Source organism: Scleropages formosus, chromosome 8 (assembly GCF_900964775.1).
Source record: "Scleropages formosus chromosome 8, fSclFor1.1, whole genome shotgun sequence".
Lineage (NCBI taxonomy): Eukaryota > Metazoa > Chordata > Actinopteri > Osteoglossiformes > Osteoglossidae > Scleropages > Scleropages formosus.
The window spans coordinates 27,635,562-27,762,341 of record NC_041813.1 but is presented as its reverse complement, the minus strand read 5'-3'; the positions used below and the strand labels follow the sequence as shown (position 1 = coordinate 27,762,341).

The 126,780-nt window shown below is 42.7% G+C and overlaps 5 protein-coding genes across 5 annotated transcripts; all 5 read left to right on the top strand.

Annotated features, from left to right (window-relative positions):
• The first annotated feature begins 20,779 nt into the window (after positions 1-20,779).
• Positions 20,780-24,461, top strand: LOC108936975 (homeobox protein Hox-B9a-like). Its single transcript, XM_018756655.2, has 2 exons — positions 20,780-21,369; positions 24,031-24,461. Exons 1-2 carry the CDS (start codon positions 20,853-20,855, stop codon positions 24,264-24,266), a joined length of 753 nt encoding a protein of 250 aa, XP_018612171.1. The 5' UTR covers positions 20,780-20,852; the 3' UTR covers positions 24,267-24,461.
• Positions 24,462-29,563: 5,102 nt separating this feature from the next.
• Positions 29,564-31,324, top strand: LOC108937011 (homeobox protein Hox-B8a). The gene is made up of 2 exons (XM_018756746.2): positions 29,564-29,976; positions 30,707-31,324. Exons 1-2 carry the CDS (start codon positions 29,571-29,573, stop codon positions 31,021-31,023), a joined length of 723 nt encoding a protein of 240 aa, XP_018612262.2. The 5' UTR covers positions 29,564-29,570; the 3' UTR covers positions 31,024-31,324.
• Positions 31,325-42,669: 11,345 nt separating this feature from the next.
• On the top strand, positions 42,670-44,112 carry LOC108937303 (homeobox protein Hox-B6a-like). Its single transcript, XM_029253983.1, has 2 exons — positions 42,670-43,155; positions 43,868-44,112. Exons 1-2 carry the CDS (start codon positions 42,729-42,731, stop codon positions 44,110-44,112), a joined length of 672 nt encoding a protein of 223 aa, XP_029109816.1. The 5' UTR covers positions 42,670-42,728.
• A 2,113-nt stretch (positions 44,113-46,225) lies between these two features.
• On the top strand, positions 46,226-47,953 carry LOC108937292 (homeobox protein Hox-B5a-like). The gene is made up of 2 exons (XM_018757120.2): positions 46,226-46,888; positions 47,592-47,953. The coding sequence occupies exons 1-2, from the start codon at positions 46,273-46,275 to the stop codon at positions 47,837-47,839; spliced, it is 864 nt and encodes a 287-aa protein (XP_018612636.2). The 5' UTR covers positions 46,226-46,272; the 3' UTR covers positions 47,840-47,953.
• Positions 47,954-64,651: 16,698 nt separating this feature from the next.
• LOC108936902 (homeobox protein Hox-B2a-like) lies at positions 64,652-80,571 on the top strand. Its single transcript, XM_029253982.1, has 5 exons — positions 64,652-64,711; positions 73,776-74,347; positions 74,888-75,566; positions 78,155-78,661; positions 79,474-80,571. The coding sequence occupies exons 4-5, from the start codon at positions 78,199-78,201 to the stop codon at positions 80,196-80,198; spliced, it is 1,188 nt and encodes a 395-aa protein (XP_029109815.1). The 5' UTR covers positions 64,652-64,711; positions 73,776-74,347; positions 74,888-75,566; positions 78,155-78,198; the 3' UTR covers positions 80,199-80,571.
• The last annotated feature ends 46,209 nt before the right edge of the window (positions 80,572-126,780 follow it).

Here is a 126,780-nt window from a genome sequence, read left to right as displayed (position 1 = left end):
GATCGCGATCTGATTGTTTCGTGAAGTTTCTCGGCAGCCTCGAGCGTTTCTCCTCGCGCTGCGTGACGTCACTCTTCTCCAAAGCGGCGCTTCGTGTCTCTTTTCACTGCTGCAGTTCCGAAAGGTGTATTACCGTCGTTGAGGAATTCCTGTATGGCGAACAATGATGTAAACATATTTAGGGACATTGATAAAATGGAAGCAAAATTTAATAATAAAAACTCCTGATGTAAATATGTTTGACCTTCCATTTTTGTTTATACATAGCTGGTCAAAACTTAAAAACAAATATTGTGGGGGGGGGAAAAACACCCCCAAAGATGTTGTTATAACAGTAAGGTTAGGAAGCAGAAACAAATATTTCACATATAAAATATGTAACTCATGTTTTGAAAGTGGTAGCTATAATTCACGTGTTTAGATCGATGACATCCACCCTACTAATAATGTGACAGGGATACTGCCATTTTCGTAAAAATAATATAATGTGAGTATAAACCAGCCTTGCTACATTTTCTTAACGCTCTTAAGGTAATGCAGTCCGATTGTTTGAAAATAACTGGAAACGTTGAGGTGGTTAAATCAGAAGTTCTGAACCTTTTCTCGGCCATTATGGTGAAAGTTAAACTCCTCTCCTAGAAAACAGTTCATGAATGAACTAGAGCAAAGCATGCACTTCATCTCACTGAAACTTAATCTTTACCTTAAGTTTTGTAATATTTGATGTTTATCTCAAATTTTTATTTAGGAGGAGGTATTTTCAAAGCACTGCTCTTCTGGGAGCCGCAAGCCCAATCCCCCTGGGGTCCATTGGTTTTCAGGCAGGGGCTCATATCTGTAGCGCCTAAGTAGCTCTTTTGTGTATTTTGTGCTCTCGTACCTCTTAGTAGCAATATACTAATGTAAAATAAAACCTTTACACATCTGTTTACATTTTACAGATAAACCCATCCATCTAAAGAATTGTTCAGTGTTCTCAGCCTTAGTTTTCTTTATATCTCGCATCTCCATATACATTCACACTGATTTTCCAGAGTTTCTCCAGTTACTTCGTGCTTTAACGGGTAAAATGTCATATTTAGATGTACGGAAATATTTGTCAAGATTTGCAGCAATTCTTTCAAACTTCCTTGGTATTGCTCAAAGTATAGCTCATAGACTAACTCCACGTACACAGAGGCGTGAATGTTGGATTTAAAGTTAGGCAATCGCGTTCCAGGCTCCGTGGCAAAAGTGAGACAGATTATAGATTATATTTTTAAATTAAGGTGTAATTTTAAAGTCAGAGATTTCAAGTTCATATGCATTCCTATGCCTCTTCTCCACCAAGCCCACATGTTCCACCCTGGTTTCTACTGGGGGTCGTCTAAGCGCTGGCTGCCTGGGCAGTTGAACTTGAGACCTCGTAAATGGTAAGTAGTCTAGATGATGTCTAGACAGATGCTGTCAACAGATTTGGTGTGCAAAGATGATAGATACCCTGAAAACAGAGGTAAGAAAAGACGTGAAATTCCTCGGTTGTATTCCTAATCTAAAATTAAAGATTTAAACTCAAGGAAAGAATGCGTAAGAAAAGACTTAATGGGACAGTAAGAGATATATTAGGAAACCCTATTACTAATATTATCTTCATTATACTTTACACATAGCTTTGATCTAACTTTTGTATAGAAAAAGCATTATTTCAAAGTTATTTTAAAAATATGGTTACTATGGATACAAAATGGATACAGCGATAAAGATGACAATTTTATAAAAATGTATTTGTCCTGCTAGAATCAACCATCGTATTTATTAGAAAACTCCAAATGAATAATAATGTTCTCAATGAAGTTATATTTAAAAAAAATGACAATAACTGAAAGGTTAAAAATGTAACAATTTTTCTTTATTTCAACACTATGGTTGTTTTAAACCAATCAATAGTTCAGTGGAAGTCAAGTAAAATTAGCTGGAGAAAAAGCAAGACACCCTAGGAAACCAGGATCGTACCGTGGTTCACGATCATTGTGCCTTCTTCCATAAATCCACTGAAGGAATTCACTTAAGGTGTCGATTCTTACGTTTTTACAAGTTAGCCAAGACCGTCGCATTTTCATCTTAAAATATGGGATCATTATATAATTTAATAAATTAATTTAACAGAAGGAAAAGGTAATAATGAATTATTTCCTTTGGACATGAGTTCATAGCAATAGTCAGTATTTATTTAAGTGTATTCCTCTGTTTGTCCATACAGAGATACTGCTAAGGGGTCCGGACACTGGAAGTGATCCCTGCTGGTTTGAACGTCTCCCCCGCAACCATCTCTGAGATGTTTCACTAATTATGGTTTATCTCACCAGATGAGATTGAGCCCTTTATTTAGTTTGTGTTAATAACTGTAAATGCTCATCATCTTAATCAGTCGTGCCACGATGTCGCGATATCTGTGCCGGATTTGTGAAAAGGGACCTGCTATTGGACCTTCTAGGTTGTTTAAGTTTCCCTGCATTATGTGCACCTCTTGGGATAATAGCAGGGGAATCCTTTCGGTTTTGATGGATTATTCTGGAATTGGATCTTGTTCGTCCAGCAGAATACTTGTCTTTTCTTCAGATTAAAAACGTCGCAATGCATTATTAAAAGCATTTGGAAAAGTCACAATTTTCCAAAGACCACACACACACGCGAACCTCTGAAAAGGAAATGTGTACTTCAGATACGTCTGAGAAGTTGCGCGGGCAATTTAGAATCACCAGTTCACTTGAAAGCATGTCTTTGGAGTATGGGAGGAAACCGGAGCACCCGGAGAAAACTAAAACAACGCGAACACGGGGAGAACAGCAAACTCCACGCTGGTTGGGCAGGGATCGAACCCACGTCCTTTAGCTCCACCCAGGAGAAGAGAAACAACAGCGCTGAACGATGCGGCACTGTGATAAAAGCAGCGGATGTGCTGTATTTTCTCTTTTCAACTTTCACTTACTTTGCAAACTTAATAAATAATAACGGTATATTTGCCCAGTTCCCCAACAACAAGACCGTGAGATCAGTCGACCTCATTTGGATTAATTAGCCAATCCCTTACTTAATATTGACAAAGCACATAACGGTTAAGCACATAATAACTGTTTAACCGAAATCGTAGTTATCACTTCCATTTAAACACTGACAGAGTCCATTTTAATATGTGATACAGTATAGACAGTGTTCACATACGGGTAACTAATGACGAGCAGCGCACAGAGCGCCGCCAGGCTCACAGTCTGTGCCCTCCAGTGATTGGCTGATTTTGACTTCCGGTTCGAGCCGCGCTCAATGTGTCATCAAACGACAATATGTTGTCAATTACATAATTAAATATGGACTCTGAAATAAATGACGAGTGGGTAGGAGCTAAACGCTCTTTTTAGTCCTGCAATTTGACGTTTACTTCACGTTCTGAGACTAGCCGTCACATGTTGGTCAAAAGCGTCGTTTTTTGTATCGGACGCTTCCTTTGAAGTAGCAGGCTAGCTAGCTGTTCCACAATGTCGAATCTTCACAAATGCAACATCAGAAGCTTTCCATTTTTTTCCACGGTAATGTTATGCTATTTTTTTTTTTTTTTTTTTGGTGTCTTAAAGCAAATCCCCTCCACTAGTTTTACGCAGTGAAAAGGCAGGTTGGACTACGATAAGTCGAAAAGTTTAAAGTAAAAAGACGCGAGTCGAGTGACTCCTGGAGCTGTCCTGAGGTAAAACTTGGCCATCATAGTCGTGTTCACTAAACGGGTGCACCTCTAAAAAAGCACGAATTAAAATCTCCACATACAGAGTTACCCAGAATTTTAGCTGATTAATTGACAGCAGTGAAGCTAAAGTAAAGGGAATTAATTAGTTGTGAAGGAAATAGCCGTGTGTATATGTGACGGACTCTTGTGTTCTGAGGCGATTATTTAGTGAACTCTCAAGATGCACACACCCACTCTATATAGTGCGTAAACTCGCACAAACGATGCAACGTATTTGGAGGCATTTGTGAGGTAGGATGAAACTGGCGAAACGGGGCAAACAGTCGTGACCGTCTCCCATTAACGACTGTTGCCGAATTTGCCGAAAGAGGGCGCTACTCGACATCGCATTGGTCGCGATGTGACGTCACGGACGCGAAGAGGACGGTCCGCTTACAGTTAGAGTTACACACCAGAAGGTGGCCATGTGCTGGCGTCCAACAACGATCGCGTGTGTGAAATTTTACAGTTATCTGACCTTGTAAATCCGTGTTATTCTGAAGGTGGCGTTGACTTGATTATTTCCCGTAGTGCTGCTTTCACCCCCCGAGCCTGAGGACAAGCCAGTTCGGATACCACGGGTTTGGGGAGGGGTATCGACTGTTGGTGCGATTGCCCTGCATTGTACTGGCGGCCCATCTGGTGTAGCCTACCTCATGCCCTGTGCTTGCAGGCTAGGCTTGAGACTCCTGCGACCCTGCATTGGACAAGCAGTTAATAATAATGGAAGGACAGATGGATAAAATGAGCTCTCTCCTGTAACTGCAACAATAAACATTTACTTTTAGCTGAAAATCCCCCTGTATGCTCTCTCTGTAATCTTACTGGAAACCACAGTCATGAAAATGTTAGTTTTGTCGGTTAAGTTTAATTTAAATTCACATCAAAATATCTAACTTTTTTTTTTAACTTGGTCTTTTGCATCAAATAGTTGTGTCTACCAATCTCTTCATACTGAGATTGTCAGCTGTGGTGCGATCTCCTCCACTATTTTATTTCCTTGAAGTGCATCAAATGCATAAAGTAAAGCACCATTCTTGTAAAGGTTTAAAGCAACAAAATTTGAAAATGAAAACCATTATATGAGGGCCAGGGGTGCGGTGGCGCAGTGGGTTGGGCCACAGTTTTGCTCTCCGGTGGGTCTGGGGTTTGAGTCCTGCTTGGGGTGCCTTGTGACGGACTGGTATCCCGTCCTGGGTGTGTCCCCTCCTCCTCCGGCCTTGCGCCCTGTGTTACCGGGTAGGCTCCGGTTCCCCGCGACCCCGTTTGGGACGGGCGGTTCTGAAAATGTGTATGTGTGTATATGAGGGCCAGGCCATCTTTGCTGGTTCTAACCTTGATTCAGAAATTTGCATTCTGATAAACATATGATGTTGGCTAGCATCAGATCAGAAAATAGGAAGGGGTTGAACATTCATGGTACAGTAATTGAGTTCTTAGACTGGCTACTGTATGATTCTGTCAAACAATGCATTCGTCGAACAGAGTGAAAGATTATCTCATTTAACTCTGTCAATAACATTTAAGTTTGATTTAGATAATTTTATTAATCCTGAAGCACGTGGCACTGATAAATTTATCCCATGATACCTTCTAGGCTTGTGTGGAAGCTCACCAGGACTTGTCATACAGTACACTGCAGAAATTCTGTTAGGCCTTCGCCTTCTGCCTGTTTCCTGTCTCCATGTGTCTGGAAAAATGTGATGCGTATTTATCCAGAGGTAAGTCAGTATAATTTTTTAAGAAAGTAAACTGTGTAGGAGCTTCAAATAGTGTGATAGTTACGAATTGGTACTGCTTGACTGCTGCAGCCAAATACACTGCAGCTGCTAAGATTATGGTTGTATGTTTCCTGCATCTTACTCTTCCCCCTCATAGGAAATTGCAAGTATCAGTCACTAGATGGCAGTTTTACTCAAGTAGCAGAACTACATTTTTCCTATTTTTGTGTCTTTTTATTTTATTTTATTTTATTTTATTTACTTGGTGGGTTGGGGGTGCGGTGGCGCAGTGGGTTGGACCACAGTCCTGCTCTCCAGTGGGTCTGGGGTTTGAGTCCCGCTTGGGGTGCCTTGCGATGGACTGGCGTCCCGTCCTGGGTGTGTCCCCTCCCCCTCCGGCCTTACGCCCTGTGTTACCGGGTTGGCTCCGGTTCCCCGCAACCCCATATGGGACAAGCGGTTCCGAAAATGTGTGTGTACTGGGTGGGTTTTCATTAATCAGGCTGCATTTTTTTAACTTTAACAGCACAAATATCTAATGCTTCCTTTCAAAATTAGCATGAGCTAAACTCGTTTAATAATTTGTTTGTTAGTTAGAAGAGTTAGGACATGCTTTCACTGTCCAGCATTGTGGGTGTTCTTTTTATAAAACCATAAACCTTAGACGCTGCTTGCTATGGCAGCAGTCATTGTTTTTTTTTTTTTTCTTTTCAGTTGAGTTTGACTCAGAGCCTGCAGAGCTGTAGGAATGAAAGGCAGAACGCAGCAGCTGGGAAAATTAAAAGGGTATTGCTTTGGCAACAGAAAAAATGTAATTGCCTTTTACTTCTGGGCTCAGAACCAGTTTTTTTGCTTTTAATTCACTATAGACATGAGTTATAGATCGCTGGCAGGAAATTCTATGTTCTGCTCAGCTTTTCTGTCACGTGAGCCTACATTCCAACATCTGCCCTCTTATCAGCTCATTATAGGAGTGCTGTATATGCTTTGCGTTGCCCTTGCTGTGATTTGTCCATCACCCTTTAGCACTTACTGAAGAGGGAGGCAGACAAAGCAAAAGGTTATCAACCACAGATCTGGGCATTTGCATAGAGTCCTTGTGGTTTACAGACAGGCTAATGCAGTGCTGAGCTTTTTATGCATTGTTGCACCCTGATATTTGTTGAAACCAAAAACATTGATATAAAAAAGATAAAATCACCTATATGAGGAACTGAGTTATGGACATCTTGAGAATGTAACTAATGCCATTGTTGATTGTGTAGACCCTGTAAAATTCCAAAGCTGCAAAGCTCTAGTTCCACTGAGATATGATGGCAGTGACAACTCTGCTGTAATTCTTATTTCTTCTGCATCAAAATAGTTCTGTCAATTTTTTTTGTGCACAAACTACTTGCCTTGAGAGTCACTCAACTGTTAATATTTGATTAGCAGTTGATACCTTGCACATGTAACAGTTTTCTTATGAAAAATCAGCATTGAAAGATAGGTTTATGAATGAGGGTCATGGAAAAAAATGTTACTCCATCAGATTTGTCTCCTCTAAGGTACATCTGCAATCCTCACTGGTTTGGAAAATACTGTTTCCAAGTTTCTGTAAAACAGGGACTCTGAATTAGATGGTGAGCAAAATGTTTCTTCTTTTTAGGAATTGTTGTTTCTGTTTTCTAATGATCCCTGAAATGTAGAAGGACTGTGATCTATCCAAGATAACTAGATTCAGATAGTTAGAATATGCATTACACCCCTCAAACCTGACATTTATTTATAATGGCAATATTAATTTAGTATTTATCTCCATAATCTCCACCTTGTGGTTGTTCTGGGAAACACTTCCACAGGTTATACCTAATATGTATGGAGCCAACAAAAGCAAGAACTAAGCAACAGATACAAGCATTTACAAAACATGACATTTTTATTTAGGAGATAAAGAAAACAGGAATTGGAGATTCAGGAATAGTTCATATTTTAAAATGGTACATAGGCAGAGTATAGAAGCCAAACAGATTTAACAGACTGTAGTACTAGGGTGCAGAAGACATGAAATTCTCATTCCATGGATACTTGTACAGTATATGATTTAACACTGTATGTCACAAGTGTGGTGTGCTGTCTGTGTCCATTCCTCTGAATGATTTCTCTGTAAACATAAATCTTGTTTGCAGTAAAAAGGTAACGTGTATGTCACCTGTGGGAAGAAGCGCTTCTTTTATCTTCCACCCGAGTTCAGGCTGGCATTTTTTTCTGTCTCTTCAATGCTGTTTTAATTTTTTGTGGTGTGTTCCTAGAAAATACTAAATTTGATTTTTAAGAATTCAGTCACATCCACAGCTTTTTTGAAGTACATTCGCGGTTGTAGTAGCAAACATAGGCTAACACAATAACTTACCATCCGTCATAACCTTCTCCCCGTCCGTACACCCAAAGACATAATGAAAGCCTGGCATGCCTACATGACCCCCCATGCACAGGATTTCAGCAGCCAGTCATCGATGAGCGCACATAGTTTTGTATCACATTTGAAAATATTTCCTTTCTTCATAGTGTATCCCAGTGAATCTCATTCACTCTTCATGATGTTTTTTTATTTTGCACTTTATTGCAAACGTCTTTACCACTCTGTAAATAAAGATGTATTACTTTATAGTTGATATTTTTCTTAAAGTTTTACTGAGTCTATAAGCTGTTAGTGGAAATTTCTTTTTCTGGTGGGGTCCAGTGCAAATAAAGGGTCTACTGTATTACAAAGCACCAAAATTTGGGCCCTTAATCTGAATGAAGCTGTGCAGCAAAAGTGAAAGACTGGATTGTGTACCATAGTGTAATCACATAGAAAGTCTTCTGTGTCTGCTTATAGTAGTGACTGAGAAAGCAAACGTAGCGAACAGATTTGTTACAAAATAATTGTTTTGCTAGAAGTCGTTTGATTGAGTAAAAAAAAACTATTTCCGACATTTGGAATGGAGTAAGAGGTACAAACATTCAAGTTATACTGTACAAACAACGATGTGCCACGCTTCTCCGTATTTGGAAACCCCCTTTCAGGACAAATACTGTCTATGTGAACACCTGCTGACCCGGACTAATTTAGCAGCTCTCCCAGCTACACCTTCCACTATCCCAGAGAGACCAAAGCTTAAAGTGAGGACTTAGTTGGCCCCTTTGCTTGGCTCATCAAGACACCTAGATCTGTTGTGAAACTCAGAATGATTAATTTGAGAGGACGGGTGCTTTAATTGGTACTTCATTGCCAAAGTTTTTAATATTAATTTTTAGTTCTGTCTAGCTGCGAGCAAAAAGACTGATTTTATGTTGGTTTACAGCGACATCTGCCGGACATTGGGTGTATTTTTTTTCCCTGTAACAATTCCCCCTAGCATGACATGATTGTAAGCCTTTAAAATAAATTTGTGGCGAAGGGCAACCGCTGTCAACTCTCAGATGTGCATATTGAAACACAGAAAGTGTGGGGGACACCAGAAGAGCAGATCATTGAGGCGTGTAGGAAAGCGGGGGGCACCGTAGCCCAGTAGCTGTGAATCCACAGCACCTCCACATTCCCACAGTGCAGCTTGTTACCATCACATTTCAGTCCTTATCTTCAAAAAGATACACACACAGTAGTTTGTGTGTCGCTTTGTCATTATACTTTTCATCTGCTTGAAATATTAATATATCACAGTGTCAGTGGCAGGTTGGCTTTCCAAAAATATGCAGTAATGATTTGTGAACCTCAGGTGAACTTTTAATTCAGTTCCTGGATTATCTGGATAAAAGTTTACAACGCTCTCTTTTCGACCACGTATCTACAGTTTGCTTCACTTTTTAAAAAACTGACCAACATTTCAGTAGCGTATAAAGTACAGGTAGTTTTGAAAAATCAGCCTTACCCTGCTGCAGGTGATTTCTGTGCTGAACTGGGACAGTTCTGTACTGGGGACATCTACACACTTATATATTAAATGAGTGTTTTGTTAAACCTCATTGCAAGTGGATTATTGAACAGAAATTATGCATGTAGACACAGAACTTGTAGTAAAGTAGTAGTTTTTAAGTTATGGATTTTTAAAGCTTGGATGGATAATACGTTAACATCCAGTTTTTACTTGAGCCCAATTAAGCTATTTGTTGTCACTTGTATATTGTACCATTTCATGTCTAAAATTAATTTACTCATCACTTATATTAAATACACCCTTGTAGACATAATGATTTATTATATAGTTTCTGATAATTGTTTTGCGTGTAATGTAGATGTTTAAGTGTCATTCAAGTAAAAGTAGATGATGGCTTAGATACAGAATGGCAAAGAAACATCTAAACATCAATTAAAACATTCATCGTTTATTAAAACAGTCTGTTTGTCTTTATACACAAATGTTTTGTCTTTACAATGAATTACAAAAATAATTATAAGTTATAAAAATACTTTGGGAAGCAGCATGTAATTTGGTTATATGAATTTCTAGCTGTAATATTAGAGTAAATGGTGGCAGCATGTAACCTACTGAAAAGTAGACCCAGTAAGAGACAAGTAAAACACTGGGCTTGGCTCTGTGGCCAGGAAAAATAATAACACAGAAACCAGCCCCTGGCATGTATGACAACGCCTGCACAGCTATGTTAGCTCACTGTGATCATTTTTGTCTTTCGAAACAGGCGCGAGAGCTGCAATTTAATTTTTGCTGTGGAGTCACTCTGCCGACTCAACCGCACTCAAGCGAGAGACTCTGCATTTCTTCTGGTAACTCAAAGGACAGTGCAGGGCTTGTGTGGAGTGGCCCGAACTCTGTGTGTGTGTGTGTGTTTTGATCTTGGTCCTTTTGGTATGCAGAGGCTGATGGGAAAGGGAAACATACGTTCTTATTTTTCATGTTTCAGGTATTATGAATTCTGCTAGACATTGATCCAGCTGGCTTAATGTCTTTTAACATTTCTGTTTTTTAACACTGGACCCAGTTTTACAAGTTATTTTTCATGAATTTGGAGCTATCAGTTTAGAGAAGTGTACAAGAGTATGTTCAGTCTATCAAGCTTCCTTACCGTTTGCTTTAACTGTGCCCTCTTCTTTATCAGTGTCATGGTTCCCCTTTGCCATCAGTAGCACATTCATTTTCCCTGCCACCTGTAATATTGATAATTAATATGATTAAGAGGAATTAAATTTTTCTTCCGCAATACACAATGCCAATTGTAATTTAGACAATACTTGGAGCAACCAAGGGTTTAAAGTTGCAACTTTATCAGATCCTTGATGGGTCTCTTGACACTCCTGTGGTAGACCTTACACCAGGGGGCATCCTACTTCACACATTATGAAGATGGATCCTTACGTGACTTTAACCTAGGGGACTGGTACAACAGACAACAGTCCAAATATGATACCTGCCTTCTGTGTTACTTGTATGGCAGCAACTGAAGTCCACAGTATTAGCATAGCTGCTAGAGCTGCCTTAATGGTCTCCATGGTGATACCAGAGTAATGATCACTATTACAGATGTTTTTCTAGTTCACATTTACATTTATTCGTTTAACAGACTCTTTTCTCCAAAGCGATGTACATCTCAGCGAAAATGCAATTTGTGCATTACATTGGGAGAAAGAGACAGTTGCAGACATGCGATTCTTAAGTAAACCTAATTTGTTACTTTTCGCTTGATGCACCAATGTTCATCGCTTGAGTAGCTGCATAAAACACAAGGTAGATGAATTCTGATAACCCTTCTACATTTTTTTTTTTTAAAGTACACAAACATTTACATAGATTTCTGGTCTGAAGTGCCCTGACACTTTTTGTGTTCAAGATTCTCAAATGCTCTGAGTTTGCGTTGATAACCATGAGAGTTCAAAGAATTACACATGGGCTAAAGACTGGGTACTGAGTCTTTTGGACTGACCTAAGAAAAATCAGTTCAGCCACCATCGAAGATCCTCATCATTTGCTCTGCGTGACAGATAGCTCAGGTATATGGGGTTCGGGGTATACCTAGTTCAACACGCTTAATATATGTAGGGGCTTTTAGAGGGTAAAGATGGATGAGTAAAACTGCTTTTACAGCTGCCAATGGCCTGTGTCATTTTAAGGAAATGGCTGTTGATATTTTCAACATTTCTTCCACTCTGCTCCATGTGGTCTTCGTTATTCTAAAATGCTTGCTTGCTTGAATTATATAACAGTGCTCAGCAGGACATTTGAGGAGCACTTAGAAACAATCCAAGAAATCTGTGGCAGACAGTGTGAAGCAGGGTTAACATTACCCCAACAAAATGTCAGCTCTGAGAGTTCTGTCTTGTTCGTGAGACATGGCTTGAGATGGCATCAAGCCACACCCTACTGTTGCATAAACAGTATTAAATTTCCTTCGAACCACTCCCTCCCACTGAAATGATTGTCGTCGTACACATGAAGTCACTTTACACAGATTCAGAAACAGAGTATTTCGTGTAAGAGAAAAATGTGTGCCATCAGACTTTAAAAACATTTTTATCTTGTATAGTCATCCTTTTAGCTTTGCAGTTGTTTTATATAGAAAATGTTAAACATCTATAATTTAAGTATGGTGTAAAAAAATGTGTCATGAAGCTGACTTACTGTCCCATCATTTATGTGATTACATCAGACCCAAAAGATCCAATGTAAACTTTACTATAAGCAGGAGTATGTTACATATTATTCATTATTTTTTCAGATACTGTTTGATGTCCTGCACTGGTAAAAACTAATAACACTTTAAATTGTTACACTATCTTTTACAGAGACACAGACTTCCTCTTTGAGCTTTACATAATTGCTGTAGAACAATGACCTTGCATACCCTTATTTAAAAAAAAAAAACTGGTTTATTTTTGTTGTTTAAAGGCTTTCAGTATTTGCAGTTTAGGTCATCAGAAAACCCATCATCTGATGTCAAAGGTTTCACCAAAATTTAAAAGATCACTAAGCCAGATGCACACTACAAGCTTCTTTGGTCAAGTCCAGATTGACTTAACGTTTAAGGTTGGGTAAAACTTTTTTTGGGCACACAGATTTGATGCATTTATGTTTTTATTTTCTGTGGTGGCAGATTCCCTATATGCTCCATGCAAGTCTCCTGCTCAGTATTCATGAACAGGGTGATGAAACCTGCAAACTGCTGATCCGAACACTTCTGACAACTCTCCACGTGTACATCTCTGCTGTAGAAAACTCGATATTACAAGAACAGGAGATAATGTCAGAGCCACTAAGGAGATTTTTTTAAGGTTCAAACATCCAGCTCACTCTGGGTGCGTTTGCAATTGTCCCCATTATAGAAAAGACCTTATTCTCTCCTGTCACCAGTATAACCCTGTATTGCATCTAAAGCTTTATATCTTATTTGGCAAAAGGACTTAAGTGTTTCAACTCATTGTACATTATCATCGTACAAAATGTGGCCAACCATGTGCTCAGGAAACCTTTTGATGCTGCAGATTGCTAGGATGTCAACAAGTGCCCTCAAGGGACATCAGCTCCTACTGTCTTTCCTTTATTGTGAGACAGAGACACCTCTGTTTTCCACCTAGTTGAGGGCAACATCAGCCACTGCCTTTGCAGTTTCCTGACACCCATATACATTTGCTTTCTAATTTCTAGGATTTTGTAAACAAGTTGAGTTATAAACATATGATTTAATTTCTGTGCTATTTTATATGGCCTTGAAACTTTGATTTGAGCTTGTCAGAACACCCATCACAAGTTTTAATGCTGTTTGGCTTTGTTATTTTGTTAAAAAGATGGGTGGTGTTGTACTGTGTGCTCACGTCAGACTTGTGGTGTATTGTTTAATTTGCAGTAAGTTTGAAATCTTGATTCACTGTTATTTCACAGTGCAATATTGTTTTTTTTCCATTGCAGTTATATCTCACTACTCTTGGTTATTGCATTCTGTTTATTCTGTTTCCATGATGGATTCAGTATGAGACTTATGTGGAATGTTGTATTTCCAGGCTTTTTGCCATTTATTAAACTTATCTCTGATATTATGAATAGGCGAATTTAAAGTAGTCAGGCTATGAGCTTCAGTTTTCAGAAATTATATTTGGCTTTTGAGTTTAGATAACTCGTGTTCATGACATTTGAGAGGGAATGTCGCAAAATAACTTTGTAAAATGTTTATACAGCCTCAATATTACTATTGTGTAAGAAGGACATTGCAGTAAAAGATTTATTCATAAAATAAGGTCCTCAACAATATTTTTGCAATTGACGTGCTGCTTTTGGGAAAGGGGGATGCTGGAGAGCGTCTCTAATGACTGTTGGGAGCTCATAACCTGCTGGTGATTCACGACCGCTTTGGGAAAACGTCTCCAGAACAGCCCTGCCATAGACTTCGGGCCGACGAAAGAATGTGACAAACTCAGTAAAATAAAATAAGCAGTGCGTTTAAAAACGGCTTGTAATTTTGTTTGTATATTTTTTTAAAAAATCGTTTCGAACTGCAGTTCCCAAATGTTGTAGTTTAGAGACTTAGGGTTTAAAAGGAGCATAAATGTAATATATTTCAGAATAGGCGTAGCAAGGGGGATGAGTTCCCCACTGTTGAAGCAAGCATTATGTGTGCATCTCAGTATCTGTGCATTATTGCTTAAATTTTATTTTAAAACTACATTTTAATTCAGCCTAATGCAGTCGTAAAGCACGTAGGGATGCTATGCTCCTCCACTTCTGTCCACCAGCTCCTCCGCCTCACAGGTTGTCCAATTTCAAAGCCCGTCGGTGGATGTGATGGAAAGGACAACTTCTGTCCCTCTCAACTGCTGAATCCTTCCAACATTCAAAAGTATCTCAGAAGTAATCTCTTTCAGGGCACAATTTCATTCCGGAGCTGCTGAAGCATTTGTGAATTAGGCTTTTGCCACCTGCTGCTTTTTAATCAGCTACATTTCCTACTGGAATGTAACTTTGTACAGGTAACTGCTGGAGTGTGGGTGCCATGGCAACTGCGGTATCCAACAATAATCGCATCTGTGTATCTCAGCCATCTTTTTCCCCGGTCTTTTGAGGTATTTTACTTATGTTTTACTCTGATGTGTATATTGCCTTGGAGAAGAAAGTTTGCCAAATGCAAACTTGTGTATTTGTTTAACAACACAGCTGGTACATTGACATCCTTTCACAGACGACTTGTTTTTGCTACACAACAAAACAGAACAAATCAAAGCTGGGTCCAAGCTGAATAAATATACGGTGAAAATACAAACACAGAAACGTACAACATACAAGTTCTAAATCTTCTTATATGAAGTTGTCTTGCTGGGGTGGATTTACACCAATATACACTTTCTGAGAATTTCCAGAAAGGTCTCTGTATCTTCCAGATTTCCTTCAGGTTATCCGAATATCAACTTTTCTAGAGTATGAAAATTGGAGACTTTAGCCAACTATATATGTGGAAGGACTTCCTGATGTGAATCAGATGGAGGAAATCAAACTCCTTGTTGAAGATCTTTTTAATAATTGATTGAACACTGTTCCAGTAAGTTTATATACTATCACATTCCCAAAACTGATGCATCAAATTGTAACAAATAATAAAAATGAAACAATCATTGTTACAATGAAAGACAAATTCTGAATAATGCAGAATCAATGAGAAATTTGAACTGTGCCTTTCATCCCAGTCTTGCAATGAGGTTTTATTTACTAATAGATATTTCTTTTGACTGTGTATATCTCAAACTGAAAAAAAGAAGAAAAATTGATTGAAATACTTTGGGCCTAAAACAACCCATTGTCTTACAGTACGGTGCGGAAAACCTATATGGGACAGATAAGGACATAACATCTGTATTGTACGTAATGTATATGTTTTAAAAAATAAGTTTTAATAAGACCAGTGTTTATGCGGGTTGTCTTGAAGAAATGCCGTGAATCCCGTAAGGTGTGATAATCTGAACCACGTGGTGAGGAACTGTTATCACAAAACTGCATATAATGAAGCGGAGCTGTTTCGTTTACATTAATTTCCATTTTCAGATAGAGCACTTTAAATGGCCGGTCGACTACTCTACCAGTGCCGCTTGTGTTTGTGAGCGTAGCGTGTTTGTAAAGTTACATGTCACACGACGAACTGCAATCGGAGAGGTACTTTTGGGAGGCTGGTTGTCAGACCGCCCTCTTTGAGGTCCAGTCTTGGCTTTTCTTTGTGAGACAAACACTAATTTTCCTCAGCACGCTGGAGATGTCCAAGGGTTGCAGAAACCTGGCTTTTGCAACGTTTTTGATTGAAGGAAAAAGGCTAGGATTGCTGTAAGACAAAGATGGAATCAATAAAACAAAATCCGGGAAGCTGCACGGAGCGAGATGATTTTAAAAATGAGAAATGAGACATGCTCGTGTCCTGAGTTGTAACGTCAATCTCACGGACCTTCAGGCAGGAATTGGTTCCAGAACAACCGGATGACTCATGGAAAAGTGTCCTGTGAATCCCGAAACGTTTGTACGCCCATCTCTGTCTGACAGCGTTCGGGAAAGACTCGCGTGTTTTAAAGTTTTAGACCGATCTAAATCCCAGAAAGGAAAGCAGTGCGATGGCTCCGTTTAGAATTGATCGAAAGCCAAGGTCTGAACCCGTGGAAACCCTGTATGAACAAGACTGTGTCCGTTTCTCAGTGGACAACTGTGACTGCAAGTGGTATTTCTAATAAGAGGACGGTACCACGTGGAACTTCATCCATTCAACACACAGCAAACAAACGCTGTTAAGAACGTTTATACATACGGTTTTAGCAAATTGTTTTTTCTCTTCCACTTATGGTACCTTATTTTTCACACTGGTAGGTTTAAAATGGTTTTACAATGAGTCCCCGACCCAAAAAAAAAGTTAAAACAAATCAAAATTCAGTTGGCTATTAAGGAACTTAATCCTCTTAATTTGTGCACACATGTATTTTATTAAATACCTTCACACACGTACAGTATATGACAGAAGACAGATAAACGTAAAAATGTTTATATGTTTATTGAGTATTAATGCTGAGACCTTGAAATAATATTTAAAAAATTCCTTTTATCAAATTGTGGCTTTATTTGAAAGCAGTTTAATTGCCTTGTTAGTGTTAACAAATTGTGTACGCTGTGTTTATAGTTTTTGAGACGGGAATCGGAACAGTTAAATCGCTGTGTTGTATTTGCGTTGCACAGTTAGTGAAAGGTACTTCTCCTCTGCTACATGCTGAAATATTCGAAATAAAATTCTGTAGCTGTCCGGGGCTGCATTTACTTCTTATTATAGCTGCAGTTCTCGATTGTGTCGAGTATTATATTTACTGTAGCGACTTTTTGTTTATGCGGAAATATATTGATAATGTCATTTTGTTATTGCAGATGCGACAACCACCATTGGTGTGTTCTGTTTCGTGTACAGATAAATGTGTGTCCTTTTGTATTCTGACTACTTAACGTTTTGCTTAAGGTCACATACATTTACTTATACTACAGTAAAGCAAAAGAAAAATATATGGATGTGCAAAGAAATATTTCTGTAGTTTTATTACACTTAGTAAAACATTGTAATTCATTTTCGCCGAATTTTTGCCGTTTCCATTAAGAGAATCACAGATATGTGGAATATTTATAGTAATACGCATCCGTCACGTTATTTGCTTCAGGATATGCTTATATATGCTTCTCTCTTTTGTTAGATTCAAAATACAGTCAAGTAAGCATAAAACCATGAGCGCGAAAAAAATGTTTCACAAGTTATGTGGTAGTCATTAATTATCTGAAGTATCTAAAATTATCTCCTTGCATAACGACAATATTACTTCTTAATGTGAAACATGTGCATTCGCCACTTCCTGCAGTTGAATATGCAGCTGTAAAGACACAGGCCTGTTAAAACCACCATATACATCGCTAAAGCATTTAACCCGTTATTTCTAAGATCTTCTCGTTAAAAGCAATTATATATGTCTCATGTAGATATTTGATCGATTGAAAAGTTGGATCTGACCGTGGGTACGCATTATATTGCGCAGAAATTTTGCCAGTGTAGGGTCAAATTGCTGTGTAATTTTGTTAGCTACACACTGTTTACTTGCAAGTTTTATATCACAGGAACTTAAATCTGCCTAAACTTCCCCTAAATGTTCAGGAAGAAAGAAAATCTTGTCGCTGGACGGACTCTAACAATATGATGCACAAACTGCTGAAATCAGTTTCCCATCATGAGTTCAGTCGACTGCGTCAACGATTTCTCATGCTGCCGTCAAATTTCAGAAGTTCTGTTGTGCACATTTTGAGTGTTTTGCCCCAGAAATATGACAGCCGCCGTACTTTTTCTTTGATCGCAATGTTTGCATTCCGCTGGGGAGTGCCGTACAATTTGTATTACTGTTGTACTCAACAGATTTCACTGACATTTGAAAACAGCAAAACCTTAGCATTCAGCGTTCAGTGAAACAGCCGTAAATGTGATCATTTCTGAAGATCGTTTTGAGTTATTACACGTCTAAGAACGTTCAAATATGCCAAAGTGCAGATTGTATTCGAAGGGAGTGAAAAGCACTTCCTAAGAGAGCGGGGAGCACAGTCGTGAAATTTGTGATAGATGCGCACATGTTTACCAGCTGTCAGCTCTCTATTGAAAGGGCTGAAGATGTGATTACTTCAAGATCTCCCCCTTCCTCTCCCCTTTCTCCCCTCTCTCTCTCTCTCTCTCTCTCTCTCTCTCCCCCACTTTCTCCCACCCTCTCTAAGGATAAAGCCTAAGCAGTAAACCTCCATGGCCACTACATAAATTCATAGCGACTCACTTTACCGCTTAGATTTTACATAAAGCAATGCCTTGAGGGATTTTTTTTTAAGTTATACTCAGCCGTATGAGCTGTTCTCTTGACTTCACTGTGTTGTTTCTGTGTACTTTTCTGAAGAGATGTCTAGTCAAGTTTCGTTCTGAAGGGCGTGACTGCGGCCTCCTGCTGGGATTTGTACTTGGAAACTTCTCACAACTCCAAGTCTTCAACCACTTCTCCAATATCCTGCCAAATTTGTTCATTTTTTTAATTTTAGGTGTGGCTTGGGTTAAATCATATCTTAAGTGATCATTACATATTTTAATTGATATATTGCCTCGTTATTCATAATTAAGATGACCTACTCCCAGAGGCAAGGACACGAATAACAGTGAGTAAATACCGAAAAACTGCGTGGTTAAACGCCTGGAAAAATAGCAATGTACACGGCGTGAGTCAAAGACTTAAGTTTTTAACTTGTGTTTTTATCGTTTTCAGTTCTAGTGTAATATTTAGATTCAAAATCTAAAACATGTTTTAAATATTTTTTACCAATAGAATTAATAGTTATAAACGTATTTTGACATTTTCAGCGGAAAGAAAAAAACCTTTTACTGCATTGACCACATACATTTATTTTTTTTGTTGACTAGTCTGCCAGCGGGTTCACTGTCTTCATCTACTTTACCTTCATTGTGTTTATCATCTTAGAAAGAAGATACAGAAGATTTTTTTTTTTTCTTCATTTCATTGAAACAGTAGTCCTTAAGTCTGGATAAGTAAAGACTAAATTGATAATTCTTACCCTTTGCACAATATTCATGCGCACTGGCAATTTATCAAAAAACCTGCTCCAAAAAAAGGTTTCTCTGAAGCTGCCAAAATGTCCACGCAGACGTTCGGACTTGAGACATTCTCTGATAGTTTTGTGGTACTTCATTATTTCATAACGAACACCACATTTTAGTTGAAAACCTATCTTTAGTCAGATCAGTAAATGCAATTCTAAACTACTTTTCATGTAAAAGTATCCTGTTCTTATGCAGGGGAATTTCTTAACTTTTCAAATGCCACAGTCATGTACAAGCTTTGACATTAAAACACTAAATTCACTACCTTTTTATGCCAGTGTACTATGATTATGATGGTATAACATGTACATTACATTTAAATTTATTCATTTAGCAGACGCTTTTCTCCAAAGCCACGGTACATATCAATATTGCAGAGAGTCACAGAATGAATGCCAAAAATGATGAAATAGGCCTGTGTTCGCTGTCTTTGTCAAAACTGGCTAGGGAAACACTTTTTTTAATCTCTACCCCGTGACAAGGTTTTATGCATCAGTCAGAAATGCTGTCATACGAACGTATTGCAGACATTCGTATGGAAATAATTTCTTATGTAAGATGTCAATTGTATTAAAGACGTTTGGTTATTTCAACGTTTTAAGTGTGTTTTCACCTAACTTTGGTTTACAACTTAAACGGACTTTTCTGGGTTGAGAAATGATATGTTTGTATTTTTATTAAAACGGAAAAACAAGGAAAACACCATGTTGTCTCTTTAGCTTTTTTTATAACTTTTTAAATTTGCTGATCTATCTGTCGGCCCCTTCTGAAAATGTTTGTATATAATATCTCTGCAGGTCTGTTTTTTCCCCACTGTAAGACGGGTTGTCAGTGAATGTATTAGAAGTGTGCATTTTCTTTAAAAAAAAATCCTTCTGCAGAACGGACAAAAGCAACTGAACAGCGAACCGAAAATATCGAAGTTACTTCGCTTTGGGTAGAGAAATAGACGCCTGGATTTGTCACCTTTTGTCCCAAACTCTTCTCATTTGGTTACTTAATATTTCTCTAGTTAATAATAATAATATAGAACTGTACCATTCTGTTTTGACCACAAATACTTCATTAACAATAAAATCGCCACCTAAAAGCCCAAACTCTTTGATGTAGATTTTATTACCGTGTTTAACTAAGTTATACTCATAAATATAAGAGAATGAAAGAGGTGTTTAATGCGCTCGTTAAGGCAAATGAACGTTAACGATATAATAAAGCGCGTTTATGTAAGGTTTTCTGTACAACTACGAAATATTGCCGCACTTATTGTCGCTGGAAGACTGTAGTACATGTGATATTATTAAAACGCTGAAGGTAAAATCATCGGGATATTTAATTCAGGCGTCTGTAATTCATTGTCCTATAGAGTTAAGTTTTATTGTGTGTGTGTGTGTGTGTGTGTGTATACATACATAGAAACGGACAGTTATTAAAATAATGCCGCAGTGGCTAGTTGGTGTGAAAATGTATCCAGGCATTTCTGGAACCATTCAGATTGACGCCACGTCTGTTTTTGTTTCTGCACGCGCGACAGAAACTGCGCGCGAGACGAGGCAGCTTCTCGCCGGTTGATTTACGTCTCACTGACGCTTTATGAAGCTCGAGGAAAAAAAAAAAACTGACCAATCAGTTCGCCCGGAGCGCAGAGCACAGGCAGCCCCGCGCGCCAATGCTGGCCAATAACTTCGAGCAGAGCCGTGTGCGAATGCAGCTGTGTGTTAAATACAGTGTCTTCTCCTAATGAACCGTGATCTGTATAATGTCCGAGAATGTCCATTTCTGGAGCTCTTAGCAATTACTATGTGGATTCCATTATAAGTCACGAGAACGAAGATCCGGCTTCAGCCAAGTTCTCCAATGTGCAGTATGGTGGCTCCAGGCAAGCGGGGTTACACGCCGGGGACCATCCGGAGTTCCCCTCGTGCAGCTTCCAGCCGAAACCCCCCGTGTTCAGCGCCTCCTGGAATCCCTTTAATTCCCACGCGTCCAGTGGTTTGCCATCCGTGTACCATCCGTACATCCCGACTCAGCCTGTGCCCTCCCCGGACTCTCGATACTTTCGGACTTGGATGGACTGTGGCCCGAGGTCCGAGCCCTTGTCTGGTCACGGGCAGGTCAAAGTAGAACCGCTGCTTGGGCACCTCGGAGAGCCGCCCAAAATCGGAGGACACGAGTACATTCTGGAGTCGTCTTCTGCCGGGGAGATAAACCCCACTCAGGGTTCTGGGTTCCAGGACAACAAGGACATGTGTGAGGGCAGCGAAGGGAAAGACGGGGCAGATCAAAGTAAGTGATAAAAGGCGGAAGTGAACAGTGTGTAAAGAATTTTTAATGCTGTCATAAAACTAGAACAAAGAGTGAAGAAACACGTGCTGCAAAAGTGGAAGCACTTTCCGTCCGTGTGACTCTGGGTTTGCGCGAATTTTACAAGTGTGTCGCCATTAATGTGCAAAATCGTCTATTGTTTTTTGTTCAGTACTTTGGTTACACACTTAGTTCTTAGAGTAGCACTCGCTTATATCTTCGAATTGTTTTGTAAATAAAGCTCGTAGTGTCGCTCTTTGCTATAGTACGAATGAACACCCATACTGTCATGCTTCAATTCTCATAACTGATAGATGTTTTTTATTCTCCAAACTCTATTAATAAAGTAATTGTGGAGAGTATTCGCTTAGAATTATGGAAAAAATCCTAAAATTGAGGCTGAAGCAGGATACTATTTTTGTTCCGATTCTGTGATGGGAGCTTGTTTGCTGGACTTGGTCCAATGTCTTGCATCTGTAAACACTTAGGATTAAAAAAAGCACGGAGATCTGGAGGGACACAAAACGGCACAGAAGGAATTTTATCTGCATTCTCGAAAAAGGTCTAAAAGAATCTGCAAGAGCACTGAATTATTTTTCCAGAATAAATGTCAAGTATTTTCTCATGAAAACCAAATAGTGCCAGTTGCTTAACTTCCTGCTCTGATGTGCCTGGGTAGTAAATGGATATTACAATGAGACCCAGGACAATTGTAAGCCTATACCGGCCCAGTGAATGGACGGAGCATTTGAATGAGGATGAGGAAAAAAGCTGAAAGCATCCTTTCTTTTCCTCAGAAGTACTATTTAATATAAGGCACAATCATCCGGCTTTATGTAACTGCTGCTTGTTTCTCACTGGCAGCCCAGAGCACAAAAAGACAGGGTAGTCAAATTATTTTTGTAAAAAAAAAAAAAAAAAAAAAGACATAAATACTAATAATATATTGCACGTGTAAGCTACAAATCTGTATGAGTTACTGTTTTGACAGATGGATATTTTCATTTCCGTGGATAAAGTCGCGACACAATGGGTTCAATTCACGAAATGGTCTCATACAGTGCGCAGGGCTAATGGATGGCGGCTGCAGTCCCCGTTGTGCTGCCCTGGGCCAAGATCCAGAACAAACTACAGGCATAAGCAAGAGGAGCAGGAGAATCTGGGAATTCAGCGTCTCTCTCTGTGCCTACAGTGCAGCCTACGTGAAAAACTGTGCTGAACAAGAGGTTTATTAAGCTCGGAGCAACGCCATTAACTGAGCCTCCCTGGAAATGGAACAACATTTCCACTTAAGTCCATATTTAATTTTGATTAATTTTGAAATCTTATGGCGAAGTCGCAAGATGAATGTGAAAACAGGTAAATACTTAGAAGGCTAAGCAAAATTAACCTTTAAACATTCATCTTGCATGGATTTGTTTTAAAAAATAGTTTCTACTGTAACTATTGTTCGAACCTTTGACCTGTTTGAGAATAAACGACATCCAGAGATAAACAGCACAGTAGTAGAGCATCCTGATCTTCTGTGATCTTTGGTCCTTAGTATTTTCCCCTTTGTGTTACAAAACAATGGAATCATGACATAGAAGAGCTGGAACACTGTTGACAAGTTTCTTGCGGCCATTTGTGAGGGAAAGCTGGAAGCGACTGTTGCGTTCCTTTCGGAATATATATGTATGAAATGTTTCTGGAGGTGAATGGCAGCGCAGTAAAGATGTCCTCAGCTCTTGGAGGTTCTGACGAAAAGCAGCAGCAGCAGCAGCAGCAGACTGTCGTGGGAGGAAACGCAGCTCCGGCCTTAGTGTTCCGAGATGAATGACTTGTGAAACACTTCGGGTTAATATGTTTAATATTTAATTGGACACACAGTTCATACGTTTTCTTGGAGAAGTGGACTACGACTCTACGTTAAAGGAAGACGCTCGCTGCAGCACATGGCTCCCTCCTTGTGTGCAGAAAGAGACTGTAGTCATTCCTGAGCGCACGACGTGTCAATATGAGCCGAGCTAAAGAGCCGCTATTTTCTCCGCCGCTGCGCGCTGCTCCTTCAAAAGAAAGAAACGAGCTTTTTACCAACATCCCGGCCCGTGGAATGGGGAGACACTACAGAGTCGTGTGAAAAGGGCGGATGTGAATCAGTGCTTTTCTGGTAAATTCCTAGCGAAACGTGTTCACTGGGGAGAGCGCACCGGATAACGAGTAAGTTGTGGCACTGAAAAACGAGATGTGAGGAGTGAAGATGCGAGATGCTTTTCTCTGAAGTGCTGCAGTGGCCGAATCCTGTCCAGTTTCGCCTTGAAACGCAACGGAGGAGCGTCGTCATCTGTTTCTTGCACGGAGTTTCCCCGCTACATCTCATCCGTAATGCACTTTGCTACCGTTCGTTTTATTTATTTGTTTGTTTTTTTTTAGCTGGTACCTTTCTCAACGGGGACTTCAGGCGTAAATGAGCTTTAAAATGATTGACTCATTCGTACAGCGTGGTATTTTTAACTGCATCGGCTTAGAGCGCTATACTTCGGTTAAGGGTAAAGTGAAGGTCCTGAGTGCCACATTACCTGCTAAATATTGGTTGTGAAAAAGGTGCCCATATATTTTTGAGGCTACTTATGATTATTATTGTTAACTGTATTCCTTTCACAGATGACCCATCTGCCAACTGGTTGCATGCCAGGTCGTCTCGGAAAAAGAGGTGCCCATACACCAAATACCAGACGTTGGAGCTGGAGAAGGAGTTTCTCTTCAGCATGTACCTCACCCGGGACAGGAGGCATGAGGTGGCCCGTCTACTGAACTTGACAGAGAGACAAGTGAAAATATGGTTCCAGAACCGACGGATGAAAATGAAGAAAATGAACAAAGACCAGTCCAAGGAGTAGAATGGAGACAGGGACCCCCCCCAAGTTCTTTCTATGAAGTGACACTTTCAGGTGTATTACTGCAAGCGTGTTTTTTTACCATTCCTGTTTTTACCAGAAACCTACCAGATTCTTAATATAAGTCAATGATTTTGTTCAAGACATAACGTGTGTTAATAATAAATGTATTCGAACAATGGTTGTCGGTGTTCTCCAAGTTGCCATAATTTTATTGCATTCGTTTGACTTCACGTTATTGTATGTGCAAATATTACAAACGTAATTTAATATTTTAATATTTGTAGAGGAAAAGCGCACAGCTTTCAGGTTTGTTAGTGTTTTAACAACGGTATTGTAATTGCCTTTGTTGTTGCTCTTACTGTTATTGATATTCTTTATATTATTTGGGTGAACAAGGACAACAGGATTGACGTATTTGCGGAGAACAAAAGCAAACGTTTCAAAGTGTCATTGTTGTCCTCAACGTATCCCTTGGATTTGTGTAATAAACCATTATTTGACTCTTTGAACTCCATGTTAGTTAGGTTACACGTGTCCGTACTATGATTTTCAATGTTCTTAAGTGCCAGTTCGGTTTGTGGGGACTGTCTTCTCATTTATGATTTTTGGCTCTACTTAATATACTTCTTATTTCTTCAGCGCTTTTCAGTTTCGCTATTTGGACTACAAGACGATCTCGAATAATTTTGAGGAAAAAAAAGCGGGTGCAGGTGGATTCCATAGTGATGGACTTTTATGCTCGTTGTCTTTCAACTCCGGAGTGTGTCCTTCGTGGAAAGAAGGTGTGTTACTTGCCACGCAAGCCCCCACGTGCAGCACATTTCACTGCGACAAGTTCGTCACTTTGTCACAGGAGCTCATTTCGATTACGATACAGAACTTAACAGAAAAATGACATCCCTCCCCCACTCGTTCTGTTTTTGAGTGACATTAAAATGAGCATTCTGCTTTGTTGTGACTTTGTGTTTTAAACCTACGCATTACAGTAAAATGTTTACTTTGATAGCACTGATGTACTCCTGCATGGTTCAGATGGTGTAGCCTACGTTTTTATGTTCAATTTAAAGCCAATAAAAGGGGGCACTACTCTTACTGTCAATTCGTAACACTTTAATTTATTGGAGATCCCCGAAGAACATCTACTCTTTGTACTGGATTTTTAAAATATACTGTCTTCGGAGTGCGTGGATATGGAGTGGAGTGGAGTGGAGTGGAGTGGGGCGGGAGTGACAGTACGGGATTGAATGCAAGTGCATTTTCCATTTGGTATTTTTAAAATTTTCGTCATTTTATACAGAAGAGGTATCTTGTAGAGGTAGTCTAGACTGCTCTGTTTTCATGGATTTACGATGATCGTTGTTTCTGGATTCTTGAATGTTCCCCTATGTGCAAATCAGAAAGCAATTTGCCATCGTTGTGTGTCTCCTCTCAGGCCTTTGAAGCTTCCAATTCGGGGTGATGATTTCCCGACTTAGTCCACACACCATAATTACTGTATTATTATAGAAAATGTCTCCTTTCTAAACGATACCATCTGATGTCGTTTCCATTGCCTCCTTGATCTGTCTGCTCATTTTTCTTCCATTGTCTCTAATGCTATTAGACCTGTGCATTGTTGACAGTGTTCCTATTAAATTATTTTCATCGATCACTGCTCTTTGTGCCTGGGCTTTCTTTCAGGCTACAGTATGAGAACACACATCAGCACGACTTCACTACCTTAACAGCGTTTAGAAAGTGCGTGAAGCTGAAAATGTGTGTAATATTAGCGGTAAATCATGTCTGTAATTTAACAAAGGGACTCAGGTCGTATAAAAATGTAAAAACACCATTGAATGTGCAAAAGAATAATTTCTAAAAAAGGAATCTCTCACCCTCCATCTTTCTCTGTAATTATAATTTTGCTTCTTCAAGTTGTATCTAAATGTAATTGCGTAATATGTATAATTTTACACTGGTTTTTCCCACGTTGTTAATTTCAGCTGGAATCTTTTGCCTCTCTGGGGTGTGTACGCGCACACACACACACACACACACACACACAAGGGGGGAAAACCTCCAGTGCTCTCGACTAAAACGCTTTCTTGTTTTCCCTGCACACCAGGAGGAACAATTGGATCATTTCGGGACCCAGTTCTCCTGTCCATCCCCTTTTCATGCTCAACGTCGCTTGTTTTGAAAAGAAACAAACAGCGCGCAGGATATAAGGGCCAGATTGGGAGGAGGGCATGGGGAAGTGGGCTCTCATAAAACTGAGAAAGAGAGCATTCAGTGCGGTTCGCTGCAGTAAAAGAATATGACTGCAATAAAACTTTATAGGGTATACGTTTCTGAAGGTTAAAAACTAAACGGCTGTAAAGCAAACACAAAGAAGAGAAAAGTTTAAAGAGACTCTTAATAACCATTTTGGGGTGCTGTGGCGCTACCGGCTGTCCGGGACCGGGTTCAACCTCTGCGCTTCAGCCTCACTGTTGGATGCGGGACAGGGGGGTTGGGGGGGGGGGGTGGCACGGTGGGATTTGAACCCTAAGATGCTTAGCTGGGCCCACTGTTTAAGAAGCTTTCTTTTGTGCAATTTCCCAGCCTACCGCATAAAACCTTCATTGGCTGCCCGGTTTTTTTCTTTTACTATCGTCATAGTAACAACAAGAATGTATAATGAAAAAAAAAATCTATAAATTACAGGTAAAAATATTTATAGATTGTGGTTGCTTTGAAACGCAACGAAATGGGGTGAGGAATTACAGTTAAAAATAATGAGTGATCAGTTAGGCCACACCTAGGTATGACCAGTTTAAGGTAGTAAAACGCCCTCGTTTTACAAGTCCTGACTTACAAGTGTGAACAATAAAACTGCCTGACGACTTGTTTAATCGTCGCTGTTTTTTTTTTTTAATTTGAGGTTTTTCGTTTATTTCTGCAACTCCGCACATTATCCGAAAATTGAAATAACATCCAATGGTACAGACAATTGCAGTAATGACGGGAGAAAGATACAAAAACTAATAAAATCAGTCTGAAAAAATACTACACCTAAGACCTGAATAATATTTATGTCGAAAGCCATTTCAGGCCGCTCTGATTTCAGTAAAATTCGCACAACCGTCATATGGATGAATCATTTTCTTCACTAAGCTCTTCGATCCTCATCGAAATATATATGTAATAATTTTTAACGTAAGTAAGACGGAGACGTATCTCGAAAATGGATTTTCTTCTGGTCGGATTTTCCAGTTTGGGTTTTTTACATTCATTTTAATTTCATTCCAGTGTTATGATACTTCGATATTGCCTCACAATGGAACTGTGTCATAAAATATTTCTTTTTACTGTTATATGCACACGAACATTTTTAATTTGAAAGTTACGTAACAAAGTGAGGTGGATTTCACACTTGTCATTCCCAAGATTTACCGCTTGATGGCAGTGTTGCTCCACTCCAGTATTCCCCACTTCTGCTCTATCTGCTGCTGGAAGTTTCTCAAGGCCCGAACTGCCTTACGGATTGCTTATCTCGTTAATTTCCACAGCAGGCTACAGTGAGAGATCACGTTTAAATTTTTTTTTGCATGATAAAGTGAATTATGCTCTTACTGAACGTTTAAACAACTCTTTGAAATGAAGCGAGTAGTAGTGCCAGACACGCGTTTTTAAGTTTGCTTTTTCATTGACATTCATCAATTATTGAAATGAGCAGGATTTTTTGAAAGGTTAAAAAACCCTGGACGTATTACATTTGCGAGGAAAACGTGTTACTTTGCACAATGAAACGCTGCAAAATGAGCTCTAAACCCCCGAATGTGCCGTGCACACTGACCGTGTTGAAATCAGATTTTTGTTGCGTCCACATTTTATTTATTTACTCGCTGCTTTGTTTAGTGCGCTTCTGCGTAGCTCCGATTGTTTCTCTGTTTACAAAATAAACCTAAATAAACTTCAACCGCTGTCGGATATTTGTTCATATACACCCGCAATATCTGTATGAAAATGCAGAAGACGTATGAATCCATAGAGCCAAAATAGTTTCCAGAAATGTCAGTGTGCTGTATGTACACACACTTACGCGCTGACTTCATGCTGTGTACACACAACACACTACTGGTATGTGATTCACAGTTTTTCCCCTGTTACACCGTGTTTGCCATTTTAAACGGCGTTTTACTGCTATTTATGTGGGCGATTTAGCTTATTAATTTTACACAACGTATCAACTATCATAACCATGCAGCAAACCACTCATAATATATATATTTTTAAGTATAACGGTTCTTAACCTAACGTCAATGTACAGTCCATTATCTGAATCTTTTTTTCAGAGTTTAAGGTAAAGAAACTTAACGAATATTCAGCTTAAAAAAATCAAGAGAAGGACTGTTTTGTGTCGGAGACGCGCTAAATGACACTTGGACATTTCCTCGTGTTCAGCTGTCTCGTCTTAAGCTTTTCTTTCGCAGTCCCACTTATAAAAAGCACAAGTTCCAGCAGCGAGGACCACAGCTGAACGTATCGGTAACATGATTACAAACCGCGATCTCTGGAGTGTCAAAAAAGCGCCTCGTGCTTTGCTTTATCTTTTCTTTCTTCCCTTTTTTTCTTCCATTAGACGCTTTGATGATGTGTACATAAATATTTATTGGTATCTGTTAAACTGATGGCAACTGTAGGTTTACAGTTTCCTGGTACAATCCCGATATTAAAGAGATGAAGGGAGAATGTTATTGAACAGAACATCGTTACTTGTAGCCCAATATCCCTTTTAAAGAGATTAATTATTTAAGCGACGTAGATACATACGTGTGTATATATTTATGTGTGTGTGTGTGTGTGTGTATATATATATTGTAATATACTGTATGTATATGCGCGCGTATTCTCCCTCCTCTGTCCCCCTCCTTCCTTCGTTCTTTCGTACTCCCTCCCGCCCCCCCCCTCCCGTCTCACCCTTTCTCTTTTTCTCCCTTTTTCATTCTCTTAGTCCCTCCACATCACAAGCGCGCGCTGCTGTGTCCGTATGGAAATGCCAAATCCAGCAGGATTAACGCCCGACCATAAATGCCAATTATCGTGAAAATACACTGCAAAATATGCAACAACTAATTTGCGGCGAATTAGATCGCAGAAACCTAGTTGTTAACTGGCACCCCACACTGGATCTGTAATGCAGAAACATCCCTGTGGAAGAGGTTTTATGGAATCGGCATGACTGAGGCATGAGCCATTACAGGGTCCAATAAAAGAACGATATAGCGGCAATCAGTGTCGATACCGCGATTACCGTAATACACGAGGAAGGACAGGAAAAGGATGAGTTCATATTTTGTCAATTCTCTCTTCTCCAAGTACAAAAGTGGCGACTCTTTACGTCCCAATTACTACGAGTGCGGGTTCGCCCAGGACCTGGGAAGCAGACCCACTGTAGTTTATGGACCCGGCACCGGAGGAACTTTTCAGCACGCGCCTCAGATACAGGACTTCTACCACCACGGTGCGTCTTACCAGCAGAGTCCGTGTGCCGGAGCGTGTCACGGGGAGCCCGCCAACTTCTACGGCTACGAAGCCCTGCAGCGGCAGAGCCTCTTTGGAAGCCAAGAGCCCGATCTGGTCCAGTACAGCGACTGCAAGCTGGCGGGGGGCGGCATCGGCGAGGAGACGGACCCCGCGGACCAGACACCTTCTCCGTCGCAGCTCTTCCCGTGGATGAGACCGCAAGGTGAGCGCCGGTCGGACACGGAGGGAGAGCAGTGCGGCTTGCGGGGCGGCAGTAGGATCGTGTCATCAAAGGAAGGTGTTTCGGCTCGCAACAATGGCACGTTTATTGTTATATGAGGCCTAAACTTGCGAATTACTTTATAGTTCAGTGACCCCGCCAGAAGAGCCCGTTTCATCCGTCTGTCGCTGCGCTCTTCGCGCATTACAGTCGGCTTTTGGTGAATATTACGCGACTTTGGCACTCGGAAAAGTAGCCAAGTCCCATGTCATCACTTCGTGCTTCGCATATATATGTGAAGGGTGCGAGACGGATGGATGGATGGATGGATGGATGGATTTATGAATGTGAGAACACGGACATTTCAAACGCGAGAGTGGATCGCAGTGCACAGCTCGTCTGTGGTTCCTCTTTGTATAGTTTCACCCTGCAGTAAATCTTTTGCTTGGGAATACATTGTTGAAGGCATTGTTTCCGCATATATATTCTGTATATATATATATATATATACAGAAATAAGAAAATGTGTATATATATTTTTTTTTTTTTTTTCTTATTTCTGTATGTAGTCACAAGCAGTCCTTAGGGAAAACCATATTAATACAGAAATAGTCTTAAATTGTCTGAATTAACTGTGCTTCCTTTGCTGCCAGTGGAAATGTTTTGTCCCTCACCTCACCGTGCAGCCGCACCGTACTTTACGGTAATCCGTGTCATTTACTGTGTTCATCAGTAGCGGCCGGACGGAGGCGAGGCAGGCAGACCTACAGCCGCTACCAGACCCTGGAGCTGGAGAAGGAATTCCTCTTTAACCCCTACCTGACTCGCAAGCGGAGGATTGAGGTATCGCACGCCCTGGGACTGACCGAGAGGCAGGTGAAAATCTGGTTTCAGAACAGGCGGATGAAATGGAAAAAGGAGAACAACAAAGATAAATTCCCCAGTACCAAGTCGGAGCAGGAGGCGATCGAGAAGGAGAGGAGGGAGAGGGAGCAGGGCGGACTGACGCAGCCGCTCGGAGAAGACTGCGACAAAAGCAAGCAAATGTAGGAAAGCCGAGGAAGCGATCAGTAGCCTTACATGTCCGGGTGAACAAAGTAACCTTCTTTGGGGAGTTTCGTCTGGGAAGCATTTTCATTGCCACCATTGTGCTTGACGCGAATGACGGACAGTGATTAGACTAAGACAAGAGACCTGTAGGTTGTCGTTTCAAGCGGAAACTAAGTTGTTTCCTTGGAAGATATCGTAGTGATATAAAACACTAAATGTGAAACATTTCGTTGTTACGATGATTTCTTTTACGATTACACTGGCAGCTGTAAAGTCCACCAAGTCCAATAATGCACTTACACCCCCCCCCCAGCCTATCCCACCCCCACCCCCCGTCTGTTGTCACTGTTGTCACTGTTGTGAGCTGTACTGATGGCGACAGCGAGTAATACCAACAACATGGAACTGCCTATTTATGCTGTAGTTTTTTTTTTTTTTTTTTAATTTGTCGTTTTAGGCTTGCTTACTTCTTTGTTACAATTGAGGTTGTCTTGCTTTCCTGGTTCAGCATGTGCACAGTGGAAATAAATAAATTAATTAATAAATAAACGGGAAAAGGGGCATGTGGTCTTTTATTGTGGGGGGAAATTGCATTGTGAGCGCGAGGCGAGCGTGGGGGAGGCGGCGGTTTATTGTTCTTCAATTTGTCCTGTTGTCTAAAGCTGAAAGCGGCGGAAGCAGAGCGCACAATAAAGTCTACGGCGGGCAATCACTAATGTTCTGCCCTTTATTTCCTTTCCTCCGAGGTGTGGAGCACATACACTGCCTGCTGTCGTGACACCTAGCCGGCCCGTGCGAACAAACACTCGGCACATTAATAATATTATTCACCTTTATTTAGCTGACACCTTCCTCCAAGTTAATGACTTCGCGAGGTTGGCTTTGTATAATTAGGAATGAGCCATGTATATAAGACCATCCTTTCTGTATTATAGTTAGTGTATGTTCCGTTACCAAGGATACTGCAAAAGGAGTGGGATACAAGAAGAAAAAAAAAGCAACTCTTTCTTTGGTTAGCATTTTTGCCTATTTTTAATAAAAGTGATCTTTACTGTATGGAATATTATTGGATTTTTGGGAATTCGAGGTGTTTCGTCGGACAAATATTAGCTTGGTTAAAAAAAGTGCTGTAAGCCCGTCTTTATAGAAAAATACTAATAGGAATCTGAAGGGTGCATCTTTACGAAGGCCTCATTTATTTAGTGACTATATATAGCTACTTGAAGCAGTGTAATAATTTTCTCCGAGTGTGGTACTGGAGCCAACAGTGTCCACACGTGTCCGTCTTTGGAGCGCAGCAACGGACACAATCTGTGTCCACTACTTCAGCCTCTGTTTTCCACAAGACTTAAATATCCGGTTATAACACACACACACAGGAAAATATCGATTTCTGCATAATTCCTCCTCCACGCCGTGCGCAGATGTCGTTATTTTTACTTGAAACAAAGATTTAAACATTTAACTGCCGTCCACATCACAAACTTTCCGAAGCGGAGACGGACAGACAGGAAGCGCGCCTCCATTGGGTAACAGCGAGTCACGTGAGGCCACGCGCGGTCACGTGGTGCCAATCGGAAACGCGCCCGTTTCTGTGTAAATCAGGACTGCGATTCTGCAATATATCACGGAACCTCATAAAAACCCACATTCAAATGCCACAAATCACTCGGGTCCTTGTACGACGTGACTACTGTGTTTTCCTAATATCAAACCGACACCTCGCTTTCCCCAGAACAAACTTCTGGAGCTTTTTTAGGTCCAGTTTCCGGCACGAGAGCACGGTGTCAAGAGCGCGCGTGCGACTCCCACCCTTCCTTCCCCTCTTATGTAGAACATGTGTCCATCTGACAGTGGTCCCAGCACGTGCTCATTCCTCTCGAGCCGCGGTCCATGTGGTCACATCTCGTAGGACAGCAGGCCTGGAGAGCATGGTCACATCATGGTGGGCACCAGGAGGGTTTCAAATATTCCTGAGGATGAGGAGCACAGGTGAGTGCAGGACAGTGTTGCTTCATTGTGCTCTTACTGCGCTCCAGGTGGGCTGAAGGACCGCAATTTTGGGATGGATCCATTTCCACACCCTGGCTGAGGGGGTGTTTATGTTCAATGTGTCCTGGGCAAATACAGCAAAGGCCTGTAATTTCCCTTGCTCTGATTTGTCTCGAGTGGATGACGTGCTCCGCTCAAAGTGAAATCAAACCGGATCAGCAGATGTAACATTTTATATTTATATTTGTATTAATATAAATATACATGTCATTTTGTCTGTAAGAATCTCCCTTTACGAAGGAACTGTGGCTGTGTATGGTGTGTGTTCTCCGCGTGTCGAGTTGAGAATGACTTTAAAATGCTGTATTAATTCAGCGAATCTAAGATCCTTAAAATACTGTATTCATCTGTTGAATTTATTCGGGCCAGACATTGTCATTAGTATCATTAGTACACTCCGGGGTAAAAAAAAAAAAAAAAATCAATTTTAATGATGGTGAAATGAGATACTTTAGGACCACTGAAGTATGAAATCAGATGAGAGAAATATCCCCCCAAAAAAACACTAGGTCGTCTTAATGCTCCGCACTCAGTAAGGGTATTCACTGTTTGATGAGAACAGTATTGCAGAGAATCGGAATGATACATTTTGTAGGAAAATTATTGTAATATTGTGGCCGCAGAGCTTGATTGCACTTGCTTTATTAGAGCTCTTAATTGGTTTATTGAGATAATTGTCTGGGAGGTAAGTCATCCACCTCACCTCACCTCACCTCACCTCACCCCACCTGGAGTTTCAGGTGCAAATCAAGCGCTGAACAATGACTGTCGAGCACGTGCTGCACCGCTGGGCACCTCGGACCCTGACCTGTTCACAGAAACCTTTGCGCATCTTGGACGTGGTGTTACACTGTTTTCAGAGCGACCTTTTCAATACGAGTCCGACTGAGAAAACAGCAGCACGTCTCACTCTGAGCGCGAGAAGCAAAGGAAAGTGTAGCCTAAATAATCATTAGTTGTCCTATGACTCTGCATTTATTGTTCAGGAAGGTTTTGTGTGTCAGTGAGTGGACAACTGGAAATAGTTACTTTTTCCCCCCATTTCCATCAGACTATCTACTGCTCTACATGTTTTTCCCTATTTTATTTCAGTGCTATTTTTAAAACCAGTTGATGATTAAAAAATACGAAGAGGAGCGGATGGAATAAGCCGCCCGTTGTTTACCTCAGTGCTGTGGGAGGATTGCATGTGTTACCATGTAAATGTTCATGTTTAGGTAGCCTTTACACTTAAGCAGCACATGTACATTAAAACTATATAGTATCTATATATATATATATGTGTGTGTGTGGTCACATGTATTAGATTTTCTATATATATATTCTATTATTAGATTTTATATATACTATATATGATTTAGATAAATAGTATCACGTCATTATATGTAATTCTATATATAATATATATGATGTGACACATGTCTTTATATACATAGAATATGTAGAATTCATACTTTAGTAGTAGCGCTGAAAATATATATAACTTTGAAAATGTATCAGGGTATCAGTAAATTAAAAATGTATTTATAAATTTAATTTTTATTTCAATTTGTGACAGTTTTTCAAACGATTTGTTAAATCTATATGTATAGAAATAGAAACTAAATTATACCTGTTTGGCAAAAATTATGTTCTGGGACCTTTTGAATTTTATTTTATTTAATTTTAGTGGAACAACCTTGATGTTAAATTGATCGAATCCACCTAGTTAATGCCACTTTACCGTGTCTTGGGTTTATAGTTCTGTTATGTGTCAAGTAATGCAGCTGAAAAGAAAAATAATGTCGCACTTCTGAAAATATTTATCTGACAAGTGCAATAAATATATTTCGCAACGTTGCGAAATATATTTATTGCACTTGTCAGATAAATATTTTCAGAAGTGGAGCCACAACTATTATGACACTGCGAAAAATTTGCCTTACTTTTTGTTATGCATTTCTGAAAACACACTTTTTGTATTGTTTATTAATTTGGTTTAAAGATACAGTTAATTAAAATAACTGGTCTCAGCTGATGATCGAAGACCGAGCATCTTGGGTTCTGTTATTGCTGCATGCAGGCCTAGACCCTCGCAGGTGTCTGCAAAACACTCTGAAATAAGTAATAAATGCGGAGTTTGAAGTATTTAAATACATATAACTATTTATAACATTATTTTAAAAATATGGTACATTTTACCCTTTTTAATATGTTATTTCTAAACACCACCCGGCGCTCCTACCGTGCAGTTGGTTTTTTTTTTTTTTGACCGTTCCCTAAAATTTTAGCATTATTATTAGGTATTATAGGATTCTTTAATTTTTTTAGTCTTTTAATTTAAAATTTCACTAGAAGCAGAAACTGAGCTTGTGCAAAGCCTGTCTTGGTCGGAGCATCGTGTGTGAGCGCTGTGTGTTAAAAGATCCATCAGTCGCTTATTCTCGTCCTCTGTTATTATACATATTGCGGCATTTCACTCCAACGGAGTTTAACTTGGGATGTTTTTCAAGAAATTCTGTTTCAGTAGACTGAACAATTTTATCGCATGTTTTTGTTTTAAAAAATCTAGAAAAAGTAGAGGCTTCATTTACAGGGTTTAATTCAGAATACTAGCAGCAAATACAGTTACTACATAAAGATTAATAAATGGTGGTAAGCAGTCCGAGATTGTTAGGTAATATTAAACCTTCCTTAATAATACACATTCACTCCTAATGCGCATCTTTGGTAGTAAAATATAAATGATACATGTCTTTCAATGTGTAATATAAAGTATAAGGCCAAGTATTGTGAAATATTCATAAATCCTGCTATGCTTATATGTTACAGTCGAAATTAGGTGGAAAAATTAATTTACCGGCATGAGCTTATTACTCTTTATAGGGTTATAATCGGAAAAGCAGTTCACTCAGTTTGCATTACTGTATATTTTTCGTTACTGTGTTTACATTACCACGTTTTCCCTATAGGCTCATTTTGTGTTAAAGGATCTTACACCACGGACACAGCAAACACGGTACCGCTGAAAAACACATCGATGTACTGAGGATCCTGATTCCTTTACTGCGTCAATAAAGGAGGGGAAAAAAAAAAAGGGAATGAGAAGAAATGCACAGCAGTCGAACGTAAAGTGCAGTAAAGCAAAATAAAGCCAATAAACCGAGCAGTGAGTCGTTTGGACACAGCAAAGGCCCGTGGGGAAAGGGATCAATTTCGCTTTCATTTTGCTTTCTTCCTCTAAACCTTTTCAGCCCAAGAACGGAAAAGTGAAGCGGGCGGTGGACACTGTATCGGTGGGCAGTGTGTCGGTGGACACTATGTCGGTGGACAGTTTGTTGGTAGATAGTGTGTCGGTAGACAGTGTGCTTGTGGACAGTTTGTGGCGGTGTGTCTGTGGACGGTGTGTCGGTGGACAGTTTGTTGGTAGATAGTGTGTCGGTGTGTCAGTGAGCAGTGTGTCGGTGGATATGGATAGTGAGCAGTGTGTCGGTGGACAGTGAGCAGTGTGTCGGTGGAGAGTGTGTCGGTGATCAGTGCGTCGGTGGACAGTGTGCGCTTTTAATTGTGCTCATACCCGTGTGTCGCAATGCAGAACATTAGTTTTTCGGTTTTACCCCAAGGAGCTGCAGTTGCGCGTACAATATTTATGCCTCCTCCGCCCAGAACCTCTTAATAACCTTTAATAAAAAAGCAATATGCCGTATTAAAAGGTATTTGTTATATAAAAACGGAAACATTGTATTCCTTTATTTTTCTAATTGTTTCATTACTCTTACTTTTTTTTATTTCAGTTTAATGTGAATCAGAAATGAATGCACGCATTTTTTAGAAGAATTTCCCTCTCTTCTCCTCGAACACAGTTTATTTTGGGTTATGAAAAGTAAACTCGGCAAAATCTGAACATTTGAGGCGGAAAAATTATGGCTGTAGCCTTTGCATATATACTGTATAGATAATATACTTATAGAAAAATTCCCTTACTGTTTGCGAAAAGCTTGCTATAAACACATGCCAGCTACATAAACGGAGAACATCTGCACGAAGAACTTGTTCAAATAATGCGCAACATTGAAGATTAACGCGACCAGAATGACACGGATCCAGTTTTTGTTGATTTAGTTTTGTTAGCCATGTGTTGTTTTAGAGGGAGACGTGCAGTTTTTGTTAGACTCATAATGTTCTTGCCCTACAAACACACGTGATGGTGAGAAATATGTACAAATGTTTTATGTTTATGACCGAATGTGTGCGGAAACTCAGTCTTTGTACACACATTCCCGGACAGGGCACCGACTGCACGTCTTCATAAATGCAAAAAAAAAAAAAAAAATGAAGGTGTGTGAAACGAACGTGCCGATCGGTCGAACTTAGTGGAAAATAGCAGATAGTAAGGAATAAAGAGAATTTCCCGAGTCAGTGCGGCTCTTTCCAGAAGCCTGCTTAAAAAGATGGCGACGGCGAGGTGACTGCAGCTGAAGCGCTCGAGAAGAAATGCTATAAATTCCTTGTTGTTTATGAAAATTTACAACTTTGTGATAGAACTTTATGAGGGGCTCGGTTCTTGGATTGGCCGACGATGGTCATGTGGATGGGTAACCGTGTACATGAACTTTTTATGATTTCCCAAGTGGTTACATTGCAGCATTCTTTTTGAAGGGAGCACCTTCTGTAGCAGCACCGTGGTCCTCCTCGTGCCTTCGCACCTTTCGTCCCTTCGGATGGTTGAGAAATGAACTTTGATCGCTGCTGTTGGGCTCCTAGATGAGCACGGAGAGCCTCCCTTTGTGCTCCTTGGGGGATTCGTGCCGCACTCGATGCTGGCTGGGAGATGGGGAAGACGGTGGAGATCACGCTGGCTTCTTGGTCAAAGCCCAGGGATGGAGAGATGAAGGGGACGAAGGTGCTGCCACGGGCGCGCGCACTGGGGCGCGCGCGCGCGCTCACCCTCGCCCTCACCCTCGTGCCAGCACTGGTTTACTCTGCTCCGTTCGAACCCCGAGCAGGAGCGCAGAGATTTTCTCAGCCTTTCTGGGACTCGGTGCACATTTACCCGCCAAAGGTAGGACTTTCTGGCTTTCGGTGCGATTCCCCGTTTCAGCTTGAAACGCGTTCCAGATCCTTCCAGCACGGAGTGAGTGAGCGTGTGAAATTATTTGCAAAATGTGAAACTATGTAACGTGCCACGTGTGAGTAATAATGGTCAGAGATCAATAACGTGCACGATAGCCTTTTTTTTTTTTCCTTTTAGCTTTTCCATTTCTCGCGGAACTTTGTAACACGGGCTGCGTGGACAACTCAGCTGCTTCTAATTTTAGCGACTTGTTTTATCTGCGGCTCTACAGTGGACGTCACTCTCGGTCCGAGCTGCTGTCGCCCACGCTGCGGGTTTCTTGTGAATTTAGATGTTCTGATTAGATTGCCGTGGACGGTCTGTCTCTGGCTGCTCCACGCAGAAGGTACATTCCTTCACTCGGGCAAATCCGCCCACATCTTTACAATAATCGTGTAATTGTGATTGTGTAATCGTGAGCATCTGGCGCGATGTCTCATTTCCACTAAAGGTCTGGTTGCTTTTAAGAAGCGCGGGATCACCTTCAAGTGGAGGATGCAGCGCTTTTGACGTTTTCCCTCATTATTTTCTGTCAACCGGTGCTAGCTACACACGGCGGAGCTTTGCTGCCCATTTGTCCTTGGCCAGTCTTTACCAGTTCTAGAAAATACGATTTCTTCAATCTGATTTTCATGCACCGAATGCAGCGGCTGTTTTTACTCTTTTCCCCGCAAGTACTTTCTTAACCGCTGATACTCTTGCTTTTCAAACTCTTTATACTCATCTTTGCATATATGCTTTTTTTCGGGGCTAAATATATTGGAAGTAGTTGCTTGTTATTCCAGTAAATTTCATTGTGCGTTAAATCATTGCATGGGTATGAATGTGTAATAAATTTGCGGTTCCCGGCTAAGCTGACATGAAAGTATCTTTAAGTCGGCTGATTGCTTGTTGAATGAATATGAATGTTCATATTCATACTCCGGTGTTTGGCCTTTTCTTGTTTTGTAGTGCCATCTAGCGGTGATGTGCAGTAGCGCTAATTCTCGCCTTAATCCTTCCTCTTAATTGTTTTATAGTTTCCCGGCTGTTTCACGTGATGCTTAAAAACGTCTTTTGAGCTGGATTGTTTTGTCGTGGGGAATGCTCGGGTGTTTGAAAGGAGGGGAGGAAAAAAAAAAGGAGGGCGCGGCCCTTGGTGCTGAAATGGAAACTGATGCCGGAAAAGAGGTTGTAAATTCCGCGCTGTCATGTTGAGCCTTTGATGTCTGTCCGTGTGAGAAGCTTTTACTTGTGTCATAAACAACACCGTGGGGCGCGATTCAGCCTCCTGTCCTGCCAACCCGAACCTGTAATAATACTCCGCTCCTTCCGCCCACTTGGGTTTGTCTCCCAACTTTCCTTTGTGGCTCTTTTGCTCCGAGCTTCTTCGTCACAGCGCCGCGAGCCCGTCGGGTGGTCACCCACGCGAACGCGACACTCTCGAGAAGAGTGTGTGTGTGTGTGTTTTATTAGAGGGCACCGGGTTCCTTTTGTACAAGCCCTCACCGGTGGGTGGGGTTCGTCTTCGTCGCGCACACGTTCGTCTGAAATGACACACACTCCTTATTGTAACACTCACTGTAATATATATAACTGGAGAAACTCCGTTTGTTTCATCATGTATTTGTCTCTTTTTAGTACAGCCACCCTGACTGAGACGGTTTTGTTAAAAACCCCTTGCCTCGATGACGAGTGTTTATTCCCAGTGAAAGTACAGGATTATAATCCGTTAGTCCTCTTCTGTGGTGGTGGGCCTCAAGCGATGCTCTCAACACACACTGGAATCCCGTGTTTTCACGGAACTGCATTTCCCCACGTCACTGGCAAGGTTCTGGCGATCAGGCTGCGTGGTGTGAAAAGTACGGTGAGGTGGTCGAGGGCGGTAAACTCCACGCGCGCGGGATTCCCGGGAAAGGCCGTGATTGCTGTGGCACGAGGCTCTCCAGCGCTCCCAGAATAAAAGCTCGTCTCTGAAGCTCCAACTGCGACTATTTGGTGCAGCTCCGCAGTGTCGCCAAAACGACTCATTGCAAGTCACAAACTTTTCTTTTTTTTTTTTTTTTTTTTTTGGGGAGGGGGCATTACTGTACAGCTCAGTTGAGTAGCTAACTGTGGTAACTTTATAGAACTTTAACAGGTTATGATTAAAGGTTAAAGCGAGGACGTTTTCATGAAACGAATGGGAAATGCAAGTTTGAATTCAATACATTTAGTGTTTTTTTTTTTTTTTTTTTTCCCCCCCATGGAAAGGGGTGAAAGTGCCCTATTTATACGAGCTTCATATGCAAGATATTTACACTGAAATTAGGAAAGTGCTACATTATGGAAGTAAATGCGCGTTCATTTATTTTAATTTATGTATATTCCTTTCTTCTATCGTTTTTTTTTTTTTTTTTTGCTTCTAAGTTAAATGATCAGAATTGCTTTTGTATCCTGACTTCTCTGAAATTACACCATAAATGTTGCATAGCCTAGGTCACTACAGCCCACTTTTATGTTTGCGTAAAGAATAAATTTGTTATGCACTGACAAACGACAATAATAGTAAACATAATACAATCTGGGCACATTATGACAAGTCAAAATTTTAATGACAGGCACTGAGAAAACGATGGCTATTGAAAAACACGTCAGCCATTTAACATACTTTATCTATATCTATATATGTGCATAGTTTAACACAAAATACTACATAGTACATCAGTTCATATTCGAAAATTTGAGGCTAAGTATGTGTTCAGTAATTTTAAATATTTTAAACCCCTGTGTGCATTACGAGTTGGTGCACAAAATACCCAAAAAAAAACACCACCGGCTTAAAAATGTCAAAATTGAATTTAATGAATTTCCCGCATTTAGCGAAATCACTGACATACTTAAATATGCAGCGCAATGCTTGACACTCATGACATGTTATGTGACACCTGGGAAGGGGGCCTGCTTGTTCTCCGTTATCCGCTTTTCTCCCTGAAAAGCTCAAAACTTTGTCATCTTCTCATAGGTGGGTCTTCTCTGGGTTCTGTTCTGTGCTCCGAGGTTTTCACCGCCTTTCCTGGCCCTTTCACTTTTTCTATTTTCTTTCCCCCCCTCTTTAAGCAATCTCTTGTACTGTTTATTTTCTGGCATGTTTATGCATTTCCTCTTCCAGCGGGTCCCCGAAGTAAAAGCTGCAAGCAGGAAAAACATGGTGGCATTATGAATAGAAGGATTAACAATTTATTTTAGGTATTATACCAATTGGTGGTTATTTACCATTGTATTTCGGTGTGAACAGGAATAAGAAAACAGTCCGTTCGCATTGACTATACTTGCCGCACCTGTTTGGGACTTTATGACCGCTTATGTTTAAGTGTGTATGTATGCTCTTTTATATGTCCCTGAAAGTGAATTGGACAAAGGCGCATGCTAAAGAAAATATGAAAAAAATGAGCCGGTACATCAGATATACTGCAGTAACTTGGACTCGCAATGTACAATAATAGACAAATAAACAGGATCATATATGTAATATGTTTAAAATCCGCTATCCCCAAGGAGTGCAACACTTTCCATGCGTCTACCAGTAGTTTCTTAAATTATTTTAAGAAAAACATACTAGAAAGAGGTCAGATACAGGCTATACATATGTAGGCTAGTGCCCAAAAAGTAATCACGTGGCACATGTTAGGACCTTTGCTAAATTCCGGCCTTTCTTAATTTCTTTATTCTCCTAGCCTTCCAGTGACAAGTTCTTTGACTTTTACAGTTGATACGCTTCAATAAACCAATATTTTGCATAAACCAATATTTTGCACGCTTAAGCGAAATATTGGTTATACAGGTATGAAGGCAACATTTGCTATTCTCTTAGTAGGGTAAAATGTGTTTGCAGCTGAATCAGTTTTTTTTTTTTTTTTTTCTGGAGTGAAAAGAGGAAAGACAGTAGAAATGCTATGTTCACCCTGTGCGAAATATTCTGTATCGTGGTCACTCACTGTATCCTGGTCACTGTAATGTGGTCACTGTACCGTCTTAAAGTGGAACTGCGGACACTGGTAGATGAATGAAACCTCTCGAGCGCGACAATGTGCTTTATACACTGGAAGCATCGGGCGACATTCATATACGTGAGAAAAAGGTAAAAGGGGAGTGAACGTGTGCAGAAAAGAGCCCGTGTTTGTGAAAAATGCTACAGCGAATGCACAGCTGATTTTGAGCCTCGGCTCCATCGCAATAACGACAGAGAGCAGCAGATACAGTTGCGTTCGGCCGAACGCTTTGAAGAGAAGGATAATAATTTTGCGTCGGCTGTTCGGACGCGCGCTTTTCTCCGAGAGCCCGGTCTTATTATGCAATCGCGGGTCCCCCTCGTGGGTGCCGTCTTACTACCACACTCGACTCTGATTGGCCAGCTCTTGATCAGGTGGTAATGTTGTCGTCTGTCCCGCACTGGCACCTAACCCCCACCCCCCACCCCCCACCCCATCCGCCCCCCTCCCCCAAGCCAAAACCCAACCTTCAATAAACTACTAATAGCTAAACCATCTGGACTATAAAACACAACAAATCATAAACCAAAGTGAAAAGCGCTGCCCTCCCGATGACTTCCTATTTTGTAAACTCCACGTTCCCCGTGACTCTGCCGAGCGGACAGGAGTCTGTCCTGGGACAGATACCGTTATACTCCACCGGATACACGGATCCCTTAAGGCACTATCCCGGCGTCGCCTATGGAGCCACGGGCGTTCAAGACAAAGCTTACCCTGCATCTTATTACCAACAAACAAACGGCGTGTACCACCGGACAGCTCCGGCCAGCTCCTGTGACTATGCAGCGCCCAGCTTCTACAGGGAGAAGGATCCTGCGTGCGGCCACGCTGCTGCGGAGGAGACCCCTCTCCTCCTGTACCAGGACCCTCACAAGAGCTTCTGCGCCGCGCAAAATAAGAATCTCTTCCCCGAGGGTGTCGACGAGAAGCCCGCAGCTCCCATCTACCCCTGGATGCAAAGGATGAACTCCTGCAACGGTGAGTCCCCGTCCCGTCCCGTCCCGTCCGACGACCCCCGTCCCCCCCCATCCCGTCCCGTCCCGTCCCGTCCCCCCCGCGTCAGTTTTTCCACCGTGTGTCTCCGACGGATCTTTTCTCGGATCTCAGACCCTCCGCGCGTGTTTGCCGCGCGTCACTTCATAGCGGGAAAGGCTCGCGAGCCGGTGTAAAGTGCCGGTGCGCGCTCAGATCCCTCGCCTCCTCCTCGCCGCGCGGCTGCGTGCGAATTTAGCTGCGCACAGCTACTCGCTCGTTGATGGAAGCGCTTTTCGAGGTGTTGTGCGCCGCTCACGTGCAGCGCCCCGATGCGATGCTCAGCACAGGCGTCATGTAGGTGTCCGTGGCGCGTTAGTGGCGCGAGCTCGCTGCAAACTCCAGCTAATTGTCCTAATGCGATTTCAGATGAAAAATGCATGCAGCATAATTCGCCCCGCAAGCAGCGCAGAAGGGAAAACGCGGTGACAACGAGCGCGATAAATAATTCTATGGCTGGAGGAGCGCTCTTTCTTTTCTAGGAGTGTGTTCCGCTTCGTCCGCGCTCCGAGCTACTGCGCCGCGTCCTCCTTCAGGTGCCCCGACACCCACCGCTTGACCATGTTGCCCTGCTGTGGTTGGTAAAAGAAGCGTACTTTCGGTCTTCATGTTCCTTTGTTTGTTTGTTTTCTTTGTTTGTTTGTTTGTTTTCCCGCAGGAAACTTTGCAAACCCTGGTCGCAGGGGTCGTCAGACGTACACTCGTTACCAGACCCTGGAGCTGGAGAAGGAGTTTCACTTTAGCAGGTATTTAACGAGGCGGCGCAGAATAGAAATCGCGCACATGCTGTGCCTGACCGAGCGCCAGATAAAGATCTGGTTCCAGAACCGCAGGATGAAGTGGAAAAAAGAAAATAAACTGATCAACTCCTCACAAACGGCCAGAGAAGATGAAGAAAAATGAGGAGGGGGGAGAGGGGGGAAAAAAAAAAAAAAAAAAAAGACTGCAAAAGAAGAATCCGAGCAGATAGCTTCTTATCATAACATGGGTTTATTTTTTATTTTGTGCTCTAGTATGTAAAATTTGGGTATAAAGATGGACCAGTATTACTGAATTTCACCTGTTGCCTGTGTTCTTTACATGTTTCTCATTTTTTTCGCATCTCAGGTAACTGATTTCTCGTGGTTTTGTGACGTCCCCCGATTTAGATATTCCCTTATTTGACAAAAATGACCATTAGCTACGATGTACGCGGTAGTATATGTTAATATTTAAGATGCATGAAATAAATAAAAATGAATGTTATATAATTGTTGTTTTAATTACTGATCCCCTCTAAGTTAATGTATCTACATTTGAAGGTAAATGGCCGGGTTATGATACTTGCACAAGCTGTCTCATATGTGTGTGTTTGATCTAAGGGCGAAAAACTTCCATAAAAATCTGATACGCTGCGTGACAATGTTTTATTGACATTTTTTTATTAAGTCATTGTTCACACTAGAGGTCTAATGGGATGATTGTTCAATAAATGTAACGACGTGTAATAATGCCTCACCTTTTTAATTCTGGGCATGTCATAAAACGATCCACCAGGTAAAACACAACTAGTTACACGTGTAAATAATTTTTGGCACTCCTCGGCATGCCTACCGGTTGGCAGTAGGCCTGTGATGTAAAAATGTGCACACATGTAAAATATACTAAAATACAAACACCCAAACATATGATGGGATGAGCATCTGTGTTCCAAATTTACATTAATTTCCAGATGTCTGTCTATTTTAAGGAGATGTTAGATGCTTCCCTCGTGGGTCAGTTATGCTCAGCATCATGTAAGTCAGGTCCGTGTTTACAGCTTTGCAACACGCGAAAAGGCGTTGATGTGTTTGGTATCTGAGGTTAATTGAACACTGTATGAATGAGCAGATGAGGTGAATGCCAACCGAGGAAAAAAAATAATTTATGCATAATCTTCAGTTTTTTTTTTTTTTTTAAATAACCACAAGTTTGATTTCTATCGTCTTCTATCGACTTTATTTTCCTATCAATACTGTATTTGTTTTACAAGTGCAAATACTGACTGCGTCGACAGTGTAAAAGTGCATAAGGAAATGACATATTGATTTCATTGCATATTGAATATTGATTAGAATATATTTTCAAAAAATTAGAAGTGTGTGAGGGGCTGCGTTAAATTTGGTTTACGGAATGATCCCATGAAACTATAAGGATTTTGTGAAGAGAAAACAAAATAGTTTAAAATTATCTAAAACGTCTCCCTTTTTTGTATTTTGGACTGCATTTCACCATCTCCAGAGAGCTGTTTGCTTGTCGTTTGCGCAGTTCCTACATTTCAAAAGAACGAAACGCCTGCGGTATTAATTTACCTGCCGACAACATCAGCTCATGGTATAATTTGAAAATGTTGCATTTTAGGATTCGCGGTTTCAAAAAAATAACGGGACAAAATGTGTTTTTTTTTTTTTTTTTTTTTTTAAATAAACGGACTTTTCTAAAACCATTTTATATACCAAAGTGGTGTTCGGTGAGTTTTCCTGGAATCCAGTACTCAGTTTTACCTCGATTAACATAAAAAATTAGTGGCATTATACACAGCATGTTCGAGCCATCGCCTTATTTACTTATTACTCCATGCAAGTCTATAAATACGCTAAATATGCCGACGTAAAGGACTGATATGCCGGATAATGTTGCATACAAATCATTTTTATATCTACGAGCAGCGAATATGCAACTCATAAAAACTTGGAAAATGTTTCGCAATAAATTATATTCCCGGCAGGGGACGCTCTCCGCCAACACGGCGCGCACAAGGCGGCCACTAGGAGTCACGCATTGACTCGAACCCAACGATTCTCATCTCGTCATCATTTGTAACCATAGAGCATGAATTACCCCTTGAAGTCATCAGTGAGAATTTACGACTGGTCAACAGAAGCACGTGGTTACCGGAGCGCACCCCCAACTCCCATATTTGGCTACATACATAGCAAAAACGAAGTACAGTGCATTGCTATAATTCATTAATACATCATAAATCGTGAAGCACAGCCTTATAACGACCAACATCTACAAATCAAGGCTCCTAAAATAAGCTAAATGAGCTCTTACTTTGTAAACTCGTTCTCAGGGCGCTATCCAAATGGCCCCGACTATCAGTTACTGAATTATGGTAGCAGTAACGGCGCTATGAGCGGCTCGTACAGGGACTCCGGCACAATGCACTCGGCTTCTTACGGCTACACCTACAATGGAATGGACCTAAGCGTCAATCGTTCAAGCAGCACTGGCCATTTCGTGGCTGCTGGGGACAACTCCCGGGGCTTCCAGTCTCCAGACCCCGATGCGCGCTTCCGACAGCCGTCCAGCTGCTCGCTCCCGTCCCCTGAGCTGCTCTGCTCCAACAGCGACAAACTGGGACCCAAAACTGGCTCCTCGAACCCTCCAGAGCAGACGTCCGGCTCGGCCAAAAGTAACCCGGGCAACAGCGCACATTTCACGGAGATCGAGGACAGCGGCGCTGCTCCGGAGAGCGAAGACGGCACGAAAAGAAGCGCCAACTCCGCCGCACGGACAGGGCAGCAGCAGCAGCAGCAGCAGCAGCAGCAGCAGGAGCCTGCAGCTATTTCCACCAGCACCACCACCACCACAGCAGCGAGCGATGGGAGGGCGCCACAGATATTCCCCTGGATGCGGAAACTGCACATAAGCCATGGTACATATGCTGTATTAATTGTTTTTTTCCATAAGGATGGCCGTTGCGCTCTGCGACCCATTATTATTTGGCTAAGGGCTATTGCCCGCTTCACTGTCTGTTTTAAAGCAGCAGCTGAGCTGAAAGCCACATAAATCTTTCGAGTGCGGTAGCCGGCTTTGAGAGGTAAAGAAAGACGATAAAAATCGAGTGAAAGGGGCAGAAAGGCTGGGAGATGGGCGAAGTTCCCTTTGGCCCCTCTTTGAAAACTTAACGTACAATACGCATGGGAACATCCCTGAATGCATTGTAGTGGGACGCGCAGTAAAACGGGACGAGTTGGGAAAGCGATGAAAATGAAAGAAAGAAAGGGGCCAAAGTGGGCTGTGGCTAGAATGTAAACGCGAAAATAGCCAATAACCAAGCATTTTCTTAATAATGGGAAAGGAAATGTTCCCCGTGCACTGCGCTTAAAAACCTGGCTGACTAAATTCTAGGAGACGGCAATTACGTTCTGCAACACATGTCGCTGAAACTGTCTGCACGGGGAAATTGCAAATCGGTGCATTTAAGTTGCAGCTGCATGCGCACAATTGCACTCTTAGTTGTAAAAATTAAAAAAAAAAAAAAAAAAAAAAAACAGAAATGTAAAACAATGGTTTTTGTCATGCTGTGCTGGTGAACCCCCGTTAACGGTCATTGCATTTTTGTCCACGCTATTCAGATATGACCGGACCCGACGGGAAAAGGGCCCGGACAGCGTACACCCGCTACCAGACCCTAGAGCTGGAAAAAGAGTTCCATTTCAATAGATATCTGACCCGCAGGAGGAGGATAGAGATAGCCCACGCGCTGTGTCTCTCCGAACGCCAAATTAAGATCTGGTTTCAGAACAGGAGGATGAAATGGAAGAAAGACAATAAAATGAAAAGTATGAGCCTGGTTAATGCAGGTAGCGCGTTCCAACCCTAAGTGTACAAGGTAAATGCATAAGATGAATAAGATGAAGCTAACACAAATTTACTGTATAGCAAAAGCACCTTTCAGGCATGTTGTTGATGTTTTAGACAGAGAAAAAAAATCTACTGTGGTTCTCCTAATGCAAACCTGTGTTCATCTTGGTGTTATTTTTTATTGAGTGAAATATTCAGAAAAGTGACAAGATAAATGCACCCCGGTGCTGCTAATGTGGATATACATATCGTTCATGTGTATAGTGCTATGTCGATGCTTTCCTTCACGTTAGCATGTGAGCTCTTAAATGTTATAACTTATTTGCGATCTGTGTGCTGATTTCATGATTTTCAGAGGTCAATGGTCCTCTGTCCAGAAATGAAAGGTAAACCTACTCCCGCGGCATATGTGCTGGAGTCTGCTCTGAGTCTTCTTTATGTTAAAAAGTATATTAAAGTTTGGTTCATTTCATTAGGCTTATAATGTGTGAAGGTTTTTTTTTTGAAAAAAGTAAAAAAAAAAAAACCTAGATTTTTATTAATCTCTCCGTTGAAACGTGTGTACAATTCGAGAACGATGTATGTGTATATTTTGGAATCGTAAATGTTCCATACAGAATGTATATATTAGGCATTTAATGTGACCAATTTGCTGTATGTAGTGAGCAGAGTGTATGACACATAAAGTTGTCATTTTCGACTGCTTGTCAGCTTTTCGCCAATGAGCTTTTTGTATTTGTCGCTTGGAGTTAAATAAAGTTCCTCTTATTCATACCAGCCTTATCGAGTACTCGTGTATTTTCGTCGTGCGCAAACTCGTGCCGTGTTGCGCACATGTGGCAGTACGGATGACATTGTTCTGCGCAGCTCACTTACACAGACATGCATTTACCATATTTGTTTCATTTATTCCAGCTGGATTGAGATGGGCTGATCATATATTTTTGATATACGATCATCCCAGAAAAATGTCGTGAGTTTTATATTCGAAATTTTGTAGTCTTATATTAGACTTTTTAGCCTCACTAGACTCAAATTGTCTGTCTGCGACCAGGAATTACTGTCAAATGTGCAGACAGTGTCGTATCCTGCTTTGAGGCGCAGGTATTGGGTTGATACATCGTGGGACCCAATATGTGCAACGTTCAGACTATAGATTTTGTGTCCTAGATTTCAAAAAATGTGGGTGACATTTTATTTCCCTACACACAAGCTAGTATGTTATGGTTAGGTAAGTTTTTTTTTTTTTCTCTCCAAAATAAACAAATGCCCTTTCTTATCTAGAGTAAGCACCGGGAACTGCTCCACCTTTTGGAACTACTGAAGTTACGTTGAGAGTTGCGAAGACCTACCAGAAAGCGAACCGCCATGGCTCAGCTTTTGACAGTGCGCTTCCAGTTCCTTCAGAGCTTTGCCAAACTGTGCCAAAAGTTATAAGAGGGCTGTCTGCGACTTTTTAAGACGAGCGCTGGTTGAGTGGCGCGCGGGGATCGCGCAGGCCGGGGACGGACAGCAGCCCCTACTGGCTCTGCTCGGTCACGTGGGGCGCTCAACTTAGTTTTATTGTTTTTTGGGGAGTTGACACTTTAATGTGTCTTTTACTTTTTAGCATGCTGGTGACGCTTAGACCGCTTCCAGGGCTGAAAATCCAGCAAAGGAAAAAGGTAAAAGTAAGCCGTGAAGTGGCGCCTGCACGCAGCTGCCCTGTTTGCGTTTGGAGCTCCGCTAATTCTCGTCACTCAGGTCCCGTAGTCTCGTGTCTCAGAGATCTACTTGGCGTCGTCAGGATGAGGGGAGCGGAAATATCCCTAATTGCAGTGACATGACTTTGTTTGGACTGAGCTCTTGCACTGTGGCGGTGAGTCCTTGGGTTCCTACACGAGCTTGTTGCGTACCTGAAGTAGGGTTAGGCCTCACTGGCGGTTTAGGCCTCCACGTGTGTGTGTGTGTGTGTGTGTGTGTGTGTGCCCTCGCACGCGCACATATTTCTCTGACTTTAGCATCTTGAAGTAGCGAAAAAAGTGTTGGTCTCAACCCCCCCCCCCCCCCTTCTCAAGAAGTTCTGCCTTGATTCCAAGGTCAAATGAAAAATATTTGAATATTTTTCCAGTGGTTAAAATTACTTGTTTTGTGAGACAGCACATGGTATATTACAGTGTCACTGTGTAACGTAAGTCAGGGTACAAGATATGTGGAGCAGCCATGATGAAAGTACAAAAGTTGGAAGTTGAGTTTTTTGAATTTGCTGAAGGATGCGCAAGTACAAGTACACGCGCTGTACTTAGTTAGGACGAGTATTCATTTATGGTCTGGAATTTCCTTTCAAGTGAAAACTGAGTATATTTTGCTTCCAAAAAAAACTTGGGAAAATCACCGCTGTGTGTAAATAGCCGTGATTTCCAACGACGTGTAATATAAATGGCTCTAAATATGACTTAGTTTGTGGGGAATTTTCGTCCACCTTTTCGTCATTTTCGTCCGATGCTTTTCTGCGTTTCTGAGTCTCATTTTGTCGCTGGTGCTGCGAATGAAGCTCCTGCTCGTAACAGGTATTATTGATTTTGGAACTATAGAAGCTTCTTATAAACCCCGAACCATTAAGTGATCAAATGAGAGTTTCTTCGCTGCATGTCTGAGCTCATCGATCTTTCAGTCCACAGTGAGGGGCGATTCAATAACTGTCAAAGCACCACGATGTACGCAGATGTGTCATATTAAGAGTCTTTTTTGTGATTCCAAGTACAAAGTATATTGTCTCGGAGATAAAGTTTGGTCCCTGCGTGACACGTCTGTATTTATGTCCACAAAGCTCACGCAGACTGCTTCATATTTGCAGCCTATGTCTGTGCTGCATATCTATGTAGGGATATTTTTAGTGGAATATTTTCTTGTGGATGGTGCGGATATGATACTGCATAAGAAGGCTGCCTGATGGAAATGCGTGTCTTCAGTCCCAGTTTTGATTCCACCACAGTGGGAAAACATCCACAAAAAGTTTTGCTCTGTGGTTATCTGATAGCTCAGGGGCTTTAATTAGATATTACGTTTGTCATCCCCTAGCTGCAAAACATCCTGTTTATTTCAAATGACAAGAATTTAAACAACCCGGGTTCACAACGAAATATGTATTTTTACAAAAGCGTATAATTAGTAGTACTTCAACATGAAGACTTTTCTGTAAAGTTAATGTTCTGTCCTGCTGGGTGTCTTTTCATGAAAATGTGTGCATTGTTCTAGAAATGGGATGAGAAATCACTGATGTGTCATTCATGTTACGTTGCTTTTACAGCTTAGGATGCAGTGCTTTTTCATTATTAAGTGTACCGAAAGTTCTGGATCTGGTGGGAATGGCACTTCAGTAGCACCAGCTGGCATCTGTAGACGGCCCGTGCAAGGAAATAAAACATATAAAATGCTGTTTCGTACAGATTTTACATTATAATCGTGTGGTTAGGCAATTGACAAGTATTTATTTTAGAAGTCCTGATAGGTTTCATTATGATAGCTTTTTGATTTATCAAACACTTTGTGACTCAGATGCCGCTTTATTAGTGTTGGATCAGTTGCAAAACATTATCCTGGGAGAATTCCTGCAAAATGAAATATTTGCTGATAGAGGGCCACTCTTTGAAAATAATTGGCCTTCGCAAAAAAAGTCAGGAGTTTCGTTATTATTATTATTATTATTATTATTATTATTATTATTATTATCTGTTACTTCAATTTAAGTGCAACTTGATGAAAAGCCTGGAAGTACAACAGCGAAAAAAAAAAAATTCAGTTTTTTCTATTGTACTTAATAACAGCGTGGAAAGGGTTTTGCTCGAATGTCACAACATCTTTGGTTTATAGCTCAGCTATTGATCATGCCTCTCCTTCCCTGCGTTTACACATCAGAATCCTTACACTGTATACATGTACTGTCTTGAAAATTATGATGTTGAATTTCCTGTAAATTTCAGTAGAGTTTGTTCTTTTCCCTGGTGGAGCGCGGGAGTGTCAAAGAGTAGCCTAAACAGGAAAGTGAAACTGGAGCCGAATTCTGTTTAATTCTTTTTTTTTTTTTTTTTTGCTTCCTCTTTTTAACGATACCATGAGGAGGACGATCCGAGGCGATGAAGATCTGTCGATAAAGGTGTTTTTTTTCTTCTTCTTTAACGAATCCATTCACTCCATATGACCACACAGACCTACTCCCTCCTCAAGGAGAGTCGGGCCTGGCGCTCATGAGCTATAAAAGTTTTATTAGAGCTTAGGAAGTTTCACAAGTGTTTCAAGTGTTTCATGCAGTGGAAATGATACATTAATAGTGGTCATTAATAATGAGGATGTCAATATTGTGTGGGATGTGGCGGTGCCCTAACAAAAAATTCTACTTTTCTAACAGCGGGGGAATTATAAATGTTACTCTTGATTTTTTTCATAATGAAATCATAAAAAGTGTCAGCGTGACGTTGTTTTTGTACTGTTATAAAACAACCTGCAGAGTACGTCAAGTGTGTTTCATTATTAAATACAACGCAAGAAGTGTGCACAGGTCCGAGTGAAAACCCTAAACCGCGGATTTCTCAGAAATAATAATAATAATAATAATAATAATAATAATAATAATAATAATAAGCAATATGTGTGTGTGTGTGCTAGCGGGATTTTAAAAGCCACTTTCCGTTGTGCATTATGTTTCAACCTTAAGGCCCTTGTACTTCACTCCTTAATTCTGCATATTTATGTTTGTCTTCTACATTGGCTGTGCTGAAAGTATTTTAATTACACTGGGAATTTCCCACTTTACCTTCGCAAACACAACGTAATTCGCTTGTTTTATCGCGTGTAACTGTTAACGGCAACTAACTAAAGTGTTCTGGCCGAGGCTCTGAGACGTTTCATTGTGACGATTTCGAACGATTAAATCGCCGTTTTAACAGTGTAATATGTTTCGCGCGTTGATGGGGGGCGATCCGTGCTCACGTCTCATCAATAATTCATAGGGCGAGGATCATTCCAAGGTCAGCAGACGAGTGTTTTTATCGGCTCTACACTGCGCCGTTTGACAGGAATAAACCGTGTTTGTCACACATAATGACGCCATCGCCGATGTTTCAATAGCGACATTAAAGTATTTATATTTGCTTTCGAGTTTATCTTTTAAAGGAGTTACACAGAAACAGAAAGGAAAAAAAAAAAAAAACTGGAATTAAAAAAATCACTTTTTCCCAGTTGCCTTACTGCGTTTCGCTGTTGTAAAGTATGATGGATATATGGGTGGAAATAATTATGAACCTTTTGAGTGTTTTATGGGTGTAATAATTAACCGTGATAGGCATTTTTAGATAAGGCTCGATTGTAATAGCGCTCATGCTTGTATTTGCAGGAATATATGATTTCAGATTAATTTCAGATATTGTTCAAATATTTGAGGTGATCTTAAATATTTCTCTATTTACACAGCGTTATAACTCAACAATTACGCACAAATGTCATTGCTGTGCAGTGTGTATTAATGTGTGTGTCTTATTACTGTAATAGGTGCATGTGACGTGCAGAAAAATAAAATTATCGTTCTTGTTTTGCTTGAATATTATTCGTGGAATTGGTTATTGTGGCGACTGAGTGTGTTTGGATGGACTTTCCGGCTGGAAGCTGCGCTGTGAAGAAGCAATTCTGCGGTTTGCAACGCATCTCTATCACCAGCAGAGCCCGCTTTAGTCCACCGCCACCCTGAACCACCACGAACCACCGTGAACAACCGTAAATACTTCTCTGACCCATAACTGCCTATTGTTAGTACTGGTAACTGGCTGGGTTTCAGTCTCCCATGCAGTTAAAGTGCAGTGACTCTATCTATCTATCTATCTATCTATCTATTAGAAGGAAAATTCAAAAGGTGTGCTTAATTTCTTGGCTCTTTGTCTCTCTGTGTATTAGAGGTGAAGGTAGGTTCATTATAGGAGTTCAAAATGTGAGATTTGATGGTTTGACTGTGTGCAGTTCACCATGTTCTACAGCAGCTGGTGGAAGTCAGTGGCGAACAGGTACGGGAATGAGAGGCAAGGAAGCAGGAGGAGGCGGACTGAGGTGCTGTAGATGGACCCATGCGAGCAGATGTGAGAAATGATGGGAAGGGGAAGGAACGAGGAGCGAGACTGACCTTCAGGGTGCTACCAACGGTCAGGTCTGAGGGTACTAAAGAAAAGTACAGACCAACAGCTTCAGAGGCCCAAAAGAGCAAAAAGGGCCGTAGACTTCGTGTTTTATCTGTACGTGTGGTTTAGTTTGTTCTGGAGTCTCTCTAGGTTATTCTACCATCTGCAATGTTTTGCAGTTGTTGCGCTTGGAAGCAGTAGGCTTTTTATCACCAAAGGATGGCTTATAATTCAGGAATAATTGAATAGTTGAATATCGTGAACACAAAAGCTGTTTTATAATAGGAAAATAAATCCTAAACCATTTAGCCGTCTCCATTATACAGCAAGTAATTTATTAATTCTTTCATTAACGAACTGGAATGGTATCCAGTTCCAGTCTACCTTTCACGTTTTATTATCTTAAAACTCGGCTGAATAAATGTTGCTTTTTTTTCAGTGCTCACAGAACCTTGCTCACAAAATTGAAGGTAAGTCTTAAGAGTGGTTCATTCAGAATGATTCACAATTATTCTTCACTGAGTTGCCACATTCAAGTACATTAAAGCGTAAAATGCATCTGCGAAAGAAAAGTCTGGATACTGAAATAAGCAGCTCATGTGTGACTGCTTGGCCGTCGTTTGGACTTGTATGCTGTAGTTTTGACATGAACAGCACTTGTTACTTGCTTCTCCGCTAAAAGTACACGGAATCTCGGCGATTTCACAGGGGAAAACGTGTAGAGGGAACTTGACAGTTTGAGAAATGTCGAGACTGAGTAAGAATGCATGTTAAAATTATTCAGAAAGTGCTGAAGCACACGCGCGCACATGCATTTTTCGATTTTTTTTTCTCCCCCCTTTATTTGATTGACGAAGAAGTTGAACGCAGCCAGTAAGATGGTCACAGCAGTGCAGTGATTGCAAAGTAACGAAATTTGTGGATCCATTACTAATTTCAGCTGCATCAGTACCGTAGTCACAAATGAATGGTAAAGAAATTACAGTTCCCTTCATAAAACATAACGACATTGCCAAAATATTTAGGCCAGCTTTACATAATGATGGTGTTCAACATATGACAGTATTCTTAAAAAGAAAGCGGCAATAATTGCATAAAATATTTTTCAAATGGGGTTCATCTCCTCGTTAGTGATTTAAAATGTACCTTTTCCATTATATTCGACTGAGATTCATCGTCCTACTGCAATTATTCTGTTCTGCTGGACGCAAAGATATTAAATATTACAGACGCAGATATTGCTACTCCAATTCATAAGTGTCGCGTTAAGTTTAATTATTAAGCAAATACACACTTTCTCAGCAGAACATGCGATTATATTGTGACGTCCACAAATTAGAAGACATGTACCGACAGAAAATAGATAATATATTATTTTCTCGGAATATTTCAATTTATAATGGTACCTCGAGAGAAAAAAAAAAAAAAAAAAAAAAAGATGGAAAAATAAAGACGTCTCGTTAGCTATTTTTAGAAATCCGATCCCTGCTTTGCATTCTCCGCAAACCCCTCCCTGAGCATTTTCTCCAAATTAATGACCTGGGGAGAATTCAATATCGCCGTTACCATAGAAGTTGCTGCAGGGAAAGACAAGAGACGAAGGGGTGAAACGGAGGTCAGCGCGTCTAACGAATATTAAAATGCATTGGAGTCATGACACGCCTAGCAGTTTAACAAAGACTGTCAGAGAATGCGATTAATGCAAAGTTAAGTTTGCAGCAAAACGCATTAGAAGGTCCGGCGGTTTGTCACAGTCATTGTTAGTTGTGGCGGATTGTTTATTTTGCAGGGCAGAGAGAGTCGTGTCGTTGCTCGTAAAAGCGAAAATCGTCGCTCGGCCCGCGGACGAAATCGGCCGTGGTTCCGTTTTGCGTGTCCCCTGGTCCTCTAAATACAGACTGGAGAGCTTACGTGCTCCTCTTCTGCATGTGCGAAGGTCACTGGCTAAAATCGTGTCACAACAAGAAAGGAGAGAAACGGGGTGAACTTTGCGCGGTGGGGTCAGAAAAAAATGGTGGAATCCGCAGCAGCACCGCGAGACGGAGCGCTTCTAGCATCTGCCGTAGAGAAAAAAAAAAAAGAACGCAATTAAAAACATCACTTGAGCACAGTAAGTGGACGTTAAAGCTTCATATAGAGCATTATTGGGCAGCAGGTGTTGGTGTGTTTGGGTTTTCTTTTTTTTTTCTTTTTTACCTTGCAGAAGGTCCAGCTCGTGCTGGATGGAGGGGATGGAGATGCGGTAGTTTTTTTTTTTTCCTTTTTTTTTTACATGCTGCTTTTCTGCAGGCAGATTTATTTTGCATAAATGCCTTTATGGGACGGTTTTCACGTCGCCCTGATAACGAGCTCGTGGTTCTGCGCTGCTGTTCTGCTCAGAAATGATGGCTAGGGTTTGAAGGTCCTGGACTCCAGGGAGGTATCAGCGCTTTTCTTAATTGGAAACGCGTGGCATCAAATCTTGTTAGGACACAGACTTTGAGGGACTTTATCTTTTCCGGGGTTTTAAAAGATAAAATGAGCTTGGTACGTTGGTTAAACGTATTAAAGCCTATTTGCAATGAGAATTAAGACATATAATCGTGCGTTCACGATTGATTTTCAGCAGTTCTTCTCTCAACAAACAATGAATCCAAGTGCGCTCTTTATTTCTTTTAGACACGCATTTAATGACACGAGTGTCTCATTTTATTGTTCTGTGGAATGATTTGGCATTTTTTATTTTTCATGTAATTTTATGTTGAAAAGTTCAAAATTATTTGTAAGCTTATATTAAACAAGGCGTTTAAATGAACTTGCATCTGTGTTATTTATGGAAATGTTTAGATCTGTATAATTAAGAGATATTTTTTTCAAAGTCACTCATACCATCCGGCCTACCACTGTTCCCAGTTCAGGTAGAGAACAGGCCTGCGACTGCGTGTGTATCATGTAGCTTGAAAAATTGTTAGTAAAGATTGTGCATAGGAATCAGTTGGTGGCAGTAATTATTGTGCATGCAATATCATATTTGTGCCTGTATGATAATGTGCGAAAACAATATGCGAATTTATGTGCAAAAAAAAAATATTTCAAATGTTTTATATAACTGTACTTGAACTAAATCACAAATCTATATTTAAAAGTGTCATTTGCCATTACAGGCTTAGTTTCATTATCATCTATCATTTTTTTAAAAAATCAAGAAAAATACTTTCCCCTAAATATGTTTTTGCACTCAGATTTCTAAGGTAGTTTAATTAAATGGCTTCAGCACAGTTAAATCACCCAATTTTTTTCCATCTGGGGTGTGCTGTTTTTAAATAACTTACACATAATAATAATAATAATGATAATAATAATAATAGCAACTGAATGAAACACAGTTCAAGGGAGCCACAGCAGTCGTATCGCGAAGATGTTTTATCTGTCTTCTATATATACCCTGTAGATCCGAATTTGTGTGAAGAAAAATTCGGTCACAAATTCGCATCTAGGGGAGTATGTAGTTGATATTTACACTTCGTCCATGTGGGATGACGAAGACGGGGACCTCGGCCACAGCTTTCGAGTAAGACGGTTCTTTTAATCCTCTTTTCCCCTTTAATTGCAGTTGGGTAGAATAACTCATTTTGATCTTTGAGGTTAGAGAACGAACATTTATGTGTCTTCGTGTAATGCGGAATCGCTCTGCCTTGCCGGAGCAATCTGGACAACTGTCTGACACTAAGTGAGCGCAACATGTGTGTTACCCTTGGGAAAGAATTGCGCGTCGTCTCGAGAAAGGCACTTTTTTACGGGGGATTTGCTGTGGATTATTTCCGATGCAAAATGCTTAGTCTGATTTAGGAGGGCTCCGTAACCTGTATTAAGTGATGAACTTTCAATCGATCCTAAACACTGCTTGATTTATACGTCTGACAATGTTGGCTGTAAGTTCGTTGAAATGTTGGCCCACGCGCTTGCGCTTTAAAACGTTGCCGAGAATTTATGCGTTCGACCTGAGCCAAAACGTATGTATATTTTAGAAAGCGCCCGATTCCCTTCTCCTAAGAATGTTGGTCGTTAAGTGGAAAGTTAATGAAGCGTTTTGGGAAAGCTGACTGCTGGATGTTACATTGTTAAATATCACGTTAGTAAGTTAGGGGTTCGTTTTTCTAACGTGCGAGGTGTTTTTGTGCTCCGTGGGTTGTTTTCGCCGTGTTAGGCGGCGCGTGCGCCGCCGGAAAGGCCACCTCGCGCTCAGATGCTCGGCGGAAATTTCCTCTCCCACTTCCACATCCGGGTCTCTCGTGTACAGCCCGCCGGCTGCTCTTTTCACGTGAATTCTCAACTCTGCTTGCGCTGCGGAAAGTGGTGCAGCTTCGCAAACGAGAAAAGACGGGCAACGTCAGGGATATAAGATACATTTAGTACATGATGGAGGGGACGACGGCGCAGCGAGTAGCTCTGCTCTCTCACAGCGCCTGGGTAGTGTGAGAGGACGTGGGTTCGATCCCTGCTCAGTCTGTGTGGAGTTTGCATGTTCTCTCCGGGTGCTCCGGTTTCCTCCCACAGTCCAAAGACATGCTATTCCCCCATGGTGTGTGAGTGACAGAGAGAGTGTGTTCCACTGATGTATGGATGAGTGACCCAGTGTAAGTAGTGTATCTAGCAGTGTAAGTCTTTGGGTGCTCCGGTTTCCTCCCACAGTCCAACGACATGCTGTTCAGGTTCACCCATAGTGTGTGTTTTTTACTGATGTATGGGTGAGTGACCTATAGTAAGTAGCGTATCCAGCAGTGTAAGTCACCGTGGTGAATAAGGTGTGTGGGCTCATAACACTAGAGTTCATTGGAAGTCGCTTTGGAGAAAAGTTTCTGCTAAATATGTGAAGTGATGGATCTTTGCTCCTGTTTGGTCAGCTCCAGCATGGATGAAACGATTGTCCCACCTTGGCAAGAATGTTCACGCGGAATAATTGCCGCGCATAATGATTCTTAGAATCAGTTCAGCACCCGGGGGCCGGAGCCATCGTGTCCGTGTGAGCAGAGCGGTCAGCCTTTCAGCGCCCTGCACGTCCTGTCGGGGAACCCACGGTGGCGATGTCTCCGAAGGGTCACGTCCACTCCCCTTCAGGACCCCCAGCTCAGGACCAGCCTCCGACACACCAATCCCTTCTCTCACTTCTGGTCCGACTTCCCTTAACCACATAACCAAATGGCCGCGCGCACACACGGATCGCCGGGTTTACCCCAGGATGAGAAAGTTAATGTGGTAAACGTGGGTAAGTGTGGTTCTCTTCTGCTCGTCTCCGCCGCTTACCGACACACGAGAGAGAGGACAACTGACAACTGGATGTCCAGCGTCGAACCCGTTGCTCCCTGTGTGAAGTAGCCCTTGGCTGAGATTTACGATATGCTGTTTGTTAGGCAGGACAATTATACCCTCCATAAATTTTTACTGCACTTCTTTGCCAAGCGCCTTTAAAGTAAACACAGGCGTCCGATCCGTTCGTTCCGCGGAACCGTTATTTACGACTTTCTGCGAGGTTATATGTTTCGTAATTTTGTTTTAAGCGCTACATTTCTGTCACTTCCCTGCTGCCACGGTGGGGTTAATAAAAGCGAGGACCGACATCAATCATTCGATCTGCTCGCGGAAAATCGATTATCAAAATTATTATTACTGCACAACTTATAGGCTAGAGATCGCAACGGAATTATGAGAGCTGAGTGATGCTCGTGCTTAGAAATCGTGTTGGGGTGAAGACTGTTACTATTCGAGGAGACGTTTTACCTCTTTAAATAATTCTTATTAATTCCTTGCTCTGCATTCAATACACCGATTTTGAGGATACTATTTTTAACATACGGGTTGTGCTTGGAATTTGATTATCAAATCATAAATTTGGTTTTCTTTCCTCTGATTCTCAGAAGGCTTCATGACCTCCTCCTCGCTGGTCATCTGTACGCATAAAATTAATTACCACCGGTTTTAATTAAGTTTACGTGTTTTATGCAAATTTTGTCTACCTTTGATGTTTCTGTCAGCTCTATACAGGGAGAAAATCAATGGGTGAGATTATAACATGTACCTAGAAAGTATTAAATGTTAAATTTGGGAGTTCATACACACCACCGTCATCGTTTCAGGTAAATGAGGCCTATGGACCATTCATTTCAAAAAGAAATGTAGAACACGTGTTAATGACTTGGAATGAAGTTGATTAAAATGTTTAACACGACATTAGACGATCACTTATGTTTTTTAATTGCTTTATAAACGATAACAGTGGCCCGCCAAATTTTGGAAGGGAAGAATTAAAAAAAAAACTCTCTTGGACGTAACAGAAGGGTTAACATTTTGCCGACAGGGAGCTCAACTTTTACGAGGTGGGAGATCCCAAGTGATGCCCCACAGAGGTGGCCTACATACCATATGAACTCTAAACATGTGTATGTATAGAATGACCCAGAAAAAGGATCATGAACTCCAAAACCAGCTCAGGGAAACCTAATTCCAGGAGAAAAACGTTGTCTCCATTTGTAATTTCAGCAGAATAAAATACAACGATACAAAGCAAAGAACATCCCACGCAATTGTAGAAGAAATAAGTGAACTGCGGTTTGCACAGCCATAGATGTACGTGTTTTTTTTTTTTTTTTTTCCTTTTTTGCGCCTTCTCCACCTGTTCAGCGCACTTTTCCACCGACCTCCTCTCCGCACCTCCAGTCAGAACATTAGAGAAGAAGACTGTAGGCCTGTTCTGCACATGTGGCCAGGATGGACCTGAGCTGCATCTTTAATCATAGCCAACTTCTGATCATTTGTCAAGTTTACTCTACAGTGCAAGACATAAGCTTGCCATAGAAGAGACTAACCTAGTGCTTAATAAATGTTTAATGGTCGTTTAAAACAGTGTACTGCTACCCATTCTTTCGCCCTGTCAAAATCTGTTTTTCGTATATTTTATGTTTAAATATGGTCTTTTAATTGCTTGTGTTTCTGCCGTTTAACAAAAGGGATTGAAAGATTTCTTTTTTTTTTACATTTTTTAGATTGGGCAAGACTCGCGTATCGTTAACATGGGAAATGAAACTATTATTCGTTTGTGTTTCTTGTGTTTTTATGTCTTTTCGTCGCCGTTAAAAGCGCAGTACAACGAAATGTAGCGAGCAGCTTAAACAAGATTTCAGTGTTTTTTTGTATATATCTTCAATTTATTGAGATCGCATATGACGATAAAAGGACACGTGTGACCAAATGGCTTGTTCCCTTGTTGAATTGGAGAAAATATGTAATTAATTCACTTTACATTCCAAAAAGCAGTAATCACATTAATAATATCAGACATGTTGTATTTTGTCTGTAGCCTGTTTTTTTTTATTTGATTCCACGAGCTTCAACGTGTACAAATGAGCTCTTCTACTAGACACCAGTCCTTGTTTTTATTTTTGCGTATTTTTTTCTTAAATTGTAATCCACAGTTAAATACACTCTTGTAAAATTCAAGAATGATTTCACGTTTTCAGATCACCTTTAGTGTTCGTTTTGTTTATTCTGATGCTTTCAATGAGAAGATAAAAAGTAACCTTTGCTTAAAACGAAGTGTTTACTTGTAATTTTAAGTGCGTGTAACATAATATTCTTTGGGATTTCTGTAGCAGTCGTCTCTGCTGGTGATGGTAAATGTTGTGAAGTGGCCTTTTAATAAAAGTAAAACGTGGTACATATAAGAGGTTCCGTGTTTAGAAGCTTACAAGGGGAGCAAAACTAATTTTGAAGAGATTTTTTCCCGGTATTTGGGGATGGGATGTGGAGTCTATTTATTATATTGCAAATAGCTAACTAGTCCCCATCAAGAAGACAAATTATTTCTTTGGTATGGGCGAGGCTCCTGGAATCGTTTTCATTTTCTTCTCTAATAGCAAACGCTCTCAAATGCAAAGGAAATTTTAATTATATGTAGAATTAAAAAGGTGAATGCAATCAAAAGTGCAGCCGAACATTGCCATTGGCCTGTTTACCTTCCATTGTTGAAGACTAACTTTTGGGTTTTTTTTTTTCAGAGTTAAGTACACACACCAGCATTAGGAAATGCATGAAGTGCCATTCGAATCAGTCTTGTAAGCAGTGAACGAAAAATCTTAAACGATGGAAAGCAAAACTTGTGCGCATATTCCTGATTTTTGTGATGATCCTTGGAGTTTTAGCTTGTGATTTATTACGCAAGAATCGTTGGGGAAAAATAATGTCCTCTGCACAATCCCACCCGCAAGGAAAACCAAAAATCCACATCTCACATGTAGTAAATTTATATGTGGCAATAAACATGCTATGCATCCTGAAATTGTGGTCGCACACCTCGCGACCCCCCAGGAAGTGAGTAGAGCCTCACGGATTTCTATAGAGCTGAAATTTGCTTGAGAACAAAGCTAAGAAAAAAGTGAGAAGTTGGGAGAAAATCATTAATCACTTCTTTTCTATCGTTATTCAACAGCAAATCTGGACGGACCTTCTGCCAGAAGTGGAACAAGGTCTTGGAAGTTAGTTGATTAATTTTGCCCTGTTACCAAGCCAAGATTTTCTCAAGGATATCTCTAAATCTTACCTCACACGAGAGCACCGGTGTAACGTTCATAGCGGAGAGAATGAGAGCGCAGAAGGTAAGAAATTCTCGTTCTTTCTTTGTTGTATTAACCACGTCTTTCGTCACGTTTCCACAGCCAGGTACCATAAGGTCGTCTGTTGCTTTCACACGTGATTTTATGGCCACTTTGATGACGGAATTTTAAAGCCATGCTGTTGTGTATCTTTGAAAGGGTTGAGGAAAGGAGTGTTTGTTCTCACTCGTGTGTTTAGAATCGTCATCGCGTCTGTTGACCGCAGTTGATCGGTTCATGTATTCGTCATGATCGGGGGGTGTATGTGGGAAGTAGGAAAATCGAAATGTTTGTTTGTGTTCATATCCTGCCACATTTCAAATAATTTGTCTTAGAAGACAAAGATGCCAAATCAACATTAACAAGCAATGTTTTGAAGCAAATATTTATTGCCCACACGGAAGAAGGAAAAATACCAGCCAGTATTTGGGAGTTCAACTGGGGACACCTTCTTATGATCTTATTCCAATTTACTGTTTTATGGAGCCACAGAATAAAGGAATCATTATCAAGCATTGGACGGAAATATCCTACTTTGGGACAGTATTTTTGTATTGGCCCCAAATTGTCGAGGAGTTTCAAAAGAACCTGCAAGAAACAGAAGCCCCGACCTCTAAGCCCCCAAAAGGAGGGCAAGACAGTTATTATTGCTGCTGTTTTTTTTTTCTTCCATGTTTTCATTATATTTGTAACATTACGTCATTGCGAGTCCATCGCTTGAGCCTGTCAAATATACAGGCCTACATGTGTATAAAATATAGAAACGCGGGGTACACCTTTACCACGTCATTACTACACCATTACCGCGTTTCCCAGTATTCTAGTCTCTGCTTACCAATTTGGTCATATAACTTTTGCATATCACACCGAATTTGGTCACAATTTCAGTATCTGAATTAGCGTGATTTAGTCCGTGAAGATAATTCAGTTCATTAATTTGTTTACAGAACTACAGTCACATGCGGTTCTTCTTAATATGGAAAAGAATATATATTGTAACAAAAACAGAACAATGCTTAGTTTTGGAAAATATCAATTAGTGTTTTAAACGTGCGTTCTGTCACATTTCTGCCACTTCTGGCAGCTTCTTTTTTTGTAACAGACTAAAAAACTATTTTTTTTTGCCTAAATTCTTTCATATTTTTCGATGTTACTGAGGTTATGTCACTAAATATCTGAATGGTTTTGACATTCAATGTAACTTTTTTTTTGTAACTTACTGTTTTCATCAGTGTTTTTATGAATTTGGGCTGAAACATAGCTTTACTCAAGCGGTTTGTATGACCCACAGAACTGTGCGCTCCAGAATGTTCTGGCACCGTGAACCAGCTTTGAGAGATTTATGATCTCTAATAACACTGAGGATGTTCAGCGCTGTAAATCTCCTCTGTTTAAACACACCCTGAGCAAGTAAAGGGGTTGTGTAAGGAGACCCCAGCTTTAATTCAGAAATTCCAGTACTGCACATTTAATTATTATTGCTTTTTATTATAACGACTACTACCACTGATACTACTTATTATGAATAATAATAATAATAATAATGTAAGAAAATAAATATGATAAAAATACACTGACTTTGCCTTTAATTTATTTTTCACTTTAGAGCGAGGAAAACTTTATAAAATTTGTAACATAGATGCCGGAAAGTTGCAGAAAGAAATACAAGTATATTTTCTCTGGAGGACAATACAAGAAGAAAATCGAAAGCCTTTCCCTCAGTTTTCTGTTGTGTAACAGCTGCAGCCCGTTCTGATATAACATTACTTTTTGGCATTGTTCCTGGCAGTAAATTTCAGGTTTGCTGGACTGTAAGACCACTCTCATGGCACGTGCTGGTTACAGTGAGGCGCCCGTGGTGCTGGGAACGCGCTGGGAGACCCTTCGCTCGCCCTCCGCCCCCCCCCCCCCCTCCTCCCCCGGTCACGTGACTCATTAAATAATTAATGCGGAGGCTGCAGAATAGATATGTATTTCGTCAGAAATATCGCAGGCATGGCCGTCGCGTCTCTTGTGAAACTCAACTGTCTTTTTAAAACTAGTCTATGAGAGGAGAAAAATTTGGGGAAATTTACAGAAGCTCCAGTAAAAAACGTTTAGGCTGGAGTCTCGTCTCTGGATAATGTAAGTATTATATCAAAGCCTGCAAGCTGCTGCATATTTTAGCATGTTCATGCAAATGGAAATTTCCCTTGTTTCCGATACGATGGAAACTGTCCAAAACGAGTGTGGTTCACACAGAAGTGTGATGGTTGTTAATACTTGTCGCGGAGATGATGATGTTCAAGTGGCGATGCGTCGGACTGGCTCCTGGATTGTGGTTCTGGAATCTGGCTCTGCGCCCGTTTTTCTCCTTTCTCCTGTCAGCTCTGAACATCCCGCACAGCTACACATGAACGACTTTTTGCTCTTGTGCAGTTATCCGTCGGGAGTTTTAGGGAACATATTGTCAATTGCTCATTTGCACGTGCTCCTCGGATAATATGAGCCAGAAAAAAATAGCGAAAGATCTGACATCTTTCGAGAGGAAACCTTCCAACCAGAATAGAAACGCGGTGAGGAAACATCTCCAAACAGCTACCATGTAACGAAGGAGCGTGAAACACCCTGAAGCGGTGGAAGGATCGCACGGTTATTGCGGTCCTCCGTTTCTTCACTCCGTTTGCGAGGAATTGTGAAGACCATAAAATAAGAATGACAGGTTGATGTGCTTTTCTGTGGTATTCGTCACTTCTATTTTAAACGCGCTCACGAGGACGGAGAATGGAATACAGAAGGAATCCAGAAACATTTTTTGCAGGTTTCAAATACACTTTACTTAGAGTTCATCCCCACGAATGCTGGTCTCCACTACTACACTTAACTCGACAAGGAGGATAATTAATTTTTTTTTCCTTTCTAATAAGTTTAATTTCCTAACCATCAGGAAGATGTATTTTACCCAACAAAGTACTGCATTCCATGTGTGCTTTGCATTAACAGTCTCTAAGATGAGAAGGAGATGCAAAGTGGCTTCAACAGAAAAGAATCCCTCAAACTGGAAGCAATTTCTCACTGACATTAAGTACATTTTGTGTGAGAACTCAGCACTGCGAGGAAAGATACACCCCACTATGGTTGTCATGAGCCAAATTCATCATTTGCAGAAGCAGGTGAAAAGGTCACTAGTTTGGGTATCCAAGCCTTCCTAGGATTAACTGGGTGATCCCATTCCGGGTCTCATTCCAGTATGTTGTCTTTTCCCAAGCGTACTCACAGAGTAGGTAGTTCCACAAACTGATCTTGCTGTAACACTCTTGTGTTGCATGTACATCAGTGTAAATGTAATGTAATGTGTTCCCTCCCACTGATACCCAGGAGTCGATCACACTTGAGTTGAGTCTTAGTCTTACAATAAGGGACTGGATAGGCCTAGAGCATTTACATCCTGAATGAGAAGAAGGAGATTGTGCCTTTATTACTGCTCATATTTTCCGACTGGAACCATCAGCCTTTTGGTAAAATCGAGTCCTGTTCCTTAGAATGAAGAAAAGTGTTGATGAAGGTTTTGCAAAACCCAGAATGATTTCAGGAACCCTTATGCACTATGAATGTATGATGGGATTATTGTCCCCATTATGCCGGTTGTGTGTATATATTTTATAGCTCTGTGACTTTTTAAAGTTTTTCTTACTTTCACTCTAAAGATCGTCAGTGTATTGAAATGAAAAAAGTTAATTTCAAAAAGTCGAAAAAGTTCGTATGCTCCCATCCGATTGTTAATTCAACAAGTATGTTTTTACTCACAAACCTAAGGCAGGCTGAGGATTGTTGTTTGTTGAGCCTTAAACTGGCGCGAAAATGTGATTCCCGCCACACACACTTCGCCTTTATGAGCCATTCCTTGCGGCTATGAAGATGTATTTTTTTGTGTGAGTGAAACACACACACACACACACACACACACACACACAGACACACACACACACACACACACACACACGTGCTGCCCTGCTCGTGGCGAACTCTGATTCTTTAATCGAAATAAGGAAGGAAAGGTGTGGAAAATATTTCAGAATAAATGTGTAAAACACTTCGGTGCCGCGGAGTATCCTCCATAAATCGGGAAGTTCATCTTACGACTCGTGTCTCGACTTTCGTGGACAAAATCACGTGCGCGCGACACCTCCGACAAACTACGGTATTTTTTACATCACTTGTACTTTCAGTTGCACAGATTTATCCATCTCCGTTTGGTCAGGATTTTGTTTTATGTATCTATTTATTTATTTATTCATTAATTTAAACATCTCTGATTTTTTTTAAAGATGTGATGTGGAAATCACAAATAAATTTAATTAATAATATTCATGCCTGATATCAAGGTTTTTCATTGCAAACGAGTCCAGTGCGTTTTTTTTATGCCAATTTGCTACAATAGGAAGGACGGAAAGTGTCAAATTAATTATTTAAATTGGTTATTGATGTTTGTTTTACATCCCTTCTTATTCACAGTTGAATAAAAAAAAAATAACAGATCAAATTTAAAGTCAGACTTGGGGAGACTATAGTGGTATAGCACTGAAATACAGGAAACAACATTTACACTATTGCTGTTTGATACATTCGGAGCCCATCTGTCCAAGACAACTTTTAAAAGTGCTCATGTTGATCTGTGATATTAAAAACACCCAGTGAGAGCACATGTTATTAATTAACTCATGATTAATTACAACCAGATAATAGGTTTGGTTTAGGCTACAGACCATTTATAACCAAGGTGCAAAGCAACTGGTAATGGGTTGTAGTGGTTTGGGGATTTTTCTTGTGGTTTTAATATATTTTATATATAATATAACTGGTGTGAAAACAAGACAGCTGATGTGTAATTGGAACTTTCAATCAGGGCTGTTGTTTCAGGGTATGGGGGCTGGAGGTGATTTTGTACCTTGTGTCTGTACTGAATAGTTTGAGACCATTTGCACAGGTTGTTTGTCATCCAGTTCTTATTGTTTTCCTGAGCACTCTAGCTATGGCTCTTATTTCATGCCATAGAAGATGTTGGTTCTTCCACCTCTCTTATTTACACAATAAAAATATGACTTGTCTTTTTTTTGCATCTTGATTTATGGAGTCAAGCCGATATTGTTACACAAGGCTGTTGTAATATATGTAAGTCCTGCAAATGTTAACGATGCCCGTTGCAACGGAAGTACAAGGAACATTTGGGAAAACAGTCAAGCTTTGTTTTTTCTGCCTAGTGTTTGGACTTCTTATGACTGTGTTCCTGTAAGATCTATCCCAAATGTTTTGGGTGCCCTGAAATGGGTCAACAGGTGGTGTAGTGGTTGAAGTTGTGACCTTATAGTCAAAGTCTTGTCTGAATATGTACCTGGAGTTGTACTCTTGAACAAGGTACTTGTATTCAATTGCTCCAGTAAGAATTCATTGTTGTTTAAATGAGTGACTGTGAGTAGGCAAATGTTGCATTGTAAGTTCCCTTGGACAATGCATCTCCTAAATAAACAAATGTACGTCATTGACTAAGCCTTCTCTCGGAAACCTGAGTGTCTGTTGAATGGAAGGTAATATCTGTGGACTTTGGGCAGTGAGTAGTGTTTCAGTGTACCATTCATTGCTTTCAGTGTTAGTAAGAGCCATTCATTATCTGGTGTGTGACCTAGTCAAGGACCCTCCCTTGGGTTGCATGAGTTGCTGTGGTTTTTGTCTTCCAGCAGAAGACAGATGCTGAGATAGGTAAGGCATAGGCCAAAGGGTGGCTCCTTCCATGCACCTCATGGTTGAGGAATTTCTTCCTCTGCTTCTCCCTGGTTATTTTTTTTTTGTTCCTTTTGTCTAGGTGATGTTTCTTATTAGAACTTCTGAAATTAAGACAAACGCCATGTGATAGTTGGTAATGCTTTAATGAATCATTGAATGATTTAAGGACACCCAGTAAAAGCAGACGTTAATATTTATTTAGATGCACTACTGCTAGTATAACTACACTTCAGATATTGGGATTACCATCATGATGATAATTGGCTGGAGGGAACATGTTGAAACTGCAACAGGGATTGCAGCCCAAATGAATATTATACCGTGAGGAAAGCTGAAATGACAATTTTATACGGTTACTATCTATCATTAGTGAGGGAAGGGTTTTGATTCATGTGAAATTTGTGGTCAAATGGTAGGATTAGTGTTTTAGGTTAAAATTCTTTCCCTTGTGCTGTTTGCCATCTTCTGGGAGAACAGAATGGCATTTTATTTAAAGATGGTCTTGATGCAGGAGGTTCTTTGTAACCTCCTTGATGTCTGCATTTAAGTTAATGTAACATGAATAATTGGCTTCACTTTTTTTTCTGTGAAGCCATCTATTGTTTTGGGCAAAAATTGTTTTTTAGTTGGTTTGTATCTTCTCAGCTCATAGCCATGGACTTTTTGAAAGTGATTACTTTCCCTCGGACCAAAAACTTTCAAAATCTTGATGTGATGCAGAAAGATCTTATTTGTTCTTCTGACTCATCAGGTCCATGTTTATCTAGTAGTAAACAATTCTCAGTCTTGCTGCCATGAGAAAGACACCTTCCATTGCTTTGAGGAGCTGGTGAAACCATGGTACTTCTTATATCTTAATCAGAAAGGTGTCTCTGGGAATAATGAAGCCCACTGTTCCACTTCTCTGGAAGTGAAGGAACTGTGGTAGCAGTATGTGGATATAGTAACCCTTCTCATCTGTTATTGAAAATAGACCATGAAAGGTTCTTGCCCTGCAGTGGGCTTCTGTACAATCCAGGGTGTGTCCTAATACCCTATGCTCCCTGGATAGACTTTTGACCACTGTGACTCAGCACTGACGGAGCAGTTCCTGATGAATGTACTTTTAAAAAGTAATGTGTACTTTGTTGTCTAGGTCATTAAGCATGGATAAATTTAAAAGTAAGATTTTGACACTATATACCACACGAATATAGTGTAAAATGCATGGAAGGTGCTTTCACTCACTGAAAACAAGGTCAGATTACTTTTGTGCGAGGCAAATGAAATGCTTTTGAGGTGCACACCACCTTTTTATCCTGCTGCTATAGATGGAGATTACCCCCTGCTGTTTACTGCATTTTGTATATGAATTTTACCCTTCTGACACAGTACAGGTTAAAAACCATTCTCAGGGCTTCTGTTAAGTTTCTGTGGCTGAGCTTTGTGTGCACACACTTAAAGCAGTTGGTGGTAAATGATCACTGCCAGCATTTGACCAGGAATATTGTGCAACCACCCCCCCCCCCCCCCACCCCTTCATTCTTCAGCTTGGCACGCTTACAAATTCAGAATTGAATGAGCTCTCAATTAATAGAACTTTTCAGTATGGCTCCAACACATTTAATTTTAGTACTCTTGTGATAGAAATTATCTGAGAAGATACATGGACACAGACACCATACCTGGCAGAAAGTAAAGGGAGGTCCAGCCGGTATGTGTGAGGTGAAGCTCAGTAAATAACTTTTTAGCATCATAAGCTCATGAACCTGATGAAATGTAATTGTTTACTTTTTTTTGGTCTGCCCACAACTTTGGACACTTCTAATTTCATTGGAATGTCTTTCTCCTAGTGTATACATGCATTCAGATTTACGCAGGCCTATTACTAGTCAAACTGTAACTGCCTAACTATCCTGTAATGACATGTTATCAAAGGAATGCCAAAATAACGAAATGGCTTGTACTATGGACCCTTGTTTTTCATTGTGCGGCATTCTTCCCTCACAAAAGCATAACAATTGCAAACCTAGGATTCTCACAATAACCTGTAAACTCAATTTCTAAGCGTTCTCGTGGACTTCGTTGAATTATGTCACCTCCTTTCATCACCCTTTTCTCCTGTTCTCTTTCCCTCTAGCTATTTTGTCTCATCAAAGCCCTCTGGCCCCGTGTAAGTGGGAGATGTGAAATACATTGTCTGGGTGAGTGCAGTGTTTTGAACAAATGTTATGGCAATTTATCATGGCTGGATTTCATGTTGTGAGGAAATATTGATAATTATTTGATTCACATGGCATTAAGTCATTAATCAAAGCCCAACTCATTTGTCCTCTAAGTATATAACTGCTTTCAGTGTGCTCCTGTCTTTTTTTCCAACTCCTAAGTTGCCTTGGGCTCCTTCAGCCTTGACACAGAGAAATGGGTAACAATACTGTGGAAAAGTTGCGGATACCTACATTTTGTCTCCAGCATTCCACCCTCGCTTCTTGAATCTTTCTCTGTTAGTTTTGACACTTAACTGTTATTTCAATGATGTCTTTTTCTGCTGCAGAACTCAGTGTTGCATAACGGTGAAGGTTAAATCTACCAAATTCTTAAATGTATCCGCTTGCATTTTCATGTGGGCCCCGGTTTCTGGATCTCGGGTGTAAATGTGTGTATTCATACAGGGGTGTAACATCTTGCCAAGTATTGGGGAGAGACAGTTAATAGTACTGAGAAATAATGTGCAAATATTGAGATACGGTGGGTTTGCTTGGACACTGGTGGGGAGGGGAATGCCCTCCCAGTCTTACCCCTATTTATGCACAAATTCCATTAGGACACTTGACTTCCCTTTTAGTTTTCAGTTTGATAGCTGACTGCGTGCTAGAGCAGATCTGACATAAATAATATGGGTAATATCTACCCTTTTTTTTTTTTTTTTCTAAAGGGGAGGGGGGTGTGCCCAAGAAGGATATAGATACCTAGCCTGCAATACATAACCAGCCAAGAGGAAATCTAAGTATTTTTCTTTGGTTAAATGAGCAGTTTAAACCTGCCAGAGAAAAGCATCAATCTGAAATCAAAGCTCTCGTATCTTGACTGCTTCAGTGCCGATGCTGGGGGGTGTTACTATTGCCCGGTGTCCAGTCCAACCTCAGCATAAAATAGCACCGAGGCCTTGTTTCACAACCATCAAGCAAGCACCAGAAACTGAACACCAGAGTGTACAGCTACGTCGGATCGGCGTGGAGATCTGTAACCTGGCATCGGACTCCATTGTCATCGATGAGATGGGCGTTGACAGGGCACTGGTGTCCTGCTGCTAATTTACTCTCATCCCCATGCTTTGCCTCCCTCCTGGATGCTGCTCGGTTTTCCCTTCGCTACCAGCGGAGTAGCGCGCGCTGGGCACTGAACGTGATGGTGTGTGTGTGTGTGTGTGTGTGTGTATATATCAAGTGTTTTGGCGGCGAGCTCATCCTAGTGAAGGTAAGCGCGACTGGAATGGGCTATCTGTGTGTGTGTGTGTGTGTGTGTGTGTGTGTTTGATTTATGGCCACATGACTCCAATCGCAGTTCAAGAAGAGTTCACGCAAGCTCCCTTCGATGCTGCAACCCTTTCTTCTTTTTTAAATATCTAGTATGCTTCTTTCAGTTTCTATTCGTTTTTGGGATACTCAAAGCAATACAATCATTTTGGCAATTTCAGAACAGCTGATCAGGACCAACACTGCTCAGTTAAAGCAAAAACCTGGTATTTTTTTAATATTGTTTCACTGAAGCGTACTGGGTTTGAAAGGGGAAACCTGATGCCTGTTTGAGGAACTTAAATGAGGGGAGATGATGCCAGGCACTAACTCCAGTTGTGTAGTTACTTTTGGTGTTGTATGTACTTTGAAATGTGTGTGGCATGTTTTGTTTGTGTTTATGCAGTAATCAGTATTTTGCAGATTTCTAACTGCAAATAAGCACATTAGGGAAAAGAGGCATATCTGACTCCCAGGTTGTTTATTGAGCATTCCGGTTCAGAAATATTTCAATGTATGGAACTAATGCCCTCTGAACATAAGGAGCTGTCAGGAAATTGAGTCCAGTTGTACTGGGCGTTAAGATATTAATCATCCGAGTCGGCTTTTCCCCCCTCAAAAGAATTCCTTGGAGTAAATCATTAGGATGCCGACCGTCTACAGAAAGATAAATGACCGACAACTGTGACGTGTTGAGAGTTTATAAACAAAAGAAGCAGCTCAGGTTTCCCCCCTCTCTCTGACATGGAACTCTAGCTTTAATTTTTATCTTGGTTCTGCTCAATATTTCATCTGTCTAACCTTTTTATTCCCTTTGAAGATTATATTGAATTTGTTACTTTAGTTAGAAAGTTAGACTACATGATCTATGCATGTACAGATTTGTTACAGCATACCTTCTAATGCCCTTCCATTGGTTAAAGTAATTGGTTTTTGTCGGTATTACACCAGTATTTCTCTGACCGTAGAGACGTTGTTTAATGATTTGTAAGCAACGTTTCGGGTTTCCTCTTGACTTGCTCATTTAAGAACAATTCAGATGAGTCGTGTACACCAGGGGAAAGAATAAGGTCCGTGTGAAAACGTGGCGTCAAAATGATCATCCTGCCGAATTCTTATTTTTGGGCTTACGGAGAGAAATGTCAACATTTTGTAGGAGAACCATCATGACACCAACCTTTCCAGGGGGAAAAAAATTAACTAATCCCAAATCTCTATCAAACACCCCCCCCCCCCCCCCCCCCCATTGGCACAAGTCCTCATATGGTACAGCCTGCATACTGTAAATGATCAAATGTACTTCAGTAATGCATTTCCTACTTATTATTGCTAAAATACACATTTGTGACTCTAAAATTGATAGATTTGTATGATTGAGTTTGTCTGTCAAGGTTTTAATTTGATATTTGTGTTGCATAAATCAGAGGGTCCTTTTATAACAGCACTATTGTAAATTGTCATAACTATGCAACTCTTAATTGTTCCTATTTTTGAATTGTGTAGGTATCAATCTGTGTTGTGCCACTTTGGAAACTTGCCAAACTAAGTTGCTTTCTTTCAAATTAAGGCAAACTTGCCTGTATTAAAATGTTTACATGACAAAACAGATCAATGTCCTTCTGGACTTTTTTTTTTTTAATTGAATAATATGGAACGACAGCAATGAAGGCACTTCCAGGGGAAATGTACATGCAGAAAGTAACAAGCTGCATTCCCCACCCCCAGAAGGAAACTTGGAGATGTACAGCTCAGTTTTTTGAGGCAGGGGGAGGGATTGAGATGAAGGGGGGAAGAGGGATGGTACCAGGGTGGCTTCCACTTACATAGCATCTGCGAGCTGCCTTGTGGGAAAGCACCATTCATGTCATGATGCTTTTCAGTGGCTAAGATGGATTTATGCCTGTGCCTCTTATGTGATTCTTACAACCTTTCAGATCAGCTTCCAAGAAGCCTTTGGAACGAGACGGTCGCATCACCTCGGTTGCAAATGTTCCTTCTGAAGGTCAGGAAGAGCGCGCTCGCCCCGGAATTGTTTTTCAGAAATGCTGAAAGGCACTTACTGCAACGATGATCTCTTCAGTACCCCCTACCAACTTTTGAAGGACTTCAGCTAGGAATAACCGGCCTGTGAGCCGTCTGCGCCTTTGGGGGGTGACTACCGGAGATGTGATTATTCGGAACTGGAGCTGTCTGCTGCGAAAAACCTCGCGCAAGAGCAGAGCAAAACAAAAGCCGATGAGGGAACTTGTGTGCACCTTACTGTTCCTCCCAAACAAGAAGCATCCTTGCCAGCGTCGCCTCCCCGGGGCAACACCGACAGTGAAAAGAACGGTGTCAGCGCGGAGCAGCAGCTTTCTGGCTGCGGCGTGGGAGCACAAACGACCCCCAAAGCACCCTTTCCCTCACCCAGTCCCACTTCCAGCAAGCAGATCTTCGCCTGGATGAAAGAATCAAGACCGAGCACGAAGGTGGAAAAACAGCTCTTCAGACACAGGCTCAGCCAACGGTGTGTGTGTGTGTGTGTGTGTGTGTGTGTGTGTGTGTGTGTGTGTCTGTGCGCGTGGGTGCGCTCGTGTTCACCCTCCTCCCCCAGCACACACATCACTGCTTCTTTGTTCCCTTTGACACACATAGGGCAGCACCTCTCACTAAACATGTGCGAAGTTGCACTATATCAATATAAACATGCTAACCAGGAACATGGGAAGTGACTCACTAATGTGGTTGTTTCCGCGTATTTAGTAGATGTTCGAATTTCTGTATTTTCTTAAATTATCTCTCCCCTGTGGTTGGTGGCGCCACTTGTATGCAAATCGGCACTTTGACTTGGTGTTAACCCAAAAGTGTAAGTCGCCTTGGACCCAGCACTTGCTGGGATTGATGTACAGCGGGTCATTGTTGAGACTCAACTCTTAATAAACACCAAGATTCAGTGGCCAAGATTATCAAGAGGGTTGCACTTCTCTCCCTAATCTGTGGTTTATTAAGGAACTATGAATTCAGTCTTAACGGTAATTACATTTTATTTCATTTTTTCACTCTGCAGCGGTGTGCAGTGGTGAGAGAAGCCCTCCGGGTTCGGGCGCCTCCAAGCGCATGTGGACGGCGTACACGAGCGGGCAGCTTGTGGAGTTTGAGGAGGAGTTCCACTTCAACCGTTACCTGTGCCCTCCTCGCCGAGTGGAGATGGCCAAGTCCCTGAGCCGCAGCGAACGGCAGATAAAAATCTGGTTTCAGAACAAGAGAATGAAGTACAAAAAGGATAAGTCCCAAGGAGGTGCAGGGCCTCTCCAGCTGGAAGTCCATCCAGTCCTTCAGTACAGTTACCAGCTGCTTTCATGAACACCGTGCACCCACTGAGTGGAAGCTAAGACATCCCTTCTCCACAGCCTTTAATAAGAGGACTCCAAGTGATTATGGCATGTCGGCATCGTACCAGGACACAATGAAAAGCTGCTCCATCCAACAGCAGTACGACAGCTCCGTGCCAGAGTATGACCCCCATTGTTTGCACGATCTCGGTGGTAGTTATGAGACCTCAGATATGCGGAGTAGCTCTGCTTATGTCGGTGGGAACTACATGAATGCGGGGTCAACGTCAGGCCAGTCCCTCTATGGTGTCGATCACCTAGCACATCAGCTCAGCACCATGGACTACTTTGGTGCCGCAGAGATGCCCACAGGTCGATACCCCGGATCTTGTGACACAAACCCATCGTACCCAGGTCTCTTGGCACATAATCCTCCTCAGGTCATAATCCAGGATGTACACAAGTTAACTCACCTGTAGCAGCTGGCGGGCTCCAGTGGGCTTAATGTCGAGAAACTGGTCCATTTTTATGTACTGGAACTATTTCTCTTCCCCCCCCCCCCCCCATTCGATCTGACAAGGCTTCGTTTCAGATTTTAATGAACTCTTAAAGCAGTGTCACCTGGCAGCTCTTTGCTGTTGGCAGATAATGAATGAATGAGGAGTTGAGACAAATTTATAGTTTATATGGGGTTTGTTTGACTTTCGAGGGCATTCTCAAACTACCAATAGGCTGCATAGGCATCTCCTCAGACAGAACCTTGTTCAGTAGCCCATATTATAGGTAGTGTTTGGTATGAGTCCTGGAACTGCTGGATTATTTTATATCTGGCCATAGACACAAACAGCTAATGTCAGGCATGTCACTGTAGGAAAGGACTCATTAGTTTTGCTTGTAATTTTGTGGTAAATTACAGTAACCAAATAGCTGTACAGGGTTATTTTGGTGGTATTCATACTGGACAGCTGAAGCAAAGATGATGCCAAAAGCCAGCTTCTGACTTAAGTGAAAATGCCCCCCCCGGTACAGAAGTTTCCGTGAAGATGCCAAGCTTTATTACAGCTTTTCTACCCTTCTGAGGGTAGTTGATCCACTTAAACAGCCCATCAATGAAACCAGGATATGATGAATATAACCTTTATATGACTTGCCTACTAGCCATTGCATTTTTACATAACTTTTCACAAAGCATTTATAAAGATATTGTAAAGGTGTGCTTTATCACATTTAAGTGGAGTACTGAATTTCCTTTTACCGTAATGGTTTGGAGGCCTCGCACTACAAAAGTGTAGTTGATGGAAAAACAATAGGCAAAATGTCTTTATGAACCTTTTTTCCTTAGATATGTATCATTTAATAAAAGCTTATCATTCAGATTCATGTCGGCTGTGAGAGACTAACCATCTACTTATTTATCAAGCTTTGTAACGGGCAGAACAGTAACATGAAACGGCCGCAGATCTAGATCCGCTGTGTTTCAATAAATGCGCACGCATACACAGACGCATGCGCTTTGTTCCATGCCTACGCCTGGGAATCCTTTAGAACGTCACAGGGACTCACGTGGTCCAAGGCCTTGTTCAGCTTGAATGGGAAAAGCAAACAAAACATCACTTTATAACTCAAAATGGAGTCCACGTGACATTACTAAAACTGAGATGTAACAAGAAGGCAATGTAGTGCTGAAAAGGTAGGACAGCACCTACAGAAGGACATATTTAGGCAATCTTTAAAAGGTTAAGCATATTCAAGGGCACAACTCAACAATGTGAACATTCCTATGACTGGGGATAATTTCTGTTTAATCCACGGGCAGTTAAGTAGTTGATGAGGACGTATAAAAACAGCTCAGAGGTTAACTGATGATTATCCTAGAGGTATGTTCTTTTCAAAGTGAATGTGAACCACCATTAAAACTGAAATTTACTATTTTATGTCACACTATTGCCCTAATTATGATCATGCCATTATAAAGCTGCTGGGTTCCACAGCTGAAGCAGATAAGTAAATTGAATTTATAAAGGCCTGTACATTTTAACCAGTCATGTAGAATTTATACAAGGAAGAAGGTTGCAGAGAACTGGATAAAGAAGCCATGCAAACTTGCCCCATGTTTCATTTCAGAACACAGTAACGTACCAGTTCCTCCTTCAGCCCAGCGAGTGGATTCTCCCCTTTTTGCTCTGCTGTAGCCCAAAGTGGCTCCTGGTCTGCTTCCATGGGATTTTAAATGCTCTTCACACCCACGTCCTCTTTTTTTTCCTTTACGGAACGTAGGAGGGGAAAAGAAAGGGGTTCCTTTTGTTTTGATCTGAAGCAAATGGCTCAAATTCTTGAGGGTGCCTGCAGTTCTTGCTGTCAAGCTCTTAGCAGCAGAAAAGATTGATCACCGCTATTACTTTACCAGTTGGGAGTCCAAAAATAGCTTTCCCTGGCTAATTCATGAAAAAACATCACATGTGAACACAATCTTTCGGGGAAAAAACTGTATGTCCGAAACGTGTGCTATTACTGTAGCAACAGTATCGGTAGTAAGGCGGGATACTGATAAATTCGGGTTCTGATTACCTACTTTTATCCGCATTTTCAGGATTATGGAGTTCTATGTTGCTAGTATTCTCTACACAATAATTACCTGGACAGTTTACTACACTGAAATTCCCTATACCGAGAATGCATAGACTTACACAAATATTCACAAACGTATATTGCCCTTTGAAGCAAACTGGTATCCATTTTTACTGGAATGTCGCCTAACAAATATTTGTAATGCCGATTGTTTAGAGTAATACTATATTTTTTTAACAGGCCCCAATTTACTATTGGTTGTGTTTGATCATGTGACCGGGAATTGAATGCATTTTCTCCCGGAGTCTCCAGTTTACTAGACCACGGTCCCCATACGATAGAAATATCACCAATGTACTCAATTATTAAGGCCCCCCTGCTTTGGGCCACCCGTAACTCAACATTTTTCTTTTTTTTTTTAATTTTTATTTCAGTGGATCTCATAACCAAATTCCTGCTTGCAGACCAGGATTAAGCGATGAATTTTGAATTCGAAAGGGAGATAGGTTTCATTAACAGCCAGCCTACCCTTGCAGAGTGCCTGACGTCCTTTCCCGCTGTCCTGGACTCCTTTCAAACTTCATCAATCAAGGACTCGACAGTCATTCCTCCTCCTCTAGAGCCCGCCGTCCAGTGCCTGAGTCCTTGCACCAGCAGCCAGGCACGGCTTCCGAGCCAAAAACGAGTTACAAATGGCCTTCAGCTCGGAGCGCCGCAGCGACAGGCCACAGCAGCAGCAGCGGCCCCGGCAGCATCGGGCCCGGCGGCGAGCAGCGGCCCTCTGGCCCCCGAGTTCCCCTGGATGAGGGAGAAGAAGTCCTCGAAAAGATGCCCGAGAGCCGGCAATGTCACCGCGGCTGCTACTGCGACTGCTACTGCTGTCCCCTCCCCGTCGGCCTCCTGCGGGGTGTCCGCCGCGGGCTCCTTCGACTCTCCGCCAGGTATGTGTGCGATCGGAGGCTTTCAGTCCCGTTTCCCTTTTTACTTTACACCGACAAAGTCATAATAACGTGTCGTGAAAGAGAAAGTGCGGCTCCGATTGCAACGTTCGAGCTTTCTCGGCTGTTTGATCTCGAAACATATCATATCAGTTCGCACGTTTTCCTAATCCTTCGGAGCATCTTTATTAAAACGTTAATGACACCGAACGCGTTTCGAACCATCGTGCCTGCTAAAGTCACGTTTTCATTCCCTGTAATTTTTAACATCTGATGTGTCGCGCATTAATTATTCAAATGTTTAGGTAAACTGTAAAAACAATGTATTTATGTAAAACGTGCGCTTAATTTTTTTTTTTTCGGTAGCGCCGATAAAAATTTATTTCGGGCAGGCCTGTCACATTTTTATTTTTTTAAAAAAACGGCCTAGTCACCAATTCAGTTGCCTGTATTTTTTTTAAAAAAAATATATATATTTTTTTAACCTTTGTTGTAGTTATTATAGCTTATCGTGAAACAAAATATGGAAGATAGGAGGACCCATAAAACGAGGTTCATAAAATATGAGGACAAGCTGAAATGACCAAGATATGTAGAAATTAGGCTTTTATGATGCGCTTTAACCGCACGAGACTGCGTATGAAGAAGGCGCAGCGACGCTCATATCTCACGAGTCCCGTACCGTAAGACGTTAAGAAGAGCCAGGAGAATGCGTGGATGAGACCTGGAGCCCCTTTCACGGGAGCAGCTCGTGTTTCAAGCCCATTTTTAACACGTTTTTCTGTGTGTGTGTGTGTGTTTGGTGCACTTTGCAGACGCGCAGATGTGTGCAGAGAGCGGCGGCGGCAGCGGCGGCGGATCGCGGCGCCTCAGGACAGCCTACACAAACACGCAGCTCCTGGAACTGGAGAAGGAATTCCACTTCAACAAATATCTGTGCCGGCCTCGTCGGGTCGAGATTGCTGCCCTGCTGGATTTAACCGAGAGACAGGTCAAGGTGTGGTTCCAGAACAGGAGGATGAAGCACAAACGGCAGGCGACGAGTCACAGGGAGGGCCACGAGAGCGACCCGTGCGGCTTCGAGGCCACGGAGGCGGCTGATGATGCGGCTTCGCCCTACTCCCTCAACCCGCTTGAGGCTTCCGTCTCCGACGCGCTGGACAGGGAGACGACGTGCGGCTCTGCCTCCTCGAACCCGAACAGCACTGACAAGAACCAGCAAAGTCCCGAGAACATCCGGCGCAGCCGCGCGGAGCGTGGCCGTGGATCGCCCGTGCATGAAACGCCTACTTCAGATCACCTTTGTACGATGGTGCAGCTGTGCGCATCTGGCCCGGATCGTTCGTTTTCGGGGGCCCAGGATGCGTCCCCCCTCTGCGACCTGAGCGTGTTTTCCAGCGACTCCTGCCCACGCCTTTCCGACGCTCTTTCGCCCAGTTTGCAGAGCTCCTTGGACAGCCCGGTGAATTTCTCCGAGGAGGACTTCGATTTGTTCACAAGCGCTCTTTGTACCATCGATCTGCAGCACTTACAGTTTTAACTGGGAACGAGTCGACGACAGGGGATCTTAACAAACTACTCTGTTTACTTCCAGACCAGTGACAACCGCTGAGAGGAACAAAAATAATTCATTTTAAATATGGAAGCAGTCCATTCTTTTACATGCAGGGTAAAAGATTGACTAGTTTCCCTAGAAAGACCCGTTTATTTAAGTGAGATGCCGTCAAAATGGTCCCGGTTGAATTTCAGGTAGCCCACAGATGTTTTATTTATTTATTTATTTATTTATTTGAATTTCTTAAATTATTGGCGATGGAAACGGACAACTGCAAGTCAATCGTTGAATTCTCAGGAAAATGTGTACAGTGTATTGGTTAGGACTGCTTGCTTGGAAGGATTTTCTGGAGACGGACGTTGTCTCCCCAAGTTTTAGTAGTAGTTTAATTAAAATAATGTATTGTCTATTATTTTCATAGTTAAAATAAAAAAAAATATAAGCTGGAAAGGTGTTGGTGTTTTTTTTTTTTTTTTTTTAGAGATTTTAACGGTAAAAGATACTGTTCGTTTGTGCCAGGAAAATGAGTTGAACGTACTCCAGTAAAGGAGTTACTGGTTATTTTCGTTGCAGTTTTTTTCTCAGTTAAGTTCTTGTAAAATATTAGCTATTTTCGGAAGAAGTGTTTGTTTCTTTGCTTCCATAGTTATATAACATTTTAGCGGTGCATTTCCTTAAGTCACCATTTTTTATTATTATTATTATTATTATTATTATTATTATTATTATTATTATTATTATTATTATACTTTCAGAATCAGACAACTAAACTTTTTTTTAATTGTTCTGCCGCTCACTGATAGGTATTTAATAGCAAGCATTCATAATGCACAATTTCTTCAAAATCCCAGGATTTGCTTTTGGTGATTACAGAAAACGAATTATACAGCTGTAAATAATAAATTACTTGAATAACGACAGTCTCAGAAACTGGGTAATGTTTTTTTTTTTTTTTTAATTCCTCTAGTGTTTCTGTTTTTGATATAGACTCCCAGAATGTCCCAAGTGCTGTTTTCTACCTCGCATTTTGGGATCTTTTACATGAAACTCGTATCTGTCTTGTTGGTTAACAAGCAAAGGATCAGAGAGTGAATTCTGACGGTGACAGGGGGTATAAATCGCAGCAATTCTTTGGTAAATCACGTATGTCTTTAGGAGAGAGGAGAGAAATGTAATAAACGCTTCGTGCGAATCTAAAAGGTGGCGGGAAGCGCTCGCGGCTTGTCGAGCGTTCCTACAAGATGGCGGCGGGACCACAATGGGCGCGCGAACAATGAGAGGCAGCCATTACGAGAACATACGGGTACTGGCGATAGAGGGGCAACGAGAAGCGTAATGTCTTGCAGCTAGTACATTTTTGTCTAATTTTTAATAACGTCGAGAAAATTAGTTTAAATAGTATGTGCGGTTTGTATAGTTTTACACATGGGATAATGAATCAGTTAAGGCTAATATTTGTAGTGTAACAACAATACTAGAGCCTTTTTAAAAATATAACCTACTGATAATGAGTTGTTTTCTAATTGTGATACGATGCAAATATCAGTTCAGTAAATTGTGTTGCTCCTCAGACAGTTCTGATTCTTTTTAATCGATAAGGTCTCATCACTACAGCCTCAATATGTGGGCAGTGATGCCATGGATGGAATTAATGAAAGGGTTCAGTGACAAACAGGAATTTACTCAACATACAACTTCAGTTTTAAATAAGACCAGACTTAATTGCTGTTCATATAACATTCTTTTAAAAGTTTGGTCAGTTGAACAATTAATTTCTATTAAAATTGTAAAATAACAATTATCCTTTATTCTGGGATCCTTTAAGGCTATTTGAGTCCTTTTACGTGATTTTTAAACCTCACATTGAATGGTATCTGCAGGGTTCTGTAGTGTTTTTTTTGGAACAAGTGCTTGGATGAACTTTTTTGGAGGCAAAAGTTCACAATTCCATCAACCTCAGGTGCTTGCAACCCCCCTACTGGTAGAGAGTGCAGGAAACATGAGTTTTGACGCCACAAGTTTTTTAGGAATTGCAATTTCTGAAGAACATCTGGAATTAATAGCATGGTGATATGGTTCATGAGCGTTTTAAGTGAACTATGCCATTGTGCACCTTCTAATGTTTCATCTGTGTTCAACGCACTTGCCGAGTATAAGTTGGATCATTTTCTGAAGGTTTCTGCAGTGGTGTTTCTACAGTGGCCAGTCGTGACACAAAAATATGAAGTTAGAAATGTGCACAGAGTAGTAAATAAGAGCCAAGTGAAGTTTTATGTGAAATGATTCTGGGTGTTTTTCAGCAGCCATAATTTGAGCCTGGAGAGGAAGGCAGCCATGTGAAATCATTCACCCTCATCAAAGTGTCTGCTTAGATGGACAGAATTAGAATTTGAAGTGACATATGAACCCGGATTTGAAAATACTACAAAACTGGTGGGTGGCTGCTACCTTACACTTACCTCAAGGGGACTGTACAGTGAACTTTTTTTCACCTTATTATAGTTTGACTCCAGAGCCCTTTTAATATGGAAAGCTCTTTAAAGGCCACTTGCTGATTAATGATAATATAATGGAGTGTGTTTAATATTTTTAGAAATGTCCCTTCCCTCTTTAATATTTAATTCTTCCTTTTCACCCAGGTGAAAGGTAAGCTACTTTAGTTTCTGTGTTTGGAGGACCTCAGTAACACTGTCAATGAGTACAATATATATATGAAGAGCTCAAGTTTTTGGTGTTTACTATCTGGATCAGAGATTAATTCAGACGAAAGGGAATTTGCTCTTCTAGCCTGTTCCACACTTTTATTGTAGCTAGATAAGATGGATCTAAAAAAACATGAATTAAAAATGGAAGGAAAATATTCACCACTTCATATAATACTTGAGTGCAGGGTAATCTTTTGCTTTTAGAATTTATGAAATAAGTGAAATGTGGTTCTCCTTTTTGTGTGTAGTCAAATAATTATTGATCTCAGATACTCTGCAGATGAGGGGGGAAAACACTGCTCAAAAAAGCTATATAGAAAATCTCTATTTTTTTTCTGAAAGGCTTCTGTAGAAATTGAAAATGTGGTTACTTTCTCCAGTTTGACAAAATAGAATGAGTTGGTGTAAATGCAAATCACTGTTTTGAAAAAAAAAAAAAAAAACAACAGAGTATGTCATTAGGTTAGACCATTTCTAATGAGAAACATAATCATTGCTGCATCATTATGGAGATGGGATTGACCAGCATGGCAATTAAGAATGTGGATTTACAGTCAGAAAGTTGCTAGTTCAAGTCCCAGAAATGCCATACTGTTACACCACTGAACATTTACATTTTACATTCATTCATTTAGCAGACACTTTTCCCTAAAGCAATTTGGAATTAACCCAGTGTAGAAGTATTTAACCCACACCTTCTCATCCAAGGTGACTTCCAGTGCTAGATGCACTACGTACAATGAGTTACTCGTCTATACACCAGCAAAACACTCTCTCACACACGGATGCACACGCTATGGGCAATTTATGACAATGGGCGATATATGGGCCATTCGATCCCTCATTATATATTCCATCCCTTGTTATTTTCTCTTATTCTCCTGGACTGTCAATGCATCTTTGCACTTGTTGTATGTACTGTATATATGTCTAAATGTGTGTGTTGTTTTTGTGTGTCTACACTGTGAGCCATTGGGAACCGAAGCCAGATTCCCTGTATATGTGTGCATACTTGGCCAAATAAGTCACATTTGGATTCAGATTTAGTCACCAATTCACTTCAAAGCAAGGCACATAATACTCAGCTTCTTCTGACTGCGCTCCTGGTGAGTGTTGCAGTGGGTACACAATACAGTAAATATACAGCTGTATAAATATACAGTTATCTTGCATGAAAATACAAATGTGTGAGCAACATTACTAACATAAAAGTGTAGCAGTGGATGTTGTGTGGTTCTGATGGCTTTTTATGACATGCTAATGCTACACGACTGCAGTACTGAGTCCACCAGATCCATCATTATACTTTATGTAAACTAATTCATGGATAATTCTGTTATCATTGTTCACTTTGTGTCTTGCATCCGGATGACCTTTAACTTTGACGTATTCGTGACCTAGTGTGGTTTCTCACACCTTATTGCTTATTATGACCGCAGCTTATTAGTTACACCTACTACAGTTACAGTGACTGTGCTTAATGGAATGTCAATGAAATAGGGTAAAAGGTTACCTTGCAGTAATGATAGTTAACTACAAATAAATTAAATGCGTTTGCATTAGGTGTGAATCTGACAGTCAGGCGATTATTAGCCTGCTGTTGCTTTGTGAATTAAAGCACATAGTGCAGCTGATCGCCTTAATCAATGAACAATCAACCGCCCATCAGGAAGGAGGTCCTAAATTGTGCATCAATTACTGAGTTGCTCCAAGTTTTTGGTTTTAACGGGCGGTAAGTAATTTCACTTGTATTTTAGGTAATAGTCAATTTTCGTCACTTGACCTGTCTCCCTTCCATAATCCGTTCAATACTAGCAGCGCCGACTCTGGTTAACTCGTCACCGCGGTCTTGCGCTCAGTAGCAGAACCGGAAGTGAGACGTTGCGCATAATATTAACGTGTTTGTAGTAGAATATCTCTGCATGTGCCAAGTGAGGTGTTTGTGGTTTGTTTCACGAAGCACAAAGCGATAACTATCACATTATAAAAACCGAAGAACATGAACGAAACACACAACAGTACGACGAGGTTTGATAAGCAAGTTCAACCGGCGCACACGTGACGAGAACCCGGTCAATAAGTCTTATAAGATATGGCAGAGTTGCAGTCTATTAATTTTTATCACTACGAAGAAATTTCCGTAAACTTTACGTCTTTTATTCTACATAATCAGTCCACGTCCAATTGAAACACACTGTCTGATCTGTTTGCTAATCTGTCAAATGGCTAATCTCAAGGTGTTGCTAGCTAATTCAGTTCGTAATTGGCCGCCATTTCGTTGCTCTACATATTCATTGGTATCTGTGAAGTCCTAAATCAGCAAGGACCAAGTGGTCAGAATGAAACAGTAGTTACTTGACCCCTAGCTAAAGTATACAGTGTGATTAAAGTTCTTCATTTCATTTATGGAACGTGGGCTGTTTAAAACACTTTTTCACCAGTGCTCAGTTTGCATTAGTTCTCTCAATGAGATGCTTTTAAAATGAAAGTGAAACGACAAGTAACACAATTAAATCATGCGATTTGATGGGGTGTCATAAGAAATTTTGGACAGTCAACACCTGCCCTTCAATACATTATTGCAAACAAAAATGAAGCAGTTGTCAAACATGTTTTGTCACGCCTCGAGTAGTGCAATGTCCATTAATTTGGTTGATGGATGTTGTACCTTATCTAACGATTACAGAAATGCCAATTGATTTGATATAATTTCATTTTTACACTGCTTATCAGCACCCAGTTTGATCAACCGTCACAGAAACTACACACCTGTAAATGTGAGTACAAGTGAAAGCTTAAATGTGACAAAGTGGAAATCTGCACTACACCGATACACTGATGTGCTGCCCATTAATAGCAAAGGTGTCATCTGGATTTTATGCTTTCGCTTAAAAAGAATCCCGAAAGTTTTCTTCCTGAAGACATTCTTGCAAGTTACAAGTCACGTATGATGATGTGCCCGCCTTAATTTTTTGTGTTTCTACATTTAAGTGCACAGAAAGAACTGCAGTGACAAAGAATTATTTAATCTGATCTGCCACGATTCAGATTATTTTCAAATAAAGTCATTCTTATTTATTTTGAACCTGTCACTTTCAGCAGTTTACAAAGAAACATTAGCCTTGGCATCTCTTCTTTGAAATTATAGGTCATAGTTTCTTAGTTTGCTCTAGTTCTTTTGCCTTTAGCTGTCTTTTAAATAGAGTACTTCATAAAAGTGCCTGTCTACTTGGTTTATTAACAGTCAATCTTTATTTTTTTCCTTTCCTTTCCTGATTGTGATCCCTGAAAAATATGCATCTCCATAAAAAATGCGGGGAGCATTATGAAAATGCTAAAATGTATGAGGTATCACCAACCTGCAGTCCCTATAGTGGAACCAAGTCGAAGAACATTTCTGAACAAGCCTGTTATATAGTGGCAGACAACCACACTTGTGTGATCTAAAAATGTATATTATTGTGTCCTCAAAATATAATAAGTAAATGGTATACAAAGTATAGGTATGTGTGCTATGAGAAATACAGACAGAGAGACCTGGTGTAATGATCTGCAAAGGTTTTTTTTAAAAAATGTACCCTGTGATGTTAATCACACCAGAACACCATGAATCACAGTGATTTTAATGATTGTAATGTCTTAGGTGATGGATAGTCATGGCAACCATTACAACATTGATCTATAATCCACCTGGAAGTGTACGTAAATCCCCACAGTCAGAAGGGTCACTTCCAGGCACCCCATCATTTGACATGTAAAGCTGTTGCAATTATAATTTGATTGATTGCTTCATAAGGTGTTTGAGCTCATTGGATGGCTGAATGGTCCAAGTAGCTGCATATCATTCTTCGTATGTAGTTTAGTTTTTTTAAAATGGGGGTTTGTAAATACTGAAAGGCACACAATCAAAGGGAGGCCAAGGAAACATGGACACATGCAGCAAATTAGCTTCAGTCTTTTTTCAACATCTTTTTACAGATAGTTACCAGTTGATTTCAGTGGTTAAGCTGTGTGATATTTGACTTTTGTATGTGTATAGGTCCATAAAATTGTTTTATCTACTAAAATAACATTTTCTTTCTAATACTTCAAGTCTTTAAAGGAAAAGGAGAATCCTTTTAAAACATTTTTATACACCAGCAATTAATAAGGACCAGTTTCCTGGTTGTTGCAGAATATGAGCTTAAACATGTTGATGAAATTAAGCATGCTGCCTACTACATGGAATATTTTATAAACAGTACTTATTCTAAACACAGTTGTGGATGTGTGCACGTACAGCATAATAGCTGGCATGCTGGCCATGTACGCTAGAATACATATTGATAATGCAGTGACATCTTTGCCAAATTTTATGATTCAGAACACACTTAAATTTTCTCCTTGGCTTTGTACACCATGTGTTATTCATCTATCAAAATGCTTTTAATCCATTGATTTCAATTATAAATCTGAAGACAAATTTTTGTCAGCTGAAAGTGTCATTCCTGCATTTTTTCTAATTAAAGATAAAAACCCAGCCAGGAAAGACAATTTTCCCAAGTGCTCCATGACTTGTGACCTGCTCCATCCTCTGACAAGATAGGGAGCATCTGACCATGGAAGGTATTCTCCTTTAAGGCAGCTAAATCGGTAAAGAATTGGTAATATTAGAATTTAATTTTTTTTTTTAACTTTGAAATGACCAAAGATTGGTAATATTAAAATGTTTTAAAACAGGAAAGGCATGTGAATAAAATTTTACTGCACAGCAATGTGTTGAATGAAATTTTCCTAAACTATGGATGTTACGCTGTGTAATTATCATTTCTGTGCAGCAATCGAACACTTCCTTCGAATGCCCTTAGAGCTGAGTTTTCACACTGTCGAGTTCCTCTCTGGACAACATAGCGAATTGCACTTCAGATCCATTTCGGATTCTTTAATCTGATGAGCTACAGTGCCTGCAGTACCTAATCACTCTGGTAAATAGTTTGCAATATCTCATTGAAATTGTTCTAACAGCCATTTAATGGAGTAATGGAGTAGTGAATATACTTACTTAAGAAAATCACTTATTAGTAAAACATGTATGGAATAATTTTGCCTGTATTTTATGTTGAAACATGTGCGCTGTGTGTCTGACATACTCAAATACAAATCAGAACCTGGGAGTTGCTCTGTTATTGTAACATAATCCACAGACCAGCCTATTATTAGTTTACTGATAACTACATGCCTTTAGTAGCTAGTAAGTTTATGTGGGCGTGTGTTTGTGTGCGTGTGTCAATGAGCACTGTCATGTTTGTGAAAGAGCAAATATGATAAAGCAAAAGAACACTGTTCTCAACCAGTGCGTGCTACTTAGCAACAATGGAAAAACACACTTCTGCAACTCACGCTTATTCCAGTTAGCTGAAAACTTTCTCCTATTTTTTTCATTGGCGTAGTGTGGCGTATTGTCCCAAAATGCACAAAACAATGGTGGAATTAAATCTGATTCTTTGTCCTACAGCTCCCGAGTGTTTAGCAAAATTAAACAAGGTCCGTCTTTATATTGTATTGCATACAATGGTGGAACTGGAGAACCCCTATATGTTGTTTCTTAAAGAGGTTTAATATACAGTATACTTTAATATTTTCATTCACTGTAAAATGTGTCAGTGCCTATTATTACGTTCATTATTGATGACTGCATTGTTTGCTTTGTGAATTAAGAACAACCAGTTCTGCAGCCCTTGTAGGTGTGCCCATTCACACTGTATGAGCATGAAAGGGATGAACAAACACAGCTATCGTTCAGGGTGGAGCTCTCTTGACTCTGAGCTTTACACGTTTGAAAACTTTCAATAAATCCTCAGATCGCATCTGAAGGAATGGATCATGCTAGTGGAACAAACCTTTGGCTAGTCTTGTGTGAAAGCATCCTGTAGCCCCAGTGGATCAGAGTTTCCTATGAAGCAAAGGGGTGGGTATCGAAACAGCAAAGTCTCATCAGGATAGGCTGGAACTTGTCAATCTGTCTGAAATGTCTTGGATGTCCTGTCCTCTAGCTGTGCTGGTTTTACCTGTTTCTGATGCTTCCTCCACCCTGAAGTTGCCCTTGGTGATGGATGGAAACAGTCCGATACAACAAGTTCCATCAAGAGGTGGGTTGGAGACAGCACTCCTAAAATGCAGTCAATGACAGTAGCACAAACTCCGTCCAAATTAGCTGAATTCCCTGAAATCTTGGGGAACTGTGTGTCATTCATAATGAGCACATGGTGTTGTCTTCAGTGCACTTTTACCCCTCTGTATTTTGCCAGTTATTGCAAGACAAGTGGACTTTGGGTGTAAAGCAATGCACCCAGAGTGAAACCTACAAGAACATGCATGCTCTTCACAACTAAATAAGAGCACGAGGTTCTCATCAAAATTTTAAGAACAGAAAAGGGAGGGCTGGTAACTGTTGTCCATTTTTCAGCTAAAGGCAAATGTTATTAAGTCCTACAGGAGCCTTGGTGTAGACCAAGATCCAACCGACACACTAATTATTCACACATGCCCACTTTTACATGGCTGAATACGTTAAATCTAAGACTTTCACTCTAATAAAAAACAGCATTAAGAGTATGACTTTCAGTTGATTTGAGTCATATGGTGTTTGTGGTGATAGAAAATGATCAGCCAAGCCAGTGTCGACTCTTGGTGACAACAGAGAATTCCTCCAGAAAGTTCTTTCAGATAGGTTCGGTACTTGGAAAAAGTGCTGCTTACAGTTGATGGTGTGAAATGTCTTTGCACTATCCAGTTTATAAAAGCAGTTGTGAGGTCATAGACACACTTTTTAATGAAGTTAATCAGCTAGTGTTTATTTTACAAATACATTGAGGACTTAATGTAATAGTTCAGCTTTTTAAGTGGTACTGCTGTCCTAGCTTTCCCAGTCAATTAGAAGCATTTATTTTTTAAGGTTCTTTATTGTATGTTTTAAGTGGAAACAAAACTTTTTTTGTAATTTTAAAAAGACACTAAATCTGGGTTTGAGTTTTCGAAGGCATGTGCACATGTGGAGTGTTTGCAGCTTTTTCCAGACAGTCCAATACCCCTAGGAGTAAACACGCGTCTGAAGTCTTCCTCTGAGAAGCCCGTGCTTAACTTTTGTTATGTCTAAAACCTGATTATGTTGGAAAGAAACTTAGGCCCCTCAAAATTGCCTGTAATGTGTGTGTATGTGAATGAAAGAGTGTGTGATTGCCCTGTGATGTACTGTCATCCCGTCTAAGATGTACCCTGCTTCACAACCCGGTATTTCCAGGGTCGAGCCCAGACTACCGCAGCCCTGCAATGGACAACTGGTTAATAAAAATATGAAAAAGAAAACTTTGGTCTTTTCTGATTGTGTTTTGCGGCATCAATCGTAACCCGCAGGCCGTGACCATATGCGTGATAATCTGCGTTTCAGAATAGCTTGAAAATGTGTTCTTCCACCATATTACTGGTGGGAGATGAGATTTCAGGTAGTCTGAATATGAGCAAAAAGAGGGGCCTCTCTTGCTTGATGGACATCTGTTCTGCTCCCCCCCACAACTCACTGAAAACTCACTCCAGCTCCTTTCTGCCTCTGAAATAGCTTACAGCGCCTCTACAGGTGACTCCTGGCATTGCAGCATCTCCCATCTATCAATCTCCAGCTCTTAATCACACACACACCCACACACACACACACACACACAGAGCACACAGAAAATGATGCACTTGTTGAAGTGGATACCAGTTAAGCTGCAGGTTGAGCCAATAAATAATGCTTGTTTGGATTTTCTTGTTTTACTGTGTGGTATATTTTTAAGTACAGTGCGGTGGCCTATTTGGGTAGCAAACACTTAAGACCTTCACAAGATTTATATAAGGCAGAAAGTTATCACTGCCAATTATATAAAAAGATTATAAATCAGTATGTGACTGATATAAAGCCGAAAGTGCCTAATGGATTTATGCACAGTCGTGTTGAAGTGATGGTGCAGCCAGCATTACTCCGGTACGTGTCAACTCACTGCAGCAGTGGCTGCCATGGGCAGTGGGGAATTTATCTGTGTTTAGGATTCATTGGTCAAAAATCCGTCTTTCCTTCAGGTGGCAAACAAAGGGGTCACTGCTCCCATGTGTCCCAGCGTGTGGCAGCTTAGGAACAGATTCTATTTTACAGCTGTGTCACATCTGCGTAAGAACGGTCTCTTGCTTTCTGTGTATCTCATTTTGTCCTCAGCACGCCAAGCTAGCGCATCTCCTCATCAACGTGGGGCAAAACCAGCCAACGCGTAATGTTTTCCACGAGAGTTTGCCTGTCCGGTGTAGAACATGTTTGCGTTTGCTGAAGATCCGTCCAAGGAAGTGAGTCTGTGGAGTAAAGGATCTGCTGTGCACATAAGGGCTTTATTTATCCAAATGAAATTTCATGAGGGTACACTAGGCATGCGTGCAAGAGCATAGTGACAGAAGACAATCGATCACACTGGAGTTGATAAATATTACATTTTATGTGTAAAAATCTGCTAGTCAAACTACAAGTTTCTCAGATAGTTTCGGTGATCTTGAATAAGGTCTGTGAAGAGGAACTTTCTGAGTAGGATCTCTATCAGGATTTTTTTTTTTGGTTCAAGCCCATTATTGTATTCTTTCATGCATCCATATCGGTAACTGCTTGTCTCACACAGGGTCGCGGTGGTCCGAAGCCTATCTCAGAAGCATAGGGAGTGATGCAGAGTACACCCATTGTGGCACTTCAGCCTAAACAGGATATATGACCTGAAATTAATTCTATTTTGGACACTTAGTATTGTTTTGTTCCTTAGCTGAATTCTTCAGCCTTCCACCAGGTCTCAAGAAGTAGACTTGTGTTACTTGCATTCGACCAGCATTTTAATTTCATGTAGGATTTTCCTGCTCAGGATCTCAGCCCTTTAAGGGTAACTTGAGAATGTTCAAAGGTCCATCGTGACATTACAGGGTTTTGTATTGCGCTTTATAGCAAGATTCCTTTCTCCTGAGAGAATGAGAAGATAAGGGCATCGGGACTACCGTGTTGAATCATGAGGCCGTCTCCGTATGCAGCTTGGCTCGGCTGCTCGGAGGCGGCGTTCTAAGTTATGCTGCAAAATGCCAATCGATAAGCTCCCTTATCTCCCGCAGGCAGAAGGCCTGACATTGTCCTCCTGCTCAAGCGCTCCGGTCATAGATGGGCCGGGCTGGCCGCGGAAATGTCGAGCGGCTCGATCCGAGGGACCGAGCGACAGTTGTGTGAGCGCAGGCATGCCAATGCAGGCTGTGGATGGCCAGGGGAACGGAGCAGCCTGCATCTCCTACAGCCCAGCCAACTACAAAACGCTAATCTCGCCCCGCCAGGCCCAAACACACGGTCGCTGGTAGCTGCTGTCCTTTGCAGGCTGTGCACGTTAGTATCAAACTCACGCTCCTCCTCCGAGCCCCAACCTGGATTCACTGGTCAAGCGCCCAGATTTTTGTGTTTATATCTGACTACACATGTCAAATGTGGACCGTACTACGTGTTGACAGCTGCAGCTCTCTGTCGGTCAACGAGCACTCGGTGCCACGTGACTTTCTGACAGAGTCCAGCTGCCCGAGGAGAGTCGCTGTTGCATTTGTGTGTATTTTGCAGCTATCTTGCATGTTTATATGCGGGTCTGATTGTGTTTTTTCGGAAAGCTTGGTGTACAACGGCAGCATTGTTGCGCCGTGAATGCGACGGTCTGACAAAAGCCTTGACGGCTGTGGTTTGACAAAGGCGGGTAAAGACGTGCGCGATATACACCCATGTGTTTATGCATAAGCGAACAAATATTTCACCTATATGAGCTTTGCGTAATCTTCTGAGAAGTTGGGTTAGGGTTATATTTGCTGCTGAGAGCTGACTATCTGGGAGGGAGTTCTACTCCAGTACGTGTTCAGCATGTATGTACTGCTGGGATTATACTGTTAAGCAGGTTTGAAGCACTTAGAAGAACCCTTACAAACAGTGCGTAAGAAAGTACAGCTGGTTGATGGAAAAGAGGAAGGAAACAGACGTGGAGAAAGCAACACAGCGGAGTGATGAAGACCAATATTCTGAAAGCATCTGCAAGCTGTGGACTTGAAATGACGTGCAGCGAGACAAGGAGACGGAGGCCCGCAGGTGTATTCACGAGTATTGGTTAAAGACAAGGTCTTGTAACCTGAAAACTGACAGTTCAAGTGCAAAGAAGGGGTTCTGTTGTAATCTGTTAAAAAAAAAAAAAACAAAAAAAGACATTTAACCTGCATCGGTGTGGTTTGAAAAATCCAGGAGTTTAGATCTGCCAAACGTTAAGTTGTTTTGGATAAAAGCATCAGCTGTACAAAATCATAATAATATGAATTCTGTGAATCGTCTCTTTTCGTCCCCACTGTGCAGCACCTTATCCCCCACCTCATGTACTGCAATAATACCCCACTGTGCTTTCGTTTCACTCAGCCCTGTCTCTGCTTCGCACCCTGGGATTTTTACACACCTGCCAGATGGACGCATCAGTTTCTCCGTTTTGACGTTCGCTGCCATGCTTGCCACCCAGGATTGATTTTCCAGGGTGCTGATGGACATGCATGACAGCAATGAGTGTGGAGGGGAGGAGGCTGCGTGGCAGGGCTCGCCAGGCCCAGTTCAATGGGTATTGGCAGAATGTGGCCTCTAAAGGAGCAGTATTGATGCTGAGGAAGAAAGAGGCTTCAACATTGTCCTTTAGATGCTTCATCTGACCCAAAAGGGGTTGCAGAGCTCTCTCTAGTGGCGTCGCCGTGAGCCACATGCTTCGGGCTGATGTCTGTCCCCCTCGTCTTCCCTGCATCCACCCCGCTCCGTGGAGCCCCAGCTGGGAGCACCCGGGGTAAGGTGCACGGCCTCATCGCCATCCGCTCCGCCGCTGAGAAGCAGCATTGAGAGAAAGCGCAAGGATTATGTACTGCAAAGATATTTTCTGCACATTTCTTGTCTAGGACTGTATTTAAAATAAGAATATGCAACATGCCATGGGGAAAATAAAGATGTATTTACGACATTTCAATAGAGTACGTTTAGATTTCTATGTATTGACTCAGCAGACCCTTTAAAAAGGGGGTGTTTGGAAACAAAGTGCGTTTTGTACGAGACAAAAAGCTATGGAGACAGAGGGATAGTCATCGAAGCACCCTTTGCACATCTGATATCACCAGTGTTTGCCAGCGCACGTTATTTGAGTAGCTCTGACGGTCATTGGTAAGAGCAATGAATAAATCATAATATATATCGATTTTTTCCAATCAGAACAGGGAGCCACTGTACATAATACCTGTTAACTGTGTACTACACTGTTTTGAAAAGATTACTGCTGTGGCTTGTGTGTACAGTGTATTAATTGGTAATTCAAGGTCTATAATGAGAGGAACATTATGGAAATTGGTAATATTATAATTAGCATGAGTACAGAAGTGTTTGGCCCTCATTGAGGTACAGTGCTCAGGTGTCAGGAGGGCTTCATCACCGCATCCGGGGAAGGCGTTGTTCGTGGGCACGGTGTTAAATAATTTTTACGTGCATGTTTTCACGTATGTTATTCTATGGACGCCGTTGAGCGAAAATGTTTTACCTTCTTGAAGGGCATGTACACGAGGAAAAAACGAGTGCGACTTGTGGTATCATTTCCACGCAGCTTTCGGACACGTTCTGACCGCTTGCTGAAGAGTGCAGCTAAGCTGTAGTTATTGATTTACCTGCTGATCCAGCGCAGCGAGCAGAGTGGAGCTCTACGGTCAGCGTGGGTTCAAAAGGTTTTTCCAGCGTGTTTGCCTCACACGTGATGACCCGTGACCCCCGACCTCCCCCTCTCCCTCCCTTCGCCCCAGCAGGGATACGCACCTAGTCCTCGCTGCCGTGTCCCCTCGCCGAGTTCCGGCGGCTCAGGTGTCCCAGCGATGACGCTCCGCGCCCTGCCCCGGGCCTCATGATGGAGTGATTGACGGTGTGAGGACGGACATACCTGTGCTCATGGAAATAAGGCTGCAGCCGCAGAGGGAGCGAGAGAACCGCTCCGGTGAGCTGCCGCACCGGTCCCGGGTATCTGAGTGACGGATCACGTTTGGGTCGTTTGTATTTCCGTGTATTGCCAAGTGCGTTAACCATAACCCCACCTGTCGTATTTGGTAATACAGCCAATACATAGCATTTATTAAAGTGGCTTCCTACCATTTTTAATCATTATTTCAATATATTTATTACTTCTCTTCCCCTTAGGTATATTTTGCCATTTTGACAATGACACGTTTCTCGGTGCTATCCTGTAAAGACCCTCCGCTGTGTACACACACGTCTCCCCTGTGTGAAGTGTCAGTTGTGTCAGGGTGTGGAAGCAGCTCGCCTATTGTCCTGGAGACATTTCGATGGTCTTCAGCACTCGTATTGAAGTCATCGAATGGTGCCTGCGCTGACCTCCGTGTGAACCCAGACATGTCCCATGATAGAATGATGTTTGGCAGTGGCTAAATGCCGTCTGACATCTCCAGCACGACTTGTGCGGCTTAAAATCAGCCTTCGCCGCATCTGTGTGAACGTTTCCTTCTTTCGCGAATTTCGTCATCTTCAGCCAGAAGCAATAAGGACTGAGATGTTGACCGTGTTGGAACCAGGGACACGTTTGCTTGCTGGCCGTGTAGCGGTTTCTCCCTCTATAGAAAGGGCAGACACAGCCAGCCATCGGTGGCCGACAGGGCGCAGCTTCCCATCCGCATATCGAACCTGCTGCTTGACCGCGCTCTCGCGGTGGGTCACTTCCTCGTGTATGTGGTTTCGGTCCTTCGTGTGTTTCTGTCCATCTCCGCTCAGCCTATCTCATTCAAAGTGAATCAAATCCAGCTCGCGTGAAGGTGCAGGATAGATAGTGCAGCACAAAATTATGGAAATGCCATTATGGAAATGTTCATTTGAATAGGATGAGGGTAGATGCAGTTCAGAGTTCATTTTCTGTTCACCACCTTTGAGGAGTGACAGATAATGTCTCTTCAACCCAATATAAAGCGGGGGGTACAGTTAAACAGGGCCCGTGGGTGGTGGGGGCGTGATAATGAATGTAAAAACTGTGAAACCTTACGGGCGACCGGATTTGAAAATTATGACGCACCTTCACGGACCAGTATATGCTGTTCTGGGCCAAAAATTTTGGATCTGCGTCTGGAAGAGCGTAAAGATGTCGCACAGCTTTTATGCTACCCTCATTATTACTGCGCACGTCGCACCGTATCGGAGCACATTATTGGGAGACGTTCTGTCCCCCCCCCCCCACCTCCCGGAGCAACACAGGTTTCCCCCTCCAGTCCCCTTTGAATCCCTCCTCCACCCTGAAAGGTTTTCTGTATGTAGGCTAAACAGAGACGACACACACGCTGCCCCTAAAGTGATGATAATTACCACAAGGGCAAGTGGAGTTCAGGGTTCAATCTTTGTTCACCGGATGGGAGTCCCTCCTGCGTACTTCTGTGTTTAGCTCATGGGATGGCCTGTCAAACTATGTCCTAACTAAGTAAAATGAGAAAAATGGCTCGGTATAAAGAGGGCTACGCTCCCCAAGCTTGGTGCGCTAATATAATTTGGACCTATCAGTTAGTACTGGTTTATGTTTCTGCCCTCTCTTCCAGTTTTAGTTTCTGTAAACATTAGCCTAATTTAGCCCTAGAGAAACTAGAGCGTTTTTTTCATGACAGTAGTAGCCAATGAGCTAAATAAAGTTGCCTTTATTGCGTGTAAAAAGGTCAGATTTTTCTAAATTAGTCTTAGAATTTAATGAGAGCTAATTACCTTCGCAAAGTGTGCAACAAGGGCATATCGTGGTAATATACTGTACGCAATACCGCTTCTAACAATACCTTACGGAGACGTCAGCCTGCTGTCTGTTAAATATCCGCTTCTGGTGCCATTTTTCCACCAGCTGCCGTTGAACACGTCACCTTGTCCGAGAATGTGTGAAAATGTGGAGTAAAAATACCCGCGACATTCTTTTAATTAATATTATTGTAAGTTTGCTCAGCCGATGATGATCTCCAACCGCTTGATATTCCGCGTCTCCTTTGCATGATATGAGGATCGTTCAAACTGAGCACCTCACCTGAAAGCTGACCTTAAAGGAGATGAATTTTGAAACGTCCTCGGCCCCCGTTACAGGCTCTCATATTGACTTGCTTGGCTTCACGGCTTTGACTCGTGACTTATTCGCTGCAAACATTTTCCTTTTTCGGGGGGGGGGGAAGCGGAACGTGTGACCGGTTGTCCAAGTGTCTGGAAAAAGAGCCGCGGTTTGATAATTCTGCAGATAATGGCGAACAGGAGAGGGAAACGTGTTCGCCTAGAAATGGCCCCTGTCACTTGTAAGGTATGTGGATGGGAAATGGACGGGGTGCGAGGCCGTACCGCAGCCTCGGCGCCGCTGCAGCGAGCCAGCCAGGAGCCTCCGAGGGCCCGAGGTTTCCCATATAACACGGCTGCACGGCGGCCCGTTTCCACTGAGGTGGGTGACACCAGATTTGTAACCGCTGACAGGAACAGATGCCCCGTCCATTGTGGGCCCTCCTGTCTGTATGTTAATGTGAACTGTGTTTCACCCGCGTCGCACAAGTGACCTGACCGTGCTCGTCGGGATGTGAACGCCCCACCCCGCACCTCCTCCCGCCAACCTCAACCCGCCCGTCCTGCGTTCGCGCGCATTTGCAAAAAAAAAAAAAAAAAAAAAAAAAAAACCTTGACAGGCATTTAACTGAGACCGAGGAGGGGAGGAGGAGAGCGAAAGGCTTACAGGGGTATGCCGGAGTGGGGGCAGGGCGACAAAGGGCTCCCAGAGTTCTAGAGGTCGGTCAAGTTAACAATCTGCGTCTAAAGAGGTAAAAATCGCATGTTTGTTTTGCAAGCGGAGAAGGGGGCTGGGGGGCACAGATAGGTGGCTGTTTGCTGTGGCAGGCTGAGCTGAGCAGCTCCTGGCCTGGAGAGCAGGGCTGGGCATCCAAAGGCAGAGCTGCACGCTGGCTGTGTGCTCTTTCCTGTGGGTCCGGATCCCTCTAGTGGCCACTGGGGGGAACTGCACTCTGCTGCGCAATAAGGGGGGGGGGGGATTGGGGGGGAGGAGGAGGAATAAGGTGGCAAGGGTGGCAAGAGCAGACAAAAGAATGAAGATATGAAAGGAATCAAAACTGAAAAGTGTTTCTGCTTAGTAAAATGGTCTGTGACTCACTGCTGGTACCCTTGGCAGAGTAACTACAGTTTCCTCGCGGTCGTAATTGGATGTACTATTGAGTAATAGTGTGTGTTGTTCCGAACTCATTATTTGCTTCTGATGTGTGTCGACGTGAGCACCGACAGGGCTTTCGGAAAGCATGTTGTGCTGTTCCTGGGCCTAGACCCGCAGGGAGCGGCGCACACGTACGGAAGCACAGTTGCCTGAGAGCGATGATCAGATTTATTAAGTTTATCAGTCAAATGCATTGTCTTCTTTTTAAGTTTCACAAATTATCAGATAAAAAAGAAATACTTTTTTTTTTCTTCTCACAAATCTGAGTTGTCCTGAGAAGGGAAGGCCATCTGACATGACCCCGTGGACGTGACTGTTTGAACCCGGCGGTACGGCTGGTCTGTGTGAAAAATCTTTTCTCCTTCTCCGAGGGGGGCCGTCTCAGCTGCTACCTACACGGTTCACCCCGTGAACTTTTGACCCTGGTTGATCTTCCTGTAACGGGTTTGTTTTGACCGTATTCGGCAGCTCGCGGTCTAGCTGCACGGTCCACATAATTAATATCCTAAAGCTCAAATAGGAGATGGTGATTCCCATTATTCGTGTTGAATTATATAGAGTGTGTATTTCCCAATTACTCGAGCCCTCCTTTTTCTTTATGGAGAAAAAGTGTGTTCAGTTAAATTTCTGGAAAGTGTCGGTTTTTACTCCACCCATGACTGACTGGCTCTTAAAAATCCGTTTTCACAATTAAAGAATTCTCCTACAGAGAGCGAAAACGACCTGGAACAGGAGAGGAAAGCAGAGATTTGAGCAAGGAAACCTTTGAGTACTTAAATAAAATTTTATTACCCGCTTAGGTTTAGTCTCACTGTTCTGCGTAAATTTTGACGTGTTGCTGCTTAGTGACTCGATTTCATCCGAAGCCACTTACAGACTTGTATGTAGTGGGGAAACTCAGGTTACTTTGGGTGTATTATGGCGCACAGGAGTGGGGGCCTTCAGGCTATAGGTCTGCGTCTTCACCCGTTGTGCTACCTGCAGGCCTGTTTGTAATGAAAGGCTCCGGTTTGAGGGATTGTCCAGCCGAGGCAGCTGCGGGAAATAGATGTATTACAGCGAGACCGGTAGCCATCGGTCCGTGGAAGGGTGTGAAAGCTTTGAAAGAAAAACTGTCCGAAGTAGTAATTAGAGAGGCACAAGGAATGAGCTCGTCTCGGAATACTCTGCTTTAACGTTTTCTGCATCGGGAGGCAATTAATGGCTGTAAATGGAATGACGAGGACTGAGCTGCTCCAGCAGAGATCCAGTATCGGGATTTTAACGTCTCGTTTTCGCTGCTGTGAACCACACGCTTTTACCCCCCCCACCGTATCAAGGCCTTCATCCTTTAGTTTTAAGGCCAAATTCTAAATGAGATGCTTATTAAAAGGAATTTCGGGAATATGGAAAAATGAAAAAAATTCATTTATATTTCTTCATTGCGTTTTAATTAGTCCCAAAAAGTATGTTAAAAAAAATACTGTGTGAACAACAGTATCACTGTTACAGCACCTGTGAGGGTTTTCTTCTTATAGAGCACTTTTAGAGCTCGTACTCTGAAACGTGGAATATTTTACTTTGACTGACGAGTCCAGTTTTGAGTTCATATGAAAATACAGAGCCTGTTTATTTCTGTCAGATTTCATTTCTAGGGGTAGGGACTGTGGTAGTGTTGCATTGTCATACCGCAAGTTTTTTGCTAGACATACATTAGAAAATCTGGGAAATAAACACGTGTATGTATTTCCAGTTGCTGAAATGTCCCTCAGCCTGTGTGTGCAGTGTTCCTAAATGAGCTGTTCTCACCAAGACTGGCATGTTAACAACGTCCTGGATCCCTTACCTTGATGTATGGCTTCTGTCAGGATTACATGCCATAAAATGCTTCGTAATAATAATAATAATAATAATAAGAAGAAGAAGAAGAAGAAGAAGAAGAAGAATAAAGGGGACATTTGGGAGAGTTTAGGATTTTCACTATTGTCTTGAATACATCCATCTGCCACTGGATTTTTGATACCTAAATGGTTTTCAATGAGTGCAAAAATGTGTACTAAACTGACAAAAATATATCCAGATTTGTATTTTTAATATAGTAAAAATACACGTTTCTTATGATCATGAGTACTTTATTCTTGTGTCTTAGAAGCAGCTCATTAGTCGACTAAAGCAAGTGTCAGAAAGGATATTAAGCCCATATGGGGGGATTTGTAATTGGTTTTCTAATTCATTTGCAGCTCAAAGTTTCCTAATGGTACATACTTTTAAGTTTATAGCATTATTCACGGGCAGCATGAGCTTCTCCCTCAGACAGCTGCCAGCTCTGCGCTGAATGTCGACTCAATCCAGCTGCTGCACAGATGAAATTGTGAGCATGTCGGGGTGACACTGGAAGCTATTAAGCACATCCTTCAGCGGACAACAGAAATCTGTGATTTTCCGCGTTTTAGTTGTTTTGATCTTGCACAGACGCTTTTCCTCCTGGTCATGCCGATGAGTCTCTGAAGGCTTTTATTTGGAAATATCATCTTTAAATCAAGTGCTAGATAAACATATAAATATAAGGACATCAGGAAAATCAATAGGTGGAGCCTCTTCCCATCCCTTTGTGTAATTACTGGGGCTGAAGCTATGAACCAGTTTATCACATAAGCCAGCTAAAGCCTTGATGAGAAATAAATTTTTGATGGGAAAAATTAAATACAGGCCTTTTCTGTTTCACTTTCTCCAAGATGAACTTTACATCAGAAGAAGGGGTATTAGGCTAATATGTTCATCAGTATTTGGCGTTGCTGGCAGACTAATTAAATAGTTCCGAGCAGCTGCGTGAACATGGAGAATCGGAGCTACTTGGGCTATTTGCAGAGCAGTTTTAGTGCTGCTACAGTAGATGCAGACAGAACTGTAAGCCAGGAAAAGGAAATACAGTACAATGCCTCACCTTACTTGCACAGCTGAGATTGATAACCTGTTGATTTGTTCACAAATCCAAAGTAACTTTTACCACTTATTCCCAACCAATGAAGTGTTAAAAATCTCTGTTATTTACAGATTGTTCTCTAAAAATTTTGGATATATCTCCAACAAATCAGGTTATCAAATAGTATGTTAAATTAATTGTGAAGCTTGAGCTTCGTTAAAATTAAAGCTAAAAAGAGTGGAAATAAAAATGCAAAAAAAAAAAGCCACAAATTCCTTAGTCAGTCCTGCCTGTTGACTGGAAACATCCTCTGTGTTCCTTATTTTATTTTTAATCGCCAATCCTCAGAAATGCCAGAAAGGAAATACAAACAGCAAGGAAGGGATCTGAATTAAAGTGGCACCGCAGAGTGTGTTTTACTGCCAACTATAGGCTGGCCATGGAAGTGCAGGTCACAAATTTAACAAAAAAGGTTAGCGAAAAAAAATTCTATTAGAAATACAGATGATAATAATAATAATAATGTATTTTCAAAAATCCATAACTTGGCCATCCGTTAAAGGAGTGTGTACCGTTTTCCGTTGTAAGTATAGCATTTCCGATAGTGGCATAGCGTTTGTTCTTGTTTTTGTTTTTGTTTTGCCGTGACATATCATACAGCTCCTTCTTCTGTTCTGGTCTTCCATCTGGAGAGCATCTCTTATCGTGCCGTCAGTCCAGCGAAAAAACACAAGCGCCGTGTGTTTATAAAGATGAAAATTATTGTCTGTTACGCTTCGTGTGACGTCTCGGTATGCGCCGTCATGGCTTACAGCCCTTGCTGTCGAACCCAGATTATACTTTAAAAATATACAAGCTGTTCTGCTAACAGTACACTGATGAAGTGCGCAGGAGAAGCACACAGGAGAACCTTTTTTTAACATCACTGAAATAAATAATCTATCAGTTAATCCAGTCATTGGGGGGGTGAAACCGGGTACATTTTTTGACCAACTAACAGCTCCAGTAATCACCCTATATTTCACCAGCATTTTCCTACTCTTCCAGATGGCTCGGTGGGAATCATTTTGTGTAGCGTTCATATGAGCGTTCATGTGAAGTGGGAGCCGCCGTCTTTCTGCTCGGAGGACAAAGCATGGCAAATGGCTCCCACCGCACCAGTGCCCCCTCCTCGCCAACTCTCGCGGCCCTAATGGATCGAGAATGAGAGCTTACTGAACCTGTAGCGGGCTCCACAAAGGGCTGCTGCTACAGATGAGGTTCAAAAGTTCAGCCCATCTCCTGGGGCTGCTGCTGCTGCTGTTTCTCGGTGGCCCCGCCCCCATCGGCCCCTGCTTCTTCTTGTCATCTCTCGCCACCCTCTACGTCTTCCTCCCGCTCCGTTATCACGCACGGCACCCGCTACCGACACGCTCTGCGCGCGCACCGTCGGAGAGCCCGGAGAATCCAGGGGACGCGAAAGGGTTTTGAGCAATTTTTTTGTACGCAGTCCCTAAATTGCACATACGGATGCAGTTTGTCCATACATTCCAGGTGCCTGAGAGCAGCTTATCTCTCTCGGCCCTCTGCCCACGGAGATGCGGATGAGAGGCGACCAGGCCACCGGAATCGCTTACCTCTCCCCGGGTGTCAAATCAAGGGCACCAGGCTGCACAGAATGTGTCCGGGAGTCTAGTTCATGAAAAAAAAAACGGTGTGCCTCAAAATCATAGTGGCACGTCCGTCTTATTTATAGAGCAGCTTGATCCTTGACAGCCTCTCCGGTCTCTGGAGCATCACCTTCGCTCGTATCCAGAAGCGGTAGCTGCGGGCGGCTCTGGAGAGGTCATGTTCGCGACACCGCAGACGCCATTCGAAAGAGTTGTATGTCCCTCTGGCGGGAAGTGTCTGCAGTGTAAATACATAGTATTGTCGATAAGTGTAGGGAGACACACAACTCTTCAGAGAGCAGAAGGTCATCCGGTTCACTCCTACTGCCAGGCAGCATTTGAACCCTAACGTTTGTATTTCTGCCACGATGGCGTTCCTAGATTGGGTGACCTCCTTATTAACATTGATTTAACGTTTTGCTGGAACACAATTCAAAATGCATTTGTTACAACTGTGCCCTTTTCTCTTCCTGATGCAAACACATAGAGATGCACAGGTACAGATAGACGCAGGTAAGAAAAACAGAGCTCGTTGTTATGCCGGCGTGTGCGTTGTTGCGGATTTTATGCATAAATTAATAAAAAAGTAGTTAAAATGAGATTATGATGGAGAAATGCTTTATGATTTGTGTGGAAAGGAAGCATTACAGAGGTGAAGAGTTCACTCACAACAGGAAAGCAATTGCAACAAGAAAGGAACTGCGAGGCAATAAATATAAATAACAACAGGAGATAATGGGGGGCTAACCTGAACTGTATTGAAATGAGATAGATTTTTTTTTTTTTTTTTTGCCATTTGTCCAACGACAGACATAAATCTGTTCAAGTAGCACTTCACAGAAACATGCTTAACATTAGAAAATCAACAAGCGATATTGGCAGCTTTACTGTCTCATTTGTACTGTGAAATACGCCGGTCAGAACCCAGGTGCCGTTTGTAACCCGGAGCGTCGGGACTGTGGCCTGTGACTCCCGTGCTTCCTGACTTTACCAGCACTTTAAAGCCGTTTGAATAAAGTCCCAAAGTCCTCGCCGTGTTTTTTTCCGGGATACAAGTTTATACGCCGTGTTAATTTTCTCTTCCGCCGGGATTTGGGCCGCGACCTCCGTGCCTTTTTCATTTCGCTCTCTGCTAACTGAGATTTTTTTCTTTTTTTTTTTTTGGTTTTCATTAAAGCTGCTTAACAGAACTGAAACAAAGCTGACCAGATGCTTTTTACATATTTTAATTATGGCTGCCATGGATGGATTTTTTTTTTTTTTTTTTTTTTTTTTTTTAAACCACAAACTTTAACGTGATCCTATTTCTGTGCAAAGTTATTCTGTCAATCTTTCTTTATTGTGCTGCTTGATCCATTACAGCTAATTGCAGCCACATGTTTCTGTAAAGGTTGGAACGATATTCTGAATAGGGGTTTGTTTCACCTTAATTTAGCTTTAACACTGTAGATGTTTGCACCTTCGGCTGCTCGGGGTTCGGGTCGTTGGGGAAAAAAAATCAGTTTTTCTCATTGTGTTGCACATTTTTCTATCTATATTTCTACATCTATATGTATACGTATATGAAATGTTGGCATAACTGTAACGTCAGAGCACGGTAAGGCGGCGAGTGGTGAGCGAAGAGATGACTGGTAAGAACGCTACCAAGTGGAGAAGCTGCGGCTGAACAAAAGAGCAATAAAATATTAAAGGCCAGTGGTTTTAATCTGGCTGGAAGATGTCCGTTCCCCAGATGAATGGCGACGCAGTCTAAGGCGGCGGGTTCATACAGAGGTTAGCTTTCCCAGGTACCCCTTGCTCCAACTCCCTCTTCCTGTGCTTGCAAATGAGAATTAGATTTTTCTCTCTGCTGGCCTCCATTCGGGGAGATTAATGAAATTTCGGCGCAGGGAAAGGGTGCCCCTGCAGGTTTGTTAAGGAAACAAATGGTGCCTCCGCAGGCGTGGCAGTTTGTGCACACAGCCGAGCAGGGTGTGCGCCGAGCTCGCGGGGGGCGGGGGTGGGGGGAGCAGAAACCATAACCACCCTGGTTTCTTCTTCGCCTCTACGCTGGTATGCGGAAGGGCAGGGAAGCCAGTGAAAATGTCCTGACTGCAACTGATTTAGTGTATTTATCGAGTCAGATTCAGTCTCACACACACACACACAGATGTGCAGGACATTCCTGACAGCTCGTGACATTCACAGTATACCGTACTTGAACATGGTGAAAGCAAGGCTGATCTCCCAGTGGCCGGGATAGTGACGCTGACCGCCTGTCGACCCAGGGCCGCTCCCCTGCACTCAAACGGTTAAAACAGGGTGCGCCCGCCTCCGTTCCTCCCGTTGGCCGGGATGCTTTATGATGACCGCATCTATGCCTGCCTGCCCAAGTGTCTCCGGAGACCGTGAGCCTTTGTTATCGCGGATTAGTAAAAAGAAAAACAGAGCGTATAATTTGCGGCGTTCAAAGGGTGGGAAAAGCAACGTGAGGGCGTACGGTGTGTGTGCGAGTGCGCATGTGAGACGCAGAGGGCACTGGCGCGCGTTTGAAGGTGTGCGTGAGAGAGGCGTAATTAATTACTTTGGGGGGGGGGGGGTGAAATCCCGTGGATTACGCTCCGATATGTAAATGTTTAATAAACACTTGATGGCGGCTTTAGACTTTTGTGGCTGGATGTGGGCAGTAACTGTTGGTGCCGTCGGGAGCCTCGAGGGCTGGTCTCGCCGCAGAATTGCCTCTTTGTTTCACCCTCTGCTTACGCCAGTTGTGGCACCGGGCAAGTCGCCTGCGTCGAAAGAATGGATTGTTCTGTATTTGTGTTAGAAGAGACACTTAAGCCCTTATTCACAGCGTCGCTGTAATTGCTGTTTGCTTTTTAACAATGTGCCTGCGAGACGTCGCAGCGTTTGACCTCCCACTTTGCCCACGATGACTGGATGGCGAGCTGGAAGCGCACGCCACTTTACCATGGAAGCCAGGTCAAATCCGACTCGGTCTCCCTCAGTTCACCTTGAGTTCCCCTGGGCGCTCTGGTTTCCTCCCACACTCCCAAGACATGTGTTTCAGATGAACTGGTGTGCTTGTGATGGACTGAAATCTTGTCCACGGTGCACTCTAGCTCATGCCCTGCGCTTCCAGGATAGGATCCAGTCCATGAGAACCCTGCAATGGGCAAGCGATCACGGACGATGGGCGGTTTGATGGACTTTTATTTTTCTTTACGTTGTCTCACCGGAGCCATGTCGCCGGCGAAAGGCAAGAATGTGCATGGCGATGTGTATCGAACCTGTGCTTTTCTGTTTTTTCAGCACGCAGCAAAACCCCACCATCTGTCCAAGTACAAGCACGCACACACACACACACACACGCACACACACACACACACACACACACACACACACTCAAGCACAAATGGCCACTTAGGGTTGGTTTATGCATCACGTACCATGATGGAGGACAAACAAAATTGTAATTTTTGGCATGAACTCACATTGTCATTTTCCCGTGTCGCGCGACTCCCAGAATTTGTGGCACCATGTCGCTGATTGGATGAAGAAGCAGACAAAGCTGAGGAGCATTCTCATATTTACAGTTCAGACCAGCAGCACTGACTTTGACAAGGTTAAAGAAAGGCTGAAATATAAAAATATAAACAAAAGCGGCCAAATGGCTCTGAACTCCTGGGAAGAAATCGGGGCAACTATTTATCTGCAGTTTACAATCAGCCAAGACGTTCTGTCTTTTGTCTGGTCAAAACAAAGTAAAAGCGAAACAGGGGACGCGGTGCTTATTATAACTAGGCTATTTATCATAGTGCTGTACCCATTTTTGTGCTTTTTAAAAAAAATATATATATCGTCAAGTCACGTTTATTAAGAGGCCGAGCCCATTTCTGCAGTTTCGCAATGAAAAAGAGAATCATTTCAAAGACTGATAGGGAGGGACGTTCCCTCCACCGCTGCTCAGACTAAACCGAACCCGTCTCGCATCACCAGTGGGACCGAGGTGAAGGAACTTCCCACGAGCTTGGAGACATAAAGCAGAGTCCAAACAGGCATAAATGCTCAGACGCAGTGCAAATTCAAACAAATGGTATGTAAATGCAGCGTCCGGCCTTGCACACAAAGTGTGCGGTACCAGGGATTTTATCCCTTCCTTTTTTGTAACCCACATTAGATGAGTATAATTATTATCCAGGAGGATGAAATCAGCGTTAGAGCTCATTACGGCAAGTCCGTAATTCCAAGGGTGGGGAGTGACCCCATCGAGGAAAAGCAGAGTAATAAGCTTATCCGAGGTGTCCGGATCGGCACCGAACGTTGCATTAGTGTTCTCGCGGCCACATGCGTACAAGTGTGTGTGTTTAATGAAGGATGGGGGGGGGGGCACTCAGGCCAGTGTCTGTTCTTCCCCAGGTGGAACCCGAAGCAGAAACGCTCCGAGTTCAACGCATCTCAGCCCTGGTGACGAAGTCATTAATTGTGCTTATTGTCTGAATGGGCGATGTACTTACTCTTTGTGCTCTTTAGGTCACCCGGAGGCACCCGAAATCGCCCGAAAATTCCTCGGCTCGTCCAGCGCGATGCCTACGGGCCGTGTTCGAGCGGCCGAGCCTCGCGTCGGTCTCTCGGCCGTGTCGCCGATTGGTGTGGCCTGCGTCCGAGTCCCAGATTGTCGCGTAGAGAAAAATTGATTGGAAGCACTATGAAAAAAAGGGAAGCCTTTGGGATATTTCTGTAGGAATTCTCACCTTGTTTTCTAATTTCTTCGGCCCGGAAGGGAGCGAGTGGATTCAGAAAGGCCGTGACACAACAGTAGGGCAGGGGGAGGGCAGACGGTTAATAAGAGAATTTCCGCTTAGAGTATAAGAGGAAACAGTTGAGGAAACGGGACGACTTTCAGCGGTCGCTCCGGCGGTAAATACGCGTTCCCGGGCGGGAGATTTTGGCTGTGACTCGAGGTGAGATTTTGGTTACTGCTCTTCCAGAGTGCGCGAGGAATCGTTTCAACCAAGTGGGGTGAACAGGAGGAAGGACGGAGGATTTTCCACATTCCGGTTCGTGCTGCGGGGTTCGAACGCACGGGAACGTCGAGCGTCCCAGGGAGCAGGTGCCCAAACTCGCTGTATGTGTCGAAAATGTTTGGAGTTACACTCGGGAAACGGTGCGCTCAGCTTTCCGAGAGGTGTCGGCAGCCTGCCGCCCGGCGTGAGCACTAAACGCCTGCAATCGCGCAAATGTTATTCTTGAACAGAAGCTGGTTTCATAAGAAACAAAAGCACCAAATAATATTAATAAGCCGATGCCCTCGGAGAGAAGAGCCGCACAGATTTTCTCCCCAGGCTGCGGACCTGCGGCGGCTTTCAGTGCCGCTTCGGGACTCAAGTTCAAGTTCAGGTTAAGGTTTAAGAGCCCAGCAGTGTCGTAAGTTGTCCTGGACGCCAGTTTCCTTTTAAACATTATTTTTTCAGACTTAAGTGACGATTATGAACGCGTGTCGGTGATTGGGGTTGGAGAGGTGGGCTGCAGCGGCCTGCATGAACGCCGCCTGCCGTTGTCTTATCTGTACGTTTCTAGAAAGTGCTTAGGAATTTTCCGCTTAATGTAAAAATAAAAAAAGATAGGTTTATTAATATGTAGGAGGGGGTGCGGTGGCGCAGTGGGTTGGACCGCAGTCCTGCTCTCCGGTGGGTCTGCGGTTCGAGTCCCGCTTGGGGTGCCTTGCGGCGAACTGGCGTCCCGTCCTGGGTGTGTCTCTTCCCCCTCCAGCCTTACGCCCTGAGTTGCCGGGTTAGGCTCCGTGACCCCGTATGGGACAAGCGGTTCTGAAAATGTGTGTGTGTGTATTAATATGTATTTGCATTCTTTTGATCCCAAAACAAAATTCCGTCGTTTTTTGATGAGCGTTGATGAACGGTGACTTTTAAAATCTTTCCCTTTCCGGGTGAAATTGGCCTTCGCAGACCGACATGGATTTTCCGATGCGGCTCGTCGCATTTACGGTCCGAACGTAACCGTTCCGTAAGGGTTCCGGGCTGCCGTGGGCCGAAAAGGTGTTGGAGCCACTCGACGTGACTCCAAGAGCAGAGCCGACGTGTTTCTCGAGTTCGGCTCATGAGTCAGGCGAACGGAAGCATCGGAGAAGAGGAAGAGCAGGTGTTGTGCGTTCTCGTCACTGGCAGCTCCATTTGTAAAGCTCTCCGAAACGTTGGGAGCAGACGCTCTCGATGCTCTCGGAGTTGGGCGAGGACCAGAAGACGGGCGGTCGAGGGAGGCGCTTCTCTTCTGAGGTTACCGTCAGTTCCGTGCAATCTGTCTAAATAACGTAAATATTGTCTGTTGCTCAATCGAGCAGCAGGAAGCGCAGCATTTAAACCAAAACCCCAGTTCGAATCCCACTCCATTACCGCAGTGCAGGGTACCTTGAATTCTTTGGTACAAAAAATTGCGGAGTTGCATAAATAATAATAATTTCAAGTAGCTTCCTATACAAATCTAAGTCACGGGAGAAAAGGCCGTGCTTGATGAATAAACAATAATTATAATCATAATGGTAATAATGATGGACTAATGGAGGATGTGTGAAATCTGATCGGCCTCCGCCGAGGTCTTCGGATCCCCGTCTCCTTCAAAGCGCATGTGGAACGTGGCCCCCGGGTGACCTCTGACCTCCGGCTGAACCCTAGCAGCAGACCGCTCGTGTCGTGCAGCAGTTGGACGACTGCGCCCTCCCGCCCGAGCCCTGCACGCCGAACGATGAAGAATATGTTCTCGATTGACGCGACTTTCGTTGATTTCACCCAGATTTAAATGCAAGCGCTTGGAATGTAAATTCCATCGTTTTGCATCCGGAGAAACTCTTCGCGTAAGAAGCGCGCATCTCGCCTTTCCCGGATGTGAGGGATACAGAAGAGTTCAAACGGGTGTAAATGCAAATTCAAAGAACGGGCCTGAAAATGCAGCTTCCAGTCCTTCCGCACGCAACGTGTGGTTCCAGGTATTTTTACTCTTCCTTTCCGCCCTAAGTAGCACGGCGTAATTACGATCCAGAAAGACGATAGACAAAAATGTCATGACGTCTTATTACGGCAAACATTTTCACGACTTGAAATCCAGAGAAGTGCACGTAGCGAAAAAAGGAAACTCTTATTAATGAAAGCAGTATTGGAGCGATGGTTAAAATAATGACGTTGACAATATTGCGCTTGCGTTATCCGGTATGGCGCGCATCCTGGGCTGCGGGGTGTGGTGTGCCGCAGGCCACGGTTCAGGGGTTCCCAGTGTGTTGGCCTTGAGGAAAGGAATGCATTGTGGAGAGCAGCCTCCCCTGGCCCTGGGGTAGCCCCGTCTTGAAGAAGAGGAGTGGCGGAGGGTCACTCGGCGGTCAAATCCATCCCCAGCCGCTGCCGAGCTCGTCAGCTCCGCAAGTCGCCGTTGGAAAGAGGGGGGAAATGCACGTTGCCTCGTTTCTTAGCAACCGTTCCTGGCAGGATGTGTGCCCTCACTCGCAAGCTGTTGCCTGGGGTTCGGCCGCGTACGCGCACCCTGCGAAGCGCGGGGTTGTTCCCCTACGTCCGAGGAGCGGACAAAAGGCCGCCGCACAAAGGGAGACGTGAAACAATGCCGCCGAACGCCACTCCTGATCTGTTGTCATACACACGACGAGGTCTATAATCGTAACTTAGCTTTTCAAGTGGATCGCGAACGAGGCTGCGCTCTGACCTCCGGCGCCCACAAATCAAATCGGACCGTCGTCCCGCATTCCTTCCTGCGCGCGCGCCCATCGCGCGTTGCCGGTTGAGTCTTAACTTTGACAACGAGACAAACGACCGCTTTGGAATGTGGCCCGAAAAAGCGCGAAGAAATACACCGGGAGACGGGGAGCGAACGCTGTTCGTTACCAACGCTCTTCGGCCTGTTGCTCCGAATGACTTTCGAAGGTGAGCGGGAGCAGTGCATCCTGGGTGGGAGACCTGGCGCTGGAGCGACCGTCTCGGTGTGTGTGACCCCACCTCCCGTAGGCCTCTGTAGTGTCGCAGCTCCCGAAAACACAAAGGCCCGGGCTGAAGGAGCGCCTCCCTCCGCTAAACAGCCAATTCCTCCCCCCCCCCCGAGGACAAGCGTGGTTCTAGGTTCTACGTTCTACGTTCGGCGTTCCAGGCTCGGACAGGACAGGAAAGTCACGTAAAGTCGAACCGAAGTCGAGTTCTCCGACGTAGCCGTGCAAACGTGACCCCCTGCGATGAGTGACGGTGCGTCACGCCGGACGCTTTCCCCAGCTGCTTTGCAACGCCACCTGGAGCACAAGGACACATTAAGAGCAGCTCCCCTGCGCACCAAATGACGCCATGGTGTCCCCTGCCACATTTAATTCACTCTCCTTGCTATTATGTTGCTCAGCTGCTGCTTTTATCCAAATCGACTTACAGTTTCGCCCAGTGACACAGCTGGGTGTTTTTGGGGGAGCGTTTCGCTCGAAACCCCAGAGCACAGCAGAGGTACAGCGGCTGGGACAGGGAGGGACAGGGAGGGACAGGGAGGGACCGACGGTGACGGCGCTCAAGTCAACCCTTGAGCCACCAGGCTGCCTGCTGCTAATAAGCACGTGGATCTGTCTATAAGGAACAGAATCAGCGTGAAATACCTTCACTTCCATTTGGGGATCTCACAAGGATAAATGATGATGATGACGATGACAATTCTTAATTATACAACAAAAAGAACAATAATTAAATGTGCAACCAGCACCGCGTACAATGGCAGTATTGATAATTGCAATTTTTTTTAGCACATTTCCAGTGGCCTGGTATTGTTTTCCTTTTCGCACTTGTCTGATCGGTTGGGTCGTAGCTGTAACTGCGTCGATGCTCTTCTATTTTCTGCGAATAGGAACAGTTTTGGGATCGGCAGTGTGGTATAAAATAGGGTTCACAGGCCAGTTATGGACTTTAATGAACACCTTACAATTTCAATTAATCACAACAATAACTATGTCAAAGATGTCTTCAGATATTGTTTGCACTCCTCAGTACTCTACTGTCCATTATTTAAATTTAGGGATAATAATAATAGTTAATGTATTCCTAATATAATAATAATAATAATTCTTCTTATTATTATTACTACTACTACTATCATTGTTGTTGCTGTAGTAAAAATATTTGTGTTGTGTATAATAATAGTAATAATAATAGTTAATGTATTCCTAATATAATAATAATTATAATAAGAATTATTATTATTACTACTACTACTACTACTACTATCATTGTTGTTGTTGTAGTAAAAATATTTGTGTTGACTAAATGTTCAGCTTTTCCTGTTCAGCACCAACTGCTTCCAAATCACGTTTTATTAAAAAGTGCGCAGTAGCCTATTTTTTTGTAAAAATATTAATAACATAAAAAGAACAAGAGGACATGGTGTAAAAATGGTGGTAAGATTGCACTGCTGTTCCCTTTAAATTCATGGTAACCTGTGTTATTGTCTCGACTGGTTATTTTCAGCCTAATGCGAGAAAGAGCTCCATTTCAGCACCGAATCTACACATTAACTCGGACGCATAATATTAAAAAAATAAAATAAAATAAAAACTATCAATATTTTCCTGAAAAAAAAGGGAATATGTATAATAAATCTCTAAATGCAGGCTGGCAGGGAAGGATTTCACTGAGCTTCAGCTCTCAACCTGATTCCATTTCTTTTCTCTTTAATACACCTAAAATATGTCATAAATGACAAATGTCAAAATTTTTCTTAAGAGCAGTCGGTGTCTTTAGCAAGTTTTAATTGATAAATAACACCCGTGTGAAAAATATGAAATGAACACAGGATATTATGAATGGGTAAAGTGAAACACACCTCCACACACACACACACACACACACACACACACACACACGAAGGAAAGCATGGAAAGTTCTCTCAAAATACTTGTGCCTCCTGTTCATTAAGCTGCAGTAAATGTTTCGGGCTCGTATGAACTCGCAGGGAATGTCAATAAATCAGGGCTGTTTCCTGTGCAGCAGTCATCGCTTCATGTCCTCAAATTATGACTAAAGTCCTGATTTACAGTTTCTCGTCCACGAGAAAAAGGGCCATAAATTGAGAGCTCGCGGCTGACTTAAGATACAGTAAGTGTGGTTTGTGTAGTGTCTGTTGGGACAAAATGGAATGTGATTTATTTCAGTGAAACAAAGATTCTGCGTGTATTTATGTGTTATTTATTGCGCATTGCGTAATCATTATTATTTCTTGTGTAGTTGTAATTGATTTCAATACTGTAATTACTGTCGTTCCTCTATTGTAGTAAATTGAACAGATTTGTATTTTATAAAGGTGTGTGTGGGTGTATATATATATATATATATATATAATCCATAGATCTAGTTTAAATCCATGAGCTCAATTGTTATATCTGTACAAAAAAAAAAATTTAAGGATAGTCTTTAAATTATATGTGTTTTTAATAAGGAACATTTAAAACAAAAGATTTCTATGCTCGTTTGTTTTAAAATATTTTCACTTTTGTTGAATGGTCTAACGACACATTAATCATGGATACGTGATTAATACATGTATATCAAGCACGCGCAGACATTTTACTTAGAGCGTTGTAGGTTTTTTTAATAAAAAAATGTTTATAAAAGCATTCCTCTGTTGAAACTGCAGCACGAAGGGGTGTCGCGACGCATAAAACCCGCTAATTTAAAAAGTCTTCAATTTATAGGGATTCGCGGCTTAATTGGCGACCTGCTGGCCGATAAAGTGACTGTCTCTGGCGCCATCTAGCGGCCGGAACGGGAGTTGCGAGTCAAAAGCTTCGTGCGTTCATACTCTGAAAATTTGGTCATTATAATTTTTGGAAATATTATTTATGGTCAGGTTTGCTGAGAATTGTTTAAGTCTCTTTTAAATTAGGGGAAAACGGTTTAGTAAATTAACTCGTCAATAATAGCTACGTTTGGACGATCAGTGTGATGAATGAGAGGGCTGTGATTGCTGAAAATGTTTTTTTTTTCTGTTTTAATTTTAATAAATCCATGGAATCCATGCAGACCCCGATTTTGAGAAAACATTTGGCTAATAAGGTCACTGCGCTCCTTGGAGAGTGTCCCTACACAGTAAATCGTTCTTCATCATTATTAGAAAGAGTAGAATAATTGCTTTGTTCTTTTCGCTTCTTCCGAAAGCTAAACGCAGGAAAGTGACGATTCGAGGATAAAATTGTTTCTATGACATTTATGTAATATTAAAATATTTTCTTTCCATTGCTGGCAGTGGTTTTGCTACGAAAAAATTACACACAAATCTGCCGCATCACTCCTCATGTGGAGTATTAATACTAGTAGAGCAACAATAAGACCACAAAATATCCCAGGTTATATATATATATTATGTCTATTAACTTTTTCCATATTTTATTTCCTTCAAGGTCCCAAATAAAATATGGTTGCAGAAATGCTCCAAAACATAACAAACGCGCGTGAAGACAAAAACTACAGTAATGTCGCTACAAAACTGAACTAGAAAAAGAACTAATCAAGTTTTCACTTTTATTTGCAATTCACTGACTTTTTGCTTTCCTAATATTTTAACTTATTTCTGTACGTCCGTATAATATTTTAGTACATGAAACAAACTGTGCATTCAGCGGCGTTACATTACAGAAGGATGTATAGATATGTCTATGTATATGTGTGTGTGTGTGTGTGTGTGTGAGTGTGAGAGACACACACAGATCCGCAGTACCTACCTGAAGTGATAAAAATATATTTTATATATAATATATATTTATATATTTTAATATGTAATGTAGAATAATTTCAATAATTCTCTAAATACAACCACATTATTCTTATTATTATTATTATTGTTTTTATTATTATTAATTTTTTCATTATAATAATAATAATAAAAAATAATAATAATAATAATAAGAAGAAGAATTAAAAAATAATAATAAGAAGAAAAAAACAAGAATAATAATAATAATAAGAAGAAGAAATTTAAAAATTGGCCTGTATTTATCTGTGTTTCCGTATTTCTCCCAGAACTACTTCTGTTTGCTCTTTTCTGTTTGCAGAACAGAGCAGTTTAATTAACAACGGTTAAACTTTAAGAAACATTTGCAATTACAGCGTTTTACTACAGTTCCCTCCAGTCCCGAGAGCTTTTTTTCAGATGCGCTGCAGAGCTTCGTTGCCACGCGTCTTCAAAATATGCAACATGAAGCAGCACTTCTGCGTGACATTATGGGAAGAATCTCATCGGCGGTGTGTGTGAGCACAGAGTTCAGTTTCCAACGGAAGTATGTGAAACGTAACCCTGAAAGCACTTTCTTCTGCGCTCCTGTGTGATGTGCAATCCTGGGTCTTTACTACAGTAAAGGTCTCAGGCTGGCCCTCAGGTCACTCCATAGTGCAGCCAGGACCTCAGCGATGCGGGTAGTTGGTGTGCGTACCAGTGCGTACCAGTGTGTAACCTCACTTGGAGATGCACAGAATTCTCACAATCCTCCATCAACATCTGTTGTGTTAAAAATAGCAACTACATCAGTTATCAGTGATTTTGTATCCTTTGCATATACCCAAATTTCAGAAAGGGCTCAAACTCCTGATATTGAATACAAACGTACACTTACTTGTGCCCTCTGCATCGGTGCAAATCGTCACGGTTACACAAGTACGCATGTTCTTGTACAACTGACTGTCTCCCGTGTTTTTCTCGTCTCGTAGGGATTTAAACTCGTAACATCGCATCCCGAATAGGAGCTTGTTCGAGCTTGTGGCAGCGTTTTCAGTGCAGAACTGCAGGAGGTGCAAAATCAGACCTCCTCAAGATTTTTTTTTTATCCCCCTGTATGATTTATGTTTTGCACTACTTATATCATCACAGAAACTCATCATGTTTGAGCTTCGAGGATTTGACATTATAGATCTTCTGTTTACGTACCATTATGTTTTTTTTTTTCCCAGCAAAATATGTTATTCTGTAAACCTAATAAGTTTCCATCATGAAAGCAGAAAGATAGATTGCGGCAATCTTGTTATGCGGTTATAAATTTTTAACACTCAGATGGGAATATGAAAGTAACACAAAGTCGAGAATCCTTTCCATTATTAATAAGCATTACAAACACTACCACCTGTGTGCTGTGTCTGATAACCAAAGATATAAATTTTCATTTGAGGGCGCATTTATTAAAGTCACACAAAAGTAAATGTGGGATTTAAGCACAGCTATCCGGCCCATGTCAATGAACTCCCGGCCATTTATTCAACTGCAGTGTCACGACTGTGTCACACGGCTGATCATCACGTCACCGTAGAGCATTTTTCACAGCTCTGTGGCACCAGAGGATACAACGTCAACTGTGTATATAGTAAATTCTTTCCATAACCTTAAATTCTTAAAGTGGTCCTCCAGCTCTGGATCGTGCTTTAAGTCTTATGAATCCAACCCTTGTGCTGCTGTACGACTCCAAGATATATATTGCAGTTTATTTGCTTTAGTGGTCGTTTGTACCGTTTCCGTCCTCGGACGATAAATTATGGAGATTTATATCGCGTCCTGTATTACACGTTTTCACCGGCGTGTTGTTCTTTCTTCGCCACATACAAGCGCTCCTTTTGAAACTCCCACGCCGCACAGCTCCTCCCCTCAATAATGCGAGAGAAGAGTTATGTCCCCCCGATAAGAGATAAGGGAGTTTAATAAACGGCACAAGTAACAGCTGGCAATATTGTTTTTCAGTGGCACTGTGTGATTGCGAAGTGCGGCACCTGAACCCATAAACCGGCTGTGGTTCATCTTTCAGGGATCCGGAGTGGCTCGACGACTATATTTGCTCCATCCACCTCTTCCAGATATTAGAGTCACAACAGCACTAAAAACAAATAGCGGCGCATCCTTCTAAAGCGCCGGGGCCGAACTGCGGCCCTAAATCCCCGTCCTGTAATCCCCGGCCACCTGCCACCAGCCCTCAGTCTCGTCCTTCGACGTCTCCCCTGCGCTAATACCACTTAATCTCGAAAAGAAGTCCGTCCCTGTTCCGAACCCCCCGGGCCTTTCCCAAAAACATCGTATTTCTGTCCCCTCCGAGGCCAGGAGGTCTGACTCGTTCTTGCCGTGTCTGACCGCAGTGGAACGCGGCAGCGGCGGCGATGCCCGCGTGCCGCGCTCCCCGCCAGCGTCACCGGCCAAGTCAAACACGCTCCATTCTGGGATTCCTTGTAGAACCAGCCGCACGGGCCCAAACGCTTCTTCGCCGTAACGAGTCACCTCGGGCTGAAAGGGTCCATTCAGAGTCCCTCTCGGCTGGACTCTGGTCTTTGGCCAACTTTCCTGTTGCGTTCAAACCAAGCTGGATTTTATGGTCCCCGGCACCAGAATCACTCACTCGGTTTGCTCGCTTCCCGTTTGCCACTTTGACTTGAAACGTACATGTTTTTTCAAGTCAGAAATAATCGCGCGAACGGTTCAATGACGTAAGGCTGAACTCTGCGAGAAAGTGTTACGGGACGGAAAAGGGGATGAAGTGTTGTTGATGATCAAACGGCGCTCAGGTCTCCTCTTTTGTCGACGGACAATGGAGCGCTCGTCCCGTCGGAGACCCGCGATGCTTCCGCATCTCGGTGAGGTACGAGTCTGTCGGAGGCGGTCAGACCCCCGATGACGGCCCCCGTCAAATCCACACGCACATCTCTGTTTTTATCATGTGTGTTGACTGAACATGTATGTAAAGAGTGACGCGTAGGCATCCGCTGCTCGAGGACGTTGAAGGAACCAAATAAATCCAGCAGTGCGTTCCCCCTCCGTAGCCAACCCCGACCCCTTCCACCATACAGACGCGCACACGCCCATCCCCCTACACCCCACGGCGACCCTAGTACACCGAGGGTCTGCAACGCCTGCGTCCAATGCAGAGCAGCCCCCGCGCTGACAGATTTACGTCCGACCTGGAGCGCAAATTCTGGCAAAGCCTTTTGCTCCCGATTTCACAGGCCCCGCAGCTGCAGCGGGAACGCTCTCGTTTTCTAGAAGGACGGCGGCACGGAGGCTCCCTCAATGGCGCGGAACGCACTTAGCGTTGGGTGCTTTTCACTGCGCTTTTTACAGTAGCTCAGCAGGCAGGTGTTGTGAAGGGTCCCGCTTGGTGCCATTCAGCGTACAAGCGTCCAGAAGCTGGGAACTTGACCCGTCTCTACAGCGTGATCCGCCGCGAGGCCCCTCCATCCCGCTGTGCAGCACGTAGGGGAGAAGAAGGGGTTTGGAGGAGCGCTCGTAAGGGAGGGGGAGCAGCTGCTGGAGTTACACAAACACACACACACGGTGTGCCTGAGGAGTGAGGTGACGGCCTTCGGAGCGTCACACAGGAAGCGGACCGTGCGAGCGACCCGACCGGTGGCTCGTGAGCCATGGCACGTTTGCAGTCTGCTTCACGCCTGTAGCCTCCTTGCAGCTTCCAATCTATAATCAATATACAGCAATAATGCAAAATATAAGGTGCTGAGACCCAGTCGCTCATTTTCGTCCCCTACAGAAGACATATATTTGCAAACCGTTCAGGCTACGACGCTGAGTCCTAAAGCACCCAATAGAGGACATTCTAAGGCCTTAAACGATGCCACATGTTCGGGAAGGGGGCTTGGCAGCATCCTAAAAATTTGAGAGATATAACCAAAAACTGTTGTTTTTGTTCTGTTTGGAGGACAGCGTCCCTGACGTTGAAGGAAAAGCGGCCTCGGCACACATCCGAGAGGACAAAACCGCGAACGAACTCTCGGTAAGCGCAAAGCGCTAACGTTCACTGTCAGCTAGCATCTCCGTGCCCTTAGCCGCCGCTCGGTGCTGCAGATGTTACCCTCTGCGTGGGACCGGTATGTGGTTTCACTTCCTCATTTCGCACTTTTTCACCGTCCCTCTGATCCCGGGCCAAGCGGCTCCCAGGACTCACGTCCTTGCCACGTACTTTACTGAACCGATAAAGCGGCGAGTGACAGTCCGGACCGGCGTCCCTGACACCCTCCGACTTTTGGTTCCGCTCTTCGGGGATATTTGTGTTTGCTTTCAGACGTGTAAGTGAGGACCGTAAATCTCACGCGGGAGATTTAGGGAGCGGCGATCGTGGCGGAGCGCCGTCCGAGGGGAGCCCTTTCCTCTCACCGATGCTCCGACGCGCTGTAAATTATTCCGGGGCCTGACGCGAAAGGCCGTGGGGCAGCAGGAGGCAGCCGCCTATGTGCATGCGTGTGTGTGTGTGTGTGCGTTTTTCAAATTCGGACCGGTCCACGCACGGATTCGTTTGCCTTTCATCGTTGGTGGCAGGCAGTACAATGTCACGCTACAATGTCACCGGATGTGTTCGCTGGCGTTTCCGGGGAAGGCTTAGCACCGCGGATGTAGAAAGGCAGGCTGACGCTCGACGCGGTCGAGGCGCCGCCTTGTTGAAGGAGTACGGGGACCGCCACAGTGTGTCACTTCCACTCTCTGCATCTGTCCTCCTCCATCCCGACACGCCCACTGCCTCTGTCGCCGAGTCAGTTCTCGGCCTTCGGTGCTCTCGCCCACGTTTTCTTGCCTCTCCGACAAACGCCGGATAATTACCGCTTGTCGAAGCCAGTTGTGAGCAGCGATGGCTCTTGCGACCGCTCGACCGCTCCGACCGATGTCTCCGTCCCTCGCGCCCCCGGCTGCGGCTACTCTCTTGAGCGTCTCGCGACTGCGACAGGAAGTCTCTTTCATTCGACCGAAAGCGATTTCCGAAAGCGAGCAGTAAGCTTTTCAGCCGGACGGCGAGCTCTTCCTCTGCCGCTTGCTGCTTTCCCACCTGCAGCGCATTTATGTTGTTTAGCAATGCAATCTCGATTATTAAATCAGAACGGACTTAGTGGGCGGAGTGGAGCCGGGGGGGACGTTATATCTGCGATCAATTGCTCTTCATTTCCTTAAGAACCTCGCTGTCCTTCGCCGTCTTTCTGTCTGGCTCCTGCCACGCTGCCTCGCCGATGGCAGCTCGGGGAGGGAAGGCACTCTAATGAGGAGGAATGTGTCAGGCTGGCGGGACGACGCGCGGATGGGGACCAATCGAGCGGAGCCTGAGCCCGTAATGAAGAGAGCCTGCGCTCGCTGTCTCTCGACTCCCCCAGCCCCCCCAAACCCTCCCCAACTCCCCGGGGGCCGCGAAGCCTTCTGTTTCACCTCGCGCCAGGGTTCGTGGAGAGGTCAGGGCTGGCCCACACTTCCTGGTGCTGCACATTGGCCCACGGTGGAAGCAGAGAAAGGCACAGCGAAGCACATCTAGAGAGGGGAGGGCGATCCAGCGCCGTTGCATTAATCACGTGTTCCGCACCCGTCCCCCTCACCCCGCTTCTCATTTGGCCTGCTCTCTGAACGGTACACCTGACACCTAGCCTCAGCGGGCGGCGCAGCTTGGCATGTTTCCTCCGCTGGCCGGCATCCGGACACATCTTGGCGAGCGCTCTGATCCGTTTTGCTCCGGTCCCGTTCTGCCTGTTCGGAACAGCAGGGGGCACAGCGGTCAGAGCGGCTGCCTTGCATTCGAAGGACCCGGCTTCGAACGCCCAACTCCTGTCGCGGCGCTCTTAAGTAAGGTACTCACCCAGAATTACTCCAGGAAAAATTACCCGACTGTTTAGATGGGTGAGTCATTGTCAGCCGCTTGATATTTCCAAGTTGCCTTGGAAAAAAGCATCACCTGAACGAGTCTAGTATTTCCTGTGTGAGGTTAGGCTGAATCGATGACCGTAAACGGGAGGTGGAAGTGCTGCCTTTCGTGGTACGGCCATGTCGGCCCTGAAGCCCAAGCGTTCCAACTGGCTCTTCTTTGCAGACATTTGCACTCTTTTCTTGACACCGTTTGGAGAATATGAGTTGGCGTTAAGTACAGCGCGGTGCAGACGCTCGCGGCGTTGGTCGCTGCCGGCCTACGTGAACCGTGCCGGGCGATGGAAGTCGCCGCATCATTAGCCGGAACGGAGATGGTCACCGGCGTCGCTCGAGATAACCGTGTTTACTCCACGTTGCACGTCGCTTAGGAGAAGAAGTGTCGAGCGGCTACACGAATAAATGTAAATGTGAAATGGGTAGCCGGGTCGATGCCGCCCGCAAGGAACGACAAGGAGCGGCTCGGTTTGCCGCTTTGCGGTGTTTCCGAAGTCTTGTTGAGCCAGAATTTCCCGAACCGGAACGCATCCCCCGATTCCGCGGCGGGACGGGTTGTCAAAATGCATTACAGTGGCGACTTAATGCTAATGACGTTCGCACAGGTAATAATGGGACCCTCACTCTGCCGGTATTAGCAGAGAGGTTTAAAATATGGACCGAAGAGAAATATAAATCTACTTAGTATCGATTTTCAGTTCCGATGAAAATGGATCTTGTACCTCGAGGACTTCCTTAAATCAATTGTGCAGCGCAAAGGGGATTTGCAGCATTTTCATGGAGCCAGTGCGCACGGCGCTCTCAGACTTATTGCCCAATAGTCCGTCTCCCTTCAGGCGCGACGCCGGCTGTGGCTGCTGCCCGGGTAATACGGCATCCGCGCCGTCCACGTGCCGCACTCGGAAAGCCCTGGCGACGGCGCCCCGCTCTCCGCTGTGTTTTCCAGGGAGGCGGAATCGCTACCTGCACCTTTTGTCGCAGTTAAAGAACACGGAGCGTCAGCAACAGCTACGGGCAGCGCGGCCTGGAGGAACTCCGTTCCTCCCGGCACTAACATCGTCTCCAGTCCTTCAGCAGCTTTCGCATCGAGTTCCTTTTTGCGCGGCATTTCGCGCACTTCCTTATGACATTAGTATCATCCGTTTGCATTTTCGACTTTTTTTGCACGGTTTTTCATTTCTTACGCCTTTTTTTCCCCCCCTCTGTTATTCCCAAGTCCCATATTCATTTGGAAGGCTTATCACCACTTGTATATCATCATTTTCATTACTGTTGACAATAAGAAGATTGTATGGGAATAAAAAAAATGCTGAACCAATTAATCAGTATGACATAATGCCATTTTCAGTCCAGGTAATTTGCAGCTGAATGCTTTTTACCCCCATCTCTGTTTTTCTTTTTTTTTTTTTTTAATTGTGTACTTCTATATGCTTTTGGAAAAATGTTTATTTGTTTTTGATGTATTTTTTGACTCGTCCACTTGTTTTTTGCAAATGATTTTGAAAAGATACATGCCAATAAAAGCAATCCGGTAGTAAAAAGAAATTCAGACGTTCTCGGGAAAAGCCTGAGGGTGTTTCATTACCAACCTGGAACGGCGCCACCGCTTGGTGTCAGAAGTGGCGCTGGATGCGGATGGGCTGCAGCGGGATCTGGAGCGGCTCCATCATGGGACTGAGATTGGAGGAGCCCTTTGGGAATGAGGAAGGGACTCCTCCCAGCAGCCCACAGGAGGGTCCCAGTCAAACCAAACTGCTCTAGTGAAAGCGTAGCACTAACCTGGAGCTCACAGTGAAAAGCAAGGTCTCGCCTTGGAGATGAGTCCAAGAAGCAGATGACTTGTAAATGACTCTCGTGGAAACAGAGATTTTGCACATCAGGGATGTGGGTTTCGGCATCAACACTGGAGATGGTTAGCTGTACACTGCAATTAAAGTCTGTCCCTCTGACTAATGGGGTTGGATTGTCCCTTTCTGACTCCTCTCACTCTGAACCCTCTAATCTTCTCATCATCGCTTTCGTTCTATGTTCGTCATTCTGGGCACTTGACCATCGTGTTTGGCTACGCTCGCGGGCGACCGAAGAGCAACGGTAAAACGGTGGCGCATCAGTGCCGAATTGCTGTCCTGCCCCCTGCTGGAAACCCACCTGAAGGTCAGTGTTCGCCGGGTCACCAGGCAGCCCTGGAGACACCCAAAGGTCACGCTCTTCGGCGCCCTTCCCCTCGACTGCGGAACCGCTTCTGGGCACCGCCGGGAGCAGGGGAAAGGCGAAAGGGGATCGAAAGTAGAGAAAATCCGCCCCTTCCGTTTGTTCAGCGTGACTTTGCAGTTCATTAGGCTGCCAAGGAGGAGACAGGAAGACTTTGTCCTGCAGACAGGATGTGGGTTAATGTGTGTACCATGTGTGAGAACCTTACGCTGAAATGTTTGGTGAGGCTGTACTTCTGCATGCAGGGGGGCGTGTCACTGGGGTGGGGGTGGGGGTGGGGGTGGAGGGGGGTTCAATTTAGCATCAACTGCAAAGAAGGCCAGCAGCAAAACAGTGCAAAACATGGAGTTAGAATGCCCCCTAGTGGTGAAACTGTAGAATAGTGAAGACCTCCCCCCAGCGACTGCCCCCCTGCACTATATGAATAATGGGGTATGAATGAAACACAAGTGCGGTTAGTGTCTCGCTTTCAAATATTCTTTCAGATAACTTTACCGACAACCATTTTGGTAGCTATGAGTTACTGCTATTATTCGTATGACACCCGCTAACCCACAAGCCGCATTCCCGAGTTGCGCCCAGGCAGAAGCGACGCCCCTCTTCCCCGGAGTCTCCGCACGCAGCACGTGAGTTAAATGAATCTGTAATTGAAGCAGAAAAAGGAAAAAATGCAAGTAAACGCAAAGTAACGGCGACGGAAAGACAGAGGGGTTGTGTGAAGGACGCCAGTTCAGGTAAGCTCATTTGCAGCTGCTACGTCTTGCAACTCCAGCGCTTCCCAGCTGGATCCCCCCCCCCGCCGACACGCACAGAGTTCACCGCGGTACGGACAGGGATGGGACCCCGCAGCGTTTTCCCCCAGCGCTGAGTCCTCAAGGTACACATCTGCCTTTAACCTGCGCTGACCCCCGTCTGCCTTGATTTCAGAGTAATGACGTTCGCTGGGCTCCAAGTTCTCCGAAGGCCCCAGACATCTCAAGTGGAGGTTCAAGTGGACAAAAGGTGATGACATGAGCGCAAATTAGGTCTGCTGCTGAGCAGGGATCTCTTAATCATGTTTGAATTCCAGAGGGGGGGGACGTGCCGCCCACCGGAGTCCGGGCACAGCGACCCCAGGCCATTCCTTCGACTCCCTCAACGGGCTGCGACCACCCCCTTCTTTTACCACGGTGCACACAGGAAAGACTTTTATGCCCGCAGTCCATTCATCAGGTGGTGGAGAGGTGCAGGGGGAGGGTGTTGCAAACCAGGTGATGACAAGGGAGAGCGTCAGAGAGGAATCTCTAGAAGGTTCTATCAGTGGGTGGCCGGAGAGGCAAAGCGGTTCACCCCCTTGGTAAACATCGCACTGTTTGCTTCCCTGCTAGAAAACAAAGGTCTTCACTCCAGTATCTGCGCGAACACAAGTGTCGGCCTGTCCGCTTACCGCTCAACTTTTTTTTTTTTTCTTTCTTCAGTGAGCTCTCTGCATAACGGTAGCGTACTTTCAGTTCATTTCGATTACAGAGACATCTTTTTTTTTTTTTTTTATTGCCCATCAAGGTTCTCCAACATTCAGTTTCTCCAGTCTTCCCTCCAAAGCCTGACCCTAAGCACTTTCACACATCATCATGGGTGTTACACATATTCATGCAGCTGACATGTTTCTGCAAAGAGACTTTTAATGTTAAGATCCTTAGAATTACTCATCCATTTATATAGCTGGGTAATTTTACTGGGGTAAATACCTCACGCAAGGGTACTACAACCAGAGGTGAGATTGGAACCTGGGACCTTCAGGTCCAAAGGCAGCAGCGCTAACCGCTAACGCGCATGCGCCGACGGGTCACAGTGTTGCAGAGCAGTAAGTCTTAGAACTTATCGAATAAACGTCCGCTAAATGAATACATGTAAATGTAAATTGAGCGTAAAACTTCTGAGTATGAAGTCAGGTTATGAACTGCTTTCAAGAGCCCACGTCAGGGTGATTTTTGATGTGCATTTGGATATTTTGGATGTATTTATATGTAAAATGGCACAAAGCTGTACTTTTCTGGGTGCAAGTCGAGGCATGGTGGCGCAGCGGGGTCGAATTCGGCTCAGTTTCTGGTGCGTGGGAGGAACCTCACGGTGACCCCGAGGCAGCGAAATTCACATTGTTTCTCACTCTCTTTTGCTTCGCGAATTAGGGCGATCCTTGTCGGCGCATTTCGGGAATTCCTTTCACCGTGGGAGTATCTGCTATGCGGAGAACAGGGCGACCAGGAATACCTGGCCTCGAGCCCTCAGACTGCTGAAGACCTTGCAGAATGACACTTATTATAATCACCGCATTAGAATGAAACGGAAATATATTTTATTGGATTTCTTTTCTATCGAATTTTTATGTTACTGTTTTTTGAACATCTTTAATATTATTTATTATGACACTCAATTTTGTCTCATTATTATAATAGCCTGGCTGCAGATTATTATATTGATTAATGCCATTGTGCTGTGGCCAAGAGTAATACCCCACAGAGCAAACTATTTGGTTTCTAATAGATTTCGGGTAATTAGGGAAGACAGAAGAGACCGAGTCTGCATTTATTTGGGTAAAAGGCACCTTCAGCTCAGGGTTCACCAGTACCTTTACACCCCAACTATTTATGATGATGGCCAGACAGGCTCCCTCCGTTAATGTCTTTCTCAGAGGCGCGGAGAGCACCGATCTGTGCATAACCGGAGGAAAGCATAATAACAACAGCAACAATAATACTAATAATAGGTATTTTATGCCGCATAATCATTCGCTGCCATTAAAATCGAGAGCAAGAAGAAGATGCCAGCGATCCCTGCGACGCCCGTTCATCTGTGAAGCGGTTATAGGAGTCGCGGTGTGATGTTCATTAATGCTGGTAGCCGTGTTAACTTTGCAGATTGGTGTGTCAGCCTGCGTCACCGGCTCACCGTGGGGGGTCTCCGAATGGTGTCCACGCGGAATTAGGAGGGCGACGCAGCTCACGAGGACGGGATGACGGAGGCGGCAGCGTCCAAATGCGGAGGACAGGGGCTGGGGGACTGGTCTCGGTGTGTGCTTTAGAGTGACTGGAGTGGAGGTGTGTGTGTGTGTGTGTGTGTGTGTGTGTGTGTGTGCGCGTCACCCCACTGGCAGTCCATTCACCTGAGGCCATGAAGGAGCCCAAACACGCTGTGCTCCGTGTGGCTATGAGTGTAGGACAAAACCCCCACGACAAAAAACCCCCCCCCCCCTAGGACAAAACCCCCATTTGGACAAATAATTAGCGGAATTTTTATTGTTGTGATTATCTGTAGCTTCTAAACACTTCTCTCAATTGTAAAACACTACATTTATTGTAGAATGAGACTGCGGTAAGGACGGCGTTATAAATATTGGATTGTTCCGTAAATTAATACTTGCTTTATGAATTTACAGCTCGCTGTTTTACGACAGAAAATTATTTGCACAATTGTAAAAAAAAGGCGTAATTAAAAGATCATCATGTCGGGTCTTTGAAACATAAAAAAAGCAATATTAAAAACATCATTGAGCGTTAACTTAAGGTTTATTTAAGTTTCATTTACTACCACCTGATGCTGATTCCTACGCCGTTCAGAAATGATCCGACACAGAGAAACACTGTAACATTTTCTAGGATTAATTCAGTAGGAAATTAATAATTTATACTTTTTCTTCCAATTGTAATGGTATTAAATGGCATTAAAGTGCAAAAGCAAGAAGAAACAGGGGCTTTTTGTCTTTTTTTTATTTCATTAAGGAGGTTTTAGGGTTTTGTCCTACTTTACATTTTAAAAGAGGGGGTTTTGTCTGGACCCCCTGTGGCTGCATGGCTCTGTGTGTGTAACCTGCACAGGCCTGGGCCGCTGACACGGGTTCTGATCCCACATCCACTGGGCTGGGAGCAGGGAAGATGGGGGAAAAATGCATTTTTCCTTGAAAGAAGTGACCGTGCGCTGCAGTGCGATGCGCGTTCGCACCGGATTTGCAGCGACACGGCCAACGGAGGAAGCGCGTCCCTCCAGAACACGTCTCTTTACTGGCTGCGCGCCGTCGACACCGCACGTAACGAAGGTGATTGATTCGTTGCGAAAAGATAGTATGCGGATCGCATCAATTAGAAAGAAGGATAAATCATT

Bases quoted from the DNA above. Each gene is read 5' to 3' on its own strand.
- LOC108936975 (XM_018756655.2), top strand. From the start codon at position 20,853: ATGTCCATTTCTGGAGCTCTTAGCAATTACTATGTGGATTCCATTATA. The intron at 21,370-24,030 runs GTAAGTGATAAA...TTCCTTTCACAG, and splicing joins GAAAGACGGGGCAGATCAAA to ATGACCCATCTGCCAACTGG.
- LOC108937011 (XM_018756746.2), top strand. From the start codon at position 29,571: ATGAGTTCATATTTTGTCAATTCTCTCTTCTCCAAGTACAAAAGTGGC. The intron at 29,977-30,706 runs GTGAGCGCCGGT...TGTGTTCATCAG, and splicing joins CCCGTGGATGAGACCGCAAG to TAGCGGCCGGACGGAGGCGA.
- LOC108937303 (XM_029253983.1), top strand. From the start codon at position 42,729: ATGACTTCCTATTTTGTAAACTCCACGTTCCCCGTGACTCTGCCGAGC. The intron at 43,156-43,867 runs GTGAGTCCCCGT...GTTTTCCCGCAG, and splicing joins AAGGATGAACTCCTGCAACG to GAAACTTTGCAAACCCTGGT.
- LOC108937292 (XM_018757120.2), top strand. From the start codon at position 46,273: ATGAGCTCTTACTTTGTAAACTCGTTCTCAGGGCGCTATCCAAATGGC. The intron at 46,889-47,591 runs GTACATATGCTG...CACGCTATTCAG, and splicing joins GAAACTGCACATAAGCCATG to ATATGACCGGACCCGACGGG.
- LOC108936902 (XM_029253982.1), top strand. From the start codon at position 78,199: ATGAATTTTGAATTCGAAAGGGAGATAGGTTTCATTAACAGCCAGCCT. The intron at 78,662-79,473 runs GTATGTGTGCGA...TGCACTTTGCAG, and splicing joins CTCCTTCGACTCTCCGCCAG to ACGCGCAGATGTGTGCAGAG.